This window comes from Panulirus ornatus, chromosome 37 (assembly GCF_036320965.1).
Source record: "Panulirus ornatus isolate Po-2019 chromosome 37, ASM3632096v1, whole genome shotgun sequence".
NCBI lineage: Eukaryota > Metazoa > Arthropoda > Malacostraca > Decapoda > Palinuridae > Panulirus > Panulirus ornatus.
This window is the reverse complement of record NC_092260.1, coordinates 17,387,065-17,517,198: the sequence shown is the minus strand read 5'-3', so window position 1 is coordinate 17,517,198 and position 130,134 is coordinate 17,387,065. Positions and strand designations below refer to the sequence as shown.

Here is a 130,134-nt window from a genome sequence, read left to right as displayed (position 1 = left end):
GAAGAAAGATCATGAGAGGCAAGTGTTTTGGGAGCAGTTGAGTGTGTTAACAGCTTTGATGCATGAGACCGGGTTACAGTGGTGGGTGATTTGAATGCAAAGTTGAGTAATGTGGCAGTTGAGGGTAAAATTGGTGTACATAGGGTGTTTAGTGTTGTGAACGGAAATGGTGAAGAGCTTGTGGATTTGTGTTCTGAGGGGGAACTGGTGATTTGGAATACATAGTTTAAAAAGAGATATACATAAGTATACGTATGTGAGTAGGAGAGATGGCCAGAGGGCATTATTGGATTATGTGTTAATTGATAGGTGTGTAAAAGAGAGACTTTTGGATGTTAATGTGGTAAGAGGGGCAGCTGGAGGGATATCGGATCACTTTCTTGTGGAGGCGAAGGTGAAGATTTGTAGAGTTTTTCAGAAAAGAAGAGAGAATGTTAGGGAGAGGAGAGTGTTGAGAGTAGGTGAGCTTGGAAAAGAGAGTTGTGTGAGGAAGTACTGGAGAGATTGAGTGCAGAATGGCAAAAGGTGAGAGCAAATGACGTAAGGGGAGTGGGGGAGGAATGGGATGTATTTAGGGAAGCAGTGGTGGCTTGTGCAAAGGGTGCATGTGGCATGAGAAAGGTAGAAGAAGGTGGGCAGATTAGAAAGGGTAGTGAATGGTGGGATGAAGAAGTAAGATTGTCAGCGAAAGTGAAGAGAGAGGTGTTTGGACAATTTTTGCAGGGAAGTAGTGCAAATGACTGGGAGATGTATAAAAGAAAGCAGCAGGAGGTCAAGAGAAAGGTGCAACAGGTGAAAAAGAGGGCAAATGAGAGTTGGGGTGAGAAGGTATCATCAGATTTTAGGGAGAATAAAGAGATGTTTTGGAAGGAGGTAAATAAAATGTGAAAGACAAGAGAACAAATGGGAACATTGGTGAAAGAGGCAACTGAAAAAGTAATAACAAGTAGTGATGAAGAGAGGAGATGGAGTGAATATTGTGAAGGTTCGTTGAATGTGTTTGATTAGGGTGGCAGATGTAGGGTGTTTTGGTCACAGTGGTGTGTGAAGTGAGAGGGTTAGGGAAAATGGTTTGGTGAACAGAGAAGAGGTAGTGAAAGCTTTGCGGAAGATGAAAGCTGGCAAGGCGGATGGTTTGGAGGGTATTGCAGTGGAATTTATGAAAAAAAGGGGTGACTGTGTTGTTGATTGGTTGGTAAGTATATTCATTGTGTGTTGTTAATTTGGTTGGTAAGTATATTCATTGTATGTATGGATCATGGTGAAGTGCCTGAGGATTGGCAGAATGCATCCATAGTGCCATTGTACAAAGGCAAAGGGGTTAAAGGAGAGTGTTCAAATTACAGAGGCATAAATTTGTTGAGTACTCTTGGGATTATATGGGAGGGTATTAAGAGGGTAGAGCATCAGACTGGGGAAAAGCAGTGTGGTTTCAGAAGTGGTAGAGGATGTGAGGATCAGGTGTTTGCTTTGAAGAATGTATCTGAGAAATACTTAGAAAAACAGATGGATCTGTCTGTAGCATTTATGGGTCTGGAGAAAGCATATGATAGGGTGGAGAGAGATGCTTTGTGGAAGGTTTTAAGAGTATATGGTGTGGTTTCAGAAGTGGTAGAGGATGTGTGGATCAGGTGTTTGCTTTGAAGAATGTATGTGAGAAATAGTAAAACAGATGGATCTGTATGTAGCATTTATGGATGTGGAGGAGGCATATGATAGGGTGGAGAGAGATGCTTTGTGGAATGTTTTAAGAGTATATGGGTGTGGGAGTTAAGTTGCAAGAAGCAGTGAAAAGTTTGTATCAAGGATGTAAGCCATGTGTATGAGTAGGAAGAGAGGAAAGTGATTGGTTCCAAGTGAATGTTGGCTTGTGACAGGGGTGCGTGATGTCTCCATGGTTGTTTAATTTGTATATGGATGGGGCGGTTAGGGAGGTGAATGCGAGAGTTTTGAAGAGAGGGGCAAGTGTGCAGTCTGTTTGGATGAGAGGGCTTGGGAAGTGAGTTGTTGTTTGCTGATGATACAGCACTGGTGGCTGATTTGGATGAGAAACTGCAGAAGCTGGTGACTGAGTTTGGTAAAGTGTGTGAAAGAAGAAAGTTGAGAGTAAATGTGAATTAGAGCAAGGTTATTAGGTTCAGTAGGGTTGAGGAACTAGTTAATTTGGGAGGTAAGTTTTAATGGAGAAAAACTGGATGAAGTGAAGTACTTTAGATATCTGGGAGTGGACTTAGCAGCGGATGGAATCATCGAAGCGGAAGTGAGTCATAAGTCATAGGGTGGGGAAGGAAGCGAAGATTCTGGGAGCGTTGAAGAATGTGTGGAAGGTGAGAATGTTATCTCGGAGAGCTAAAATGGGTATGTTTGAAGGAATAGTGGTTCCAAGAATGTTATATGGCTGCGAGGCATGGGCTGTAGATAGGGTTGTGTGGAGGGGGTGGATGTGTTGGAAATGAAATGTTTGAGGACAATATGTGGTGTGAGGTGGTTTGATCGAGTAAGTAATGAAAGGGTATGAGAGATGTGTGGTTATAAAAAGAGTATGGTTGAGAGAGTAGAAGAGGGTGTGTTGAAATGGTTTTGACACATGGAGAGAATGAGTGAGGAAAGATCGATAAAGAGGATATATGTGTCAGAGATGGAGGGAAGGAAAAGCAGGAGACCAAATTGGAGGTGGAAGGATGGAGTGAAAAAATATCGAGCGATCGGGGCCTGAACATACAGGAAGGTGAAAGGCATGCCAGGAATAGAGTGAATTGGAACAATGTGGTATACCGGGGTGGATGTGCTGTCAATGGATTGAACCAGTGCATGTGAAGTGTCTGAGGTAAACCATGGAATGTTTTGTGGGGCCTGGATGTGGGAGCTGTGGTTTTGGTGCATTATACATGACACCTAGAGACTGAGTGTGAATAAATGTGGCCTTTTTCATCTGTTCTTGGCGCTGCCTCGCTGGAGGGAGGGGGAATGCAATTTCATGTGTGGTGGGGTGGTGACAGGAATGGATGAAGGCAGCAAATATGGATATGTACACGTGTATGTATGTATATGTCTGTGTATGTATACGTTGAAATGTATATGTATATATTTGTGTGTGTGTGGGCATTTATGTATATATATGTGTATGTGGGTGGGTTGGACCATTCCTTTTCTGTTTCATTGTGCTACCTCGCTAACTTGGGAGATGGTGGTTAAGTATAATAAAAATATAAAATGAATACATATGTGTGTGTATGTGTATGTATGTATGTAACAGTTCCTCTTTTAAATATGTTCTGTTGAAATAATTAGACAACTTTGTTTTTTCATCAGTTTCTTAATTTTTCTAGTCTAATATCTCATTTTATGTGAATGTGCAGATTGTGTAAGATACCTTCAAGGATTGTTTACACATTTCAGTTTGAATTCATCAAATCACCTTCAGGAGTGTGTGGAGAGGTAAGTAGGGCAGCTGGGTATAATTGCATGTAGCTGAGAGAGCCTAGGTAATACCAGTAGGAGGATGTGCATGTAGTACTGTGCACTCAATGGTTGTAATATGATGCTAGGGAATGTTGCTGTAGTAGCCCATCTTGGCTCTTGTTCTGGTTGTTCCTTCTTGATCGCAGTGGCGATGTTTAGGCATAGTATCCTTATGGATTTAACTGTTGTCTCTTGTGTGAAGGTAGTGTTATGCTTCAAGGTGATGTATAGTTTGATGGGGCCATCTTGTAGGTGTAAGGAAAGTCTTCTGGATAGTGTACAGGTTGTGCTTCCCATGTAGGTCATGTTGGTAAGAAACTCACACTCTCCCTTTTAACATTTGAATTCATAAATTGTACTGGATTCCTGAAATATGCCTTTTTTTGAACAGCTGGTTGCTCATGATGAAGTTTCTTTTTTTTTGTTTCCTGTAGTAGATGACTAAATTGACGTTGTTGTCTTGTCTTGTGTGGTTGATGTTATTTTAGATGATGTCTCATAGTACATGTTCATCTGTCCTGTATGCTGTTGGCATATGGTTGCAGGAATACATCGTTATGTTCCTTGTAGCTTCTGCTGCTGTGAGCTTGTTTTATGTTATTTTAATTGTTAAAGATGGAATTCTTGTAGCTGTTGTTCATGAGGGATTGTTTAATATGATGTTTTTCTTTGTGGAAGATGTACCAGTTTGATGCTGTCTTTTATGCTCAGTGTAACAGTGTTAATGACAGTTTTGTGAAGTTGGGACATATACTAATTGCATCTTAAACATCAGACAAGGTCTGTGGGTTTATTCTATTTTGGCTGGAGATACATAGCTGTCAGTGTTGCCTTTCACTATGATATCTGAGAATGGCATCTTGTTGATGCTCAGTTCATAAGAGAATTTCAGAAATGACTTCTTCCATTTCTGTCTTAAGGTGGCTGAGGTGTGTTTCATATTTGACGATTAAGTAAATGTCATTGGTGCATATGCAGTATGTAGGTGGGCGTCGTGAGTCTTCCTGTAGGACATTGTTTTCAAGGTGCCTCATAAAGGTGCACCCAAGTGGCAAGCGCATAGCCATTCTTATCTGATGGTACAGGGTGCCATTTATGTGTCGGAATGGAGCCTGTGTAGTATAGGCTTTCAGAGCGGATGTCGGGTGGTGTGTGGAATGCTTGGCAGGTGTAGTTCTGGGTAGTTATATGTTTTCCCAGATCTCGATGTTAGTGTCTATAGAAATGTTAATGAATAGGCTTTCAATATCAAGTGATGCTAACAGCCCATCTGGAGTAGTGGAGCGGTGAATCTGGAGGAATTTATCTGTTGAGATGATTACATATTTTGCTGAAAGGTATTTCATGATGATAACTTCTTTGGCTATGTTGTATGCTGGAGTGTTGACTTGAGAAATGATGGGGCATACAAGTTTGTTTTATATGTCTTGAAGCTGTCATATATGTATCCAGATGTGTGTTCTATGATGGGTGAGAGCTGGTGTTCACTCTTGACTGCACTGGGAAGTGCTTATGAGTTTGTTCAGCTTGGTTATGAGTTTTTCAGTGGGGTCTCTTGTGAGGTCTAAGCTGACAGCTACATAATCTCCATCCACAAGAAACCCTCAGACCTGGGCCAGTATTTACATATGGTTAGTGAATGTCCCCAATTCTATAAACTGAAACTCATTAACACTGTTACACTGAGCTAGAAGACTGCATCACACTAGTATATCTTACATTAAAAAACATTGCATATTAAACAAACCCTCATCAACAACAACCCCAATAACTTCAACTTTGAGAAAAACTAAAATACTCCTTACAAAACAGGCTTACAGGGGCAGAAACTACAAGGAACAAAATAGTACACAAAATTTATTACTGCGACCAGACGTCAACAGCACACAAGACAGATGAATGTGTAATATGTGACATCATCTCCAGAAACATCACCTACAAAACAGAAGACAAAATTGTCTAGCTAGTCATCTATGGGGGTGGGTAGCAACCTCATTTTAAGCTATCAGCTGTACAAAAAGCAAGATTTATTATAAGAAACCAATATACTTTATGAATTCAAATGTCAACAAGGAGACTGTGAACTCCTTACTAACATGACTCATGTGGGAAGCACAACTTGTACACTATCCAGGAGACACCCCTCACCTGCAAGAAGACTTCATTAAACTACACGTTACCTAGAAGTATAACACTGCTCTCACACGAGAGACAATTGTTAAATCCTCAAGAATACTACACCATGAACAAGATGCCTACACACTGCCAAAGCACTAATTTAAAGAAATAACAACCAAGAAAGGCTATTACAGCTACATGCCCTAGCATCATGTTACAACCAATAAGCACAAAGCACTACATGCATATCTTCCTACTGGTATTAGCCAACCTCATCCTGCTACCCACACTCATTCCCAGCTGCTTTTACTGACCTCCCCATATGCTCCTGAAAATGATTTAATAGATTCAAATCGAAACATTGAGACAACCCTTGGAGGTATCTTACACAACCTTGCCACCCCATATGAATGGAGATATTAGGCAACTTGAAAAATTCAGAGAGAATCTGCTGCGAAATAGTTATCTGATCATTTTAATAGAATGTATAATGTGTCCCTGGGAATAGGGGAGAAAGAATACTTCCCACGCATTCCCCACATGTTGTAGAAGGCGAATAAAGTGGACAGGAGTGGGGTGCCAGAAACCCTCCCCTCCTTGTATTTTAACTTTCTAAAAGGGGAAACAAAAGAAGGAGTCACACAGGCAGTGCTCATCCTCCTTGAAGGCTCAGACTGGGGTGTCTAAATGTGTGTGGATGTCACCAGGATAAGAAAAATGGAGAGATAGGTAGTATGTTTGAGGAAAGGAACCTGAATGTTTTGGCTCTGAGTGAAACGAAGCTCAAGGGTAAAGGGGAAGAGTGGCTTGGGAATGTTTTGGGAGTAAAGTCAGGGGTTGGTGAGAGGACAAGAGCAAAGGAAGGAGTAGCACTACTCCTGAAACAGGAGTTGTGGGAGTATGTGATAGAGTGTTAGAAAGTAAACTCTAGATTGATATGGATAAAACTGAAAGTGGATGGAGAGAGATGGATGATTATTGGTGCCTCTGCACCTGAGCATGAGAAGAAAGATCATGAAAGGCAAGTGTTTTGGGAGCAGCCGAGTGAGTGTCTTAGCAATTTTGATGTATGAGACTGGGCTATAGTGATGGGTGATTTGAATGCAAAGGTGAGTAATGTGGCAGTTGAGGGAATAATTGGTGTACATGGGGTGTTCAGTGTTGTAAATGGAAATGGTGAAGAGCTTGTAGATATGTGTGCTGAAAAAGGACTGGTGATTGGGAATACCTGGTTTAAAAAGAGAGATGTACATAAGTATACGTATGTAGGTAAGAGAGATGGCCAGAGAGCGTTACTGGATAACGTGTTAATTGATAGGCACGTGAAAGAGAGACTTTTGGATGTTAATATGCTGAGAGGTGCAACTGGAGGGATATCTGATCATTATCTTGTAGAGGGGAAGATGAAGATTTGTAGAGGTTTTCAGAAAAGAAGAGAGAATGTTGGGGTGAAGAGAGTGGTGAGAGTAAGTGAGCTTGAGAAGGAGACTTGTGTGAGGAAGTACCACGAGAGACTAAGTGCAGATTGGAAAAAGGTTAGAGCAAAGGACATAAGGGAAGTGGGTTAGGAATGGGATGTATTTAGGGAAGCAGTGATGGCTTGTGCAAAAGATGCTTGTGGCATGAGAAGCATGGGAGGTGGGCAGATTAGAAAGGGTAGTGAGTGGTGGGATGAAAAAGTAAGATTATTAGTGAAAGAGAAGAGAGAGGCATTTGGAAAATTTTTGTAGGGATATAGTACAAATGATTAGATGTATAAAAGAAAGAGGAAGGAGGTCGAGAGAAAGGTGCAAGAGGTGAAAAAGAGGGCAAATGAGAATTGGGGTGAGAGAGTATCATTAAATTTTAGGGAGATTAAAAAGATGTTTTGGAAAGAAGTAAATAAAGTGCATATGCAAGAAAACAAATGGGAACATTGGGGAATGGGGCTAATGGGGAGGTAATAACAAGTAGTGGTGATGTGAGAGGGAGATGGAGTGAGTATTTTGAAGGTTTGTTGAATGTATTAGATGAAAGAGTGGCAGACATAGGGGTGTTTTGGTGGAGGTGGTGTTCGAAGTGAGAGGGGTCAGGGAGAATGGCTTGGTAAACAGAGAAGAGGTAGTGAAAGCTTTACGGAAGATGAAAGCTGGCAAGGCAGCGGGTTTGGATGGTATTGCCGTGGAATTTATTAAAAAAGGGGGGTGACTGTGTTGTTGACTGGTTGATGAGGATGTTCAGTGTATGTATGGCTCATGATGAAGTGCCTGAGGATTGGCGGAATGCATGCATAGTGCCATTGTACAAAGGCAAATGGGATAAAGGTGAGTGTTCAAATCACAGAGGTATAAATTTGTTGAGTATTCCTGGGAAATTATATGGGAGGGTATTGATTGAGAGGGTGAAGGCATGTACAGAGCATCAGCTTGGGGAAGAGCAGTGTGGTTTCAGGTGTGGTAGAGGATGTGTGGATCAGGTGTTTGCTTTGAAGAATGTATGTATGTGAGAAATACTTAGAAAAACAAATGAATTTGTATGTTGCATTTATTGATGTGGAGAAGGCATATGATAGAGTTGATAGAGATGCTCTGAGGAAGGTATTGAGAGTATATGGTGTGGGAGGCAAGTTGCTAGAAGCAGTGAATAGTTTTTATCGAAGATGTAAGGCATGTGTACGAGTAGGAAGAAAGGAAAGTGATTGGTTCCCAGTGAAAGTCAGTTTGTGGCAGGGGTGCATGATGTCTCCATGGTTGTTTAATTTGTTTATGGATGGGGTTGTTTGGGAGGTGAATGCAAGAGTTTTGGGGAGAGGGGCAAGTATGCAGTCTGTTGTGGATGAGAGGGCTTGGGAAGTGAGTCAGCACTGGTGGCTGATCTGGGTGAGAAACTGCAGAAGCTGGTGACTAAATTTGGTAAAGTGTGTGAAAGAAGAAAGCTGAGAGTAAATGTGAATAAGAGCAAGGTTATTAAGTACAGTGGGGTTGTGGGACAAGTCAATTAGGTGGGTTTGAATGGAGGGAAACTGGAGGAAGTGAAGTGTTTTAGATATTTGGGAGTGGATTTGGCAGCGGATGGAACCATGGAAGCCTATGTGGGTCACAGGGTGGGGGAGGGGGTGAAGGTTCTGGGAGCATTGAAGAATATGTGGAAGGCAAGAACATTATCATGGAAAGCAAAAGTGGGTATTTTTGAAGGAATAGTTTTATATTTTATGTGGTTGCAAGGCGTGGGCTATAGATAGGGTTGTGTGGAGGAGGGTAGATGTGTTGAAAATGAGATGTTTGAGGACAGTATATGGTGTGAGGTGGTTTGATCGTGTAAGTAATGAAAGAGTAAGAGAGATGTGTGGTAATAAAAAGAGTGTGGTTGAGAGAGCAGAAGAGGGTGTTTTGAAATGGTTTGGTCACATGGAGAGAATGAGTGAGGAAAGATTGACAAAGAGGATAAAGGGTATGTGTCAGAGGTGGAGGGAACGAGGAGAAGTGGGAGACCAAATTGGAGGTGGAAGGATGGAGTGAAAAAGACTTTGAGCGATTCGGGCCTGAACATGCAGGAGGGTGAAAGGTGTGCAAGGAATAGAGTGAATTGGAACGATGTGGTATACCGGGGACGAAGTGCTGTCAGTGGATTGAACCAGGGCATGTGAAGCATCTGGGGTAAACCATGGAAAGTTTTATGGGGCCTGGATGTGGAAAGGAAGCTGTGGTTTCAGTGCATTATACATAACAGCTAGAGACTGAGTGTGAACGAATGTGGCCTTTGCTGTCTTTTCCTAGCGCTACCTCGCACTCGTGTGGGGGGCGGGGGTGTCATTTCGTGTGTGGCGGGGTGGCAACGGGAATGAATAAAGGCAGCAAGTATGAATTATGTACATGTGTATATATGTATATGTATATATATATATATGTTGAAATATATAGTTATGTATATGTGCGTGTGTGGACGTGTATGTATATACATGTGTCTGTGGCTGGGTTGGGTCATTCTTTCGTCTGTTTCCTTGTGCTACCTCGCTAACGTGAGAGACAGTGACAAAGAATAATAAATAAAATACATAATGTGTCAGAGAAGTAGTGCCAAGAACAGATGCAAAATAAGCCTCACTTGTTTACATCCACTCTCTAAATGTCATATGTAATGCATTCAAACTTAAGACCTTTCCTTGGTTTTTCCTGCCCAATTCATTCACTCTGGTTCAGTTTTTATCTCTTCATAATAGTAGCTGTGAATAAACTGCAATTCTTTCATTAAGAAAAGTCTCTTGGTGTCTGAAAAAATTTATATTTTATGCTGTAAAATCATTCTTACACAAAAAAAGCCTCACTTACTTTAAGGTTATTATGGTACTTACAGTAAGGATTTCATCCAGTTGTATTCAAGAGAGTATAGCTAGTAATTATGCTACAATCGTAACATGCTCTGACCTTTTCTTCACCTGGTTTATAAGTAAATCAACAAACATTAATGAAGAATGTTTATTTACAGGAATGGAATAAGGGATACATATATATATATTAAAAGAAAATGGCAGTAAAAATCAAGTGAAACTGATATGAAGAACCCAGGGAAGGTATTCATATTTGAAAATGATGCATACTATAGTCTAACCTATTTACAATCCTAAAAGTTCACTGCTGAAAAGCTTGTGCATTCCATTAAGCTAATAATTCTTATAAAACTTTAGGTATCATCTAACTGCAATGATACTATGATGACTATCACAATAAATTATATCCTGGAATTAATACAGAGTCTTACCTTTGCCACAAACATTTATGTAGCTTACATACAAATAACCAAAAAACATTTATATCGATCTTGACAAAAGCACAGTGGAGTGAATTATTCCATTTTTTTTTTAATACTAGGCAATATTCTTAACAACTCATGAAAGCCATGATATGATGTGGGCCAGTTCAATGGGGCACAGAAGGTTCCTCCCTTGGTGTATTGCAGTATGATATATCAAGACAATGCTTAATAACCAGAACGTTTTGAACTCTACTAACATGAAAGGCATCAGCATGAAAAGTATGAAAAAGAGCATCTTTTTACACTGACAGGCTAAATCTTGCAACATTATACAGAAATACATTTCTCATTCTGATATACCTATATAAAGGTCAGCTCATTAGGAAGAGTTACAATGCAAAGCTAAACATTCTCAAAGTAAAGTGATTTGAAGAAAAACCTAGGCCAAATGTGTTAAAATACATGTTATATTTGAATTTCACATCCTTAACAATTATTGTGCTGTTTATAATAATTTTTGCATGTGATAAACAGCTTCAGAACTGTTATGTCAAAGAAACAAGATTTTTTTTGCAATATGACCCATTAAAACCTTATTGACTATAATTCATGATGGCACTATGTTACTGATCCTTTCTGCATTTGCCGAGGTTACTTTTAATTCATTTTTTGAGTATATGTTTCAGTGCTAATCTTAATAGGACCTTTTATAAAACTGGAAGAAGCAGGATAATCCACAAACTTGTTAGAGACCAATCATTTGAAACCACCATTTATGAAAAATATATTTTTTCTTATTTAGATAACATAAAAAAATCTGATGAGTGATTTCAGGAGGAAATGTTTACTAACAAGCAGCATTATGAATATAAAAGCAAGATAAATTTATGGTAGAAAGTTTCAAGTGCTCTATACTTAAACTTCAAGCCTTGGATGAAAAACATTGATAAACTTCATTCCTCACTTGAATAATATTTCTGTCATTTCAGATTCATCCCATCATTAGTTTCTGAATTCTTTCTGTAATTACTCTAAAAGAAATAGAAAAAAAAATTGCATGAGAAGCATATGAACTAGGGACATGAAACTTATTGTAGAACCCATTATTTGGAGTTAAACCTTCTACAAAAGAAAAACCTCCTGAACAACTGGTGAATGGGCCCTACACCAAAGACTATCTATGAAAGACAGGAAAGTGAAACTTAATGCACATGAGCACTGGTTGCTTTAATTTTGTATGGGGTAAAAAAATTGCACTAATTACCATCGCGCTTGTTGTCTGTTTGTTTACACAAACTTTACCACGAGATTTAAGAAACATCAAAGCGAGTTGAAGAGGACGCTGGTGTGCAAGCTCCTTTTACAATGTCTCTCACAGATATGATACAGTGCATGTATTGTTGTCAGTTCCAGGCTTCTGTTTTCCTGTCGTATATTAACTACTTACTCAACCTTGCTTGATCACGGATAAATAATTAATTTGAAATAGAATATTCAGTCTAAATCAAGAATATATGAAATTACAAATATAAGTGTATTAGAGCCATTTAAATCATACAAACACAAGAGCTAAAGAAGGAGTAGCAATACTCCTGAAGCAGGAGTTGTGGGAGCATGTGATAGAGTGTAAGAAAGTAAATTCTAGATTGATGTGGGTAAAACTTGAAGTGGATGGAGAGAGATGGGTGATTATTGGTGCCTATGCAGCTTGAGAGGCAAGTGTTTTGAGAGCAGCTGAGAGTGAGTGTGTTAGCAGCTTTAATGCGAGACCGATTTACAATGATGGGTGATTTAAATGCAAAGGTGAGCAATGTGGCAGTTGAAGATATAATTGGGCTGTAGGGGTGCGTGATGTCTCTCTGGTTGTTTAATTTGTTCATGGATGGGGTTGTTAGGGAGGTGAATGCAAGAGTTCTGGAGAGAGGGGCAAGTATCAGTCTGTTGTGGATGAGAGAGCTTGGGAAGTGAGTCAGTTGTTGTTCGCTGATGATACAGCGCTGGTGGCTGATTCAGGTGAGAAACTGCAGAAGCCGGTAACTGAGTTTGGTAAAGTGTGTGAAAGAAGAAAGCTGAGAGTAGATGTGAATAAGAGCAAGATTATTAGGTACAGTAGGGTTGAGGGACAAGTCAATTGGGAGGTAAGTTTGAATGGAGAAAAACTGGAGGAAGTGAAGTGTTTTAGATATTTGGCAGTGGATGGAACCATGGAAGCTTGAAATGAGTCATAGGTTGGGGGAGGGGGCGAAAGTTCTGGGAGCGTTGAAAAATGCGTGGAAGTCGAGAACATTATCTCGGAAAGCAAAAATGGGTATGTTTGAAGGAATGGTGGTTCCAACAATGTTATATGGTTATGAGGTGTGGGCTATAGATAGAGTTGTGTGGAGGAGAGTGGATGTGCTGGAAATGAGATGTTTGAGGACAATATGTGGTGTGAGGTGGTTTGACCGAGTAAGTAATGAAAGCATAAGAGATGTGTGGTAATAAAAAGAGTGTGGTTGAGAGAGCAGAAGAGGGTGTTTTGAAATGGTTTGGTCACATGGAGAGAATGAGTGAGGAAAGATTGACAAAAAGGATATATGTGTCAGAGGTGGAGGGAACGAGAAGTGGGAGACCATATTGGAGGTGGAAGGATGGAGTGAAAATGATTTTGAGTGATCGGGTCCTGAACATGCAGGAGGGTGAAAGGCATGCAAGGAATAGAGTGAATTGGAACGATGTGGTATACTGGGGCCAACGTGCTGTCAGTGGATTGAACCAGGGCACGTGAAGCATCTGGGGTAAACCATGGAAAGTTTTATGGGGCCTGGATGTGGAAAGGGAGCTGTGGTTTAGGTGCATTATGCATGACAGCTAGAGACTGAGTGTGAACGAATGTGGCCTTTGTTGTCTTCCTAGTGCTACTTCATGCACATGTGGGTGGGAGGGGGTTGTCATTTCATGTGTGGCAGGGTGGTGACGTGAATGAATAAGGGCAGACAGTATGAATTATGTACAAGTGTATATATGTATATATCTGTGTGTGTATATATATGTATACGTTGAGATGTATAGGTATGTATATGTGCGTGTGTGGACGTGTATGTATATACATGTGTATGTTGGTTGGTTGGGCCATTCTTTTGTGTTTCCTTGCGCTACCTCGCTAACGTGGGAGACAGCGTCAAAGTATAATAATAAAAAAATATATATTTATAAATAATTATGTTTTTTCATTATACTTAGTCGCTGTCTCCTGCATTATTAGCAAGGTAGCGCAAGGAAACTGATGAAAATAAGGCCCAACCCACACACATACACACATATATACATAAACACCCACACACGCACATATACATACCTATACATTTCAATGTATACATACAAATACATACACAGACATATACATATACACATGTGCATATTAATACTTGCTGCCTTCATCTATTCCTTTTGCCACCCCACCATGCATGAAACAGCTCCCCTCTACCCCCGCGCGCGTGCGAGGTAGCACTAGGGAAAGACGACAAAGGCCACATTTGTTCACACTCAGTCTCTAGATGTCAGTGAAATGCACGAAAACCACAGCTCTTTCCACGTCCAGGCCCCACAAAACTTTCCATGGTTTACCCCACACGCTTCACATGCCCTGTTTCAATCCACTGACAGCATGTTGACCCCAACATACCACGTCATTGCAATTCACTCTATTCCTTGCAAGCCTTTCACCGTCCTGTATGTTCAGGCCCCGATTACTCAAAATCTTTTTCACTCCATCCTTCCACCTCCAATTTGGTCTCCCACTTCTCCTCGTTCCCTCCACCTCTGACACATACCCTTTGTCCTCTTTGTCAATCTTTTCTCACTCATTCTCTTCCATGTGACCAAACCATTGCAATACACCCTCTTCTGCTCTCTCAACCACACATCTCTCTTACCCTTCCATTACTTACTTGATCAAACCACCTCACACCACATATTGTCCTCAAACATTTCATTTCCAGCACATCCACCCTCCTCCGCACAACCCTATCTATGGCCCATGCCTCGCAACCATATAACACTGTTGGAACCACTATTCGTTCAAACATACCCATTTTTGCTCTCCAAGATAACGCTCTCGTCTTCCACACATTCTTCAATGCTCCCAGAACCTTCACCCCCTCCCCCACCCTATGACTTGCTTTCAGTTCCATGGTTCCATATGCTGCTGAATCCACTCCCAGATATCTAAAACTCTTCACTTCCTCCAGTTTTTATCCATTCAAGCTTACCTCCCAATTAACTTGTCCCTCAACCCTACTGATCCTAATAAACTTGCTCTTATTCACATTTTCTCTCAGCTTTCTTTCATACACTTTACCAAACTCAGTCACCATATGTGTTTGTAAGTGTGTGTGTGTGTGTGTGTTTTATATATACCATTTCCTGCATTAGCAAGGTAGTGTCAAGAACGGAGGACTGAGCCTTAGAGGAAAAAATCTTCACTTAGCCCCCCTTTCAGTTCCTTCTTTTGGAAAAGCAAAAACTCGAGGGGAGGATTTCCAACTCCTACCTCTTTTAAAGGGAATATATGGGAAGTATTCTTTCTCCCCTATCCGAGGGATAGTATATTGTTTTAGATGCATATGAATGATATCCTTAAAATGAAAATGGTAGTTTTGCATGGAATCAACAGATTCCACTGTATGAGGTATTAGTGCTCACATTTTTTTTTATTGTTATGAGCAAGTCCTTTCCTGTCTTTCACAGATAATCTCTGCAGGTACAGAAGTATTTTACTAGTCAAATAATGATTATCAGGGGCAATTGCTACAGATGCTATGGTCCACCTACCCCCTGCATAAAGAAAGCTCATTTACTGAAATTTTGGTTGTGCAACACAAATTTGGAAACAACTTCATTTGAAAATGGGTTATTAACTCTTAGTTGGTGGGACTGGCTGCAGTGTCCATTTCTATGTGTGCAATATCAACAATATTTTATTTTTTTTATGAAGTGGCTGATTGACATGCAAGAATAAGACAAAATACCCAAAATGTGTCACACAAATACTTCTCTGTTAGCCTGTTCCAGTGCAGAGTAAGGGTTGAGGGGGTTGTGGTTTACACATTTGTAAGCTCTCAACGAGAGAGAAGGATGTGTAGGTGTTACTATTTTTTTCTCTTGAACTTGCTTTCACACACTTAATATCACATCATTGGTGGTGAATAACATGAATATATTTTTTAAAATTACACTAAGCACACTAAAAAAAAGTGTATGGTGAGTCTTGCACATGTGGGGAGGATACTGGCAGTTTTGTTTTCCCCACAAAAAATTGATTTCCTCTATACTCATATTTAATACAAAGGCACAACATTAGAGGCGAATAATATATTTTGAAAAATGATAGTACTGGTACAAAAAAATTAGTGTGAGAAGTAAATGTGGAGGCATAAGTGTGAGGATATTTGTGATTTTTCTTAGGAAATATTCTACCTCTTTACTCACCTCTTAACAAAATCCTATGTCACCCCAGGATTATATAGGGGAAAGTTAGGTGCAACTTCACCCATTTCACTTTATATGGGATCACTGTTTGTGATTATTCTGTGAGGAACTGACTTCTACCATGCCCTCTATTTATGTGGTCAAAATTTGCTACCATGCCGGTGTGTGCGGTACAAAGTGTGCCAAAACTTCATTTTTCTCTGTATGTTTAATGGTTTCCTATATGCCATTTCTCTTTATGCAAGGTTTTAACAGAACATAATATCCCCTGAATATAAGCAAGGGCTGGTATATTACATAGCTTCCACACAAACAAAGGCTAAGTGCAGAGGCATGGGGTTATGGGTGCTGGCCTTCCTCTTTGTGTAATCATGCTAAAATTATTAAGTGATTTGTTTCTTTACATTTCTCATGTCATTCTTTTTCACTTTCCTCACCAGCTGATACATTAACTATCCTCCTCATACATAAGGACCTATTTTCTTGGGGTTACCTATGTATGCATGACCTGGAGGTGATGCATGGTGCAGTAATGTAATGGTAAAATGATTGAAAAATCAAAAAAATCAAAATAAGAGTCACAAGAGAGGGTAGGAGAGGTGGTATGTGTGGCAGTAAGCTATGTGAGGAGGAAATGTGTGGGGGATTCATTTTCTGTTTTCTTTGTAGACTATAAGCCACTTTATAGCCTGGAGGTCTAAGCCCTATGTTAACCCTTCAGTATAATTGAATGACTGCTTTGCATTGTTTCTGTACTGTTTTGCCTACATAGTAGCTATAGCATGGTACTAATAAACAATGAAAAAGAAATTCATACCAAGTTGCATGAAAAGAAATGGCATGTAAGAGGGAAGGCTGGGTGTCTGTTCTTTTGTTTTACTGGTAAGCATATGATAGGGGTAAAAAATAAATTTCCGTCTCCTATGTTCCATCTGTCCATTACATTATCATCATTTTTACTTCAAGCACTGTTCAGTTTTACACTGTTATCTCATGTTCCCGCTGTGCATTACATTATCATCAATTTTACCTCAAGCACTGTTCAGTTTGATGCTATTCTCTTAACTGATCTTTTCTAGGGTTCCTCCCATCTTACGGCCATTACCCAGGTTTGTGTGATCATACACCAACTTAATTTAGTAGGATATGACATATATTTGGGTTAACATCATTCTGTTGTATTTTCTGGTTCATTTCAGCATTCTATCCCTTTATCTTCCTTTCACTGATCATTCTGTGATCTTTAGCAAGGTTAACAAGCTTTTCAACATTATAAGTACACTTATGGTGTCAAGAAAAGAGGATGTTCCATGCTAGTGACAGCAGACTTGCACAGAAAGGCTTATTATAAATCAGTTACTTTAGCTATATAACTAGGAATATTATGTTAATTTGAGGCAAGTAAAAAAGCCATTAAGAATGGCTTGACCAACAGTGGGAACAATATCTGATGTGAAAGAAAAAATAAAAGCCAGTGCTCGGTCTGCTGCTCCTTCAACTTCTTTGAAAATGAATTACCACTGAAATGATGTAATAGAAAACATGGAAAGGATGACATACAGTATAAGATGTCTATAGATAATATGACCACTCAAGTACGAGTTGAAAGTGCTGGTATTATTAATTTTAGGTATTAGTAGTGTTCTTATCCTAACATTTCTGAATTTATATATTTATTTGAAAAAACTTTTATATGTTCTTATATCAGTTTATTATATACTAGGGTCAAACTTCTTTCAGTGGGAATGCATCTCCAATTACATAATGGAAGTCTATGGGTAAACGGGTTTTCCTGTCAAAAGTCTGCTTAATGGATAACTTTTCAAGAATGCTTATTGGATAACTTTTCAAGAATGCATCTATTCTATTATGCAAGGATAAATGTACCTAATAATCAAGGCTGTTCACACAGCACATATACATCTCAAAATGTGAGCATATATACTATGTTTATATGAATGGCTATATGTATGTACAGTATTTACATGTACAGTAGTTAGATGTGAATGAGTATTTCCTTTTACATGGACACTTCAGCACATCAACACATAAAATATATACAATTATTTTCAAACATATAAGCCACTGTATGCATGCTGCAGACAAAAACATATGTACTCAGTACATACAAATAACAATATTCTATAAAAGTTTTATACAGAGCATCTTCTGAGTTCTCATCAGCTGCTAGATATCTGAGTATAGTTGCTAGGTTGGCAATTTTCCAGGAAAATTCTTAAAGCTAACATATTCCTGTTTGACAAACTATCCTAATGGGTTGTAACTTTTTCTTGAATTACTGTGTTTCCAAAACAAATTGCTACTGAATGGGGAATGCTAAAACTCATGAAATGGTTACCAGAGTAGTTTGTTGAATAGGTAAACAGGTCAAGGCTTTGTAGAGGCCATTTCTAATAATAAGGAAACCAGATTTGGTTACTGCTGAAATCAATGTACAGTAAACGCTTCTACTGCCCTCCCTTAAATGGCTGGCAAATTGCAGAAATTTCATTTTGAAAAACAAGAACATTTTATGAAGACTAATTAACAGTCAGAAACAACAACAACAACAAAAAAGAAAGTTATATTACCACCTTTATGTTGGCTTAGTCCACTGCTGAGTGAGAGGCAAAGGGGGTGTTGTTTAAACATATGACAGCTCCATATAAGAGATGTGAAAATATTTCTTTATAAAGCATATTTACATACTGTATTCTTATATCACATACAAACACAGCATTGGTGAATTTTAACAGTAGTACATTTGGAAATATTACAACTTTCATTTTAAAAATCAGTGTGAGGAAGATTAGCTGGCATGTGCAGGTAGGGAAGATATTAAAGGATTTGTTTCTGTATTTTGACTTGTTTCACATTCTGCTCTAATTTCATTCACTGACAGGGAACTGACAGTAAATAACATGAAAAATATATATAGAAATATAAAATTTCACACTACCAATAGGTGTCAGGATTGAGTGGCAGGTATGTATTGAAAGTGTATGGTGGTGTTTTTTCTTTGGAAAGTTTTAGCTCTTATCCTATCATTTGTTACAGTCCCCTGTTTGCACATAAAAAATTTAAGGTGCAGTTGTTATGTAATTTTCATCGCATGCGAGCTTTCTTCCCTCTTACCATATATATCCTGCTAAAATCGCAATGTTATCTAACAATCTACATATTTTCCACAGGGTCTTTGTGTATGCACAACCTCCGAACTGATGGCCATGCAGTGATAATAATGGTGGTTTTACGAGGAATGAGGTCAGAATGTTTTCCTGCGCCTCACTGGTGATGGAACAGACCTCTACAGCTGCTAATATGATAAATCAGTGGGATATTTAAGCAGGTGGGAAAAGGTAACATCTCAATTGCTGTGGGCCACCATGGTCCAAAAACTCACAAACTGATGTGGACAGACAGTCATTTAAGGGTTAATAGCCATGGAGTCATTTGTAATATCAACATTAGTTTTGGTCTTTATAAAATTAGTCATGGTGTCAATTGTAATCTTAACATTGGTTCTAGTCTATAAGTCCTTTCACTGATAGGAAGATTATTAGAAATGATGAGTTTGTAATGAGACATGTTCCTCATCTGAAAAATTGTGTTGATGGGCAGTAACATATCAGTATCTACGTTCAGAGATTTTCTGTTGTGGAAAACCAACATGTGTGTAATTTCTCTGGGTGCTGTGCACTACAATAACTGTATTTCATGGAAAGAAGTGTCACTAGAGAAATTTAAAAGCTTGGTAGAGCACGGCAAAGACTGAGGGGGGAGGGAAAGATGCTTACTGTGATTAGTTTAAAGGTGTTATGCTGTGACTGGCTGAGAGGCATTCAAACTTCAATACTGATTGGCTTAGGTACCTTTGCCTGCTCTTTATCAATTTTTGTCCTTAATTCTTACAGTGGCTTCCATCAGAAAACAATTGTACTATCATGGAATTTGTTAGTGTTTTTGTGCAGTTGAAGGAAAAATGTGATGCAAAAAATGAATTGGAGCAGGGTTGTTTGGTTCAGCAGGGTTGAGGGACAAGTTAATTGGGATGTAAGTTTGAATGGAGAAAAATTGGAGGAAGTGAAGTGTTTTAGATATCTGGGAGTGGACGTAGCAGCAAATGGAATCATGGAAGCAGAAGGGAGTCACAGGGTGGGAGAGGGGGCAAAGGTTCTGGGAGCGATAAAGAATGTATGGAAAGAGAGAAGGTTAGCTCTCCACTTTGGTCTCTCGTCTTTTTGTTCCCTCCAATTCTGACACATATATCCTCTTTGTCAACCTCTTCTCACTCATTCTCTCTGTATGTCCAAACCATTTCAGCACACCCTCATCGGCTCTTTCAACCACACTTACTTGATCAAACCACATACTGTCCTTAAACCCTTCTCTAAACATCCTCATTTAAAACATTTAAACATCCCATGCATCAAATCCATACAACACTGTTGGGATTACTACACCATCAAATGAACCTATTTTTGCCCTCCCACATAATGACATTTCTTTCTACATATTTTTCAATCTACTGGAACCTTCCCCTTCTCACCCACCATATTGATTTAATTCACTTTTGTTTCCATGGTTCATTTTGCTGCGATGTCTACTTCCTTGTATCTGAATTGTATTCATAACACCAAATACCCCATGCCCCCTATTCTCCATTGCCACATTACCTACTCTCGCATTCAAATCAAACATCACTAATACTTGATCTCCTGCATCAAAACTGCTGACATGCTAACCCAACTTCATCCAAAACATTCATCTCTCTTCCATAGTCCTCTTATTTCCAGGTGCATAAGCACTGATAATCAACCATCTCTCATAAACCTTTTTCACTTTTATCCTTACCATTCTGGGGCTTATTTCTTCACACAACTTCATTGGCAGTGCTACCCTTTCCTTAGCTCTTGCCCTCACACTAAACTCCTCTTTACACCATTGACATTCCCAAAGCATTCTTCACATTTCCCCTCCTACTTTCTCTTTTGTTTAGAGCCAGAACATACAATTTCCTCTCCTGACACATAGTACCTGTTTCTCCTTTCTTATGCTGGTTACACCCACACACATTGAGACATCCAGTCTAAGCCATTGAAGGTGGTGAGCACTCTTTGCTTAGCTCCTTCTTTTCAAACTATTAGAAATAAGAAATATAAAGGGAGGGTTTCAAGCCCCCTTTAGTCACCTTCTATGATGCACGAGGAGTTCACATAGACCAAGTCTAGCTTATGCCTTCCTGAAAAGGGATCCCTAGTCTTACATATAAATGATACCCGAGTTGTATTTATTTATTTTGCTTTGTTGCTGTCTCCCGCGTTGGCGCAAGGAAACAGACGAAAGAATGGCCCAACCCACCCACATACACATGTATATACATACACGTCCACACACGCAAATATACATACCTGTATACATCTCAACGTATACATGTATATACACACACAGACATATACATATATACACGTGTACATAATTCACACTGTCTGCCTTTATTCATTCCCATTGCCACCCCGCCACACATGTAATAACAACCCCCTCCCCCCTCATGTGTGCGAGGTAGCGCTTGGAAAAGACAACAAAGGCCCCATTCGTTCACACTCAGTCTCTAGCTGTCATGCAATAATGCGCCGAAACCACAGCTCCCTTTCCACATCCAGGCCCCACAGAACTTTCCATGGTTTACCCCAGATGCTTCACATGCCCTGGTTCAATCCATTGACAGCATGTCGGCCCCGGTATACCACATCGTTCCAATTCACTCTATTCCTTGCGCGCCTTTCACCCTCCTGCATGTTCAGGCCCTGATCACTCAAAATCTTTTTCACTCCATCTTTCCACCTCCAATTTGGTCTCCCACTTCTCCTCGTTCCCTCCACCTCTGACACATATATCCTCGTGGTCAGTCTTTCCTCACTCATTCTCTCCATGTGACCAAACCATTTCAAAACACTCTCTTCTGCTCTCTCAACCACACTCTTTTTATTTCCACTCATCTCTCTTACCCTTACATTACTTACTCGATCAAACCACCTCACACCGCATATTGTCTTCAAACATCTCATTTCCAACACATCCACCCTCCTACGCACAACTTTATCCATAGCCCACGCCTCGCAGCCATACAACATTGTTGGAACCACTATTCCTTCAGACATACCCATTTTTGCTTTCCGAGATAATGTTCTCGACTTCCAAACATTCTTCAAGGCTCCCAGAATTTTCACCCCCTCCTCCTCCCTATGATTCACTTCCGCTTCTATGGTTCCATCTGCTGCCAGATCCACTCCCAGATATCTAAAACACTTTACTTCCTCCATTCAAACTTACCTCCCAATTGACTTGACCCTCAACCCTAATGTACCTAGACCGAGTTGTGTCTTCAGAGTAAGGTCACATGTAATGCCAGTCACATCACTCATTTTGTGTGCCATTTGCTACAAAGGGCTGTATACCCTAAACCAAACTAGACAAAGCTGGAACTCCAGATGAGGAAGAAAGAGTTGTAGAACAAGATGAAGTATGTAAAGGCAACTTAGGTACATCATCAGATAATTTAAGTATTCAGTAAAGAGTGAAGTCATAATTATAGTTGCAAGAAGAATGGTTAATTTGCAACATATAGTTGAAAATAAAATATAGTGGATTCTGTGTAATTTTAAAATGATAGAAAAAAAAATAATTTCAGAATTTTATTCATTGTTGATTACTGTAAACATTGTGAACTTTTTACGACCAAGTGAAATGAATTCTTTAAAATCGGATTTTGAAAAGATCTGTGTATTCAGTTTTTCAGTTACATCAAAGACAAACTGTCTTAACCAACAAGAGGATGGCAGTAATACCAAGACAAAACAATTGAAGTTTCTGCATCATCAAATATGTACTTTGCTTAAAACTAACAGCATGTGGAAGGTAAAAAATAGTTTGACTATAAAGAATTTTGCTCAGTGTAAAATTCTAACAATATTTTAAAAAGAATTATAAAGAACAGTGAAAATTTACCTATAAAACAAGTTATCAATCTTACATAATGACAACATCATTAAGATATAACAATTACATGCCTTCTTCATACCAAAAGGCATATCTAAATACTCACATGTTGACTTTAGCATTTGATTCTTAAAAAACCTTAAAATCACATTTTCTTTAGGAGACAAGGAATGCAGTTTCCAAGTATTCACTTAACAATGAATTGGAAGCTTATGTAGGTGGTACTCAATGTAGTTTCAATAGCCTGCATTTATATCAAATGCACAAAATATGGAATGAGGCTCTCAATATTCAGTTCAAACTCCCTGAATCCCATTCTCGGGCTCAGAACACTAAAATACGCTTTTCCACAGGCTTGCGGCATATTGGACACTCGTGCATCCGGTCACCACACATCTGACAAGTTCCATGGCCACACAGGAAAATCATATTCTTCAGACGATCAAGACATACAGGACACATGGTCTGAAAAAGATAAAAATATTCTTACTGACAAATACATGGATGTATACTAATACCAAATTTTAATGCACAAGAGAAATTAAGTAAATATCACTTCAGACACTTGAAAAGCTTTTTCCTCTATTGCTACATCTCAGGTGATCTCTTAAATGCTCACTAAACCATTGCTGCCACTTACGAATAAAGTTGATAACCATGAGTGTGAATACACAACTGATCCACCAACTTTTTTATGATTATGCATACATTCTTCTCTGTATTTTCACCATTATTGATGGAAATTATTGGCAGGATAATGTAATGGTGTATAGTGCATTTACTATACAGTATACTTTATAATATATAGAAATTATGCTTTACAGTTGTCTTTTATGAGAAGTTGGTGCCTGTTCCTTGAAATATTTTGATTAATTTCTTTCATTCCCTTCCAGCTTTTCTTGCATAATGTATCAGAAAGAAGAAATTGTTGCAGCAGAGAAAACAGATGAGATGTTTCAAATATCAAGCTGAAAGATGCAGTAACTCTTAGAAGGCCATCGACCTCAAATGAATCACATGAAAAAAAGTATACTCAGAGCAGACAACCTTTTGAGAAAAAAAATTTTTGAATTTGCCTTCTCTGCCTTAAGGCAGAACACTTGGTACTTGATACTTGCAGTAGCTTCCCACACACTGATTTCAAGTAATAACACCTAAACTTTTTTTATTTACTTAGTCTTTTTCTGAGGTGTCAAGGAAACCTGTATGAGACCTGTACCCTCATATAATGCAACAATCTATGAAGCTGTATTGCTCTTGCAAGATAATATATATTCCTGATGAGACCCGCTAGTAGAGGTAAAATGTCCATAACTCCAAGATGTCCAAAATTTGTATTCAAAATAGCATTCATGTGTTTCTCACTTTTCTGGGTCAGCTTGGGTTGAATGCACCCCTTAAGTTCAAAACATCTGACATACAACTGATAAAATGGAACTGATGGCTGACTAGATCTAGAGCAAGGCTATTCAACTGGCAGCCCAAGGGCCAAATCCGTCCCTTAAGTGGTTTTTCATTGGCCCTTTGACAGACTCAAAAGAATTATAGTAAATTAATGAAACTCATTTTATTTAAGTACTTATGAAATTTTCCATAAATAGATTTTTATCGTGACTAGGTGTATTAATTAGCTGAATGAAACGTGATCAATTGTAATAATAAGTTGAATAAAATGTATTGTTCACTGCACCACTGTGCTCATAGCTTCTAAGGGCGTACACGTTCATGACTCATCACTTGGGTAGGGGCTGGGCAGGGCTTAGTCAGTGGAAGTGCTGAAAGTGTTGTGTTGAATTATTTTCATTAGCTACCAGTATATAATTCTTTTTTTCTTTCTATTTATGTGCTCAGTGGAAAATGTAAAAGCAAATAGAATATGATTTTTTCATTTCTTTCTATGTATAAGTGTTTGAGAAAAATAGAGGTAAAATATATGTATGGCCCTTCCATCAACCTGAGTTTCATAATGTGACCCTACTGCTAAAGTAATTGAATAGCCCTGTTCTAGAGAATTATGTCCAACTATGGGAGGCCAAGTGTGGCAGAAAAATGTTGAAACAATGTAAACAAAAGTGACATAATGAGGTGCAGTAGGTGTGAATTATGGGGAGAGAGTTTCATGCTGGTGTTGCCTCGTCTCTTAAACATATATTCATATATGGATGCTATTTTGAATATAAATTTTGAACATCTTGGAGTTATGGACATTTTACCTGTACTGGTGGGTCTCATCAGGAATATACATTATCTTGCAAGAGCAATACAGCTTCATAGATTGTTGCATTATATGAGGGCACAGGTCTCATACAGGTTTCCTTGACACCTCAGAAAAAGACTAAGTAAATGAAAAAAGTTTAGGTGTTATTACTTGAAATCAGTGTGTGGGAAGCTACTGCAAGTATCAAGTACCAAGTGTTCTGCCAGGAACATCAGGTCACATCCATTCTCTAGCTATCATGTTGTGTAATGCACCGAAACCACAGATCTTTCCATGGTTTACTCCGGATGCTTCATATGCCCTGGTTCAGTCCATTGACAGTACATCACATCATTCTAATTCACTCTATCCTCTGTATGCCTTTCACCCTCCTGCATGTTCAGACCCCAATTGCTCAAAATCTTTTTTCATTCCATCCTTCTGTCTCCCTGTTCTCCTTGTTACCCACACTTCCAACACACTTTTTTTTTTATGTTAGCTAAGATGGCACAGGCAGCTGGGACCCTAATCAAGGCCATCGTATTAATGCTATGTATATTTCATACATATTCGCCATTTTCTGCATTAGCGAGGTAGCGTTAAGAACAAAGGACTGACCCTTAGAGGGAATATCCTCAGTTGGCCCCCTTCTCTTTTCCCTCTTTTGGGAAATGAAAAAAAAGGGGGGGGGGGGGGTTCCAGCCCCTGCTTCCTCCCCTGTCCCCAGGGATAATGCTATATATATATATATATATATATATATATATATATATATATATATATATATATATTCTTTCTTTCATTCTATTCGCCATTTCCCGCGTTAGCAAGGTAGCGTTAAGAACAGAGGACTGGGCCTCTGAGGGAATATCCTCACCTGGCCTCGTTCTCTGTTCCTTCTTTTGGAAAATTAAAAAAAAACGAGAGGGGAGGATTTCCAGCCCCCCGCTCCCTCCCCTTTTAGTCACCTTCTACGACATGCAGGGAATACGTGGGAAGTATTCTTTCTCCCCTATCCCCAGGGATATATATATATTTTTTTTTTTTCTTCATACTATTCGCCATTTCCCGCATTAGCGAGGTAGCGTTGAGAACAGAGGACTGGGCCTTTGAAGGAATATCCTCACCTGGCCCCCTTCTCTGTTCCCTCTTTTGGAAAATTAAAAAAAAAGCGAGAGGGGAGGATTTCCAGCCACCCGCTCCCTCCCCTTTTAGTCGCCTTCTACGACACGCAGGGAATACGTGGGAAGTACTCTTTCTCCCCTATCCCCAGGGATAATATATATATATAGATATATATATATATATATATATTTATTTATTTATTATACTTTGTCGCTGTCTCCCACGTTTGCGAGGTAGCGCAAGGAAACAGACGAAAGAAATGGCCCAACCCCCCCCCATACACATGTATATACATACGTCCATACACGCAAATATACATACCTACACAGCTTTCCATGGTTTACCCCAGACGCTTCACATGCCTTGATTCAATCCACTGACAGCACGTCAACCCCGGTATACCACATCGCTCCAATTCACTCTATTCCTTGCCCTCCTTTCACCCTCCTGCATGTTCAGGCCCCGATCACACAAAATCCTTTTTCACTCCATCTTTCCACCTCCAATTTGGTCTCCCTCTTCTCCTCGTTCCCTCCACCTCCGACACATATATCCTCTTGGTCAATCTTTCCTCACTCATTCTCTCCATGTGCCCAAACCACTTCAAAACACCCTCTTCTGCTCTCTCAACCACGCTCTTTTTATTTCCACACATCTCTCTTACCCTTACGTTACTCACTCGATCAAACCACCTCACACCACACATTGTCCTCAAACATCTCATTTCCAGCACATCCATTCTCCTGCGCACAACTCTATCCATAGCCCACGCCTCGCAACCATACAACATTGTTGGAACCACTATTCCTTCAAACATAACCATTTTTGCTTTCCGAGATAATGTTCTCGACATCCACACATTCTTCAAGGCCCCCAGAATTTTCGCCCCCTCCCCCACCCTATGATCCACTTCCGCTTCCATGGTTCCATCCGCTGCCAGATCCACTCCCAGATATCTAAAACACTTCACTTCCTCCAGTTTTTCTCCATTCAAACTCACCTCCCAATTGACTTGACCCTCAACCCTACTGTACCTAATAACCTTGCTCTTATTCACATTTACTCTTAACTTTCTTCTTCCACACACTTTACCAAACTCAGTCACCAGCTTCTGCAGTTTCTCACATGAATCAGCCACCAGCGCTGTATCATCAGCGAACAACAACTGACTCACTTCCCAAGCTCTCTCATCCCCAACAGACTTCATACTTGCCCCTCTTTCCAAAACTCTTGCACTTACCTCCCTAACAACCCCATCCATAAACAAATTAAACAACCATGGAGACATCACACACCCCTGCCGCAAACCTACATTCACTGAGAACCAATCACTTTCCTCTCTTCCTACACGTACACATGCCTTACATCCTCGATATATATATATATATATATATATATATATATATATATATATATATATATATATATATATATATATTCTTTCTTTCATACTATTCGCCATTTCCCGCCTCAGCGAGGTAGCATTAAGAACAGAGGACTGGGCCTCTGAGGAAACATCCTCACCCGGCCCCCTTCTCTGTTCCTTCCTTTGGAAAATTAAAAAAAAAATGAGAGGGGAAGATTTCCAGCCCCCCGCTCCCTTCCCTTTTAGTCGCCTTCTACGACACGCAGGGAATACGTGGGAAGTACTCTTTCTCCCCTATCCCCAGGGATAAAATATATATATATATATATATATATGTATATATATATATATATATATATATATATATATATATATATATATATATATATATATATATATATATATAATATAATATAATGAAAGGGTAAGAGAGAAGTGTGGAAATAAAAAGAGTGTGGTTGTGAGAGCAAAGAGGGTGTGTGGAAATGGTCTGGACATATGGAGAGAATGGGTGATGAAAGACTGACAAAGAGGATATATGTGTCACAAGGGAAGGGAACAAGGAGAAGCAGGAGACCAAACTGGAGGTGGAAGGATGGAGTGAAAGAGATTTTGAGTGATTGGGGCCTAAACACACATAAGGGTGAGAAGTGTGCAAAAAATGATAGTGAATTGGAATGATGTGGTATACCGGGGTTGATGTGCTGTCAACGGACAGAACCAGGGCATGTGAAGTGTCTGGGGTAAACCATGGAAGGGTCTGTGGGGCCTGGATGTGAATGAATGTGGCCTTTTTGTCTGAATGAAGGCAAGCAAGCATGAATATGTACAAGTGTATATATGTTATTGTCTGTGTATGTATATGAGCATGTATGGGCATTCATATATATATATATATATATATATATATATATATATATTTTTTTTTTTTTTTTTTCATACTATTCGCCATTTCCCGCATTAGCGAGGTAGCGTTAAGAACAGAGGACTGGGCCTTTGAGAGAATATCCTCATATGGCCCCCTTCTCTGTTCCTTCTTTCTTTTCAACTATTTGCCATTTCCCGCATTAGCGAGGTAGCGTTAAGAACAGAGGACTGGGCCTTTTTTGGAATATCCTCACCTGGCCCCCTCTGTTCCTTCTTTTGGAAAATTAAAAAAAAAAAAAAAAAAAACGAGAGGGGAGGATTTCCAGCCCCCCGCTCCCTCCCCTTTCAGTCGCCTTCTACGACACGCAGGGAATACGTGGGAAGTATTCTTAATCCCCTATCCCCAGGGATAATATATATATATATATATATATATATATATATATATATATATATATATATATATATATATATATATATAGTAAGTAGTAAGTAACGTAAGGGTAAGAGAGATGTGTGGAAATAAAAAGAGCGTGGTTGAGAGAGCAGAAGAGGGTGTTTTGAAATGGTTTGGGCACATGGAGAGAATGAGTGAGGAAAGATTGACCAAGAGGATATATGTGTCGGAGGTGGAGGGAACGAGGAGAAGTGGGAGACCAAATTGGAGGTGGAAAGATGGAGTGAAAAAGATTTTGTGTGATCGGGGCCTGAACATGCAGGAGGGTGAAAGGAGGGCAAGGAATAGAGTGAATTGGATCGATGTGGTATACCGGGGTTGACGTGCTGTCAGTGGATTGAATCAGGGCATGTGAAGCGTCTGGGGTAAACCATGGAAAGCTGTGTAGGTATGTATATTTGCGTGTATGGACGTATGTATATACATGTGTATGGGGGTGGGTTGGGCCATTTCTTTCGTCTGTTTCCTTGCGCTACCTCGCAAACGCGGGAGACAGCGACAAAGCAAAAAAAAAAAAAATATATATATATATGGGTATATTAATGGATGGGCCATTCTTTGTCTGTTTCCTGGCACTACCTTGCTGATGCGGGAAACAGCGTTGAAGTATGATAAATATAAATATTATTAATATTAATTTCTTTCATACATATTCACCATTTTCTGCATTAGCAAGGTAGCGTTAAGAACAGAGGACTGAGCCTTAGAGGGAATATCCTGACTTGGCCCCATTCTCTGTTCCTTCTTTTGGAAAATTGAAAACTGGAGGGGAGGATTTCCAGCCCCCTGCTCCCTCCCCTTTTAGTCACCTTTTATGACACGCAGGGAATACGTGGGTGTCTTCTTTCTCCCCCATCCCCAGGGATAATTATAATCATTATTATTATCATCATTATTAATATTATCATTATCCCTGGGGTAGGGGAGAAATAATACTTCCCACGTATTCCCTGCGTGTCGTAGAAGGCTACTACAAGGGAAGGGAGCGAGGGGCTGCAAATCCTCCCCTCTCGTTATTTTTTTAATTTTCCAAAAGAAGGAACAGAGAAGGGGGCCAGGTGAGGATATTCCCTCAAAGGCCCAGTCCTCTGTTCTTGGTGCTATATATATGTATATATATATATATATATATATATATATATATATATATATATATATATATATATATATATATATCTCTTTTTCTTTCAAACTATTCGCCATTTCCCGCATTAGCGAGGTAGCGTTAAGAACAGAGGACTGGGGTATATATATATACACACACACACACATACATACACCCTAGCCTAAGCCAGGTACCCATTTTATTGACCAACCCCTAGGGGTGGATGAACAGCTGGGTTGACTGTGGACTGACTGCCTTAATGTGCCACAGAATAAATCAAGAATATCACTGGAGCTTGAAAATCATGGTTGAAGAGCCATAACTGACCTAGTAAATCACATTTTGTGTGGAAGATTAATAAATTCAAAATAACCTTGGCAGTACTGCCTCTCCCATCCCATCTAATGACTTCAATCCACAGGATTATCACCACAACTCTACCTAAGCTTGCTACATGCAGTAAGTGGTTACTAGTCTATAAACATTATGATAACCTTTTGAATGTCCAACCACATACATCAAGTGATGTACTACCCTTTATTTTATGGACAGGACTTTCCTTAATCTATCAAGTTTACACATATAATTGTAATATCTTATTTGCCATACATGCATTTATTAGGTCTTTAGATAAGATAAAAAAGAAATAATTTCTAACTTGGGTAAAAAAAACTGACACTTCTTAGAGCTAAAAATCAGCAAGGTATTCAAAACATAATTCAACAACATTTCATATCTTAATTGATCCTACCTGTTCCTTAATATCATGGAGTTGCTGCTGTAGCTTCTGCAGATCTGCAGAGGACATATCTCGTGAGCCATTATTCATCAGTGGTCCCGTTGGTCCAGGGACCACCACTCCTGCTGATGGTCCTGCTGCTGATGCCACATTGCCAGCATTGTTGCTACCACCACCACTACCGCCAACACTACTGCCTCCACTACTGTTGTTGGCACCACCAGGAAGAATGGATGCTGGTGCTGGAAGGTTATGATCCCAGTTAAGGTTATTTGCAATTGTATCCATCAAACTGCCACCACCACCACTGCCACCACCACCTTCACTGGCACTGTTGTTGGGGGCCACACCAGGACACGAGTTGGAGGCCACCACTGCAAGGTTACAATGCATCAGTTAATTACTTAAGATATTAAAACTGATAATCATGTTCCCAGTTTCAAATTAATGATCAACATGCAAAGTATCACAGATTATTAAATGAAGTGCATTTTGTTACAAAATGTTAAGAAAAGCTGAAAAAAAACAGACTGAACTTCTTAAACTTTATTATTATTTTAGGTAGAAACATCCTTGAACATTGCTCACCAAATAAGTAAAACCCAAAGTTAATTTTGTATCATAGCTATAAAACTGGATGTACAATATCAAGTCTTATTGAAATGTATCAGTAGCTTTTAAGAGAAAAACTTTCTTGTGCAAAGCTTATTTAGATTATCCAATTAAACAATGTCTGAATTACCCAATCGATAATAGTGTGCGGCTTCAATAAGTTGGTTATATTTTGATTTGTTGACTATGAATTAAAGGAATGTTAGTTGTACAGTTGCAAACTAGGTTAGAAGGCAATGGGGTAGCACAGCCAACATATTAACAGTATAACTGCAGGAGAAGAGATTTGGTCAAGTTTAAGTGGGATGGAATAGCAAGAAAATTATTGACTGAAAAAGAGAGATGTTTAAAAGTTGAAAAGGTTGAAAGTATCGACTAAAATAAATTTAGGATGGATCAACCAAGACAGTATGAGCTCATCAGACTACCACTACCTTGAGACCAACCCAAGAGTTGGGAATGATAGGCCCAGTAATCATGCAGTCATCAATCTTGAGAAGAAGAGAATGACAGAGCCAGTCAGATCTTGATTTTAATGATTAAAATCTAAACTTTACACACAAATATTCTGCAAACTCTCAAATATGAAAATAAATCAAAATGTATGAAAATCCACCATAAACAACAAGCCATTTTATTTGCTCTCGATTGTTTTATATGAAAATGGACATCTTTATGAACCCTCCCTAAGGCCAAACATGAACAAAGCTAATTGAAGGATAGGTAGGCTGTGTCAAATCATGAATACAGGAACAAACTGGATAACTGTGCAAGCAAGCCATTTAACTCAATCCTCTAAGGACCCGAAGCAGTGTCAAACCTCAAGTTAAGAATGTTTAACATATGTATACCTAACTTTTTATCAGAGGGGGAAGATAATCCTAATTAATGTTCAAGATACATTGGTGAGGGAGATATCAGTTTTTAAGTTTGACCTGCCTTGATAAAAGCCAGCATGTATTGCCATAAATGATAAACAAACAATTTCTCAGAGAGGTCAACTCCTTAATGACCAGCAACTGAGCACTTACCACTCATTAGCAAGTTGATGTGAATCTGCCAATTCTGTAACACACTGGCTGGGGTGACTTTTTAGTAAACCTCAGCCTAGGCTTTAGCATATCTAGCTGTTGGTAGCAAACTAATCTGGCTCTTCAGTTTTATGTCTATAAAAAATGTAGCAAAACCACAATGTGGGTGTTGATTGGCAATTATGTAAAGTCTATACAGTTTGTTGTTTGAGTACAGAATAATGTTTCATAATTCAAAACTTATTTTTTCTGTACTTACCATACAGCCTTGCAGTCAACAGCCTTTATATATATATATATATATATATATATATATATATATATATATATATATATATATATATATATATATATATCCCTGGGGATAGGGGCAAAAGAATACTTCCCACGCACTCCCAGCGTGTTGTGGAAGGCGACTGAAGGGGACAGGAGCGGGAGGCTAGAAACCCTCCCCTCCTTGTATTTTAAGTTTCTAAACGGGGAAACAGAAGAAGGAGTCATGTGGGGAGTGCTCATCCTCCTCGAAGGCTCAGATTGGGGTGTCTAAACATATGTGGATGTAACCAAGATGAGAAAAAAGGAGAGATAGGTAGCATGTTTGAGGAAAGGAACCTGGATGTTTTGGCTCTGAGTGAAACGAAGCTCAAGGGTAAAGGAGAAGAGTGGTTTGGGAATGTTTTGGGAGTAAAGTCAGGAGTTGGTGAGGGGACAAGAACAAAGGAAGGAGTAGCACTACTCCTGAAACTGTTGTGGGAGTATGTGATAGAGTGTAAGAAAGTAAAGTCTAGATTGATATGGGTAAAACTGAAAGTGGATGGAGAGAGGTGAGTGATTATTGGTGCCTATGCACCTGGGCATGAGAAGAAAGATCATGAGAGGCAAGTGTTTTGGGAGCAGCTGAGTGAGTGTGTTAGCAGTTTTGATGCACGAGACCGGGTTTTAGTGATGGGAGATTTGAATGCAAAGGTGAGTAATGCGGCAGTTGAGGGAATAATTGGTGTACATGGGGTGTTCAGTGTTGTAAATGGAAATGGTGAAGAGCTTGTAGATGTGTGTGCTGAAAAAGGACTGGTGATTAGAAATTCATGGTTTAAAAAGAGATATACGTAAGTATATGTATGTAAGTTGGAGAGATGGCCAGAGAGCGTTACTGGATTACGTGTTAATTGATAGGCGTGTGAAAGAGAGACTTTTGGAAGTTAATGTGCTGAGAGGTGCAAGTGGAGGGATGTCTGATCATTATCTTGTGGAGGTGAAGGTGAAGATTTGTAGAAGATGTCAGAAAAGAAGAATGTTGGGGTGAAGAGAGTGGTGAGAGTAACTGAGCTTGGGAAGGAGACCTGTGTGAGGAAGTACCAGGAGAGATTGAGAGCAGAATGGAAAAAGGTGAGAGAAAATGACGTAAGGAACGGGATGTATTTAGGGAAGCAGTGATGACTTGTGCAAAAGATGCTTGTGGCATGAGAAGTGTGGAAGGTGGGCAAATTAGAAAGGGTGGTGAGTGGTGGATGAAGAAGTAAGATTATTAGTGAAAGAGAAGAGAGAGGCATTTGGAGGATTTTTGCAGGGAAAGAGTGCAAATGACTGGGAGATGTATAAAAGAAAGAGGCAGGAGGTCAAGAGAAAGGTGCAAGAAGTGAAAAAGAGGGCAAATGAGAGTTGGGGAGAGAGTATCATTAAATTTTAGGGAGATTAAAAAGATGTTTTGGAAGGAGGTAAATAAAGTGCGTAAGACAAGAGAACAAATGGGAACATCAGTGAAGGGGGCTAATGGAGAGGTAATAACAAGTAGTGGTGATGTGAGAAGGAGATGGAGTGAATATTTTGGTTTGTTGAATGTGTAAGATGATAGAGTGGCAGATATAGGGTGTTTTGGTCGAGGTGGTGTGTGAAGTGAGAGGGTCAGGGAGAATGATTAGGTAAACAGAGAAGAGGTAGTGAAAGCTTTGCGGAAGATGAAGCCGGCAAGGTGGCGGGTTTGGATGGTATTCCAGTTGAATTTATTAAAAAAGGGGGTGACTGTGTTGTTGACTGGTTGGTGAGGATATTCAATGTATGTATGGCTCATGGTGAAGTGCCTGAGGATTGGCAGAATGCATGCATAGTGCCATTGTACAAAGGCATAGGGTATAAAGGTGAGAGTTCAAATTACAGAGGTATAAGTAAGTTGAGTATTCCTTGGAAATTATATGGGAGGGTATTGATTGAGAGGGTGAAGGCATGTACAGAGCATCAGATTGGGGAGGAGCAGTGTAGTTTCAGAAGTGGTAGAGGATGTGTGGATCAGGTGTTTGCTTTGAAGAATGTATGTGAGAAATACTTAGAAAAACAAATGAATTTGTATGTAGCACTTATGGATCTGGAGAAGGCATATGATAGAGTTGATAAAGATGCTCTGTAAAAAGCATTAAGAGTATATGGTGTGGGAGGCAAGTTGCTAGAAGCAGTGAAAAGTTTTTATCCAGGATGTAAGGCATGTGTACGAGTAGAAAGAGAGGAAAGTGATTGGTTCCCAGTGAATGTCGGTTAGCGGCAGGGGTGCATGATGTCTCCATGGTTGTTTAATTTGTTCATGGATGGGTTGTTAGGGAGGTGAATGCAAGAGTTTTGGAGAGAGGGGCAAATATGCAGTCTGTTGTGGATGAGAGGGCTTGGGAAGTGAGTCAGTTGTTGTTCGCTGGTGATACAGCACTGGTGGCTGATTCGGGTGAGAAACTGCAGAAGCTGGTGACTGTGTTTGGTAAAGTGTGTGAAAGAAGAAAGCTGAGAGTAAATGTGAATAAGAGCAAGGTTATTAGGTACAGTAGGGTTGAGGGACATGTCAATTGGGAGGTAAGCTTGAATGGAAAACTGGAGAAAGTGAAGTGTTTTAGTTATCTGGGAGTGGATTTGGCAGCAGATGGAACCACGGAAGCAGACGTGAGTCACAGGGTGGGGGAGGGGGCAAAAGTTCTGGGAGCGTTGAAAATGTGTGGAAGGCAAGAACATTATCTCGGGAAGCAAAATGGGTATTTCTGAAAAAATAATGGTTCCAACAATGTTATAAGGTTGCAAGGCATGGGCTATAGATAGGATTGTGCAGAGGAGGGTGGATGTGTTGGAAATGAGATGTTTGAGGACAATATGTGGTGTGCGGTGGTTTGATCAAGTAAGTAATGAAAGGGTAAGAGAGAGGTGTGGTAATAAAAAAGAGTGTGGTTGAGAGAGCAGAAGAGGGTGTATTGAAATGGTTTGGTCACATGGAGAGAATGAGTGAGGAAAGATTGACAAAGAGGATATATGTGTCAGAGGTGGAGGGAACGAGGAGAAGAGAGACTTCTGGATGTTAATGTGCTGAAAGGTGCAACTGGAGGGATGTCTGGTCATTATCTTGTGGAGGTGAAAGTGAAGATTTGTAGAGGTTTTCAGAAAACAAGAGAGAATGTGAGAATGGGGTGAGAAAGTATCATTAAATCTTAGGAAGAATAAAAAGATGTTTTGGAAGGAGGTAAATAAAGTGCGCAAGATAAGGGAACAAGTGGGAACATCAGTGAAGGGGGTTAATGGGGAGGTGATAACAAGTAGTGGTGATGTGAGAAGGAGATGAAGTGAGTATTTTGAAGGTTTGTTGAATGTGTTTGATGATAAGAGTGGCAGATATAGGGTGTTTTGGTCGAGGTGGTGTGCAAAGTGAGAGGGTTAGGGAGAATGATTTGGTAAACATAGAAGTGGTCGTAAAAGCTTTGCAGAAGATGAAAGCTGGCAAGGCAGCAGGTTTGGATGGTATTGCAGTGGACAAAGTATAATAAAATAAATAAAATATATATATATAAGCCAGTTTTCATGAGGGAGATGGTCACTTGTTTTTCCCCTTATTCATAAATTGAAGTCCTCAAAATTATGTAGGAGGCCAACTGATCATTTAGATCTTTGTCCAAATACATTTACAGATCAGATATTGTAATCAAAAGAAAATTATGAAAACTCTAGTGATATATACAAGATATATTTAACTGAGGAACAGAAAAAATCTGAATAGACTTAAAGACTTTAACCAGCTATACAGAATTATTAAGGTAATTCTGGACCTGTATTTGTGGAACACGATGGCCCACTTGGAAAACAAGTCAGAGTAACCTGCTTATGTTTTACAGTTGATCTCACAAGGTTACATGCTAGATGAACGGCACTCCTTATTATGAAGCCATTAGCTTAATAATCCATACTACTGATAAAATGAAAACTAATCAGGAGAAATTTATCTAATAATTCATCAACAGCATGCAAGCTTCTTACAAGATAAGGGTACTGACTGTATACTAGATGGTAAGAAACTGACTTAAAAATATCAAGATGGTGGTGCTTGGGAAATGAAAGTCAGATATGATTAAATGGAGAAAGGAAACTTTTTTTCCCTAAATGTGCTGGAATACCAGAAGTGCTAAGACACCTACTGAAAGGCTGGTAAGATGCAGGGACTCTGAGGAAGGTCATAAGGAAAGATATGAGAACACAGATGTGGCAGTTTGCTGGATGGCACAATTCAGCCAGTATAAGGTTTACTAATTTTTTGACAACCACATGATGATATTACATGGATTAAGATGTTCAGAGAATGGGGCAACCCCAATAAATGCAAAACAACTCTCTTCCTCTTCTACACAAATACACTGTTACAAATATCAGAAAATTAAAAAAATGTAACATCTTATTCTATTTCAGATGTGTCATTTAGTCAGCAACTCATATTCAAATACAGTAGCACTTTAATGCTCATGAAATATAATATGAGAAATGATAGGTTATGAAAGACTTAAGGTACATGAGGGCCATCAATTGTTTGATTGAACAACAGCTCACACAACAGAAATCCATGCCTTGAAGCAGAAAGTAAGTAAAATTCAGTGCTTCTGCTTTATTTTTATGGATTAATTGGAATCAGTTCATATCAGGATGAAATGGGGAGTATCTGTTGAAGCCAAAACTTTCAGCAACATTCTTTACCCATTAAAACTGTATGGGAAGAGTATCATTAAATTTTAGGGAGAATAAAAAGATGTTTTGGAAGAAGGTAAATAAAGTGTGTAAGACAAGAGAACAAATGGGGACATCAGTGAAGGGGGCTACTGGGGAGGTGATAACAACTGGTGGTGATGTGAGAAGGAGATGGAGTGAGTATTTTGAAGGTTTGTTGAATGTGTTAGATGATATAGGGCGTTTTGGTCGAGGTGGTGTGCGAAGTGAGAGGGTTAGGGAGAAGGATTTGGTAAAGAGAGAAGAGGTAGTAAAAGCTTTGAAGAGGATGAAAGCAGGGAAGACAGTGGGTTTGGATGGTATTGCAGTGGAATTTATTAAAAAGGGGGATGGACTGTGTTGTTAACTGGTGGTTAAGGATATTTAATGTATGTATGAATCATGGTGAGGTGCCTGAGGATTGACGGAATGCATGTATAGTGCAATTGTACAAAGGAAAAGGGGATAAAGGTGAGTGCTCAAATTACAGAAGTATAAGTCTGATGAGTATTCCTGGAAAATTATATGGGAGGGTATTGATTGAGAAGGTGAAGGCACGTACAGAGCATCAAAATGGGGAAGAGCAGTGTGGTTTCAGAAGTCGTAGATGATGTGTGGATCAGGTGTTTGCTTTGAAGAATGTATGTGAGAAATACTTAGAAAAACAAATAAATTTGTATGTAGCATTTATGGATCTGGAAAAGGCATATGATAAGAGTTGACAGAGATGCTCTGTGGAAGGTATTAAGAATATATGGTGTGGGAGGCAAGTTGTTAGAAGCAGTGGAAAGTTTTTATCGAGGATATAAGGCACGAGTAAGAGTAGGAAGGGAGGAAAGTGATTGGTTTGCAGTGAATGTCAGTTTGCGGCAGGGGTGCATGATGTCTCCTTGGTTGTTTATTTTGTTTATGGATGAGGTTATTAGGGAGGTGAATGCAAGAGTTTTGGAGAGAGGGGCAAGTATGCAGTCTGTTGTGGATGAGAGAGCTTGGGAAAAGAGTAAGTGTTGTTCGCTGATGATACAGCGCTGGTGGCTGATTTGGGTGAGAAACCGCAGAAGCTGATGACTGTTTGGTAAAGTGTGTGAAAGAAGAAAGCTGAGAGTAAATGTGAGTAAGAGCAAGGTTATTAGGTACAGTAGGGTTGAGGGACAGACCAATTGGAAGGTAAGTTTGAATGGAGAAAAACTGGAGGAAGTGAAGTGTTTTAGATATATGGGAGTGGATTTGGCAGCGGATGGAACCATGGAAGCGGAAGCAAGTCACAGGGTGGGGGAGGAGGCGAAAATTCTGGGAGCGTTGAAAAAGTTGTGGAAGGCGAGAACATTACCTTGGAAAGCAAAAATGGGTGTTTGAAGGAATAGTGATTCCAACAATGTTATATGGTTGCGAAGCGTGTTGTGCGTGTTGTGCGGAGGAGGGTGGATGTGTTGGAAATGAGATGTTTGAGGACAGTATGTGGTGTGAAGTGGTTTGATCGAGTAAGTAATGAAAGGGTAAGAGAGATGTGTGGTAATAAAAAGAGTGTGGTTTAGAGAGCAGAAGAGGGTGTATTGAAATGGTTTGGTCACATGGAGAGAATGAGTGAGGAAAGATTGACAAAGAGGGTATATGCGTCGGAGGTGGAGGGAACAAGGAGAAGTGGGAGACCAAATTGGAGGTGGAAAGATGGAGTGAAAAAGATTTTGAGCTATCAGGGCCTGAACATGCAGGAGGGTGAAAGGCATGCAAGGAATAGAGTGAATTGGAACGATGTGGTATACTGGGGTCAACCTGCTGTCAATGGATTGAACCAGAGCATGTGAAGCGTCTGGGGTAAACCATGGAAGTTTTGTGGGGCCTGGATGTGGAAAGGGAGCTGTGGTTTTGGTGCATTATACATGACAGCTAGAGACTGAGTGTGAACAAATGTGGCCTTTGTGGTCTTTTCCTAGCGCTACCTCACGCGCATGATGGGGGAAGGGGTTGTCATTTCATGTTTAGAGGGGTGGCATTGGGAATGAATAGAGGCAGCAAGTATGAATTATGTACATGTGTATATGTGTATATATCTGTGTATGTATATATATATATATGTATATGATGAAATGTATAGGTATGTATATGTGCGTGTGTGGATGTGCATGTATATACATGTGTATGTAGGAGGGTTGGGCCATTCTTTCGTCTGTTTCCTTACGCTACTTCGATAATGCGGGAGACAGCGACAAAGTATAATAAAATAAATATATAGTTTGTTGAGTATTCCTAGGAAATTATATGGGAGGGTATTGATTGCGAGGGTGAAGGCATGTACGGAGCATCAGATTGGGGAAGAGCAGTGTGGTTTCAGAAGTGATAGAGGATGTGTGGATCAGGTTTTTGCTTTGAAAAATGTATGTGAGAAATACTTAGAAAAGCAAATGGATTTGTATGTAGCAATTATGGATCTGGAGAAGGCATATGATAGAGTTGATAGAGATGCTCTGTGGAAGGTATTAAGAATATATGGTGTGGGAGGTAAACTGTGAAAAGTTTTTATCGAGGATGTAAGGCATGTGTACGTGTAGGAAGAGAGGAAAGTGACTGGTCCTCAGTGAATGTTGGTTTGCGGCAGGGATGCGTGATGTCTCCATGGTTGTTTAATATGTTTATGGATAGGGTGGTTAGGGAGGTGAATGCAAGAGTTTTGGAAAGAGGGGCAAGTATGCAGTCTGTTGTGGATGAGAGAGCTTGGGATGCGAGTCAGTTGCTGTTCGCTGATGATACAGCGCTGGTGGCTGATTCAGGTGAGAAACTGCAGAAGCTGGTGACTGAGTTTGGTGAAGTGTGTGAAAGAAGAAAGCTGAGGGTAAATGTGAATAAGAGCAAGGTTATTAGGTACAGTAGGGTTGAGGGACAAGTCAATTGGGAGGTAAGTTTGAATGGAGAAAAACTGGAGGAAGTGAAGTGTTTTAGATATCTGGGAGTGGATTTGGCAACGGATGGAACCATAGAAATGGAAGTGAATCATAGGGTGGGGGAGGGGGTGAAAGTTCTGGTAGCATTGAAGAATGTGTGGAAGTCGAGAACATTATCTTGGAAAGCAAAAATGGGTATGTTTGAAGGAATAGTGGTTCCAACAATGTTATATGGTTGTGAGGTATAGGCTATAGATAGAGTTGTGCAGAGGAGGGTGGATGTGCTGGAAATGAGATGTTTGAGGACAATATGTGGTGTGAGGTGGTTTGATCGAGTAAGTAATGAAAGGGTAAGAGAGATGTGTGGTAATAAAGAGTGTGGTTGAGAGAGCAGAAGAGAGTGTTTTGAAATGGTTTGGTCACATGGAGAGAATGAATGAGGAAAGATTGACAAAGAGGATATATGTGTCAAAGGTGGAGGGAACAAGAAGTGGGAGACCAAATTGGAGGTGGAAAGATGGAGTAAAAAAGATTTTGAGTGATCAGGGCCTGAACATGCAGAAGGTTGAAAGGCATGCAAGGAATAGAGTGAATTGGAATGATGTGGTATACTGGGGTGGACGTGCTGTCAATGGATTGAACCAGGGCATGTGAAGCATCTGGGGTAAACCATGGAAAGTTTCGTGGGGCCTGGATGTGGAAAGATATGGCCTTTGTTGTCTTCTCCAAGTGCTACCTCGCGCACATGCTGGGGGAGGGGGTTGTCATTTCATGTGTGGCGGGGTGGTGATGGGAATGAATAAGGGCAGACAGTATGAATTATGCACATGTGTATATATGTATAAGTCTGTGTGTGTATATATATGTATACGTTGAGATGTATAGGTATGTATATGTGCTGTGTGTGGACGTGTATAAATATCTACATGTATGGGGTGGGATGGGCCATTCTTTTGTCTGTTTCCTTGTGCCACCTTGCTAACGCGGGAGACAGCGACAAAGTATAATAAAATAATAAATAAAAATATACATAGAAAATAGGGATGACGTCAAGTGGTTCAACTTGATCTTCAAATTAAGAAAGTGTCAAATGAAAGAAACTGAAGTGAAAGTTACATACTGCAATGACCAAAGACTGAATATGACTAAAATCCAAAGTAAAAAGCAATAAAACTGGGAACTCCAGCAGTGGCTGACATTGCTTACATGGTGAAATCATCAATTTTCATATCAGCAAGAACCAAGGCAAACTGTCTGTTCAGAGGGAAATCCAAACATATACTTTATACCATATTCATCAATACATCTGAAGATGTCCCAGAAAAAAGAAAATCCTAATCCTCTGAAATGGATGTCAGTGGATAAGATTATTTTTTAATATAATATCCATTAAACTGTACATGAGTCAAAGACTGCATGTGTGCAAATGTGACCATTTTTTCGTCAGTCATAATGCTACTTCTTGAAGGTGAGAAAAGCAATTAAGTATAAAATGAAACATAATTGAACAGTATATATCTAAAAACATGCTCTGCCACACACAAATATTCACAGGTCCTCCGGACTTCAACCAACAGCCTACTTTCTTGATAAATATTTTGCAAAAAATTCAGCTAACAATACAGAACCAAGGTAAAATGATCAAGAACATTTACACCATTGGTAAAAATTCAATAATGAGAATCAAGTAACAAGAAAAATTAAAACTAGAGAATCCATGAGCTCTGGAACAAGTCATAACTGCCAATCACTCAACAGCAGCAGCACACAATAGAGGGTATCAACATCATTAGTCTACACCCAATAAAGAGTTAGTGCCATGGAGAATCAATTCCGAGTAATAATCAGTATGATTACATGATTCTGGAACATGGAGGAAACATCCCCGTAAAATCACTGTTTAAGATTATGCAGACATTTCCATGGTAGCTTGCTTGTGTAGTAATGCTCAGTGCCTATAGTAGCTAATGAACAACTATAAATTCCTCAGTAACACAAGGAAATTATTAGTATAGAAAATTAAATTCAACCACTCACTAACCAAGTGGCTGATTACAGTTAAACCATAGAAAATAATACATAGGAGACAAGTAGTAATTGAGGAAAGACTTAACTACTGTGGAATAAAATGACTATGTTGATCAAACCAACAGCTACTCACTCTCCCAAAATAATTCCCTTCTCATTACAAAGGGAAGTAAAAATCTTATGAACAGCTTATACTAATTATTAGTTTGAGGTAAGAAAGAGCATAAAATACAGCTTCTGAGGCTTAATCATGCAATACTATCTTACTTAGGTACAAGAAAATGGCTGATCAACTATGAAAGCTACAGACTGACTTAAAACACTGGACACATACTACTCACTAGTGTGCTCTAAAATTCATGATCAATTCTAAAGCCCAGGCAGGAGCATTTTCCTGTATAAGTCTTGCCCAAAAATTTATGCAAGTTTAATATAGACTGCACTCTTTACTGACAGATCTAAAACTTTCTGAAGTTAGTGATGCACAGATTCAAAAATCTCTGCATCTCTTACTAAGTGAAAATGGTGTTAAGACCTCATACCATCCAAAAAATTCTCCCATGCTAGCTGCAAACTCACTGCAGGAGAAAGCAATCTAACACCAGGATTAATGCCAATTTCTTTGAACATAATTTACTAGAATTGGACAGTGGTAATCAGTCACATAAATGATTTTCTTGTAAATATATTACATAACACTAATACATCCTGCTTTTAAGACCATGGTAGATGCTAATTAGTGAACCCTTATCATCTTGATAAAAGACAAAGGATGTATGATTATGACTGAAAAGATGTATATCTGTGCATGGTGGGAGTGGATGGCATAACTGTTGGCCCATCAGTGCTTAAAGCAGAGCAAGACAGCTTATATGGCATAACTGTAGGCCCAACTGTTAAATCCCATCAGTTATCATCTAGTCAAACCAATTTAGTTCCATATGAGATACTTCCAAAGGACTTGCTCTGGAAGAATCAGTTAAAATTTTCCCCATCTCTTTAATTCAATTTCCTAATGGTAACTCTCATACACCTAGATATAAATTCTTCAAAATACCTTTTTTCTTTTGAAATTAAATAGTTTACTAAGTAAAGAAGCAGCACATATGTAAAAAGAATTAAAAGGGAATAATTAAAGGGATTGAAAAGTGCATGGAAAAAATTGAAGCTAATAAAAGTTGAGACCATAGAGCCATTGAGTAATAACTGAATAATGGATAGGCAAAAGATACTCGGATAGGAAGAAATAAAAAAAGTGTTGCCTGGAAATCTTAGAAGAGGCATCTTGAAAACTGGAAACAGACACAGTAATCTACACCATTAATATTACTAACATATACAATCTAATAAGCAAAAATATTCTAAATAAATGCTTTTTGATATTACTTGTGTGAATGCAGTACATCCTTATAGGAAATGAAGAAAAACTGTAATGTGCAAGAAATTGAACCAACACTAACTTCCTTTAACTTTGCAAGCAACTAGCCTTTACCAATTTTTGTCCCTTTCAAAACTTATGAAGAATAAGATTCTTGGTCAGGTAGTAAATTGATCCAAACCACAATACTGAAATACAGCATTGTAATCTATAACCAAATGCACCACTCACTGGAAGATTTCCTGTTTCATACAAAACCTATTATGCTAACAGAGGATACATGAAAAAATATCTTGGAGATACTTTCTGTCATCTGGAAGAATATCCTTTATAATATCTGGAAAACTATCAAAAATATTAATATAGTAACATTCTTACAAAAAGTAAAACTTAATATACTAAGAAAAGGAACTCAGAGTAAAATACAAACTAAAACCAAAGATAACAACATAAAGGCAAAAACATAAACATGATTAGGGATCTGCTAGTGAAAACAAACACACTCAAAAAAAAAATTCTAGTAAAAAGATTTACATGTGTGCTTGAGCAACTCATGCATGAACTGTGGGACCTGTGCCTAAAGAACTGTTTGGAGTGTAGAACAGACCCCACTATATAGGAAATCATGTCATAAATGAGTGCATCCTCTTAAATTAATGATGATTGAGAGCTTACTATTAAATAAATAGGTTTGGTGCACCAATCACCTCACATATTCATTAAGCTAATTTTCACTTAACTTAGCTCCAAGAAAAGCAGCTCACCCAGCTGAAGGCCTAAATTCATCCAGATCCCATTTTAGGCAAGAGGCTCTTCTAGACACACTTCTTCCCAAGAATGAAACATATTTTCATGATGCTGAACATTATCAAATGTCCCTTACTGCCAATTTATCTTTACTCTCAATTTTGCTGATGAGTCGGGTAAAGGCCATTTTTCAGTAATAACCCTTACAAATGGCTATAGGTGCAAGAGGGGAAAAAGAGGGCTAATGAGAGTTGGGGTGAAAAAGTATCATTAAATTTTAAGGAGAATGAAAAGATGTTTTGGAAGGAGGTAAATAAAGTGCGTAAGACAAGAGAACAAATAGGAACATTAATGAAGGGGGATAATGGGGAGGTAACAAGTAGTGGTGATGTGAGAAGTAGATGGAGTAAATATTTTGAAGGTTTGTTGAATGTATTAGATGAAAGAGTGGCAGATATAGGGTGTTTTGGTTGAGGTGGTATTCGAAGTGAGAGGGTCAGGTAGAATGGTTTGGTAAACAGCAGAGAGGTAGTGAAAGCTTTATGGAAGATGAAAGCCGGCAAGGTGGCAGGTTTGAATGGTATTGCAGTGGAATTTATTAAAAAAGGGGGTGACTGTGTTATTGACAGGTGGGTGAGGATGTTTAGTGTATGTACGGCTCATGGTGAAGTGCGTGAGGATTGGCGGAATGCATGCAAAGGGGATAAAGGTGAGTGTCCAAATTACAGAGGTATAAGTTTCTTGAGTATTCCTGGGAAATTGTCTGGGAGGGTATTGATTGAGAGGGTGATGGCATGTATGGAGCATCAGATTGGGGAAGATCAGTGTGGTTTCAGAAATGGTAGAGGATGTGTGGATCAAGTGTTTGCTTTGAAGAATGTATGTGAGAAATACTTAGAAGAACAAATGGATTTGTATGTAACATTTATGGACCTGGAGAAGGCATATGATAGAGTTGATAGAAATGCTCTGTGGAAGGTATATGGAGTATATGGTGTGGGAGGCAAGTTGCAAGGAAGCAGTGAAAAGTTTTTATCAAGGATGTAAGGCATGTGTACGAGTAGGAAGCTGGTGACTGAGTTTAGTAAAGTGTGTGAAAGATGAGAGTAAATGTGAATAAGAGCAAGGTTATTAGGTACAATACAGTTGAGGGACAAGTCAACTGGGAGGTGGGTTTGAATGGAGAAAAACTGGAGGAAGTGAAGTGTTTTAGATATCTGGGAGTGGATTTGACAGCAGATGCAACCATGGAAGCGGAAGTGAGTCACAGGGTGGGGGAGGGGGCGAAGGTTCTGGGAGCGTTGAAAAATGTGTAGAAGGTGAGAAATTATCTCGGAAAGCAAAAATGGGCATGTTTGAAGGAATAGTGGTTCCAACAATGTTGCATGGTTGTGAGGCGTCAGCTATAGAGAGGGTTGTTCTGAGGAGGGAGGATGTGTTGGAAATGAGATGTCTGAGGACAATATGTGGTGTGAGGTGGTGTGATCGAGTAAGTATTGAAAGGGTAAGAGAGATGTGTGGTAATAAAAAGAGTGTGGTTGAGAGAGCAGAAGAAGGTGTATTGAAATGGTTTGGTCACATGGAGAGAATGAGAGAAGAAAGATTGACAAAGAGGATATATGTGTCAGAGGTGGAGAGAACAAGGAGAAGTGGGAGACCAAATTGGAGGTGGAAGGAAGGAGTGAAAAAGATTTTAAGTGATCAGGGCCTGAATATGCAGGAGGATGAAAGGCGTGCAAGGAATAGAGTGAACTGGAACGATGTGGTATACCGGGGTATAGTGTTATATATATATATATGTATGCTGTTTCCTGTGGAGCACAATAGCGCCAAGAATGTATGTACATTATCCCTGGGATTATGCTATTCCCAATTTAAGCCTTTCAGTGCACAAATGTTTTTTTCAGCCACACCCAAATTGTCCAAGAATTACCACATTTTTTTGAATGATGAAGAGGTGCACAGAAAATATATATAATTTTGTAAGAATTAAAACTTACCTGTTCTTAGTTTAGGAAGAACACATAATTTGCCAGACTGGCCAATCCTATGAAGACAAATTACTTCACCTTTTTTTTTCATCTATATGATTTGGTCAGAAAAACCACCAAAACTAGTGTGTTTTTCTTACAAATTAAAAGTTATGCATTTGTAGTTATGAAAGACATTATCTACTGAAGTGGTCAACACTATGTAAGGGTGACATGGGTGCAGTGGTGGATACCATGGTTGGCTATGGGTGCTAATTGTATGGGCTTAAAACTGCCTACTATGGTCACTATAAAGTTACTGAGGCCTTTAGTAGCTCTTGTGACTCATCTTTAGTTTGGACTGCCATCTATGGCCAGTCATCAGAGTTCACGTTGTTCAGCTTGTGTTTGGAAAGTAAAAACCTTGACTAAGGAGAGCAAAATGGAAAGGGTTAATCAGGTGCCTACAGTTCATCCCGTTTACTCCACTATTCAGGGCTCTTTACACACTTTACCCTTCATCAATGCTAGTTCTTAACTAAGAAAAGTGATGACTTACTAAGAGTAACTATATTCAAGTGGATCAGGTGCTCTGTTAACTGAATCATTTCTCTAACATCTCATTTACATTAAAACATGCAGGGACTAACCATATATGAATATAGTGTTTCCTAGTGTTAATAGAAAATATGGAAAATACCCTGAAGTTTAACATTTTCATTTCAATCTTCCACACTTAGAGCACGAAAAAGACAATGGCAGTGATCTGAGCTAAGTAAAGAAGTCCTTATTTCAATAGAAATGAGACTTAAATGTATGTATGCCCAACCTAATCTAATCAATGTGTGCCTCTCTGTGTCTGATGTGCTCTAGATGTCAGGATAGGTAAAACTGAGCAGTTACCTCCTGGAAGGATAAGCTTTACTGACAGTCAGCAAAGTCACTCTATGATGTGAATGGTGCATTTAAGTCAACTTAGTGTTTCATAACCAGTAACTTTTGAATGGGCAATCGCTCTAAATCTAAGGTAGTTGACTTTCCATTTAATGGAGTTTATATTTACTTCTACAGGATGGGTCTTAAAGTACAGGCCTCTCCAGTTCACAATCAAAAAGGAAAGGGCCTTAAAGTACAGGCCTCTAACAGCTCATAATCAATTGCAAAAAATTCTAAGGATACAACACATTTCCCTTTTACTTTTCACAAAATGTTATGGTACAAAATGAATAGCATAAGGTTGCCCATATTGGAGAACAAGATTATCAGCTACAAAAACAATATCATTAATGAAAAATGAAAAACAAGTAAGTATGACACCAGAAAAATTATTCATGTGAAAACAAATATGCTTTGATAACAAAAAAATGATTTATAAGAAAATGGTGAGATGCTTTATGAAAATAAAAAGCTTCATGACCATGAGCTTCATTTTTTCTCTCAACCATCACATGAGGAGATGAGGCAGAAATACCAAATATAAAAACTTTGTCATCCTCACCTTGTCCCCCACAGCAGACTATGAATGGGATATGCTTTTCAATTACTCCTCGGCATTGCACACACTTCTTCATCAGGGAAGCACAGTTATCACAGGCACACATATGTCCACAAGGTTGGAAGAGCACTGTAGCCTGCTTGTCTGAACACACCACACATTCTTCAATCTACAAATGCACAAGATTTAGAAATATTCTTAGTATAACCATATCAAACATACATCTTAAATATCAAATTGTGCAAGCTTTTTGGTAATGGCATGGATTGAATAAAGTGTTATCAATATGGGAAAGTGGGAGAGCTTGTGTAGTGTGTTCTTCATAGTCCTGGTGTGCAAAGGTAATGTCTTGTGAGGCTGACTGCTGGAAGTGGTCCTAGGATTCCAGATGGCTGGTTGTATATCTGACAATGTTGAAAGAATGCAGTTCAATTGTGAGTAATTCATCTTGGGGATCTTGGAGGTAAGTGGTAGGCCAAGCAGGAAACTGGGTGTTAAAATTTCTATAAAGATGGCTTTTCGGTGAGGTGGTCAAGTTCTGTAGCTGGGGAGTGTAACTGGAAAGGCTGCTGGTGAACAAAATATGCAAGTGTTGATTACAAAGTAGCAAGTGTTGTGCAGGTTTATGTCTATGGACAGTATTTGCAAAAGTACTGTCACTGTTAGGATTTGTCTTATGCAACGAGTTGTGAGTAGCCATTATGAGTCCTTGTCCCAGTCACCTGTCTTTATGATCATGTAGGGAGGGATGGTGGATCTGGGTGCAAGTCTAGTTCCTTGGATGATAGCTATGTGTATGCTGTGTTCTTGGAGTACATTAGGTATTTCTGCCTGTTTGTTTCTAAAATGCTACTGGTGTTAAGTTGTTAAACGTGGGAGAATAGCATCTTGTAGAGTAGTAGGGTTAGTCTGTGCAAAATGGGGTTGCGTTCTTTGTGCTGTTCCTTGTCAGGTGTTTCTGTGGGGAAGGGCTTTAGGAGGATGCTTTTGGGATGGGGAGAAAGCATGTATCTTTTCTGTGTCACAGAAGGCAACTAAGAGGGTGGGAGTGACAAGGAAGAATATTTTCCCCTCCTGTAATATCTACTCATTTAAAAGTTTTTCCTCAAAGGCTCAGTTCATGATTCCTACCTTGGTGAGATGGGAACTGTAAGCACTGATAAAAAGTACATATATTACAATTGCAGAAATGAATCATGGGCAGCTGAAGGCACTTTACCCACGTGAAAGTCTTCATATGTCCAAAGAAAGAATTTCTTTTTCATGCATGAGTCCCTTTTTCCAAGCTAACCCTCTCAGCTGCCTTTTACAATATTCTAGGATACAGAAGACATATTTGAAAGAGCTATCCCCAAAGTATGTATTTCTGTCACATAAAATGAACAGTATATACTGCATCAAAATACCTAACTTACCTTAGTTCTGGACTGGACAGGTTCCTTACACATGAGGCACTTTTTGACTCGTGGTGAACATATGGAGCAGGTAGCAATGTGGCCACAGGGACCAAATAGGGTGTCACGCTTTGTATCTGAGCACACCATACACTCCTCCAAACTCTCTTCTGGACAAACTTCTAAGGAACCCATATCTCCAGAACTGTAATTCATAATGTACCATTACTAAATACCTGTAAACATATAAACTCTAATAAGTAATGTGTACATAATATTCAAGAATCAAAAATGCATATATACCATGATACCATTACAAGATGTTCATAGAAAATACTCAACACATACTGAATTTCAGAGATAACTTCAAATAAAACATGTACACCTTCAGTACAATATACAGCAAGGTTCCAACTAAAAGTAGTAATGTCAATCCGGTATGGATCTATGAAAAAAAATCAATGACTATCATTATAATGGAACATGCATTGTACATCTCCATTACGTAAAAGTCAGCTAAGTCAAGTTTCTCTTCAGTGTAATGAAAAATCTTAGTTTAAGCTTATATTCATAATACACAGAAAAACAGATTTTGAAATATGATTCTCGGGAGAAATATCATCCATATCAGAATAACATATACACATCAACAAGGTCAACCAAAAGAAGTATCAGGATTTTATACATATATTTTTTGAGGTAAGTTTGAATGGAGAAAAACTGGAGGAAGTGAAGTGCTTTAGATATCTGGGAGTGGATTTGGCAGCGGATGGAACCATGGAAGCCTCCTCCCCTTACCCTGTGAGTCACAGGGTAAGGGGAGGAGGCAAAAGTTCAGGGAGCATTGAAAAATGTGTGGAGGGCGAGAATATTATCTTGGAAAGCAAAAATGGGTATGTTTGAAGAAACAGCAGCTCCAACAATGTTATATGGTTGCGAGGCGTGGGTTATAGAGTTGTGCGGAGGAGGGTGGATGTGTTGGAAATGAGATGTTTGAAGACAATATGTGGTGTGAGGTGGTTTGATCGAGTAAGTAATGAAAGGGTAAGAGAGATGTAAGGTAATAAAAAGTGTGGTTGGGAGAGCAGAAGAGGGTGTTTTGAAATAGTTTGGTAATATGGAGAGAATGAGTGAGGAAAGACTGACAAAGAGGATATATGTGTCAGAGGTGGAGGAAATGAGGAGAAGTAGGAAACCAAATTGGAGGTGGAAAGATGGGGTGAAAAAGATTTTGAGCGATCGGGGCCTGAATATGCAGGAAGGTGAAAGGCGTGCACGGAATAGAATGAAGTGGAACAATGTGGTATACCAGGGTTGACGTGCTGTCAATGGACTGAACCAGGGCATGTGAAGCGTCTGGGGTAAACCATGGAAAGTTTTGTGGGGCCTGGATGTGGAAAAGGAGCTGTGGTTTCGGTGCATTATACAAGACAGCTAGAGACTGAGTGTGAACGAATGTGGTCTTTGATGTCTTTTCCTGGCACTACCTCACGCGCATGCGGGGGGAGGGGAGTTGTCATTTCATGTGTTGTGGGATGGTGACGGGAATGAATAGAGGCAGCAAGTATGAATTATGTACATGTGTATATATGTGTATGTCTGTGTATGTATATACATGTATATGTTGAAATGTACAGGTATGTATATGTGCGTGTGTGGATGTGTATGTATATACATGTGTATGTGGGTGGGTTGGGCTATTCTTTCGTGTGTTTCCTTGCGCTACCTCGCTAATGCAGGAGACAGCGACAAAGAAAAAAAAAAAATTTTTTTCATGTTGAAGGCTCCAGTCATGGACAAAAGTCTAAGGCCAAGTCTTAATTGAAATACAGAAAGAATTATGAAATGGAAAAAGAAAAGACAAGGGAAGTATTTCTGAAATTTTGAGAAAGTGAAAAATCTGTCTTTTGAAATGTGCCAGGTCATAGTTATTGGGGAAGACATGAGAAGGTCCTTGATTAACACTAGAATGTCTCCCTGGGAAAGAAGACTCATTAAACTGGGTTTTCTCATGGCTGCAATGTTATAAATCAGTATAAAGGTAGAGTGAGAGAGGGATTAGTCACAGTCGTGCAAGGAGGTTTATACTCTAGCATGGGCAGAAAGCAAGACCATGTGGTTTCCTATGTTAACTTACTACACAGGATGTTCAGTTTTCCTTTTTTTATGTCCTGCTGACATTCACTGCATTTTCTGTGGTGAACTACAAAGATATATTTCTTTATGTGAGTCAAGCAACAAGGCCAAAGGATCATGTTGCATTTTATGAAATAATTTACAGTGCTCTCTACTGAGTATGCCTCATGCAAGAAATCCCTCATGCTGATTGTGATTTTCACATGCTATTCTGAGTATGATAGGTGGAGTTTGTTACTGAAGATATAAGTGACAAAGCTCAATCACATTTGAGTGGTTTCATAAATATACACAACTGTTAGGTGTGGGCTTCAGAAAATCCAAGAAATATGCACCAGCATGCCCTGCACCTACAACATGTTATTACATGTTGTGGAAAAAGATTCCACAACATAATCAAAAACCTTATCAGACCATAACTGTAGGAAATAAATCAATGGAAATTTAGGTTTCAATTAGAGGTAGCAGGAGCAACAACAGCAGTATTGCTTGAACTTTTCCTAAATAGGTAATTTCTCTTCACAAATACATGAACTGGCCATCAGCAATACTGTCCTTGTCAACAGTTAACTTCTTCCAAAGATATCATTTAAGAAAGAGTGTTTATTAACATCCCACATACATGAAAGGATTTCAAAGTTAACATAAGGACAGAAATTAATGACATTATCCATGAAACTTTTGTCTCTGTAATAGAAAGCGTCATCCTTATAGGGGACCCTTATGTACCAGTTCATGCTGGACTCCAACAAAACGTTGTTCTCCAATGTTAATGGTTGCAAGAAAACTTGCTGTTTACCAATGAAATTTTTAAATCCCTAAACTTCTTTTGGTGGACCATACACTATTCATGCAAAGAACATAAAATGTTTTAGAGAAATGCACTAATGTTAGAATTCATTATAAAACATGGGCCCTACTGGCTAATACTATAAATCAATGAATAAATATCAAGAAAATCTATGTAACTCATTCCTCACAGTTAGAACAGCACATGGAAATTTCTATTAAACACACATGAACAATATGAAGTTTCAGAACAATGTACTAAAATGTAAGGGACTACACAACTATGAAATATGAACAGTTTAAGTTGGAAACACGACGAAGATTAAAAAATGAAGTATTGTACAACATTCATTCATTGTCAAAATAACACACGCACATCTCTATCATTCATGAAAAATTACATCAGGTTTCAAAACAAATCACAAACAAGTGCAAGATGGGCTAATATAAGGGCCCACTTTGTCTGGACAGATGGGTGGACAAAGTAAATTTGTATGGTCTTGCAAAGCTACACAGTGGGTATGATTAGCAAATACAATTTAGTGGAAAGTGCAAAATGTCATAGGTATATTCCAAAATGCAAATCAATATAAAAAGATTCCTACTAAATGATATTCATATTTACACAGACTTGTCCTTGTAACACTTGGTAAGGGCTTTGCACAGGTTGGGATCTGGGCAGAGATCTAGTGGGGTTTGTCCCTTCTTGTTCTTGATGTTGAGGTCAGCCCCATGAGCAGCAAGGAGACAGGCAATAGAAGCTGGGCTCTTCTTATCCACACCTTGAGTCCCCAAACCCATCAGCAACTGGGGTGACTTAGAGAGTATAAGTTAAAGGGATTTGCATTGAAAAGTATGCTTAGGAGATTATTTCAACCTCTACTTATATATATCAGTATTGAAGTTGACTCATCTGAGAGATATAAAAGAACTTCGTTAAAAGTTTACAAGAACTTAACTGATGCATATAAGAGTATAAGTTGTCATATATTGTTAACCAAATGCACATACTTCTCTGAACTTAAGTTTCATTAAAAGTTTAGAAGAATAAAATTGGTGTTCATGAAAGTACTGGGTGTCATACAATGCTCATTGACAGTACATGTTTCTCAGTCAATTTCTGGTTAAAGTCTACATGAACATGCTTGAAGTATGTGAAAGTATAATGTGTCATACAATTCTTATTACTTGAACAGATTTTTCCAAGTTTAAAGTGAAAGTGGTAAACATTCTTGTGTGTATGTAGGATGATACTAATGTCATCTTATGCACTGTACATTTTACACTGCTAAAAATACATCATAGCAGCCTTCACCAACACTAACAACCACACAGAGGCAGTTCGCTTTCATTATTATGCAATGTAAACAAAAATGCATCATATATACGATGACTATCAACTGATATTGCCAGGTAACTATTTGCATCTATTCCCAACAGAAATTTGAAAGCCTTCATGCAAGTCCAGTTGGAACAATAATACTAAATGTGGGAAGCTAATGTACTTAAAATCACTTCAGAGGGACTTGGTCTACTGATAAGATTTTGGAAAACTTGGAGTGTGTTACTAAAAAAAATCATCGTGAGATTCAAAGGGCTGAGTGATATCTCGCTATAAATAATCCATCCCCTAACAGGTTATAAAAGGGTGTGTATGTGATATGAAATTGCTTTCTTTGTCAGTGATCAGTTTAACCATGTTTCTCCTCTCACTACTCACCTTTCCAACATCCTGCATGTCCTGCAGTTGCCTGAGTTGGGACAGAGTGTGGTGACGTAATGCTTCGTGGAGAGGAGTATCTCCATCTTTGTCTGCTAAATTCAAGTTTGCCCCCTCTCGAACTAATAACTGAAAACCATAAAGTTTTAATACATGTTCATGATCTTTCTGTAAAACACCATCTAATTAAAAAAATTCTAATTCATTACTCTTTACAGTTTTAATCAATGTCATTTCATATTAACTCAACTTGAAAGGCAAAGTCTTTAGAGAACATTAAACACAAATGACCTTTCTCTTTGTGACCAAGGGCTGAGATAGGTACATATGAAAATATATCAGTCTGTACAGTGATACATGGAAAGAAAAGGGTGAACATCCTACAAGTGAAATGTTTGTGGATGATATGTAGCCTGAGAAAGGTCATGTGGGACACGACAGTCAGAGATGGGTGTGGTTGGAGTGCAGTCTAACTTAGACAGGCCATTAGCTTGTGCTGAATTTTTTTTAGATATTGAGAAGATAAGAGAAGAAGGGCTGGCAAAGGGGATCTGTGTTAGAAGTGGAAGAAACAAGGGAGGGAGAGACCAAGGAAAAGATGGAAGGATGGAGTAAATAAGGCAATGGGATACTCGAGCCTGATCATTTAAAAAGGCGAGGGGTATGGTTGAATAAATATAATTCAAGCATGTTTTACATACGAGATCTCAAGCTATCAATGGGGTGAACTAAGGCATATAAAGCATTTGAGGTGAACCACAGAGTAGAATTTAGTTTTTGTACAATATACATGACACCTAGCGACTGGAAGTGTGCTATTCAAGTTTTTGTTTGACTGTTCCCGATATCATCCTACTCTGTAAAGGTGGGAAGGGCAATTGGTTATAAAATGAAAAAAAATCCTGCAGGTGTTGTATGTATTCTATAACCAGCAATTCATCATTCCATATGATATTTATAGGACACAGTATTTCTTGAATTATTCATATTTATCATACTTTGTCGCTGTCTCCTGCATTAGTGAGGTAGCGCTAGGAAACAGACGAAAGAATGGCCCAACCTGCCCACATACACACGTATATACATGCATGTCCACACACGTACATATACATACCTATACATTTCAACATATACATATATATATATATACATACACAGACATATACAAATATACACATGTACCTAATTCATACTTGCTGCCTTTATTCATTCCCGTCGCCATCCCACCACACATGAAATGACAACCCCCTTCCCCAACACATGTGCGAGGTAGCACTAGGAAAAGACAACAAAGGCCACATTCGTTCACACTCAGCCTCTAGCTGTCATGTATAATGCACCGAAACCACAGCTCCCTTTCCACATCCAGACCCCATAAAACTTTCCATGGTTTACCCCAGATGCTTCACATGCCCTGGTTCAATCCATTGACAGCACGTCGACCCCGGTATACCACATCGTTCCAATTCACTCTGTTCCTTGCAGGCCTTTCACCCTCCTGCATTTTCAGGCCCCGAATGCTCAAAATCTTTTTCACTCCATCCTTCCACCTCCAGTTTGATCTCCCACTTCTCCTTGTTCCCTCCACCTGACACATATATCCTCTTTGTCAATCTTTCCTCACTCATTCTCTCCATGTGACCAAACCATTTCAATGCACCATCTTCTGCTCTCTAAACCACGCTCTTTTTATTACTAAAAATCTCTCTTACCCTTTCATTACTTAATCGATCAAACCACCTCACACCACATATTGTCCTCAAACATCTCATTTCCAACACATCCACCCTCCTCCACACAACCCTATCTATACTCCACGCATCGCAACCATATAACATTGTTGGAACCACTATTCCCTCAAACATACCCATTTTGGCTTTCCGAGATAATGTTCTCACCTTCCACACATTTTTCAACGCTCCCAGAACTTTCGCCCCTCCCCCACCCTGTGACTCACACCCGGTTCCATGATTCCATCCACTGCCAAATCCACTCCCAGATATATAAAACACTTTACTTCCTCCAGTTTTTCTCCATTCAAACTTACCTCCCAAATGACTTGTCCCTCAACCCTACTGTACCTAACAACCTTGCTCTTACTCACATTTACTTTCAGCTTTCTTCTTTCACTCACTTTACCAAACTCAGTCACCAGCTCCTGCAGTTTCTCACCCGAATCAGCCATCAGCGCTGTATCATCAGCGAACAACTGACTCACTTCCCAAGCCATCTCATCCACAACAGACTGCATACTTGCCCCTCTCTCCAAAACTCTTGCATTTACCTCTCTAACAACCCCATCCACAAACAAATTAAACAACCATGGAGACATCAAGCACCCCAGCCGCAAACCGAGATTCACTGACAACCAATCACTTTCCTCTCTTCTTGACACCTAAGTAAAAAATATAGTAATCCATAATTCTGCAATATCAACAGTTTATTACTAGAGTAAAGCATATCATAAAATACCTGACATAAAATGTTCACTAAAAATCTGTAACTACTCTGTATGTAACCTGTTTACACTGTTAACTGCTGCAGTCCACTTACCACTCCTATTTCTTTGAAAGGAATATATAAAATAATATCCCATATGGCATTTATCTATAAATACAGTCGGAAGCAAATGACTTTGGCATTTTCACAAAAAAGGAGGAAAGAACTAGCTCCGATAAGAATACTAAGCACAACTTATTTTGCTCTAGATCCATAGTGTAAATAAAGGACACATAAGGCACATTTATAGGAGCAAATATACCTCAAGGTAATTCACTAACTGTCTTCACGTTAACTGCCCAATGTAAATAATAGTGTGTGAAACTTAAGTCTTAACTCTAAATATAAAGAAAAGATGGTTTAAAATTGCTGACTATTTACAAAGGCAATGTACAACTTTAGCATGTGTTCTCTCTAATGAAAACAGTTTCAATCCCAAAGAACTAAGTGAAAGACATCTCATTTCAAATTTTCAGCCACTTTTTTCAATGTCTCTACAGCATTTTAATGATTACAAAGAGTAACTATCATGAGGAAAAAAAAGAGATAAGGGCAATGAAATACACCACACTTCACGAAGTAAAGCTTAGCAGCGCAGGGTGTCATGAAAACACAAAAATAAGAAAAATTCCAAAATGTTTACAGAATAAAAGACATGCTGTAGTGGATTTACTGAAAATACCTACTCTAACAATCTGGGTGTGGTGCCTCTCAACAGCCAAGTGGAGTGGGGTCTGTAGGTTGACATTTTGTAGGTCCATATTTGCACGACCTTGATGTACCAGAAGCTCAGCAACCTGAATTGAAGAAGCACAAAAATTCATAGAATATGCCAAATGCATATATGTTATACTTTGTAATTCCACTTCCTTGATACCACTTCTCAAAAAAAGTGAAAGGAAATGCACTTTGAACTATCCTACTATGAGCTTTACTGTGTTCCTTTGAAAACTGTAAAAACAATAAGCAAAATTGCTGAATCTTTAGATAAAAAACTGATAACTGATTATCAATGTTTCAAAATAAAACATCATGTTTATCCCTAACACTGTAATTCAAGAGAAATTAAGCCCACCACATAAAACTAGAGTATATTTCGGACACTCAAAAACGTTTTCTCTTCGAGGCCGTGTCCTATATGAATGACATACATTCCCTAGGGGTGTATGGGTCATAACCTTCCAACCTTCATGATTTCTGAGGAGCAGGCACCAACCTTCACTCACCCTCTGCAAATCATCCAAATCTGATGGCAGCCACTCACTCATTCCAAGCCAGGCCTCAGCCAATTATCAAACACCATCAAGCTGATGTCATCGACCTACTTTCTTCCAGCCTTCCAGCTCTGTTGATAAAGTCTTCTAAGACTGGATGACAACAGGGTTATTTCTAAATTTACTAGTTGCTTTCTTTGCAAAAAATCTGGGTTTTGGTTTCATCTTAACCCTTAAGTGACTTTCATAAAAAATATGATTCTTGTTTCTGGAAATGGCAAGCAGTTACTTACTCTTTTTCTAGGTTTCATTGGATGATGTAGAGGAGCTAAACTGCTAAAGAAACTGTAAAAGGTCTAAGACTTTTGAAAGTTCCTTCTTGGGGTGTGGTGGAGAAAGAAAGTGTAGAGAAGTTTATCCCAAATATGGGCTGTCAGATTAAAGCCAAAACCAAGATATGAGGGCCCATGAGGTACACTCTTACAAGAGGCAATAATGTTACAAGCTTTGAAATTGTTGGGATAAAGGCAAGAGAAGAACTCTACACATAAGCCTTCAGTCATGTCTGAGACATCAGGTTCTTCAATGAAAGACTGGAAGGTATTCTGAACCGACTGGTACAGTCTTTGAGTAAAAGGAGGAATATCAGATAATAAGGCATTTGTAAGGCATTCTCTAAACCTCTGTCTGCAGCCACGTTTGAGATAATCTTTTGTGTAAATTCAGGTGTATGGCATAGCTGAAGGAGTCTGGCACTATGGCTGTTTGTCCTATTTTAAGGCTACCAGTGTTATGAAACCCCAAAAGATGAACAAGTTTCAACGATTTCAATTCATGGATAGAACATCTGCTGTAACAGCCCGTATATCTCAAACTGTAGAAACTTCGGTTAGAAGCAACAGATGACTCTGAAAAACAGAAGCACCATCTTTGACTCAGGGCATTAAGATAAAAACACTTAATGGAGAGGGGAAAATACAGTAAATAGATGACGTGAAAGTGAGGAATATGAAGGAAATGAAGGGAGTAATGAAAAGAGGAAAGGTAGGGAGGGAGAAACAAAAGGGAAGAAGCAAAAAGGGTCTACATGGAGTAAGAATAACAGATAGCTAAGGATGAGCAGACTGAGAACCTGGGAAATGCAACAAGTAAGGAAGGATGGAGAATTAGCTGGGAGATCAATATGGGATCCAGCAAAACCAGGAAGAAGAGGAAGAAAAGTAGTCACAAAAGAAGAAGGGAAAAAAGCAAAAAGGGAAACTTAAAAGGAAAAATGATGGGGAAGGATAAAGAAGAGAGGGGGTTACCTCGACGTGGTTATTAAGGGCTGCCAAGTGCAGCGCCGTGTAGCCATCATCTTTCTTCTCGTCGACCATCCAAGAGCGGGGTACCTTGCTCAGTAGGATCCGCATCGCACTGCAACCAGAGACATGAGATCAACATACTTTACACATGAACATCACATCTACTTAAAGAAAACATCAGCCACTGAGTCATCATCCTCATTTGTCAAATATATGTAAAGTTAATACGAAAACTGGATGAACATCAACATATACAGCCAGTGTACAGTTTACATTACTTGGCTAAGTATACACTTAAAAAGTTTGTGACAAAGTGGGTAGAGATCATATAGAAGGGTATAGGCAGAGATAAACATTTAGGAGGAATATCACATGGAACCTATCTCACATACATATGGAACTTCCTGAATAAGAAAGCAGTAATTATCAAGGTCATCTTACTGGAAGAGAATGTATGCTAAAACAATTAATGAATTCGTGTAACTTTTACATGAATTACAAATTATTCCAAAACCTATCAGAATACCACTGAGGATACTTTCTGTTTTCAAAACATGAATCCACACATTACTTCCGATACTGCAAAAAATAGTTCGCATTAATCATAAAATAATCCGAAAATTCCTGTGAACTGAAGATGTTGCTGACAGTCATGTGTACAAGTCATATGTACAGTCTCCTTAATAGACATAATCAGTCCAGAGCTGAAATATGTACCCAAAGAATTGTATAACAATACATTATTACCATGTTCATTTAAATTCATGGTTTTAAAATCAAATGAAGAGACAGAAAAAGTCTCTGGATATCTAAGTGATCTAAATACAACTACCTCCAACGTAATGAACACCCCACAGGAGGTATTCATAAATTCAAAGTTACGAATTAAGTGAAAAGGCTCAAAACAAGTGCGCGTTCAAACATAACACATCTCTTGAATCTTCTTATAACAGCACTCATCGTTTCTTAACCAGTTGTTCCATCGTTTCATCAATCTTGTTACTTGTAAAAAAAAAAAAATCATTTGTTTCTAGTTTTATTTCTTATTTCTTTCAAATTGGCTCGGACTTTCAAGCTGCTACCTTCTCCCCTCTATATACGTCACGTAGCCCTGTGACTTCCCCTTAAAGTCATTTACGTTACCTTTGGTAACAACTGCAGATCGCCGATGGGGCTTCTCAACGTGATTTACGTGCCAAAGTGCACCGTGACTAAACTGATGATGCACTCTAATCTGTTCTGTATGCTGTGAATACTTTTCTGGGCATCTTATACGTTATGTGTTTGAAGACAATTCTGATACTAATGTATACATACTTCATTCCTGAGCGAGAGGCTGGCCCTAACACAAAAGTCGTCACAGGTTGTTCACACGATGGCAAATGCTATCTCATCAGCAATATGGTATCATCATGACCGACTGGGCTTAATCATAAATTCACTTTTACGGATGAGTCACATCAAAATCAGAATATTGAAATCCAGTTACTCAAACGTATTTCTTGGTCTAGGACAAGTTATTAAATCGTCTTTTCTCTCCAGCCCTCCTTTCCTTAGCCCCTAACCATAAAATTTACCATAAACATCCACTCCAACCTCTCCTCAACCCCTTACCATCTCCCCTAAACCATGTGTGTCCTTCCTAACTCTCTCTCTCTCTCTCTCTCTCTCTCTCTCTCTCTCTCTCTCTCTCTCTCTCTCTCTCTCTCTCTCTCTCTCTCTCTCTCTCTCTCTCTCTCATTCTTATCTTAGAGTCCCTACATGTGAGTGTATGAGTTGTGCGGGCTTCCTTGAACTAAGACGAGTCACTTGGTGTCTGCTCTTCAGAGCGATACAGTTCACACGTCTCGAGGTCGGCAAGTCAAGGCGTGCATAACTCAGCCACAACACATGTGACCTTCACTCACTGATACACCAGATGACGCACTCAGCGTCATCTTCCATTTCTACTGCCTTAAGAAATTACGGGAAATATGACTGCATAACAAAGTTGCATAAGAAAACTTGTGGGATATCTAACGAAAAGGTATGCAACAACCTCTACTTACGTTATAAAACACAGTTTGTGTAAACACATTTGTAACTAAATCCCTTGTTGAGGAACGAAAAAAAAAAAAATCCAATTTCTTAAGTAAAAGATGGGTGTGTGGTGTTAGCAGAGCCCTGGTGGGATGGTAATAAATCCTAAGTCCGACTCTACACGTGAACCAACCTTCACCAACAAAAGCTCAAATAGTTTACAATACTAGGAAATGGTTGAGATCATCAGTGGCTCTCCCGCGGTCGAATGCTGTGTCTCACCCAAGTAGGTGTGATGTTACACTTCTGACGAGTCTCCTGATTTGAGTCCAACAAACTGTGAAGCTTGTGATGTGATATCTGATACAGTCCTAACAGGGATGTAACCTACGAGCTCGTCCGGGTTTCCCACAAGCAGTATGGAGTGTGTTCCTCCAGCAACGAGACCCAGTCACGGCCTACTCCATCAACATCCTTAAACGCAATCTAAAGAGTGAAGAGCTCCACAAGGTGCGCGCTGTGCCGCCCACAGTAGCAGCATCTCCCACCACTGGATAGTCCCCAGCCTATCTAAACTCCATCTTCCTCAGTGTTGGCTCACTCACAATAAAACTCGCTCTCGAAACCACGATCCGTTCCCACAGGCAACTCACTTTTCATCCCAGTGATTTCATGACAAGATCGCCTGCGTCAGAACCAAATATTTATCCACTATACAATGAAAATAAGTTTGATGAAAGAACATAGATGAATGACGAAGCCTCCGCCGCCTGGCAGAGGTTGAGGCATTTCCTCGCCTGACAACACCACCAGCAGGATCGTGTCATATAATACCAAAAGATGAGGTGATCCAACTCATTCAGGTCAAGATTCTCTAAATGCTCTTCATGAATAATAATCTCTGATGTAATGATACACGTGTAGGTACATTTTCCTTTCCAGGGTCTCCTCTCCTTTCAGATCAGCGTTCTCATTCATTGGTGGAGGAAACACTCCGCAGCATCAAGCTCCATTCATTAAGTCTGCTACAGTTAAAGGAATCATGACGGTACAGCCAAACAGCTGCCCACTTGCCTCCTCCACCAGCTGTTTCGCGGCTCACCGCCCACACGCATACACTGACATGTAACTTGTAATGTAACTCAATCACTGAGCCTCAGTCCCTGGATCCTTTGTGCACCCTATATCATCTTTTGTGCCACCACCCTACAGCATGGGTCGGAGTGTATACTTCTATGCTCTACGCACCTACTCACGACTTTACCCATACTCTCATCCTTCTATAAGCCGTCCACACACCTCTCTACAAATCTGCCAACATTTCCTCCTAAAACCATCACCCATACGTCACTCCACCCACACACCTTATGACTGTTTAATCCATAATTCTCCCCGCATAAACTATACTAAACACCTCCTCACAACCATTCCCCCCCATCCCCCACATTCCTTAACAGCACCTCCCACACACGTATCATTATCCACACTTTCAACAACTTTATAAACATCCTTTCACAGGTCTCCCTCTCTCTGCTCTACATCTAACTTACTTAAACACCTACAGTACTGCTCAAACGCCTACAATCCTTACAACCATGCTCACATCCCTGACATTTTCTTCAAACCTACAACCTTACCCGCACCCTTACAACCTTATCCACACCCCTACAAATCTTCTCACGCCCCTACAACCCTGCATACACCCCCTAAGACTCTGCTCACACCCGTACAACCCTGCCCATATCCCTACCCTGAAGTATGGCTGGCACGTGAGTCTGGTGGATCACGTTAACCAACACCAGACGGTGATGGCCGTCACCAGGTGCCCTAACTTCCCTTCCCTTATTACAGCCAAGAAACGTTTTCACAATCATATACTATGCACATTGCTACCCTTGTGGCAGCAGCCTACATGTGTACACACACGGATGACTCGTGTGACAGAATTATTCTCAAGATTCCGCTGTTAAAACTAACCTAAGCGACATATAGACAAATGGAGACCTTTAACAGCAACAACAAGATTTTCGGAGGAATTTAGAATAACGTCTGCGGGCATAATTCACTATTTCCTGTATTTTCCATGATTCATGAATTCTTGCATATCTTCTCGTCTGCAAACCGTGCTACTGCTACACCTTCCTCAAATATTTCGGTGCACTTTTTTTTTTGAGAGGCTTGGCGCTGTGTCCGTTCATCCTAAAGTCTGAACAAGTTTTAAAGCTGCTCCAAAAACTATTTGAAAGAAGCGTCAAGTGACAAAACTGACCTGCAAGTCTTCCTTAATAAACGGACATCCACGGTAAATCCATGGCCATAACGTCTATTATAGAGAGATGAACATTTCATACAGGTTTGTTCGACAGGTCTTCGTGCTAATCTGAACATTTGCTTAATGGGCAAGTAAAACATTTGTTATAAACATACGTTTATTCCCTAGGTGGTAACTGATTTATATCTATCAATCGACTCCCCCAAACATCATCTCTTTTACCCACTAAACATGGTGTTTAAGTGTGACAGTAATTATAGTCTGAGTATATCAGAAAATGAGATGACACTTCATGCAGTGGGTATCGTTTTCTTTACTGCTGTACAGTCTGTTCCTCCAATCTGCTGTTGACTAACTTTCCCCTGCTCTATGTCAGCTCCCTAAGAAATCCCAAGATCCCCTTGAAAAGATTTAGAGCAAGGTCATGAGATTTATCCTGAGCTGTCCCACCTCTATCAGGATAGTTAACATGCAAACTATACTCAATCTTCCTCCCCTTGTTGAGAGAATATACGTTAATTCTCCTACGTCAGTGTCAAATGTCTTCATTCTCCCCACCTTGCTTCCCATTATTCTCATGTCATTAGATCCTCCCTTAACCCAATTGCACCTCGGCCTCTACTTTGCCTGGGCAGTCTCACCCTCATTAAAAATAATCTGTTCAGTACTTCAGAATCCTGATACTGATGCGCCTGCAGCAGATGATCACGGTCCTCGACCTTGAGAGAGTCCCAGTCCAGCAGTCTCCTTTACTCACACCTCAAAGGCGGCAGGACCCACCTCTCCTTCAGAAACAGTTACCCCTGGAGCTCACAGACAGAATATCTCCATCAATCCAAGCCGTACGCCATCTACACACTGACAGTTCCCTGCAGGCAGACGGGAGCGCGGGATGAGCTCTCTTCTCACTGGACGTGGACTCGCCAGCAGGACAACGGTTGGGTTGGCCGTAGACTTCCCCACTGGTCAAGCTCTGCCTACAGTGAATTGCATGGACACTTTGATGTTGTTGATCTCCTCCTTCAGAGGAATGGAAACGGTGAGATCATTTGTGATTTTCAATCTGCCCTTCAGGCCCTCTTCTCACCTATGCCTAGATGCCTCCCTTTAATTCAACATTTTCATGCTATACATTTCTTGTGGTTTTCATTTCATGTCGGAATAATAAACTGTGACACTGTTGAACTACTGGCTATGAATGCCTATGGATTGGCCCATCCTGACGCTGGAGCTACACCTTCCCTCCTTTGTTACCGGAAGAGGTTACGTTCAGCAGCTATTTCTCCCTATAACCCATCGCTGGGATAAAGAACGGGCCAAGAACATATCCATCCAACACCATTAGGTTAGGATACAGACCTATCTGGCAAGTCTCTCTGAGGTGAGGGACGCCCCGCATTCTTCCTGCAAATTCCGTCCCAACACTAACACCCTTCACCACTAATAGCCTCGAGTGTCCCACTGCCAGACACCTCTTACCACAGCAGGAATCACTAATTACCATATGTCGTCACCTACTTGTTACGCTTTGTAGAGTGTTAAGTCCCACTGTCCTCAACCTAACTTAAATATTTATCTCCGTATCACGAGGCATAGCATAGCGTTTTGCCGAATGGTCTTGTTTGTGACTAGGCTTGTCGCCCAGTCTAGGATGTAAGAGGAGAAAAAAGTCTGACCCCAGGGGAAGACTGGGGGTGTGTCATCTCACCCTAACCCTCTTAAGCACGACGGTAAAACGACGTATGGGTATGATTACGTGATCTTTAATCGGATCCTTCAGGGTCAGGTCAAAGTTCCTCCAATCACATCGAAGGTCGATGGTCCTATCGTCGATTTCAACGAGTTGAATCTCTACTTATTCAGCGCTTGTGTCACTCCATTGTCATGTTTCATATTTTCTCCTCCTTCATCAGATTACCATACAATAAATGTATGGACTTCATAGTCCCACGAGGAATGAAACAACAACAATACGGTCATGCAAGGTGTTGTGTTCTTCACTTGAATGCCGAAAATACACCAGCGAACATCAGGGGAACTCCAGTGTAGCGCCGATAAACAGACGAATTGAGTCAATTATCAGTGTAACAAATGGTGTAAAAAAAAAAAAAAGAAGTGCATAAGGATGTTGGAAGAGTGCAGGTGAAGACTGCATACATTTGCAACTCTTATTATGTAATTAATGTCGATTTTTTTTCTAAATTATACTTTTCTCTCATCCTCCACCTAGTTAATGTATCTAACGGTCAATCCATATTAGTAGCTTAATATCTACAGTAAGAGAGCACTATCAATATACCCAGAGACTGGGTTAATTCACAGCTGTCCACTGTTAAAACGTCTTATCCTCCATATACGCCATGCCCAGCCTAGCTCACTTCCACGTATACCAGCGTTCCCTACCCCAGCTAACCCTCGCAGCTCCCCTACCCACTTGAGGATGGAGTCAAGGACCAGCCAGCCTAACGACGTGATAAGTATAACCATCATGACTGCCAGCGTCACCCCCAAGCCTGTCCAACAGTTGACACCAATACCTCTCACATCTTCAGCAAGACGTTTGCATTATATCAATGTACTAATAGCACGATTGTGGCAACGGTTGATGCGTAAGGTAAGTATTCAAGGTTTACATAAGGGTACGGTCTGGTGTTAGAACAGGAAAACGCTACCGATCGACCCTTTCTTTAAGCACGAAGGGACGACCCTTTGAAAACACACACACACACACACACACACACACACACACACATATATATATATATATATATATATATATATATATATATATATATATATATATATATATCCAGGCCCCACAGACCTTTCCGCGGTTTACCCTAGACGCTTCACATGCCCAGGTTCAATCCACTGAAAGCACGCCCACCCCGGTATACCACATCGTTCCAATTCACTCTATTCGTTGCACGCCTTTCAACCTCCTATATGTTCGGGCCCCGATCGCTCAAAATCTTTTTCACTCCATCCTTCCACCTCCAGTTTGGTCTCCCGCATCTCGTTCCCTCTACCTCTGACACATATATCCTTTGTCAATCTTTCCTCACTCATTCTCTCCATGTGACCAAACCACTTAAACACACACACACATATATTATATATATATATATATATATATTCAGGAGCTACATATTTTTTTGTCATTTATTTTCTTTGGACAAAAACTAGCTTGCAGTTTTATAAACGGATGACAGAAACGTTTCAAACACTAAGATGGTTTTATGCTTCTTTATCTCCCTTTGTCATTTCAACACCTGACTGACGAGCAGGGAAAGGTATATTAATCGAGGTATACAGGTCTGGCTGGAGTGCAACAAATGGCCGATATTAACGAAGGCAATTTTTCTCTCACTTTCTAAAACTTGTTTTTATTTTCTTTTTTCCCCCGGGGTCTAAATCTATGACTTTCGAGGCCGGAGGCGCCCGTCTACTCTACGGCGTACTGTCAAAGCTACGGACGACCACTGGGGTTTGACAGTTTTGTCAATGCATGATCCTGACGCATGGGGTTAAGGCCAGACCTTCACGGGAAACGGTCATACAGTCGTTTATCAACGTCCTAACGAGAACACATGGAACGAGCAACATCACAAGGCTGACACCAGAAATCGGCCCCTCCCTTTGGAAAAGGTCCACTTACCCCCTCCTCCAACACCCCTCCACAAGTACCACCACAAAATCTAACACCAACTAAAAATACAAGACCCAGCCGCCTCCACCCAACCCCCCCGGCGCCGCCTCTCAAGACAGTATCAGCTGTTTCCCTTTGCCACGCGCGCGTCAAGTCCTCCTCCATCCCAGACTCACGGTCTCGCCCCACCGCCTCCCCCACCCACCGCCAGCTGCCGCCACCATGACGTCACTTCCTCTTGAGGTTGCCTTCGCCCGTCTTCCATCCTCATATACATTCAAAACAGCACTCAAATCTTCCCAGGTCCTCGTCTTACCGTTGGCTTCTTGGCTACGACGATTTTACCGTTCCTTCTGCTCTTCGATGCTAGGTGTTCGGGTATCAACCATCCCTTCCGAGGGAAGCTACTCTCACAGCGATCTAACGCCAGCATAACTATTTCACAACCGTAGGCGACCTGACCATGGCACAGTGACACCTCTCGAGTGGTGTAACTGATAAAAATAAAGACGGACATAAATCATTATGCCATTCAACAGTGAACCAACCGACTCACGGCTGGGGATCGGCCGTGTCTGGCTCGCATGGGTGTAACGTGAACATACTTTCAAACATACGGACGACAACGGTAATAACAGCACAATCTTGCTGGCTGCTCTTCATTTTGCCAAAGCCATCTCAGACCAAGATAAGCCCAAGCCATCTTACATCGACACAAGCCCCAGACCTCACAAACCCAACAATACCCAGATTATCACAAGCCTAAAACCATCCTAGTTCGCTGTGCTTACGTCACTAGATACCACTGCACCCCAGTCACGACTGCACACTAAGATCTTCAGCTGATCAAAACAGTCTGCTTTTTACCACAAGCTCTGCTATACGAGTCATACACCAATACAGCAGTTGAAAGAAACACATTGTAATAAACATGAATTAATGACATCACTGATTACTATTAATCATACCGATGCAGCAGACAAATTAATTAATTTAATACAGCATGAATAACGGTGATGTACTTTTATTTACCCTGTAATTATTAGTCTTTTTGCATTTCACACACATTTATAATCATCATCATCACTTCCATGTACATCATTATGCGATCCCATTTCCTTGGTATCATGTTTATATTTTCTGTATACTGGAAAAAAAACTCAGTGACTGTGTGTTCGTACGTAGTTCTCAGTACATAATTAGCTTTCTACGAAGCAGGAAAGTTCCTAATTACCTCCATTGCAAATCTTCATTTAATGGATTTGTCCTCTCTTCCTCCGACACTTCTGTGTTAATATATTGTGTACATAAACGAGTCGTCATATACGTCTAAACACGCATTATCTATGCAATGAATTTATCCACAGTATGTATATACATACGTATTCAATGAGCATACACACACCTGAACTCTGAGTATCTATACACGAACTTCTACATCTAACCCACTGTATTGCAGCCAAAAGACAACCCTACATACTAGGAATCAGCGGAAACCACTGAGACGCCCTACGCAGTTCAACGAGGACCAATGAGACGCCCATCACAGACCAACAGAGACCACTGAGACGCCCACCACAGACCAATGAGCCGTTTACCACAGAACAACACCGACATACTAAGACGACCACCAAACACTAACACAAATGAAACGTTCACAATAGACCAACACAGACCATTCAGACGCCTACCACAGACCGGCACAGACCACTGTGGCGGCCACGTTACATCCTGAAAAGCCATTAAGCCTTAAGCCACCCCCTGCCCTAAGGAGGACAGTTAAGTCCTCAACATTTAAGACACCACTACGCCAAGATGTACGGGCCGCCACGCCAGGCAACAACCCCCTATGGTCCTACAGGGCCTGCGCGCGCACATGGGCACGCACGCACGTGCATACACGAACTCACAAATGCGCACACACTGTGCGTCAAGCTGCGCCACATTTTCCTTCACCCCTGAGCGTTTATGTCAAGATAATTCACTCCACTTTTTTTTTTCTTATCTAATACCACCCCGGCTTATTGTTTGCCAGCGTACAATTTCTCCTGCATTCTTTTCAGACATGTTTACACACACACACACACACACACACACACATTAAAGGAAACAAGGTAACGGTTCATGATAGACACCCCCTCGCTCGCTTGATCAAGGATCCACAGCCAGGACAGGACTGTGCGAGCGCCGGATACTCCTCACTGCCTGGTTGCCTCACGGTTGCATCATCGTCCTCAAGGCGTTACATTTATCTGATTTAACGCGAGTTAGGTTCTAAGAATTCTTTTTTTTTCCCCCTTAGTGCCTGATTGCCCCTGAGGCCATACCATGAGCTAAGGCATTTGTACTATTAGGTGGTTTGCATGGGGAAAAAAAAGGGGGGGGGGGAAAGATTGGGCTGAGGAAGGAATGGCTGGTGTTGGCTTCATATTGTATAGATGTATGGTTGATGTAGGCTTTGCTGACGAGTGTGGGTGAGTTTGCTGAATACGGATCAACATACCCCTAGCACAGAGAGAGAGAGAGAGAGAGAGAGAGAGAGAGAGAGAGAGAGAGAGAGAGAGAGAGAGAGAGAGAGAGAGAGCGTGTGTGTGTGTGTAGTGATGTTATTTCTTGGTTTACTAAGGACAATGTCTACGCTAATCCTATAATTCTTAACTGGGTATGTCGATGGATGACTGGAAACCCCCCTCTCACGAGCTCTTGAGACGTCGTGGGAACCAAATGTGTTCCATATTTGTCCTGCTGTCGGGGTCCTGGGTATGCGTCTACAGCCCACCCACTCCCTCTGTATCCCCTCCCGGCCTTCACCCACCCCACCTCGACTCCTTACCCTCCGCCACCCAGCATCATTACCCTCCCTCCCTCCCTCCCTCCCCGGGTTACCCCTACCAGCGGCACCACGTGGTCAGGTACACCACTCACACCACCAACCACAGTAGGAAGGAGGGGAAGGGGGATTGGCATGTTTAGATATGTTTTGGCTCCAAACAGTTGCATCATACTGAGCCGGCCCGGCTGCTTGCCGTCTAGGCTGGAGGTGTTTCAGATGTTTGGATCATTATATCTAAAAAACCCTTCCCGAACATCTACCTTCTAATAATAATAATAATAATAATAATAATAATAATAATAATAATAACAACAACAACAATAATAATATGATAATCAATATCATTCAGAAATTAATGGTGATACACGTATGTCTTTCAAAGACTTCCAGCCTGTGGCCTATACAAGGCTTCTGGATTACCGTAGGCTTAAGGACAAGACAAGACAATGAGTAAAAGGGGAGCAGAACGTCTCGAGACAAGGGCCTGAGCCGGGCTAGGGGTCTGGCGAATCTTCGACAACATAAGTCAGAACATTATGAACCTGACTGTTGTAAACTCAATGAAGTTATTTGGGATACTTCCCACCGATTATTTCGATACATGTGGGTGTAATTCATTCATAATTTTCCACCTACGAGTGCAAAACCCTCCCCGTACAGTGGAAACACGATTTACACACACAGCTCTTCATGATCACAGGTAGGTCTAGCTCCGTTCCTCCTCCCTATTTCCATCCACACAGATGCTGGTCGACGGCCTGTCTTGGCTGGCGATGATGGAGTTAATTCCTTGTTTTAGGGCATCACTTGTGGATCAAACCTCTTCTGGCGTTTGAAAAGATACAAAACAAAGCGCAAGAGCTCAAGTACACTAAGTTGCCCATAGTCTCCTGCGAACTGGTCACGGAAGACAAATAGAAATGAGGTAAATCGTTGACAGGGAGGGTCTGTCTCGCCTCCATTAATATGCAGACCCTCCTTCCTCCCCTCTCTCTTGAACAGCATATGTGCACGACGGGTGTATTGTATACTGTACCAGGAGCTACAACTCTACGTAATACTCCGCTGCATGACCATCCTCACCGGTGTCGTGTTTGGTTCCCTACTGGTGCTGGAGGAGACGGGTGCTGAGTACAGACAAGGCCAGAGCCTGGTGAGGAGGTTGTTGGGCTACCTGTCAATGGCATCAGCCGGGTCCTGGTGCCTGGAGGACGGCACTATATGCTGGCAACGTCTACACTTGGTTTCAGGCTGGGTTCAGCGCCATCTGTCATCGCGAAGCCCAACATTCCACCAGTCACGACGGAAACCACCAGCTGCTGATACAGTTGGCGCCAGCTGAGAAAAGGAGGCAGAGGAACCTCCCCAGTAATACCTGCTGAGCCCACAGACCGAACATGGTCGACGAGGATCAGCAAAATGACATTCCCAACAAGACGGCAGGGCACTGTAAACACCCGTAGCTCTGTTGTCCAGCTCATCTTCGTCGGGCGAGTCTTGCGGTGTTTTATTCTACCCTTGGGCGATGATGCTACGGGTTCCCGTCCTAAGATTACCAGTGGAATTCCTCAATACACTTGGATTACTGGCACAGGCTCCCCGACACCCCGCAGCAGTAGCCTCCCCATCATCACCCGACGCCAGTCGTTCACTTTCGGAGGTCAAGACAACTCCATGATCCACCAGACAACACCACCAAACCTTCCGTGCTTCTCACCTAGCGTTTCCTAGTGCCATTCCTGCTGGCTGGCACAGAAGAGGGAGCCATAATGCTCGCGTCGGTTTACACAGCCAGTACTGACTGGAACCTATTGGACAACAGTGCTTGTCCCCAAGGGCATCATAATGACCACTAAGAGCCGCGTAAACCACACGAACATCTTGAAGATTCTAATGACGTTAAGTACCACCAATTATACCTCCACACACACACACACACACACACACACACACACACACACACACACACGCAACATGATGGGGAAGTTCCGCTTCCTCATCCCTGACGGGAGGACCTGCTCGCTGAAAATACGTCAATGACTCAACATTAACATCAACGCTGGAAACAGCTCTCCAGACCACCACGCCCTCTACAACACCTTCAACAGCCGTCGCAACTTTTCCCTGGAGGCTCAGTCGTCTGTTTCTGACGCTACCTCGCTATGGCAGAGAACGGTGAAAAAGATGACACACACACACACACACAATATATATATATATATATATATATATATATATATATATATATATATATATATATATATACACATACGTATATCACATCATCAGCACTATCATCATCGTTAATATCACCAGGTTCACACACATATCTCTCCTTCTCTATCGTGATTTTTGCCTCTAATAAATGATCTTCCTTCTGCCTGCAACGCTATTCACTCCGGCAGACGACTCACTTGACGTACTTTCTACTTACATTCCCCCTCCTCCTCACTCTGTTTCTTCTCCTCTCACAGTAAACGTATCTTTTATTCCGTACCTGCGTCACATCGTAGAATGGAGCAGCAGGATTCTGGTTAAATTCAGCAGCGCAAAAAAAAAAAAAAGACTTACCTTCGTCGTTTTCTAAACATATCTACTTCCCTACTATTGGATTTCAAAACACCGCAATTCGACCCTGCGATGATAAGGCATATGTTAACCACAACCATATACCTCCACTCTGTCTCGAAATCTCTACATTAAGAACACCGCAGAATTTCTCTCTCAGTATCTACGGATGTGGTATAGGTACCGTTAATAAATTCTTTCTTGCGAACAACTAATATCTACAGAAGCCTCGATCGCCCCCTGTGCTCCTCGAATACCTAGGGAAGCTGTTCTTCCCTCCCTCTTATGGAATCAAACTCTCTCGCTGTCAGTGTATTCAACCAGCTCTTTTTTTTTTTTTTTTTTTTTGCAACCGCTGTGACGTTGCTTCCCTCTCTCTGTTCTACAGGTATCATCTCGACCACTGCTCTCGAGAGCTGTTTCCGTGTGTCCTAAATTCTTACAGGCCTGGACCCACAGCTCGCGTCTGGCTGCTGCATCCCACACGAGGGTTGTCACTTGTCATACCTCCCTCCTTTCCCTTTTCCAGGAAATAACAGAGTTATTTTCCGTATTTTGTCTTTGTCTTATAACCTTTCCACCTTTAAGAGTTGGGTCTACACGCACCTGGGGAGCCGATATCTATTCTTCTTCATACTGGGACATCCCCTTCCCCGAGCCACGTCGGTAACTAAGCTGGCAGGAACAAAAAGCACGGAGGGAGGACCTGGTAAGGAGCAACACTAACCCCCATTAGAGAAGGAGACAGACAAAGGGGAAGGACGAGAGAGGGAGAGAGAGAGAGAGAGAGAGAGAGAGAGAGAGAGAGAGAGAGAGAGAGAGAGAGAGAGAGAGAGAGAGAGAGAGATGTGCTGACGACGGGACGTGAGGCATGAAAGAGCCGGGGAGAGGAAGAACATGTGGTGGTACCGCAAATAGCAGCCATCAGGCCTTCCAGCAGCCCGGCTGAGGGGAGGACACGGCTGGCAGAAGCTGGGATGACGTAGACGCTGGGGTGAGATCATGGGAGGGAGGGAAGGGGGAGCTACGGGAGGTGGAGGCTGGGGTGACAGTACGGTTACGGGGAAATAAAGGCTGGAGTGAGGTGAAGCGGAGGCTGGGGTGACGATAAGCGGAGGCTGGGGTGACGATAAAGTTGGAGTACAGGTGGCGGCTGGGGCAATGGGAAAGTTTGAGACATGGGAATGATGCGGAGTGAAGGCAGGCATGGGACGGATGGCCTGGGTAGAGGAGCAGGCGAGTGACGGAAAGCCTGAGAGACTGATGGGGTAAGGGTGAAGAGGAAGGATGCGGGAGGAGAATGGCTGGATGAATGTGAGACTGGAATACTGGCAACGCTGGGGTGTAGGGTGCTCAGTTTTTGTGTGTGGGGGGGGGAGAGGCTGGTGTGGGGGAGGTTAGGGTACGAGGGAGGATGGGGTGTGAGATAGACCGGGTTGAGGAAAGGCTGAGGTGTGGAGAAAGACAGGAAGAGGGAAAGACTGGCGTATGTGACGATACAGGGTGATGGGCAGCCTATGATGATGAAGAGACAGGGTTGTGGAGGAGGGAGGAAAGGTGAGGTGGGGAGTAAATGGAGAGGATAGACACCGAGAGACCTAAAGGTCCATAACGGGATTAGGTGCTGAAAGACAGCAGTAATGTCCTGGGGTAATTATCTTCCCTGCGGAAGGCAGGATAATAAAGCAAAGGAGGAGGCTACGCGGAGGTGTGGAGCCTGAGTGAGGTGCAAGGCTGGGTTGAGGGAGGAGGTTCGTGGTAAGTGAGGAGGGAGGGTGTACTGGTCACGGGGCAAGAAGGTAGCGGCCACAAGAGACCCCAGTCAGCCAGGGGAAGCTGGCAGGTAAGGCGTCTATGTTTGCCTGTATTAGACCCGTGATGATGCTTTTCCTGGGGGTTTTCAAAGCGCCTCCTGAAACCACATGAATCACACTATTCCTCGCAGTCCTAGATTCAAGCAGAATCGACAATAAACAGCGAACACAACGTACTCGACAGCAATAACTGCAACATCGACAGTGAGTCAGAGATGACACTATGTACAAGGCTTCACACGGTCAGTCTGTCTGGCTGTCCAACCCAGATAAAACCACCCCAGTTATTCTCAGTGTCAAGTATGACTGTACCCAGTAAAAGCGTTCTCATACCTCCAATGTAAATAGCATACACGCAATATCTGCATATAAAAAAAAAAGGGTATAATAAGTGCTCATAACTGAACAGATTTCTCGAAAAAATTGGAGTAAAAAAGAGAGCGGGGGGAAAAAATATATCGTTAATGGTGGACCACATTTCCACGCAGCATGTTTGGTCTGCTGCAGAGCAGCTTCCACAGTCACAGATGATGTAGCGAGAGCAGCTGTGAGCCAGTAAGGCAATACCATCATGTTTAACTGGCGCATAAACCACGATGAGTCAGTCATATGGACCTATTTATTTCACTCTTAAATATAATCCGCGACAGGTTTAGGACTTCTGCCACATTAAGCAAGGCAGATCACAAGCCAATAGCTCGTCCTTCGTGAAGTACGAGGCGGGGACGAAGCCTCACCCACAAGCCTCAGGGAAAGTTACTGACATAAGTTGAAAATAATTGGTTGCAAGGCCTTACGGATGGATGAATACATGTATAACATATCTATCAATGGAAAAAAAAGAGAATATTGCGTCACTGTTCCAATTATCTTAACTCACTGTTAAACCCTGGGTGTACAGCCTTTCAGCTCGTGTCCTGTGGCTGTCTGGTATATTGCAATATGTTGTTATACAGGGAGTTCATACGGAGCCTATACTTTACGATCTCATTATTAAAGTCTGATCTACCTGAAAACTATTAAGCTTTATCATTTCATTAATATATATATATATATATATATATATATATATATATATATATATATATATATATATATATATATATATATATATATATATATGCGTGCACTGTAATTCATCAAGTTGATTAAATTAATGGAGGACTGTCAATTAGTTGTAAAATATGTTATTTCAACTTACAGAGTACTATAGTTACATACTGATCTGGTGCATGTTTAACTCTGCAAACACAAATCAATTGAAATTTCAACCTTTCGAGTACGAAGGCACGGCGGTACGATTTTGAAGTACGACGGCACGCCCCTTAAACACAACGGTACGATGACTGAGCACTACGGCCACTGTACCCAAGCGTCGTAACGTCGTGCTTAAAGGGCTGTGCAGGGACCAGGTCGGGCTCGTCTTCCCTATTTCTAAATCACTGTTCAATATGACATCATATCTAAATTCTGAGCACAAAGACAGAGTACTCGAACATTTACCATCCACAAATTACTTATATCATCACTAACGTAAGGCTCACTGTAACAACAGTCAAGATTAAAAGTAAAAATTCAGCTTTTCAGGAAAAATTCCAATTATCTGTCATCAAAATCAACCAAGAGTTGAAGAACTGCTTCTTCCTCCGTCTTAGAGAACACAATAAAATAATATCCATATTTACCTTAAAAAAACGTTTTCTTTTCTAAAAAAAAAAAATACAGGCAAAGAAAACGAAGGTGCATGGCAGCCTATGTCATACAAAACCATTCGTTCATCAATGACTCAGTACAGAATGAGACAGACATAATTCAAACAGAGTGAGACAAAATAGAGACAGGGTAGAATACTATCGAAAGCAGGACTGCATACCAGTGAGCTGCTTCTCTAACTGTATAGCTCACAGACGTGATCAACCTGTGTCCAATCTACATTTGGATTACATCAACCTTTGTGTCCTGTGTTTGGAGGATGAGTTTCCCTTATGATTCCGTTAAGCGTGGGTGGTTATCTATTCTGGCCCTCTGGCGTACAACAATACGAACCATATGCACGACAATCAGACCCTTGGGTACGACGGCATGGCCAATGACTTGACTTTTAAGGGTCAGGTCAAAAGGTCGCACCGTTGTGCACTTGGGGTTACGGTTCGAAATTTCCAAATTAATGTGGATTAGTAAAACTATTGTAATAAACACGGGAGATGATGAATATGAAAGAATTCATACACACATACACACACACACACACATATATATATATGTGTGTGTGTGTGTGTGTGTGTGTGTGTCATCAAAGTATACGTAGTATAACATCAGCAACCTCTGATGGTATTACCAGATTCATAGACTATTACAGAAGGTGGGTGTAGGTGTAGTGTGAGTGTACGCGAGTGAAGTTTTTCCACCTATGAGGAACTGACACTCGACGTGCTTTTCGAGATATCCACAAAAACCAGTACTTGATTTCTAACAGTGACACTTCGGTATTCCTCTGTTGATATGCGAGGATGAAGGCAGCAGCGTGACACTGCCTTGACACCTACGTATCCACTGATCACCAACACTTACCCTGGGCACCCTTACACGTTCTCCCTCCCTATGTAATGGAACGCTGCTTCCCCCCTCAGTTATGCAGGCCATCTTCCTCACCCCCCACTCCCAACCTTACAAGATTCAGCAATCAGTTTTCTTGAACTCGAGCTCGCCATGCCCAGACAACCTCCATGTATTTCAAATATTTGTGCTTAAGCTTGGGGTCCCCTGCGGCACGGGCCCAGGGTTCGACACCTTGTGCACCCTTTCCTCCTGGTTCCTGCCCATCCCTCCCCCAACCCCAGTCATCGTCATCACCATCGGCGCCCAGCATCACTGTCATGAACGAGGGTTAGAGGAGATGGCTCCAGCGTCATTCGTACCGGTGATTTCCCTCACCACGCTGCAGCTCAACCAAGTAGACGCTTAGAAATGTTGGAGATTTACGAGTCTCACTTCGTCAACGTATCTGTAGCATCTGAATCATCATTCGGACTGAGAATTACGTTCTTTTTTTTCTGCACTGATCATAAGAATTAGTGTCCACGGGACACATGCAACAACACACTCCAACATGCAGATAAGATGTCACTCGTACTTCAGGTAAAGACAGACCAACGATGCTATATAGTTGTCATGTATTTGCATAAGACCAGTTAGGGTGAGCCATGCTGACAGGTAGTGCCCTGGCCTATACCCCCCCCCCCCCGGCGGCCGTGTGTAGGGTAACCATACCCGCTGGCTGGGGGGTGGGAACCTGGGGAAGGCAGGGAGGAGGGAGCACTCTTCCCCCGACGGCCAAATTTGCCCATACACGGCACTGCTGGCGCTAGGCCAGGCCCCGTGCCAGCCCGAGCCAGTAGCAGGTCGCCGGGCATGTCGTGCCACGGAGGTGAGGTTCTTATGTTAGGGGTGGGGTTGGGGGGGGGGGCATATATGTTAGGGGGAGGGGACACCAATGTTAGGGAAGGGGGAGAGAGAGAGAGAGAGGGGGGGGTGGTAGGGGGGATTTCGTTAGACGGAGGGGGAAGGAAGCTCTATATGAGACAAAAGGTTTCTTATCTCCGTAGAATGGGGTACATATGTTTGTGGAGGGAGTATCTATGTCTGGGGAAGAAGTGCTTATGTGTGTACAAGGGGGTACTTATGTTAAGGGGTGGGATATGATCCTGGTCGGGTGGCAGTAGCAGCATTATCTCTCCAGGCAAAAAACGCCAAGACAAGGAAGACCTTGAAGAGGTGCTGGAGGTGGAGCTGACGGCAGTCCTCTTAGTACCACCAGCCCGGAGGGCCGCCACCCTGCCTACTACCTACCTCCCTATCCCCTACATCCTACCTACTCTTTCTCTCCCCGTCCCCTTCACCCTGCCTGTTCTCTCCCCGTCCCCTACACCCTACTTACTCTCTCTTCCCGTCCCCTACACCCTACTTACTCTCTCTTCCCGTCCCCTACATCCTACCTGCTACCTCCCTCTTTGTCATCTACACCTTGCCTGCTTTCTCCCCGTCTCCTAAATCGCACCTGCTCTCTCTCCGTTCCCTAAACCTTGACTGCTCTCTACCCATCCCATACACCTTGCATGTTCTCTCCCCGTCCCCTACACCTTGCATGTTCTCTTCCCATCTACTCCCTCTAATCTCTTCCCGTCTCCTACAACCTACCTCCTCTCTCTCCCCGTTGTTCTCTTCACGCCTCATATAACCTACTTACTCTTTCTCCACCTCCTACATCCTGCTTGCTCTCTCCCTACCTCCTACATCCTGCCACCTCTCTCCCCGCCTTGTTAACAAGCAGAACTCTTCCCCCTTAGATTCTCTCTGTTCTCTTCCCGTCCCCTACACCGTGCCAGTTTTCTTTCCGTCCCCTTCATCCCGTCTGTTCTCTTTCCGTCCCTTTCACTCTGCTTGTTCTCTCCCTGTCCCCCCGTATTCCGCCTACTCTCCCCCTGTCTCTTACACCCCGTGTGCTCTCTCCCGGCTCCAAGACCATGAGTACTCTTTTCCATGTTCTCTAAACCCTGCCTGTTCTCTTTCCGTCCACATACACCTTACTTGTCCTCTTCCTGTCCCCTAGCCACTGCCTATTCTCTCCCCTTTATGTGCACGTTGCTTACTCTCCACATTCCAACATGCAGCTTCCCTCCCTCAGCCCCACACTCTGCTTGCTCTACTTCCACCTCCCTCCCGTGCTCACTCTCCCCCTACCCCACTGAACCATGGTGGCCTTTCTTACCCGCCTCCCTGACTAAAGCTTCACCTGATGTCCCAACCTGCTCGCACTCTGCTTTCTCCCCACCTCCCATAACCTACTTGCTTAGTCCCCATCATCAACATCCTGCTTGGTTTCTCAGACGTCCCCAACCCCTATCATCGCCCTTGTTCTCTCTCTCTCTCTCTCTCTCTCTCTCTCTCTCTCTCTCTCTCTCTCTCTCTCTCTCTCTCTCTCTCTCTCCAGTAGCAACGCCCTGCTTGTTCTCGACGGGTCTCCCATACACCCTGGCTTCACTCCCCTGACCTGTTAATTATCTTCCTTCCTGGTACTATCAACCTAACAATCCAGCTCAATATTCTCGATGGAACAGCATCCTGGCAGGCTTCCTGTGACTCTGTGTCCTACGTCTGAGGCGTTGCTGAAGCTCGAGACTGTGTGTGTGTGTGTGTGTGTGTGTGTGTGTGTGTGTGTGTGTTCCTTGGGGATGCAGGACAGCTGGTGCGCCCTGGCGGACCATCGACCTGTACGTATGGGTGTTGGTCTGTCTCCACCACTTTCGCCAGCCTCCAATAATAGCTCGGTGCAGCTGGGCTGCCACCACCACGGTGTCCTTCCGCACCTCCCCACCAGGCTTGCCACCTGACTCCCCCCAGCCTCTGGTGCCATATCCACACCTGCTCGCGGTGTTCTGTTGGCAGTCCTACTGGGATGTTTGTTGACGTCTTGATCAAGACCTTGAGAAGTCCCCCTCCATCACCGAACACGAGGCCTTAAAGACTCGATGCCCTCGACCCGAAACCTAGTAACCTCGACGAGAGACTTGAAGCCCTCGATATGAGACCTAATACCCTCCACTTGAGACCCGGAATTCTCGATTCGAGACCCCTGAAAGCCACAACCCTTGAGACCCACAAAATTCTGAGAACCTTAAAGGCTACAAATGTGCAAGCCCACTGGACAGTCCGAAGAAACTGGTCGTCTATGGTCAGTTCAGAGGCCACTGTGCAAACGAAGGATTATCCGGTGGTAATGTGCTACAACAGCTGTCATTCCCACCCATTTTTGTACCAAGAATCACCGGTGAGAGGACCCTTGGCACCTGCAGGTGCGGCCTTGGGTGACTCCCACACAGCTGGGTGCTGACTACCCACACCAAACAGGGGCAGCAGCTACTTTACGTGGATTCACGTGACTGGCGGACTTTTCGTATTCCCCTAGATTATAGGACCCAGATATATGACCGTGGGAACAACACAGAACTTGACCATTCCTATGGTGACGTAAACTGTAAACCACAGGCAGAGAGAGAGAGAGAGAGAGAGAGAGAGAGAGAGAGAGAGAGAGAGAGAGAGAGAGAGAGAGAGAGAGAGAGAGAGAGCCTCTGGCGGTCGAATATCATGATATTACCGTGGGTGTCCACGGAAGGTGGCATCAACACCTTCAGTATGAGACAGCGACCCCTTGAGCACCATGCTACGATCCTTGGCATTGACGTCAAGATCTATATATAAAATAATATAATCTATAAGAGAAGAGTAACCCTATCCATAATACGGTGAAGTGCCAGCATGACATATGTTGGCCTTTGACCCTTGAGTAACACAGGTCGACAGGCCAGGCCATCATGTCGATCACACCATGGTGTTCGAAAATGCTTTGACGACGAGCACACACATATGGTAATCTCCACTCCTGGGAGCTGTTTAACCAGGGAGCTTTATACTTCTACTTCTGCATGGTACAGCCTTACGTGGGAATGTGTGTGATCGAAGATAATGTCACAGTCTTTCAATAACTCAAAACGTGTAGTAAAAATACAATAATATTTCAGAGAGGTCACTAATGCCTTTACGTCACACGCCCACCACCCTGCTCCCCCCCAACCCCTCCCCCTTTTCTCCTGCATCCCAAGATAGCGAGGCAGCCGTCATCCAATCAGCAAAATGCGACATTTACCAATCAGCAACGCGCTCTTTCGAGTCTTGCTCGACGCCGAAGTTGACCAATCAACGTTGCGTTTGCTCCACGTTATGTTCATTCGTGACATTCGCAGAAATTCAGAAGGAGTTACATAAACTTACTCCAAAATAATGATGAAACTATGAGTATTATACAATGAAATAGAAATACTGAATCAGTTATGTTGACAATTAAGAGAAGTGTCTACCAAATGAAAGACTACGTAATCAATGTATGTAATGAAGCTTACGTAATGGACCAATTTTGTGATAACCAAAGTCATCATTACCCCACTGAGGATCTGGCAAAGACCCTTTATGACCTCTAATCTTTTTGGCGCTACCGCTCACAAGGATGAGCCTGGGGTGCACAATAAACTTGCTTGAGGATACCTGCTGTGCAAATCAAATCAAGAGGCGAGGAAGACTCAGGCCCCAGGCGAAGGGTACGTAGCAGTACGCTGAGGAGGAGGAGGAGGAGGAGGAGGACGAGGAGGAGGAGGAGGAGGTTCAGGTTCGTGTAGAGCTGCAGCACCGTCACTAGCCAAGTGCTTCTGACCTGGGACGCTGCACATGGACTTTTAGATATCATTCTGGCCATTAGCTAATCCCACGAGCAACGACGGTACGACCTTCAAGGGTCGTGTCAAAGGTCATGCCATCATAACCAAGGGGTGGGGGGGGGGGGGGGGGGGGACGCAACATTGGACGCTCTTGCTCGCGGGGTTAATCTGCGCAGATTACTGTTGTAAGCCAAACGCTGGACGCAGACGAGGAGGACCTTCCCCGACTCGACGAGACCTTGGTATTGCTATCCTCAGTCCTGGCTGCACTCCACCCACAGTCCTAGGACGCTCCCTACACACGCGGGAAATGCACAGTGTACTGAAAAATAAGCGATTTATTAATCCCTGTTTTTCAGAAGTACCATACGAAACTGCCATCAAAACATAAACGAAAACATTACGAAATAAGAAATTTCAAATAATAATGTATTTGTGCCGAGAAGAAAAAGAAAAAAGAGCTCGATTCATCTCACAAGCGAAAAACAATGAGCATGGAGAGAAGAGCTTGTCAAGCCATCCATGAAAAACCAAATATGCAGAAATAATTCCTACAACTGGCACAACAAGGAACCATTCCTCGAAATCATCACAAGAGAGAAAATAAAAGTGATGGAAAGGATACTGTACGTTTGAGACAACTCAACGAGAAATACGTCTTTTAAACAATTCGTTAAGTTCTTGTCTAGATTAGGTGGATGAAGAAGAGTGCCAACCCGGGATGACGCACCACTTGACTCCTACAGGGAGGCACACCCTGCACCAATCAGCTGGCACGGGTCCTCAGAGGTCTGTACGTCTGGCAACGCGGTGGGACAGCTAGCGGGCAACAACGCCCGTGGCCGTCCCATTCAAACGCCAACAACCACAACCGATTTCAAACAATAACAACAACATACACTTCTATCCTACACCTACCATACTCAGGAACTTTACAGTCAAGGTAGAACCAGAACACAAGATCCTAGAAATACCAAAATGCATAAAATTACGGGAAAGTCCTTCGTTTTAAGGCTAGCTTCGCCATGATGCTGTTGGCGATGTGTGAGGGAGACGCGGGTCCTTCCCCCGTCTCGTGAGAGCAGTGCGCGGCTTCCTCAGACATGAGTCCTACATTATCCCGCAGGATCTCCCGGCATAACCACTCTACAATCCCTCATCTTACGGGATTACACCACACCAGAGAGACAAGCGTTGTGTGGCATGGGCGACAGGGAGTTCTCTGAATACGAGGGGCTTCGCGATCACAATACACTTCCCAGACCTTTTGAGTGATGAGTAAGTTACTTGAAAAAGACGAAGAAAAAACAACACAGTAATACTCGAACACACTCCCCACACTCTGACACGACACCTCCAACACCCAGTGTCTTAAGGAGTACAGTAACACTTTGCAAAAAAACCCCAGAAAAGTACCATATCCTCTCCGTCCCTACCCTCTTGTGTGGTGGAAATTACATGACATTCTCCGAAAAAAAAATCCTCAAGTGGTGAGGGAGTAACACAGAGCTTACCAAGTCCCCCCTGGTATCATACAGCTACAAAAACTACCAGACCTAAACCCCTGGTGGTGTAGGATTACAAACCTATGGGATTACATCTTTTTTTTTTTGTACTTACAATCTACGTCTGTGGGATTTACAGGAATTCCTCTCTGAACCTACGGTGATGAAGGATTACCACACTCTCCAAACCCCAGCAGCAGTGGAGCTAGAACATTCTTTATGGCCCTCCTGTTGAGGGATTACATAAGACTCCCCAAATCCCATATGGTGGCATTACATCCATCAAGCCCGTACTTATAGGATTATAGCAGTTCCTAAATAGGATTAAAACTCTTCAAAACCCTACTGTCATGGGATTCCATCTTCCTTCACACACTCCTAGTGTTTTGGCCAACCCTTCTATACTTTGCCAAGGTTATCAAATTATCTCCACACTCGTCAAGGTATGGGATTCAAACAGGGGCTCTTAATCGCTGCTTCAGTGGGATTACAACCTGTCCTGGGATCACAATATACACTCCAAATCCCATGCATCCATTACGTCTCTCTCCCATATCACGCGGTAGTTTACATGGTCCTGTGGATTTAAGACACCGCCTACACTCCTCATGGCGTTGGCATGTACGGCAGAGCTATCGAAACCTCTTAAACTATGTGTCTATAATACCTTTAAATTTCTCAGGCTTTTAATCAATATGTCCACATCTATGATGCTGAGGGCTTGCAAAACTTTAATGTCGTGGGATAACAAACCTCATAGGTGTGTGGGCCCTACAACATGGCCAAATGTAGTCCCTTTACAACACACAACGTCTGGTGTTTCCAGGCTGCTTCACTGTGGTCACCCGCGCCAGGAATATTTCCACAGATCACATCTTGAAAGACTTAGAATATGAAGGCCGCTCCTTCCACACCCGCCGCCTACGATTATATTCAGACGTTCTCTCGTGTTTCATTTCATAAAACAAATTCAAACCAAAGCCGAGGCAGTTGTTTAAATGAAACTAGAAACTAAAACAGGACCACCACAAATGTGGCTTAAACAACGTTGGGCATTGGTCATTTGTATTGCCCGAACAAGGTAGAGAGGCACATATATAACCCTGACCTTAGAGTCCACGGTCACATTGACCTAATGAAAATTTGCAAAACTCTCACTTTTTATGATGTATCTTTCGAGTGTCGTAAAACTATCTTCACAATTAACGAAGTAATGGGACAGACAATGTTTTTTTATTATATTTTGACCTTAATCTTGCACTCTAACGTCACAGTGACCTAATCATCGAACGCGACACTTCGTCATTACATGGTACTTACGTATGCCGGGATTCATACGGATATATTAACAAATAATAGAGTTATGTCTCGGACAAGAAGGTGGTAAGACGGACACATATTTGACCTTGATCCTGAAGGTGACGGCGCCCTTCTCCCCGGTGTGAGATATGTCTTTGGACGGTTCTTTTAGATTTCAATTCCTCCTAAAATGAGGAATTTAAAGTTCCAGGTAAGGAATGATTGCAAGAAGAATAAGGAAACTAGCGAAGACGAAAAAATCCAACACAAAAACATTTCTTTTTTCATACAAACATTATTTCTACTTCGCTTAAGGTGAGACTTGATAATCCAAACATATGCCTTGGGCCACGACTGTCATCTCTTTATCAGGCCAGATAATGTTTCACTACAATCCTCAGGTGAAGTCAATACAGTGTCCAGCAACGACAGAAATGTCAAGAGCTCAATACGACCATTTATAACACGGCTGTCAAACAGATTTACATCCGCAGAGGAACTTGGAAAAACAGCACGTGAAACTCGTCGGGGGTCGTGATAGCCGCTGCCCATGATGGGGGTACCAAAGGGCTGCTGCCCTTGATGGCGTTCCAGAGGGCCGCTGCCCTGGTCGGGGGTCGTGAAGGGCTGCCTTGGTCGGGAGTCGTGAGGGCTGCCCTGGTCGGGAGTCGTGAGGGCTGCCTTGGTCGGGAGTCGTGAGGCCTGCCTTGGTCGGGAGTCGTGAGGGCTGCCCTGGTCGGGAGTCGTGAGGGCTGCCCTGGTCGGGGATCGTGAGGGCTGCCCTGGTCGGGGGTCGTGAGGGCTGCCCTGGTTGGGGGTCGTGAGGGCTGCCCTGGTCGGGAGTCGTGGGGGCTGCCCTGGTCGGGGGTCGTGAGGGCTGCCCTGGTCGGGGGTCGTGAGGGCTGCCCTGGTTGGGGGTCGTGAGGGCTGCCCTGGTCGGGGATCGTGAGGGCTGCCCTGGTCGGGGGTCGTGAGGGCTGCCCTGGTTGGGGGTCGTGAGGGCTGCCCTGGTCGGGAGTCGTGAGGGCTGCCCTGGTCGGGAGTCGTGAGGGCTGCCCTGGTCGGGAGTCGTGAGGGCTGCCCTGGTCGGGGGTCGTGAGGGCTGCCCTGGTCGGGAGTCGTGAGGGCTGCCCTAGTCGGGAGTCGAGAGGCTTACAATGGTCGTGGATTTGAGAGGTCAGGTGCCCTTCTGATCGGGGACCCAGGAGAGGCGCTGACCTAGTCTCGTACGAGTCCTGGAGGTCGATGCCACTGGTCTGGGGTCCAGGGGGTTGGTGCTGTTCTCGGGTGGGGTGGAGGTGAGGGTGAGGGGGAAATCTCCCTTGTCTGGGGACTAGGGCAGGGGGGTTGGAAGTCCCAGAGAGTCTGTAGTTTGCAAGGAACAAAAGACACTTTTTCCGATGTTCTTAAATTCTTTCCCCTTCCCCAAACAAATGATCAACAAAGAACCTTCACAGATATTCTTTTTCCCCCCAACAGAATACTGGTTGATAATGACAGCGCTTCCTCTGGCACAACTTCCATCAGGCTATACACAACATGATGTTGTGTGCCGCCATCTATCTCACGTTCCAAGTCCCATGCGAGGGATCCTGCAACAGCAACAACATGAACTACGACTTAACGTGCAAACACACATACGAGGATCATCATACTGAGCCTTGACCCGCTTCTGCTGGTAAAACGATACAACCTGGTTACCAGGTTATTAACCCGGTGTGTTGAGGAGGAGTAACTGTAATGAATACAGAGGCAGACTGAATAATAAAGTCATTTTCGTAACCATTACACAATATGATTTCTTGTTCTATGTAATCTTAGTGATATGGCTGTACAGGGACGGCAAAATGTTTGAAAACGAAAAAAGAAAAATTAAGAATTGAAAACAGACCTGTGTGATTTCTGATCGTTTTCATCAGTTTCTGGTTTTTAGAACACAAAGCGTGATTTTTGACCAGATCAGTAATGTCAATACGGAAGTTTAGAAAAAAATAACAATAGCTTCTGTAGTTTTCCCAAGACCGAATGAACAGAGAACGGATCACCTTCCACCGCAGGTATATACTGGGATCGCCAGTGAATCGTATTCAAGCTACTGAAAAAGACAGTATGACCTTACGGGTCTGGCTTAGAACCTCAATCAAAGGCCAGGCCACCTTGCCTTAGGGTCGTACTGATGTGCTCAAGGATCGCTCCGTTGTAGCTGAAAGGTCGTACCGTTGTGGCTTAAGGGTCGTAACGTTGTGTTCCAGGGTCGTACCGTTGTGCTCAAGGATCGTACCGTTGTAGCTGAAGGGTTGTACCGTCGTGCTCAAGGGTCGCACCGTTGTAGCTGAAGGGTCGTACTGTTGTGCTCAAGGGTTGTACCGTTGTCCTCAAGGGTCGTACCGTTGTAGCTGACGGGTCGTACCGTTGTGGCTCAAGGGTTGCACCGTTGTGGCTCAAGGGTTGTACCGTTGTGCTCCTATCATAACGGCGTGGCTTAAGGATCGCACCATAGTGGCCAATAGGGTTAATATTAGAACGTATTCATAGCACGATACAGCTACCAGGTATATTTGTCTACTGTACTACTGTACAATCACTGTCAGAACACGGACCCCAAAGTCACATCAAACATCTAGTGCCTCATACACCCGGGTTTCCAACTACAGAACTACAGTCATCACATATCACCAACGGAAAACGAAACGTCAACTACATATTTCTAGTCCGGAATATTTTCTCCGTCACGAGAAAATTGACCCAAAGGTCGCGCGACGAAACGATCACACGGGTACGACCCTTGCACATGAGGGCCTGGAATCTGACTTGACCCTCATAGGGGTCACGTTCAACGTCAAGCCTTTATAGCCAACGACAATTTACCATGGTCGTGACTAGGTGTACCTCCGCTCTCAAGGGCTTATGGCGAACGAAATTCAAACACATCTGCACTGTAGGATTACGGAAAGCATTATAGTCTGTGTTGTAATTAGTATCTGTCTCTCATCAGGCGATATGCTGTAATACGTACCTTTCTCTCATTAGGCGATATGTTGTAATACGTATCTTTCTCTCATCAGGCGATATGCTGTAATACGTATCTTTCTCTCATCAGGCGATATGTTGTAATACGTATCTTTCATCAGGTGGTATGTTGTAATATGTATCTCTCATCAGGCGATATGTTGTAATACGTATCTTTCTCTCATCAGGCGATATGTTGTAATACGTATCTTTCTCTCATCAGGCGATATGTTGTAATATGTATCTCTCATCAGGCGATATGTTGTAATAGGTATCTTTCTCTCATCAGGCGATATGTTGTAATACGTATCTTTCTCTCATCAGGCGATATGTTGTAATACGTATCTTTCATCAGGTGGTATGTTGTAATATGTATCTCTCATCAGGCGATATGTTGTAATACGTATCTTTCTCTCATCAGGCGATATGTTGTAATACGTATCTTTCTCTCATCAGGCGATATGTTGTCATACGTATCTTTCTCTCATCAGGCGATATGTTGTAATAGGTGTCTTTCTCTCATTAGGCGATATGTTGTAATACGTATCTTTCATCAGGTGGTATGTTGTCATACGTATCTTTCTCTCATCAGGCGATATGTTGTAATACGTATCTTTCTCTCATCAGGCGATATGTTGTAATACGTATCTTTCTCTCATCAGGCGATATGTTGTAATAGGTATCTTTCATCAGGTGGTATGTTGTAATATGTATCTTTCTCTCATCAGGCGGTATGTTGCAATACGTATCTTTCTCTCATCAGGCGATATGTTGTAATACGTATCTTTCTCTCATCAGGCGATATGTTGTCATTGGTATCTTTCTCTCATCAGGCGATATGTTGTAATACGTATCTTTCATCAGGTGGTATGTTGTAATACGTATCTTTCTCTCATCAGGCGGTATGTTGCAATACGTATCTTTCTCTCATCAGGCGGTATGTTGCAATACGTATCTTTCTCTCATCAGGCGATATGTTGTAATACGTATCTTTCTCTCATCAGGCAATATGTTGTAATACGTATCTTTCTCTCATCAGGCGATATGTTGTAATACGTATCTTTCATCAGGTGGTATGTTGTAATATGTATCTTTCTCTCATCAGGCGATATGTTGTTATACGTATCTTTCATCAGGCGATATGTTGTAATAGGTATCTTTCTCTCATCAGGCAATATGTTGTCATACGTATCTTTCATCAGGTGGTATGTTGTAATAGGTATCTTTCTCTCATCAGGCGATATGTTGTAATAGGTATCTTTCTCTCATCAGGCGATATGTTGTAATAGGTATCTTTCTCTCATCAGGTGATATGTTGTAATAGGTATCTTTCTCTCATCAGGCGGTATGTTGTAATAGGTATCTTTCTCTCATCAGGCGGTATGTTGTAATAGGTATCTTCCTCTCATCAGGCGGTATGTTGTAATAGGTATCTTTCTCTCATCAGGCAATATGTTGTCATACGTATCTTTCTCTCATCAGGCGATATGTTGTCATTGGTATCTTTCTCTCATCAGGCGATATGTTGTAATACGTAACTTTCTCTCATCAGGCGATATGTTGTCATACGTAACTTTCTCTCATCAGGCGATATAAAATATAAACGAAATCATACATAAGAGATCAAGCAAATCTCATATTTCCCGCGCTTCCGGAAACATGCGAGACATTTCTCAGGGAATCCTCGCTCGCAAGGCTCATAAACTGGGAGGGGTCCACACACTGTGCAGCAAGGCAGACGGCGCGCTCACCACACGTGCATTACAGCGCTAGTTAGCTAGCGTGTCGTTACCTCGCACCACACGAGAGAGAGAGAGAGAGAGAGAGAGAGAGAGAGAGAGAGAGAGAGAGAGAGAGAGAGAGAGAGAGAGAGAGGCCAGAACGAAAAAAATGTTGGTCCCCGCCAGCGGCCGCAATGTTCAATATTTCACACGTGACCTTTGACTGGCTCCAAGTCGAGCATCTGACAAAATTCCACCTGTGATCCCCTGAACACAGCGGAACGACCCTTCAGCGTGACGCTGCGACCCCTCAAACGCGATGGCACGAGCCTCGAGCATGACGGTACGAAAACTTCAACACAACGGAAGGGTCCACGAGCATGGCGGTATGACCCTCGAATACGACGATGATACGACCTTGAAACACAATGGAACGACCCTGGAGCCCTCTCGCGGTTCTGCGGGCGTTCTTTCTTTCGGTCATGGCCTCTCGTGAGCGGTCTGACACCCGCGGCTTCTGAGAGCCTGCTCCTTCCTCAGATTTTGGTTGGCAGACCAGTCACACGAGGAGTGGCCGTTATGATGCCTCTTTCCCCTCATACCAGCAAAGCTCTGGAATACTCTTCCTTTCTACGTCCTCCTCTCCTCCCTATAACCTCTCCACCTTTAAATGTCGGGTCTGCAAACACCTGAGAAGTCCAAATCAATTTTTCTTTATTTTATCTATTATGATAGTCACTTTCGCTCTCATCCTAAATAGCTACGGCTTGGGCTATGTCCACACACACACACACACACACACACACACACACACACACACACACATATATATATATATATATATATATATATATATATATATATATATATATATATATATATATATATATATATATGTAAGGTCAGAACCCAGCCTCAAATGACGGAGGTATGAGTGTATGTCAATGCCTTGCCTCACCTAACGGTGAAGGATGGTGTATGTATGTATGTATGTCAGTGCCTCGCCTTACCTGACAGGGGGCTGTGTGTATGTCAGCGTCCTGCCTCACTCGACGAAGGCAGAGGGGAGGGTGTGGGTCTGCGTAGATCAGTGCCTTGCTTCGCCTGGCGGGAGGAGAGGGTCGGTGTGTGCCAATGTCTTGTCTCACCTGACGTAATGGGTGAGGGAGGGTCTGTGTGTATGGCAGTGCCCTGCCTCACCTGAAGGTTTTTTTTTTTTGTGTGTATATCTAGAGCTCTGCCTCAGTTGACTTGGGGTCTGTGTGTATATGAGCCCTGCTTCTGTGGAGGAAGGTGTGTGTGTGTGTGTGTGTGTGTGTGTGTGTGTGTGTGTGTGTGTGTGTGTGTGTGTGTGTGTGTGTGTGAGCCCTACCTTACCTGACGGCGGCGTGTGTCTGGGGCAAGGACTCGCTCCTTACCCCTGGTTCACGTCCTCGACGTCTGTGGGTGGGTTGGTGGAGGATTAGGGGTGGTCATCCTACCACTCTCTCGCTACGGCGCCAACAGGAGGGGGAAGGGGGAGGTACTTACTGCTGCTAAATTTACCCCAAGCCTGTGAGTCAGCCTAGTTTTGCAAATTAAACCACAGCGAGGAACAGCGTACACTCACGGCTACCACCCTCCCTGCTGCGTGTGTGTGTGTGTGTGTGGTGGAGGGGTATAAACACCATCTCCCGTATCCTCTCTTTAGTTTCCCCTACAACTTCCCTAACCTCCCGTACCCATCACAGCCTCTCCCCCATCCTTCTGTATCCACCAGAACCTCTCCCCCTTCCTCCTGTGGTAAGAGAGGGGGAAGGGGTTGGGGACGGTAAGTTTTCACATGGGAGAGGGAGTTAAACAGTATCCAGCACAGTCTGTCTCCCATCCTTTTGTACCCACCACAGCCTCGCCCTCACCTTCCCTTCACCCCGTCCCTCCCCTCCTGCAGCAAGCCATAACGCCTGAAGCACCCCAATTTAGCTATTTTGGGGTCTGCTTCTTCCCCCTGGCCGGAGCCCCCTACCCCCAGGCAGCAGGAGACGGCAGGAGAGCGACTCCTCGGTCACCCTCGCCAGACACAACAGTGCAGGCAGGATACACGCAGCCCTAACGTCTCCATCAGTAACATGGAATATAATGTGGAAGAGCGAGAGCAGTAGGTCATGAACCGCGCGGCGCCATGCGCTTCTCCCTGCTAACCTTCGCGACGCTCCAGTCCTCCGCCTCCTCAACCTTGGGTTGCGGAAGGAAGAGCATGAGGGAGTGGCGCGACTTACGAAGGAAGCAGGAGGAAGAGAGGAACAAGAAGTATTGGGGATGAAGGATCAAGGGGAAGGAAGGAGTAGGAGGATGAGGAGCAGGAGGAGATAAAGGAAAGGAGAGCCAGAGATATGCTGGCATTATGTCTCTGACGAACCATATCTACAATTTAATACCTACTTTCCACCGTAATTTATTTACACATTTTACATTACTTTTACGTTTCCACGTTTTCGTGTGGAGACTTGGACCTGGGCCTCGTTATGCTCCCCAGACGGGAGTACCACTCGCGGGCAACAGAGCCACTGACCAACACTTCAGGTATCTGCAACTATGGCACCCCTGCCCGTGTACACACACAGTCAACATACGGTACATAGTAATAAGTATCGTTCCGCTCCCGAACAGTCACAAGTTCCTATTGGTGTTTGTCCTTCACAACACGACGGGACGATCCATCTGAGCAAGTTGGTGCGACCCCTGGGCTACTTGCACTCCAGTACTGATCCCGGTGCCAGCTGGGGTACCTGCACTCCGGTACCGATCCCGGTGCCCTAGCTGTAGAGACATTCCCTAAAGTGACGGTACTGGGAGGGATATCTGAGCAGCATGTGAACGATAAACACTAACATCCGGCAGGTCGGAGGTGGCTCGGGTGACCACTCACGCCCGCGGTCATCCCTCGCCATCATCCAGAAGTAAACAAAGCAACACGCGAGGAGTCTGTGTAAGTCGCAAGTTTAACATAAAGAAAAAAAATTTCTGTGGTCTCGTACTTACTGCGTCGCAGGTCACCACCTCTTCCCATTCTTTACCTGGAAAGACAGGAAAATGAAGTTAGCAGATGTTTTACACGATGAGAAGTTACACAAATGATAGCATTATGAAATTATGTTATAAAATCACAGATAATGATATCAGTGCGTGTGTTGACGCCTCGGTGAACAGTGTGTCCAGAAGAAATCAAATTATACTGAGAGGTAGAGACAGCGGGAGAGAGAGAGAGAGAGAGAGAGAGAGAGAGAGAGAGAGAGAGAGAGAGAGAGAGAGAGAGAGAGAGAGGAAGGGTGATAAACAGTGTCCCTTGTCACCGAGTCACGCGTGGCCCACACCATCACCACCACTACTAAACCAACACCACATCACCACCATCCACGTACATGCGGCATATGTTTCTGCATCAGCACTTCCGCCATCGCATCTTACGAGAACCCGAAGGAACGCCACACCGCGATGCTGCAGGGAAGACATTACAGAGTAGCAAACTGGAGAAAGAAAATGGCTCATATGATCACTGGAGAGCAGTCACAAACACGGAGTCGAAAAAAGGCCGACTGCTTTAGAGAGGACGAGTTTCTCCTTTGCGAGGTGAGGGCAGATGGCCACATCAGGTGTGGCCATCTGCCTTGCAGCAAAATCCCAGTCACTTCGATGATTTACCCCAAGGACGTATCCTACACACATCCTCTACTCAGAGCAGGATGTATCCTATATACATCCCCAACTCGGAGATGTGCTGGTTGGCATCCCTGCTAATGTGGCCCTCAAGGTCCACATCCAGAGAGGTCATGTCTTACACAGGTCTGCGCCTGTGATCAGACCTGGCAGCGATCACAGTCTCGCACCACCATATCAACCTCGAACAACATCCGAAACTAAAAATAAATCCAGTTATCTAAGCCAACGTCAAGCCCTTCATTACCTCATAACCAAGCAACGTGTCCGCCTCGACACACCTCCGCGCTAACGTTACCTCGGCCGGCCATGATGCATACCCGCCAGGCAGGGTTTACTGCTGGGGTGGCAATTCAGTTCCCCTTCCCTCAGGAGTACCCTAAGTCTTCCTCGGCTGTTAAACACCAGCAACCCGTCAGCACACCCGGACGCATCGGCCCATATGAGCTACACCATCTGAACAAGACCGTAGTCTGTTTGTGAAGAGAAATATACAGAAAACTGGCCAGCAGTCAGAGCCATTCTTTAAAAAAAAAGAAAAGAAAAAAAAAAGGGGCTCACTGGAGACATTACTACAATAAATCTGTTTTAGTGAACCCTTTACCCGGAACACTATAATGCATTGGAGAGTTAACGTGAGTGAGGCGGGCGATCAGGGAAATGCTCAATACTGACGCCCCGCTGTTCATGATGCCGCTACAAAGAATTCCACTCTGGGGTAAAAAATGGCAGATCACTGTGGGAGAGTTTTCTTTGTAACATACATAGACAAAGAAGCGATCAAGGAGGGAAAGAAATATATAAAAAAACAACAAAACATAAACTTGTAGCTCATATGTCTGAGAATTAAAAAGCAAATTAATTAATTTTTCTGTGTTCTTGTGATGTGTTCTTTACACACACACACACACACACACACACACACACACACACACACACACACACATACACAAAAGAGACTAAATTATATCCTCAAGTATATGTATATTTACGGACAAAGATTCATTTGTTTTTTCCCCTTAAGTGTCAGTTTTAACTGTCTTGTGGCTCTGTAACAAGCCTAACCGTTACGTGTGCATCGCTGTAGAGACTTTTTAAGAATCTGTTTGGAAACCATCAAAACATCTTTTACGAGATCGTCGCTGTTATACCCCGAGCTGAGTATATCTGGCCTGTCACAAGTATATCCCGCACTGTGTATATCCTGACCCCTGTCACCAGTATATCCCGAGCTCTGTATATCCTGACCCTGTCACCAGTATATCCCGAGCTCTGTATATCCTGACCCTATCACCAGTATATCCCGAGCTCTGTATATCCTGACCCCTGTCACCAGTATATCCCGAGCTCTGTATATCCTGACCCTGTCACCAATATATCCCGCGCTGTGTGTATATCTAAGAACCAAGACCGAGGCACGAGGACACGCGTAAGCAAAAGACGTGTGGGTGTAGGCCAGGCCAGGCAGTAGGGCCCTCGGCCTAACCGCCCATATCCATGGTCCAAATATCCTCACGTTGTGAACAAGGCCCCTGAGGTAGTGTATTCCCTTCCCCGAGGGCCACCAGCATATACGATGCTGATATTAATAAACACTTGGCAGGCCCGTGGCTCCGCTCGCTGCCAACACCATTACTGTTGTTCTCTCTCTCTCTCTCTCTCTCTCTCTCTCTCTCTCTCGTTGGCCTGACACTCGTCCACCCGGCCCATCTAAACAGAGTGACTCCCAGGGCCTGCCTTGTTCGCCCTCAATTTATTCCACGTTCTAACGAGACAAAAATAATGAACAAAAAGTGACTTTTAAAACACGTGTCCTATCTATTGTTTGTGTTCCCTGGGGGGGGGGGGGGGGAGGTTACTTTACTGCGATGTCTTAAGTTCGCCCCCTCGTACCACGGAGCTGTGCCACGGTGCCAGCAGCTGTGATGGCCTCGTTGCAACCTCCCCCACCCCTCCACGCTGCAACACACCCCTCACCCACCTCGTACTCTTCCCTCCCTGAAAAATCGCCCCCTCGCCCCCGAGTCTCCATAGTTTTCTGTTGACTCCACTCTCCGCTAAACCTTTCCATCTGCCTTTATCCACACTATCATGGGAACGTTTTCTCTACGTGTAATTAGACAAGTAAAACCTTCTTGTGTAAAAGAAAAAAACAAAAAAAAAGCTGTCTACCTTTTCAGCTCCAGCCCCCGCAGCCCACACACCATGCTCCAACTCCTCACTAACTCGCGCGTGTCGTCTCCTCCTCGCTCGTGCACTCCCCTCCCTCCCTATCTGCCCCTGCCAGACAGCTGGCGTACCCTGGCCACCTCCCGTGGATGGCGTGCCCCTTGCCCCCCACCTGCCCCTGCCAGACAGCTGGCGTACCGAGGCCACCCTCCCGTGAATGGCGTGCCCCCTGCCCCCCACCTGCCCCTGCCAGACAGCTGGCGTACCCTGGCCACCTCCCTTGGATGGCGTGCCCCTTGCCCTCCACCTGCCCCTGCCAGACAGCTGGCGTACGGAGGCCACCCTCCCGCGGATGGCGTGCCCCCTCCACCTGCCCCTGCCAGACAGCTGGCGTACCCTGGCCACCTCCCAGGCGTCTTTAACGACCGACCGTTTACTATGACTTCCCTTTCCTGTCCCTGTCCCAGAACATCAACTTCCCCTACGACCACTGTTTACCACTCTCCCTCCCCACTCCACGTTCCTGCACGTGTCCCTCGCCTCACCCACCTTTCCCATCCCCTGCCTACCGCCCCTCACGCCAGTGGCCCTCCACCGGCGTCTTTTCCTGGCGGTGTCAAATGAATGAGGCGACGGGGCATCCTCCTTCCTCTCCTCCTCCCTACATCATCCATTCCTCTCCTCCACCCTATCCTATCCTTCTACTTCCCTCTTTTTCAACCTACTTCATCCATCTCCTCCCTCATCTTCATCTTAATCCATCCTTCTACTCTCCCCTTATCTTCATCCCACCCCCTTCCTTCTCCCCAACTTCACCCAACCCCATCCTTCTCCTCCCCTCATCATTCACCTTACCCTGTGCTCCGTCACCTGAGGTGCCTTACGACAGAGAGAGTACCGTAGTTACAGCCTTATCAGCGAGCGGGGAGCACTGTAGTCAGCCCGGGTAATGGTGGCAGCCTGGGCAGTGCCAACACCACCACGCACATCAGCCTGGCGTGGCACCATGCCCGTGACGACCACTGGTGTCTCCTGCCCGTCAGCACTCGCACTCGTCGCTCACGTGCGGACGACCCCTTTAGAACGTCGGTGCGTCCTTTGAGCATGACGCTGCAACCTTTAAAGAGTATGACAGCCTAACCTTTGACCTGACCCGACCGTCAAGCTCCAAGGGGTTAGAGCACCTCGAGATAAAAGGCGAAACACCCACCAACGGTGTACTGAAAACGAGGATGGAAAAAGACAAGTAAAACAAAGAGGCCATCGAGACTGGTGGCAAAGATGATGGGATGGTTGAGGAGCGGGGCGATGGTCGGGGTCGAGGTGGTGATGGAAATAATGGCTTGCGTCGCCGCCACCCGCCCAACCAGCTCCTAAGACCCATATGATTCTGGCTTTGTGGAACCTAGAGCCTGGTAAACTGTGATCGAGACGCAGGATGACGACACCCGTGGACCTTCACACACACACACACACACACACACACACACAGTAAGGAAACTATGAGCGGTGAGAGTGTACAAAAAATTTGCGCCTGATATTGTTGGAATTGTGTAGACAAAACTTACCGAAGACATAAGACCCCATCTGTTCTGGTAGCCAGGAAGGAATGAGAAGACAAAGGAGGAAGAGGATTGGCCCTCTTCATAAAAGACAGCCTTACGTTCCAGGAAATAGTGGAAGACATATGAACGATCTATAATGGGAACTGCATTTAAGTAGGATATATCAAGTAAGCTGTTCACACCCTACATTTAACCTGGATCACACTCGGGAACTAATGAAGAAGGTCCAGAGGAGAGCTACAAAGATGGCACCGGAATTAGAACAGGCGAGTTACGGGGAAAGGTTAGAGACTTTAAATTTGTCCTCTTTGGAAGAGAGAAGAGTTATGGGGTGCTTAGATCAAAACCTTTACGGTTCTAAGCCAGTTTGATGACGCATATACATTGAACACCTCTTCGAAAGGCGCAAATAAGCAAGAAACTTGCTAGAAAAGACGGACAGAAGTACTTTTATAGCTTACGACGGGTGCACGAATGAAATAAACCGAACGATGAAGCTGCCAGTGTAAACAGCATACACATGTTTAATAATTCTTATGATAGCAGAACAAATTCAAGAAATGGGGCTCCACGCATGTAAAACTCCCTCCCCATACAGAATAAATAATTACACGCACACACACACACACACACACACACACACACACACACATACACCACGCTCTCGCGATCAAACGTTCAGTTCAATCATTCATTCTTTTCTCTTTGAACTATATACCAAACGTCCAGTTTAATCTCTCTCTCTCTCTCTCTCTCTCTCTCTCTCTCTCTCTCTCTCTCTCTCTCTCTCTCTCTCTCTCTCTCTCATCCCTTGTGAACTAGTCTTAACCCTTTCACTATGACGGCAAAGTGATTTAACCATCTGAGTATGGAGAGTTAAGGCCTTCGATACGAGCACCTTTAACTCTTCCAATACGAAGACTTAACCCCTTGAGCAGAATGATGAACCCTGAGTACAATGACTCTTCCGTTGCAAGTAAACAGGGAATGTCAGAGTGCTGAAGGGGGGGTCACCACGGCTGAGTGACACTGGCCAGCCATTCCATGTGACCCTGTGATGCGAGGACGGTACAGTCTACTCTTACGTAATACCCATCATCTTCATCGGTCGTGAGAACCTCCCACAGGTCGGGCGAGGTGTTCCCAACCGGATGACAGACAGGAGAAAGAAATTCGCATCTGCTGAACAGTCTTTTCATGAATATTCTAATCATATGCATTCATGTACCTTCCCCGAGTTACTGGTTGACACACTCATCGCCCTGAGGCGAGGTGGGGGGCCTTGGTTGCCACCTGCCGCTTGTTACGACCGGCAGCACCTTCAACGGGGCAACTCCTCCTGCCTCCTCTTAACCCCACCATGAGCACGACGGAGGCCGCACGATCCTTTAAAGTCCTTGATGACAAGACCCTTAGGGGGTATGATTTCACCCTCAGCGAATGGTCATACCATCGTCCTCAACGCAATAAAGGTACTCCAAGTCTGAACACATCATGGGGCTATGTATAATGCTCGCCCGACCTTCCCTCCCTCTCCCTGGTTGCTCAAATCTTCTTCTTCTTCTTCTTCTTCTTCTTCTTCCTCCTAATCAAATAATTAGTTGGATACATCAGCCACGACAGCCTAATTTAGTGTGCATATGTATTTTTTAAGCCACGTAATAGAAACATTCTAAATATTTCCATTAACAAATGAGCTACATGTTTCTAGTCTTCTTGAGTATTTGCATATAATAAGGCATATTTCCCACGGGTAAAATCTGTTCTTTCTGATGTTTAGCGTGAAGCCTCTCCCCCCCCCTCCCACACACACGCACACACACACACATACACACACACACACACTCCCGACCGACTGAGCACTTAGGGCCAACTTGATCATGTCGATATGACAATTGAGATGTACTTTTAAGCACGACGGTGCGAGTCGGGACATAGCGGCACAATCTTTCACCAAGACGGTACGACTCTTGAACATAACGGTACAACCCTGGAGCAGGACAGTACAACCGCGTAGCACGACGGTACAACCCTTGAGCACGACGGTACAACCCTTGAGCACGACGGTGCAACCCTGAAACACTAAGGTACAACCAATGTATACACGAGGATACGGCCCCTTGATCTAACAGTAAGACTCAGGGTAGAAGTGAGGCCATCATACTCAAGGGTCGTACCGTCGTGCTCCGGAGATGAGCAAAAATATATGAGTCGACGGGAGCCAGGCAACGTCAGTCCCTCCCACCGTCCTCAACCAACCCAAGTCCTCTTGTCCTCTGGTCTACACTCAGGAATTTCTCCACAGATTTGCCCTCGGAGAGTTCTTCCTCTCTTCACTCTAGCCTTTGGTTACGGCAGTCTCTCTCTCTCTCTCTCTCTCTCTCTCTCTCTCTCTCTCTCTCTCTCTCTCTCTCTCTCTCTCTCCGCAAGTAAGGCTTGCGGACCAAAAGTTATCCCTCCTCCCGTTCTGAACAAGTATGCCTTTGAACTTGCGCCTGTGCTTGCTCGTCTGCCCCGCCTCTACTGAACTTGCGCCTGTGCTTGCTCGTCTGCCCCGCCTCTACTGAACTTGCGCCTGTGCTTGCTCGTCTGCCCCGCCTCTACTGAACTTGCGCCTGTGCTTGCTCGTCTGCCCCGCCTCTACTGAACTAAAACTTTCCATTCTTGAGAGAATGCGATGACTCAGCCACTCTCTTAAAAAAAAAAAAAAGGGAGACCGTTCTAACCCTTAAAACTACCGTCCTGATGGTCGGATGTTTAAGGTGTTTACAAGACTCTGACCATCAGATGACAGTCCACATGGGGTTAGAAGACAAAGACTACCAGATGACAGACCCTCTGGGCTCAAACACACACACACACACACACACACACACACACACACACACACACACACACACACACACACACAAAACACTTTCAGACGTAAAGCTGGCCGTTCTTCTTTCGCCTTGCTACAAACAACATAACCACACTTGCTCACTGACACTATTCCAACCCCCACGTGCTAAGATAAAAGGCTGTGTGTGTGTGTGTGTGTGGAGCGAGGGAGGAACCACAGTCAGAAAGAGGAGCCAGCGCTATCAAGGAGAAGAGCCACCATCTGGGAGAGCAGCCAATCACGGCAAAAAAAAAAAAAAAAAAAACCCACCGCTTTGGGAAACAAACCACCATCAGGAGGAAGAGCCAGCGAAAGAGAGAAAGAAACTACTATCAGGGAGACGAGTCACCATCAGGGGGAAGAGCCACCACCAGGGAGAGCTGCCACCGTCAGGGGAAGATGTAACCATCAGGAATAGGAATTCCTGCGAGAGACACAAACCGCCGTTACAGTGAAGAGGAGAAGTACTCCCCCATCAGGGAGAGTTGCCGCCAGGGAGAGGAGCCTCCCTCAAGGAGAGTAGCTACCGCGAGGGCGAGAAACACCCGTTAGGGAGAAGGAATAACTCGTGTCACTGCAGTGGTGTGTCTCCCTGCCTCCCCCCCCTGCGCTGCCAGGCGGACCTCACCCCCACGTGGTATGGCATTACCACGTGCCCGCCAGAGCCCCCCAACCTACCCACAAGAACTACCACCCCACGTGTTTTCCTCTGCCCTCCTCTGGGGCCACGTGCCACATCCCTCCCACTGCAATCTCCCTCCCTCAGCTCCCACCACCCCACCATCACCACCACCGCCGCCTCAACCGCCCACGCGCTGGCTGCAGCATCAACGATAAAGGTTCAGCCCAGAGCTCCTCCTTCCCCAGTAACACAACATAAACACCCACAGTAATTGGGTGTCAGCAGAGCCCCGCCGAACGCCATCTCCCGCCTCACCCGAGCGTTAAAACCCATCACCGCGCTCACCTGACAGCATCCACTTCTGCATCTATTCTCAGGCGATCAACGCCGTTAGTTCTACCTTCTTTCACATACCTCTGGCCAGACAACAATGTACCATTACGCACGATAAACCATTAAGGACGAGGGGTCGAAGTGCACCACACCGCGCCACACAGGACTGACCTCGGGTAATCCATCTCCAGCCCCATACTCCATCCTCCCACACCTCCTCCTAACGTCTGGCCTGTACAATGAGCAAAAAATTGTGCACTGTGACCAATCCTCATATCCCCGCCATCGCCTCATGTGACTAAGCCCTGTAAAATTCGCCTTCAGGAAGATATACATCGCTATGTCCATTACCCACCGCACCGCGATTTGTAACTCAGTAAGAATGTAAGCGATATCCATCCCAGAATACTTCGTCGAAACGCGAGAGAAAAATAATGAATGCGCGTTTGTACGAGTTTGAACTAATCATCTCTCTCTTCCACTCTCCGTGCATATATACACTTGTGTATGTTATCCATCTATCCATCTATATACATACATACATATAAATATATATATATATATATATATATATATATATATATATATATATATATATATATATATATATATATATATATATCTTTTTCTTTTAAACTATTTGCCATTTCCCGCGTTAGCGAGGTAGCGTTAAGAACAGAGGACTGGGCCTTTTTTGGAATATCCTCACCTGGCCCCCTCTGTTCCTTCTTTTGGAAAATTAAAAAAAAAAAATGAGAGGGGAGGATTTCCAGCCCCCCGCTCCCTCCCCTTTTAGTCGCCTTCTACGACACGCAGGGAATACGTGGGAAGTATTCTTAATCCCCTATCCCCAGGGACAATATATATATATATATATATATATATATATATATATATATATATATATATATATATATATATATATATATATATTCTTTTTTCGTACATACTCGCCTTATCCCGCGTTAGCGAGGTAGCGTTGAGAACTGAGGAGTGAGCCTCAGAGGGTACATCCTCACTTGGCCCACCTCTCTGTTCCTTCTTTTATAAAATTTTTAACGGGAGGGGAGGATTTCCAGCCCCCCGATCCCTTAGATATATATATATATATATATATATATATATATATATATATATATATATATATATATATATATATATATATATATATAACAGTATGGGGAGGGATTTCTTTGCTCGTTTACCACAGTTATCTCTCGACAAAGCTTTGCCATCATGCTTATCATTAAATTTCAATATCGTCTGCAGATAATGGCAGACACTTCGTTCGCTGTTGTCCGTCCGTCCGTCTGTTGTTGGGAGTCACACTTGCAGTGACAAAACTCAAGAGACATATCTTAATACTGGCCTAATGCAGGATGTAAACAGATTGCCAAATATGTCTTAATCCATGACTTGAACACAATAGTCAGAGATATCTGCGAGCAAACAAGTTTGTTTCTTTCGCTATTCTCCTTTGGTGGAACTATGGGGACAGGTTTGGGACGATGTCGACTCCCAAGTCTCATTCACACACATATTCCTAAAGCTTATTTCCTGTAAGATAATATTCATAACAAGGCCTTCTTTCGCTGTGTCCCGTCCTCAATAATTTACATTTACTTGGGTTGATTTTCATCAGCCATGTGTGTAACCACACGAGCTTGGGAGTAAGTCTGTTGCATTTCTCCTGAGATCATACTTCTCTCATGACCTTGATATCATCCGCAAGCATATTCTTGGAGGAGTCTAGCCCTTCTGGCATGTGTATCACAAAGATTAGAAAGAGCAATGGTCCCAGAACAGAACCCTGCGGCACGCCACATCTGACGAGAACCAATTTCAAGAAGGCTCCACTGCCACGACTCTACTGTTCCCTTCCACAAGGATAATCTACCCATCAACGAAGCCTCCTCCTTATTCCTGCCTGCCTGAGGAAAGTAAACACTCTCCTTACCCACTGTGAACCAAGCAACAAGAGTAACATTCCAATCCTATTTAGCCCTGACTCAAAGGAACTAGAGCAAAGTCTCCCAACATACCAGGCCCCACATGTAACACCACCAACCCACCTAATGTAACCCGGGGTATCATCCCTCAGTGATACTACCCACCCACCTATTGTCACCCCGAGGTACAACACTAGCAATCCAGCCTCTTACCTGAGTACATCTAGAGATACCATGACTAACTGAACCTCCTACGCTACCATGTTCCGAGGTACCACTCCCACCATGCTGCTCGTCCTTGCGTCAACACCTTCCTCTCCCCCTGCCAGCGAAACCCAAGCAACATCTGCCAGGCCCGCCCGGGAATCTGGGTAAAGCCAAGGGATTTCAGACAATTCTTTTCCGGCTTGTGAAGCAGTAGTTATGTGAGGTTCCCTCCCCTGTGCTCCCCGCCCATCTGCCAATCATGGCCACGCGCGCGCACTCACCGCCGCCAACGCTTTGAGCACGCGCCAGCAAGGGTGCGTACCTTAACACAGCTAATAAAACCAAAAAAAAAAAAAAACAAACCCTGCTATACGTACTTTTAGCGAAATACAAATAAGCAAACGTAAGTTTCTTATGACATACACCAGAGAAAAATCATCATAATAGATGAAGAATAAGATTGGTACTCAAACAGGTGGAAATAAATATTGTGGTGAGGTGCGTGTACGGCTAAGGAACATTAATATAACCACATTCACCCGCTGGATTTAAGCAGACAGTAACATGCAAAGACAGACACAGGCAGACATAAACATCCATGAAGACCATATACAACCACAGACTAAACACAAAACACATGAAGTTATAAACACAAAGTGATACACAAACACACAACCCCAAACAAGTCATGACATAAACTAACATGGACAAATATACGTATACGCAAGCTCCCTCAGGAAAAACAAACAAACAATGAAAGCATCGCAAGTATAAAGCAAAAAAACACAAAGGCATGTAAGTGACTGCTCCTGTTGTGGTAGACGGCCTGGCCTACACCGTTGAATGGAGTCTTCAGCCTTATAACACGGGGATAACCCAAGGAAGAGGAGATATACAGGCAAAGTGTTAGGAGATTCGGGCCTGTTATTGGTGCTCTCTCCCTCGGAAAGCTATCACACCATCCCTCATCACCACCACCACCACCACCACCTCCTCCCATCCTGGCCATCATTCTCCCCTTCCGCTCTCCCTCCTTGCTACCACACCCTCATCACCATCACTCTCTCCCTACCTGGCCACCACATCCAGAACGGTGGATGGCACTGTTCAGTGTTATAACCACTACACTACCTACGTATAATTCCTCTCTGTACCTCCTATATTTCCGGTACAGCCTTCCCGCTGAACAATGAAATATTTTTTCTGAAAAAAATTAATCCCACGACCAAGCAATTTCTATCCTACCAAGGAAATGGAATAATCAACAGCAACTGCTTATGGGGGTTAGGCATCGAGCGTTTGGAAACTTCCTCGCCATGTCTATACACCAGGGAACAGAGGGACAGACAGGAGCACCTTTTTATAGTATAGAAAAGATTCAATAGCTGAATAGATGCTAAGTGGCTTACAGAATGAGGCACAATCTATATGAGACGACAATGTATTACAGAACACACAAAGAGAACAATACACTACACAGAGCTGGAATATCAAAGCGTCCAAAAAGCGACAAACAAATGAGGGAGGCATGACGAATGTGCGATGGAGGGAAGAACAAGAAGAGCTGGTCGGGCACTGCAGTGTGCACCGGAGTAATCACTCACCCCGTGATAACCTCCGAGGCCTTCACTACACCAGCCTCACATAAATGATCCATCGTTCCTCCCATACCAACCTATTTCTTGCACACACACACACACACACACACACACACACACACACACACACACACACACAAACACGAGAGAAATAGAAAAACACGTAAAAAAAAAACATTGAGTAATTACACAAGATTAATTGGGGAGGAGCTGAAGCAGAAACGATAATGTTAGATGCAAATTAGGCATGAATAAACAGTTCACTGGCAGCAGGATGTGGTGCAAGGGAGGCTGGGACAGGGGTGGAAATACGGGGCAGCCAAGAAAAAATAAGCAAAGAAAACGTGCTTACGGGTTTCCGGGGGTGGAGGAGGAGGAGGAGGAGGAGGAGGAGGAGGAAGGCGGGGAGCAGTTGCAAACGATCATCTGCAAAGTCAACGTAAAAAAAACGCTGGAAATTCTGTCCACGTAAGAAAAAAAAAAAAAATGGAGGTAATTCAAAATCAGATAACTAAGAAAAACGAAAAAAAAACGAACAAGGAAGATAATAAAATAATAAAAAAAAAATAAAGCTGTGATAACAGGAAGATGTAGAAGATAATAAGAAACTGGAAGATGACAGCACACTTAGTACTGGGCCAGATGAGTGAGAAGACTGCGGTCGGGTAGAGACCGAGGAACCGAGGTCTGAGCGGATCATCCACGAGTTACACTTGTAGCAGGATGGATAAAAGTGTGAATGAAGAGTTACACTTGTGGCAGGATGGATAAAACTGTGAATGAAGAGTTACTCTTGTAGCAGGATGGATAAAACTGCAAATGAAGAGTTACACTTGTGGCAGGATGGATAAAACTGTAAATGAAGAGTTACACTTGTGGCAGGATGGATAAAACTGTAAATGAAGAGTTACACTTGTGGCAGGATGGATAAAACTGTAAATGAAGAGTTACACTTGTGGCAGGATGGATAAAACTGTAAATGAACTGAAGGAGGAGGGTATCAGAGGGGTTGGTTGAAGATAACGGTAGCAAGATACGCGAGCGCAGGGCACTGGCAGCGACTGTGTACGACAGAGAAGCAGCAGCGATCAAGTAGGACCAGAAATGCCAACGTGGGTGAGAGTAAGAGTCAGCAAGAGCCTTGGGTACGCCTTTACATTATGGAAAGAGCAATACGACTGATAGAATGAAAGAGATCAGTGATAATGCTTGAGCCTGAAGAGGACCAAGTATTATCTTAGGGAGAAGAAGAAAATTAAGGGAGGAAATGGTATGAAGGAATCACACGAGGCAATTGCCTGAGGAATATACGTACAGCCTCTGAGACTGTGGGTCGTTGTGCTAACCGGATATGGACAAGAATAACAATATATACAACAACAAGGAAGACCTATAATGATAACTTTAAGAGCTGACTGTAACCGCCTGGTGGTTCTGGGACTTGCAAAACAACTGAGCTTGCACGCAATGAAAATGCAAGGATAAAGAAGAGAGCTACGACCTCGGTGGATCGCGAGAGGTCACCGAGGAAATAATTGCGTCAGACGTACCTTTTATGAAATTCGGTAACCAGAGGTGTTCCGCAGTCTTTTTCCTGGTGCCGCTACAGTTCTTGACCTATATAAATACCTTTCCAGAAGGAGTCTAACATGAATACGTTTGTGGATTAGGTTAAATTTCAGAGCTACTTAAGTCTTCAACCTCTAAAGAGATCCAGGAAATCTTCAACATTAATCAAATTAAAATCGTCCGAGCAATATGTAAAATAATTAAGACTGAGTTGGCCATACTAAATCTGTCAACTTGCAGGAAGCAAATTATTGAAATCTGATTTTGGGAGAGGGACTTGGGAGTTAACACAGGGCCCAGTTCATCACCAAAATCGTTTTTGCGAGAGCTGTAAAGCATGCAGAATATATCCATCCTCGTCCCACTCAAATGAATTTAAGTCCATGCACGAGATGTTACAAAACGCTTAAAGATCAAACCAGGAATATGGTTCATCAGCTGCGTCACCTTACCACGAAAAAAAAAAGAAAAGAAATGTAGCTTTCCTAAAATAGTGGGCAACAATAACGAAAAAAATATATACTTGAGGTACGTAAGACAAGCAGAACGCAAACTTGTCCACTTTATAAAAGAAAAGGGCAAGGGAGGAGGACACGTTTAAACCAACGTTCCACAATGAATCTAATGATACCCATTATATGATCAGGGATCAGTTCCTTGAAATAAAGGGGGAACCCATCAACCAGAGGGCACAAGAGGAAAGTAAACAAATTCTGGAAAACATGAAAAAAAAAAAATACAGTAATACAGTAATGGACTAATGGAACAAGCCGAATGAAAAATAATAAAATCAGAGAGCACCAAAACCATGTATGACAGAAAATGGGAGCACCAAAGCCATGTATGACAGAAAATGGGAACTGGGATTGGACTCCACGCGAGTAAACAACTTCCTCCCCGTATGTGACACCATACATACATGCACACTGTGATATGTGAGATGAAACAGGGACATCCGGGAGGACTAGAAATCCTGCCGTGGTGTGGGGGCAGCAGCAAAACACTCGCCTTGGGAGCGGCTTCATTCACTAATGCGTCATGTGTCCCTATTGGAAGATGACCTTCTTAAATTTTTTTAAATCAAACTAAATAAATCCAAATTTCCAGTGAAATTTCCTCGGAGAATTTTACAGCAAATGTCAGGATGATAAATCGAAGGTTAGGAGGCTAAAGAGTGAAGGAGGGAAATAACTGCAGACACAAGGTTTAAACGTTGACATCCACCACAGCGAGTTCACACAAACGCTGTATCAATAAAAGAACAGACAATGACAGGCGGTGACGGAAGGCAAGGTGACGGCAATGAAGGCTGGTAGCTGGGGGTCGCACTGACCTCGAAGAGGGAAGAGGTAGGCAGGTAAGTTGGCAGGAACACTGTACAGGAAAATGACAATAATGAGAGAACCCGTCGAAATAGAGGAGAGGAGGAGCTAAAGGAGCTGGGTAAACAAAGAAGAGACATAGGCATTAAATGTCGGGGCAGCCTGGTACTAGCGGGGATGAAGGAGGTGACTGAAGGGAGACGAGAGGAAGGTGCCTGGAGGGACCAGAAGGAACCAGAGGAATTTAAGGAGGAACCTTTGAGAGGTCAAGATGGAAACATCAAGCACAGACCTGGAGTGAAGTAGGAGGAGGGAGCCTGGGAAGGAAGAATGATGGCATTGGCAAGGAACGAAGGGAGATTCTAGGGAGGATAAATGGCGTTAGAGTACCGAGAGGAATCTTACGGTAACTTGGATTACAAGGGAGGATAAAAAAAAGGTTATTCCGACATGTGGTGGGTAACAAAACAAGGAGAGGAAATTCCGTGCTGGAGCACATGGTGGTAATGTGGCGAGGCGGTCGGTAGCCACGGGAGGAGGGGCAGGAGGTGGTTACCGCAGTGAGGGAGGAGGCGACACACGCACACACACACACACACACACACACACACACACACACACACACACACACGGCCAGGGAGATGAGAGATATGAGGGAGAGACTGGCATGAGCCAAGAGACAAGGATTACCACGTGTCGCCACCAAACCGGCCCGCCATACACTAGCACCGAACAAATGTTGACACAGCAGTACTGTGGGGCAGGAGAGCGTGCGGTGACTGGCAGTTGTCGTCGGCCCTCAGGGAGGGCACACGACACTCGGGCAAACTACCTAACCCCCGCTGGCTATCACGCCCTGTTATCACGCGGGGCCCCGTCACACAGCTACACCGCTGACGACACACAATGATGTAGATGAACGACATATGAAAAAAAAATGGTAATGTAAAAATATTGCCCGGCTCACCGGCGATGCCACTGCGGAGGGTCGACCCCACCGGTAGTGACAGCCGCCCGAAATACCCGTCCGTGAGGGAGAGAGTACGCTGGGGTCTTGTGTCTCCCCCAGACCCCCTCCTCCTTCATCCCCTGTGGGGACCACCTCACTCCTCTACAGCATCCTGCTTACTTGCGGCAGAGGGGACGCCAGGACCACACGATCAGCGACAGGGGTCTTCCACATCATCCAACATAGCTGTACCAGTATGCTTGCAACGACCACAACTCCACCGGTATATTACTGCACGAGAGCGAAAGCACGCGACTGACCCGTAATTGCCTGCAGACGTTCGACGCCCGTCAAGCATAATTAGCCGTGTCTTGCGAGAGTAATGAGGTCGGCCAACGCTCACAAACACTGCCTCGCCAGCAACACCCCGCCAAACAAGGCCTCCTCAGGAAAAATCCACACAACCATAACTCACTGTCGTTCGGCATCTTTCCCGACTTCCATCCTGGAGACTTCTCACATCTCCCTCCCAACTCACATGAACCCTGTTCCTTTGTCCCTTCCTTCAACCTATCTATCTCGTCCATTCCTCCCTACCCGTCCCATCCATCCCATCCCTACACTTCCACTCTCCATCCTTTACCTTAGAGTGAAAGTGTGCAAAAAAAAAATGCCACTGTTAATTTGCTTCTGACGCTATCTCGTTGAGGCACGGAAAGCAGTTCATATCAATAGCAATAACAATTGATCATCGTCATCATCATTATCATTTCTATTCTCATTATCATTATGACTACTATCAAAGCCATCCCGTACTTCCTCCCTAGAGGCATCAAGGAGGAACTTGATACACAAACAAATCAACACAAACCAGACTGGTCGAGTTTATCACCGACGGTGGTCAAGGTCGTCCACCAGTTAACCACCTCACTGGTCGTCTTGTGTAGTGGTAGGCTATATTCCCAAAACTAAACTAGTCTGCTCCCGCTCAGGTTATTCATCTACTTAGCTACAGTCTATGTTACAGCTAGATATAGCTATACTCCTTCTATCTATGATAATTATCATTCCGTACTTTAAAGAGAACCGTCTAGTAGGCGTGAAACGGTACAGGACCTCCCTTTCTGTAACCCTTATGTTATCACTGTAGTACCACCATGTGGTACTGTAACCATTATGTTATCACTGTAGTGCTTCCATGTGGTATTGTAACTTTTATGTTATCACTATAGTGCTTCCATGTGGTACTGTAACCCTTATGTTATCACTGTAGTGCTTCCATGTGGTACTGTAACTCTTATGTTATCACTATAGTGCTTCCATGTGGTACTGTAACCCTTATGTTATCACTGTAGTGCTTCCATGTGGTACTGTAACTCTTATGTTATCACTATAGTGCTTCCATGTGGTACTGTAACCCTTATGTTATCACTATAGAGCCACCATGTGCTACTGTAACCCTTATGTTATCACTGTAGTGCTTCCATGTGGTACTGTAACCGTTATGTTATCACTGTAGTAATACCATGTGGTACTGTAACCGTTATGTTATCACTGTAGTAATACCATGTGGTACTGTAACCCTTATGTTATCACTGTCGTGCTTCTATGAGGTACTGTAACCCTTCTGTTATCACTGTAGTACCACCATGTGGTACTGTAACAGTTTATGTTATCACAGAAACACCACTTTTGCATCACCCAGTAGTAATCTAGTCACTACGCTATATCTTCGTCACCTCCCTGGGGGCATTACACCTTCAGTTAAAAGGGAAAGCAAATGAGCGTGGTACGTTATTAGGCCAAGCAGGGGTCACACCCCAGGGACAACAAACTACATTAGGTGGGGTGGAAACCTTGCAATCACCATCACCCACCGACCAGGAGCCTAGCTGACTGTACCACACGCAACCACAAGATTGTGGCTAACCTCCCACCAACAGTATCCCCAACACAGCGAAAAAGTAATGTTGAACCAACTCCATCATAGCCGCTACCACCACGACTAAACAATCAGTAATATATATCTGAACGCTCTACAGACCATGCTACCGTGGTGGGGGCATATATATATATATATATACTACAGGTAAGTAATATACCCATCCAAAACCACTTAGCCATCACTAAGTCATCGACTGAGGCTGCCATCACCACCACTCTCGCCAAGGAGCATCACCACAACCACACCATCCTCGCCAACCAAAACCACCATCACGACCCCCACTACCACCACTACCACCACCACAACCACTACCACCATCACCACTGGCAGAACCAACACAATATTACGACACAGACCATATTCCACCACCCATCGACATTAGATCACCAGTTAATCAAGTCATTCTATGATGAATGAACGTTTCCTAAGATACTACAGCTCAGAGGGGTAAGGCTTCACACCAGTGCACAGTAATCTTAAAAAAAAAACCAGGCTAATTAAACATGTGGATATTCTGCCTCATCCAAGAAGAGGCCACAGTAAGCTGCCATAAGCGAGACACAAATGAAAATGAAAAAGTAAATTCCTCTTGCTTTACCATCCCGTCTCTACTGACACAGATTAAGAACTTAAGACACTATTACGACTCTATTTGCTACTGATACAGCTGGTGACAGACTCGAGTAAGAAACTGCAAAAAATTGGTGCCTAAGTCTAGGAGAGTGTGTAATAGGAAAGTGTCGATGGTAAATGTGAAAAAAGTAAGGGTTATTAAGTTTAGCAGCGAGGAAAGATTTTTCTTTGGGGGTGTGAGTTTGAATAGGGAAAGCCCGGAGGAAGTGGAGTGTTTCAAATACCTTGGAGTAGATGTGGTATCGAGTGGAGCCACAGCGTAGTGGAAATGAGCCACATGGGGGTAGCTGAGGGACCAGTGATCCTCGGAGCACTGGGGAATGTGAGGAAAGAAAACGGTCACTGTCTATAAGGGCAAAGATGGGTATGTGTAGTGGTGCAGTGGTCCCGTCAGTGGTGCATGTATGCGAGGCGTGGGTCTTAGATGATGTCAAAAATAGCTTGGATGTTTTGAAAGTGAAACGTCTGTGGAGTGTGTGTAGGTGGTGTGAGGAGGGTTGATCGAATAAGAAATGACAGGGTACAAGTGAGGAGTGGTAGTAAGAGAGAGCTGAAGAGGGTGTGTTGAGATGGTCTGGACATATAGGGAAAATGAACGGAGAAAGGATGGGGGTCTTGGGAGTGTATAAAATATAATTCCTGGCGCTACCTCGCTACTGCGGGAAACAACAAACAAGATATATATATATATATACTGCAGAGCTTGTCCTCGAAATATGATTGAGGACCATGGCTGCCGGGCCGGACACCTGTCGTCAACAAGGCCGACTCATATTATGGATGACAGGTTCTGGTGATATACTGACCTACTTACTACTGGCCTTCCCTTTAATCACATCATCTGATCAAGATTATAAACATCACTGGGAAGTGGCAGTGTCTGAGGCGTCTCTGCCAGCCCCACTGGGTGGCTATATAGGTTACGTCAAAGGAAACCTGCTCATTTTTGAGTCTCGCTCCATATCTCTGATGGGACGTCAACCAGGACGTTAAGTGAGTGAGGAGATACCTCGGCAGGGTACAGGTAACCTCATTACATGCAGGAAAACACGTCGCAGCTATAATGGTAATGAGTCCGCGTGTGTTGGCACACACACACACACACACACACACACACACACAACCAATGAATGGAGCAGAGTCGTCGCAGTCTCCAAAGCCGTCGAGACCACTGGGGAAATGTGACGGGTTGTGTTGGAACCAGATTTCAGAGCAGGTGGATCCCAGCACCGTGCACGGGGGACACGGGTGCTCCTCTCTTATGATGTACTCATAAACCAGACTCTCTATCCTCTCACCTTGTTTCTTTTTACGATTCATCAAAGGCCTGGCCACGGTACGGCCTTTGTTAGGTGAATGAAGCCTTCGGCATGAGCGGCTAGTTTACTAAGCACTTCTATACCCATCCTCTGGATAGTGGCGCTAAAGAGGATACAAAGTGCATAAAAAGGCCAATGACAGACTGGATTACGTAAAAACGTGAACTATTCACAAGAGGCAAAGTTAGGATAATTTTTCAAGTGTTCAAGTTAGTGTATTGTTCTGGATGAAATGCTTAAACATACCTTGTAATATTCTGTAAGGATCAGCTCTGAGCTCACTAATTTTACATCACCAACAACAACAACAACAAAAACAACAATAACTGTTGCATCTGTCTCTGAACATTTGAACAAGAGCTGTACGATCTCGGATCACGCCCACACGACCCTAAATCCTGAAGGTGTGATCAGCGTCACGCTATAATGTGAAAGGGTCGTCCCGTCGCCCTCGAGGGTAAGAAATGTAGAGTGAGCGACTCACCCCCCAAAGAGCACAGCCACCTGGTATACTGAGGCGATAACACTTATACCACTGGTGAGCGAGGCCTCAGTGTAGGGTAGGCAACACTGAGGATGACGTACCCCCCACCTGCACTATACTGATGACATCATAAATACCCTCCAACCAAAACTTGATTATCAAACCAAAATACACAAAGCACGACATCCCCATTCCAGACGCATAACCTGAAACGCCAGGAAGATATGAATTAGCTTCAGAAGATACATCAAACTGCACCTTTTGTGCCCACTTCCTGACGCGGGGACGCGTGGAACGAACCGCACAGAGGGGGGGAATAATGAGGTACGGACGGACCGTCTGAAGACAAAGGTCTGTGTGTCTGACTGAGGTCTGGATGACCTCTAACTAAAAAATGTAATAAGAAAGTCGGACGAGGACATTTATATTTCTCCTGACTCAAAACTGTGAGTGGATTCTATCTCATAAGAGTAGACTCTTATGAGATAGAATCCACTCACAGTCATAAGGTAACTCGTAACTTTATCATTCTCTGTCATCATCAACTCCCTTCCCAATTTTCATGAGGTGGACAAGGCACATACAACCTTTGTGGAACCACTTAAATCCTCCTCACTGGCTCCCACACACGTCTTGCACGGGGATTACATTCCTCCCTGGCTCTCGCTACCTCCACCTGCATCTTGGTCGGCTGTAGCTCCCTTCCGTGAGTGAGGAAGACAGAAATGGAAATTCGTTCAATCACAATCTTATTTTCAAGTGCCAGGCTGATGAATGGATAGCCTCTTTCTAAAGTCTGAAACGGAGACATCAAAAAAGAAGGAAATTCATAAGGGCGAAGACTATTTCGGTACAGATGTTTCGAGGTTCCAGATGAAGCAAAACTAAAGTTCAAGAACAACAACTAAATGAATCAAGAACATCGGAGTGAATCAGTAATACAGGAATGAATCTACAAAAAAACTGATCGATCTACAAGACTTAAATGAATCAGCAACACCTACATAAATCGGCAAAAACCTTTGTGAATATCTGGAAATACGAGCCATAAAATTTAAGTGAATCAACATCTTAACGAGACAACGACACCCGAGTGAATTTTGAGAGTACCGGAACAGCTCATCACAACGAGACGCACGGCAGCTTCACGTAGCACAGGAACCGTTGCATGTGAGGCTACACTAGCACCAGGAAGGTATGGCACCAGGCAAGTATAGCACCATGAAGGTACAAGCACAGGAAAAAGCAGGGTGTACCAGGGTTCTCCGTGTAGCTCACCAGACACACGCTAGGCCTGGTGGGCGGGTGGAGAGGATGGTAGGAGGGTGGACGGGTGGGTGGGAGGGAAGAGTGTGAGAGGAAGTCGGGTCTCCAGTTTCTGAGTGGGTCGCGCGCATCACCTCCTGGGAATGTTCTTCCGGCATAGCGTCGCAACCTACGCGCCCCGCCGGCCACATACATCCATCTTCCAGTGTACTTGCTACACCATCATGAACCCCACTCCTCGTAGCTTAAAAGGTGACAGTATCTCAAAACAGAAGAGAAAAACCTGATAGGTACATTTGCAAGTCTCAAATACACTGTAAAGTTCATCATATCAGTGTGTCTACCTGAGGGCAACCTCGGCGCAGCTTCACTCAAGACAAGAGCCGTGGGGACGCCACACAACACCACTAAAGCTTGAGCGGTGGTAACATCACAAGAGAACCACTCGAGCCATGGCAGTGGCAACATCACAGGAACCATTAGAGGCAGAGCTGTGGTAACGCCGCACCACGTGTGCCCGTCCTATCTTAGTCCTGACGATGAGCGAGTCACTGGCGGGCCTGCGCGTGTCAAGAGGGCAAACCCCCACCCCACAGCCCACCCTACCCGTCCCCCCCTAACACCCTCGCCCCTCCTCCAGGCTTCCTATCATCCCCTCACCTCCTACGCCTCTCCCTCCAGCCCTGGCACCAGCGACAGTGCCCTCCACCCCCACCTCAATGCTGATACAAACCGGCGCCAGTACGTAGGCCTGCCGGTGATGGAGCTTCCAGTTTTTTTTGTACATGAACGTCACTGACCAAAGCTACTGGAGGCTGTTGACATACTGCGTTACGACCGAGTATTGAGGCCTTCTAAGGCTGGTGGCTGTATCAACGATTGCTGCACAGGCCCTCAATATTACGTTAAAATTTAACCTTCCACATCCAACCTAGACTGATCGAGGTTTGATTTAGTTGCCTGACATATGTCAAGGTGTATTTGAAACTTTTTTCTCTATAAACTCGACAAAGTTACGCAATGGCGACTAAATTTAATCTTCTGTAGTCTAGGATAAGCTGTTCAAGTATGGTTGCAATAAGGTAAGGTGGTTTACCATTTTCAGGGAGTCTTAAAATCCCTCCAACGCCAGCTGGTGGTGGCCATCATCGCATGTTTACGTCATCGCCCGGTAGCCTAGCTACGTCGGTGCTTCTCATCTTGACACGTACCCTGCCCAACCCCCTCTGGAATCTGAACCCCGGGTTGGACCTCCCGTTTCCTGAGCCACCTACCCACGCTCGTGCCCCTCCTGTTCTGCCTCATTCCAGTCTCCTCTCGCTGAAGGACTGGTGGCTAGTCTGTGAGGGGTCAGGACACCCGTGGGTGTGGGATGAATCACCATGTGACAGCCATATATCCTCCCTTACCACCTCATGTTCTCCTGCCACATTCCATCACTAGCAAGTTATGCGTTAGTGAGTCAGGGATAGTTAGGTAGGTGGGTGTTAAAGGTGGTCGACCCTTTGGTTCATAAAGAGTAAGTGGGTGATGTGTACTGCGTACGTGGATGTGGCGCGGTACAAAAATAATAAAAGACGATGTGGATTAGTTATCCACAGTGGGTGGGTAGTGAATGGGATGTAAGTGGGTGATGAGAGGGCGTGGAGGTGGGTGCCATGCATACAGTGGTAGGTCGTTGGTGCAGTGGGGGAAGGTGTTGGTTCTGTTCTTTACGGGCTCATATTCCACCAGATTTTCAAGGTATCATGAACATATATCTATAGGGTCACATATTTAAAGGTACAAAACGATACATTGATTTTTCCAAAAGTCTTACATTAAGACTACGGGTCCTTAGTTTACAAAAATAATTCTACGACCCGGCTGGCATGGCAACTAACTGGTTCAGTGGTACATGTTTCCCGACATATCATTAACTTCTAACAAAATAGAACACAAAAAAGAAATCAGTGAAAGTGTAAAGTGTGCTTTCTACAGCAATGTTTTTGTGTTTTCCTGTCAATCCAACACGGTATCTGAGTCTAAGGTTCCTTTTTCCGGCCAGTGACGTGAAACACAGGGTTGCACTGAGCTTCAACTTCTCCTCCGCTAGCTTAGATCCACTGGAAGAGACCCAGTGGTCTGCTGCTGTTTACTTTCCTTTGCATTTCCCTGACTGAGAACCATGCGGGGTTGAGTGTTACACAGAGGTGCGACCTGTGCCAATGCGTCTGAGTATACTGATGATCTGTTACTGTTGGCACCTAACACAGCTGCCGTGAGGAATATGTTAAATATATATGATAATAATTGGCTTGTGTGCGGCCTAGCTCTTAACCCCAACATATGCGCACTGCTTGGCTTTTCATCACGCAACAAGAGTGACGGTATCAGCAAAATATACCAATCAAACGTCCTGAGAAACACTGCTATTGTAAACACCAAAGTGATGTCCCTTTGCCACTCTTCCATTGCAGCCGCGTGTAAGAGGGAGACGGGAGTCGTAAGCAACGTCATCATGACAAGGTGTTATTAACTGGACACCAGGTACCTCTTGAGCACCCCGGTATGACCCGCAACCACGACGTGACGACCTTTGGGTACAATGGCGTGACTTTTTTCTACCTTTCCCTGAAAGATCGGGTCAAAGGATCGTAGCGACTAGCTCAAGGGACCAACACCAGTGTCTAGGGCTTCCTGCATGTAAATTACGAAGGGTAAGTAGTGAGTATCCTATGACACTACGATGCGAGTGGATGTAGTGGGCGAGATATATATTTTAAGACTGGACACTCGCTCTCAAAACACATTCCCATCCGGTTATATGTTCATATCTACATTCAAAAGTGGAGACAAACGTAGTATGACCAGTTTTTGTGGTAAACGTGTCATTCATGGTTAACTGGTTGTCTGGGCTTTAGGTCATCCATTGCTAGGGTCATGAAGGCCGCCAACGTTAAAACTACGTCCACCATCCGGGAAATCTTGAAGACAACTTCATCATGTGTCATGGATTAATTGTAAGACTGCATACACCCTCACTGTGTTTATGGCCCACGTCACTCACCCAGTACCGAGCATTTCCTTTATTCAGACTTAAGTTAGGCAACTCCTCCCCTCCCCAATCTCTCCAGTAACGTCAGTGCCACACGTGAATCACTTCGATGCTGCTGACGGCCTCTCTCTCCACATGAGTCCCCCGGTGAGGTTGAATAACAGAGAGTCCTCCACACACAACGAGAACCTCCCAACACGGGGCGAGTGTGACTTGGAAGACGTCAACTAATTAAAGAGCTAACAAATCCGGCTGGCGAACAGCTGGTGTCAGGCTAAATTCTGATGCTACTACTGTGCATGTATGTATGTATGTTCTCTTTCTGTGTATGTACTGGATGTTGTAGCTTGTTGAATTCATTAACTGTTTCAGGTTTCATTCTCAAGGTTCCCAGTTCACAGTCTACTTGTAAATGAACGGTACGCATTCATACATTTGTTGTTGATATTGTGCAGCACGAATCATTCTGCCGTTAATTCATTCATATAGTTGGCGTTATGAGTGAATATAAATATGAATCCACCCGCCACTATACACTCACACATCTGCTGCAGTGAATGAACCATATGAGAATCCCTCTGCCGTCGCATAGCCATAAATAACTCTGCTGTTTTATACAAATGTATGAATGCCTCTGCCGTCATATAGCCATAACTCTGCTGTTTTATAAAATATGCATGAATACTTCTGCCGTTGAATACCCATAACTCTACTGTTTTATACAAATGTATGAACGCTTCTGCCGAAAGTCATCCATACATCTGATAATATAATTTTAATCCCTTGCTGCTGTCGAGTACTCATATTTCTGATGTTATCAAAGAACAACATAAACCGCTCCACAGTTTAATGATCGTAAATCAGCTGTTTCTGGTCTCCTCACATGCTGCTGGACTGTGGACGTGACTGTTGCTACGCATAATTTGTCACAACTGTGTTCTGTTTACAATCAATGTATCCTTGTTCTAAGCACGGCAAGACACTGCACCTCCTTATAAGACGGTGAAAGCAGCTCTTCACAGGACCTGCCGTGGAGCAGGTGAGTGATAAATGACGGACAGGCGGGTGTAGGTGGGTGGTGCTCACAGTGCAGAAGCGATTTCCTCAGTGTGTAGGTGGGTGGCAACTAGCGTTTAGGCTGGTGGTGCCTCTTATGTAGGTGGGTGATGCCCAGGAGGCAGATGCGTGGTTCCTACAGTGTAGGTGGGAGGTAGTCCATGATGGCTATGCTTTACAATCGACTCGACGAGTGCGGTGTTTACCTCCACAACTTGGTCTTCACTGCCAGGTGTTTGGCCAGGCTACTGGCACAGGCGGCCCGCATGTTCCTGGAACTGTTACAGAGCGCTTGTGCGGGGACACTTCAAAACGAACTTCTCGAGTTCATTTATCAGATTTCTCATGGAGGCTCGTCGTCGTCGTCGTCCTCCTCCTCCTCCTGTTTCCTCTACTTCCTGGTGGTGACAACGAGAAAGTTTCGGAACGAGATGTTTACTCTGTTTTCTCTGCACAACTCTGTGTGTGTGTCTCTCTCTCGCTCAAGTAGAGAATCCTTCCCAAAGAAGATTACTGACTGGGTCTCCCAGTTGCATCTGCGTTTCGAGTGGATAATCCGAGGGATACACTCAGTCTTCAGCAGTACCTCAAATATTTCACGGGCTCAAGATCAGCTGTAAACGTTCTTTTGTAGGTTCTCTCTCTCTCTCTCTCGAACACCTGACCAGTCTCGGTGCTCGAGTCAGCCACACACCATTACCGACCTCGAACGGGATCGATTCCCCCAGAAAAGTCCTCACTGGCGTTATGTCCCTTGTGATGACCGTTCTCTGAATCTAATCCTCCTCCTCCTCCTCCTCCTCTTCCTCCTCCTGGTAAAGCTGATGGTTGCTGTGTTGTCATTACCATCAGTGAGGCCACCTGCCACAATCGCCCAGGTGCCTTCCATGTTTCTGTGGTGGTAGGAGATCTCGCTGTGGTGGTAGGAGGTCTCGCTGTGGTGGTAATAGGTCTCGTTGTGGCTTATGTAAAATTTTTAAAAGGGTGACTGAGTGACGCACAGCGTGTGGCTGACAGGTGTACAGCGTGAGGGGATGCTGTGTAGTGTGTAGTAGGTGGATGGGTGGTGTGTAGCTGTCTACACACACTGGTGCGTGTAGACAGTGGTATGAAAAGTGCAGATGGGTAGTGGATTGTGCGCTGTGAGTGTGAGGGCACTGCACAGTGTCTGAGCGAGTTGTGTGTAGCGAGTGGGTGGCGCATGGTGTGTGGGCGAGTGATGCGATTTACGGTATGTAAAGTACACTTTGGTATGCAGGTGTGTGGCGTTAAATGGTAAGAGCAGCATGTCGGTAGGCACCGAGCAGTTGGTGGGAGGCGTGCAGTGTATTGGTAGGTGGTCTGTAATGCGACAGGTGGTTGGTGTGGAAAGTGCCAGGGGATGGTGCACTCAGAGCTCGCTGAAGGGTGTAAAGTGTGCAGCTGGGAGGTACATGTACGTGGGTATGTAGCACAGAGCGGGTAAGTAGGTAGTATGCCATTGGAAAACATATAACGCAGAGTTATTAGGCAGAATACGGAGGTCAGGTGGGTGGTGCCTTGTAAGGAAGGGAGGAGGAGGAGAGGAACACGGTGAACGGGATGCGGAGTAGGTGATGGGTTATGTGTAGTGGTGGTGGATTATGCAGTGGCATAATAGCACAGAGCGGGTAAGTAGGTAGTATGCCATTGGAAAACATATAACGCAGAGTTATTAGGCAGAATACGGAGGTCAGGTGGGTGGTGCCTTGTAAGGAAGGGAGGAGGAGGAGAGGAACACGGTGAACGGGATGCGGAGTAGGTGATGGGTTATGTGTAGTGGTGGTGGATTATGCAGTGGGTGTTGGGTCGTGTGCAGTGGTTGGTGTGTTGTGTATAGTGGATGACGGGTTGTGAGGAGCGGGTAATGGGATACTGTAGGGGGAGATGGGCAGTGTATAGTGGGTGGGAGGTTGCGTAGTGGGTGCTGGGTTGAGTATAGTTGGTGGTGGATGGTAGTTTAAGGGCTGTGAGGAAGAAGTCAGCTCCCCTGATCCCTATCAAATTCCCTTCTCGTCAAACGTACAACCGTGGGGCCTTCAGTCTCCCCCTCACAGCCACAACTTCACTATAAATGAGATTCAGGATCATAAACAACACATGCTGTTTCCCACTTCTGTCATTTGAACTGTCAACAGTGAAACCAGCAGACGCCTGAACCTCTTCATATGGCCATAATCAGGACACCATACATAAGGCTCAGGCTGGTGATCTTGTAGAGATTATGCAGGACGACTATGTAAACATATTCGAAGGAGACTGGGAACCAATCCACAGGTAAAAATGACACTCCAAGTGCATTAATTGAAAGGCTTCCAAATATTTTAACCTCCTCACTAGGATTACGAATTTTCATCTGGTAAATATCTTTAAATCTAAATTCCCTGATCTTTTCCTGCAGGAACTTTATTTTTTTCTTTTTCATTTCCCCCTGTTCTTCCAGTCGTGTGGGAGCCTTGATGAGCAGCGAGAGCGAGGGAGGCGAGTGTAAGGTTGCAATCTTGGTAAATACGTCATGAATCACTGGAATGAGATGCTGAGTTAAAATGAAGAGAGAGAGAGAGAGAGAGAGAGAGAGAGAGAGAGAGAGAGAGAGAGAGAGAGAGAGAGAGAGAGATAGTGTGTGTGTGTGTGTGTGTGTGTGTGTGTGTGTGTGTGTGTGTGTGTGTGTGTGTGTGTGAGGGCATCTACCTGCTGGTCTAACACAACACGTCGGATAGAGATACGGTCACACTGAATGTCTTAAAATGGATTAGCACGGAGGGCCCAGCCTGAGAGATGAGGGAGAGTGGGTCACGGGTCAGCCGTGGGTCATCCTCCTCCCGCCGTGGGAACTGACACGCTACCAACCTCTCGCAACCTAACCCCAGCATGCACACCTGGACGATCGATAAACCAAAGCTTCTTCATTATGTAAAATATTAGTTAAAATACGACTGCGCCAAAGTTCTTTCTTTAATCCACCGGTGTAATGAATTTAGAAAAACATCTAAAAGATCTACTACAATACCACCTGGACATATTTTCGTCCCTGTGTAAACTACGATTTGAAATGTAAAGAAAATAATCACTCGAAGTTTCGAAGGGAGATACAGAAACACACGTCGTTATACATTCTCATGTTGGAAATAATGACGGAGTGAGTAAAGGTGGGGAAACTATTATTCCTCTTTGGCGTCTATGTTTAAATTGAATGCTCCAAGGTATCCAACCTCCTGTTACGTCTCCTCCAATCATGTGTGTGTGTGTGTGTGTGTGTGTGTGTGTGTGTGGCGCCCTTCTGAACCCACCCTTGGGTCATATATAAGTAAGCTTACAAAACCAGGTATACCGTCCTATGATAATCGGAAATGAAACTAAACACAAATTATCATTCTGTAAAAAACTTCCTAAGCACCACACATGTGTGTAAACAAGTCACGATAATAAAGAATTCATCTCAGAAACAAAAGAAGTTCTGAAGCAATATATGCCGTGCGCATGTCCTTCCATGGCAGGAGATAACTCGAGGCGTGAGAGGAGGAGGGTCCTTTTTCTTCAGAATGTCGTGACTTCATTTGAGATCCGACGCCCAGTAGCCGTCGCAGTGAGCGGTGACTAGCTCGACTCAGTGTCACTTACAGTGCAAAGGACATCGTCATCATACCTCCTACGGAAGATGCCGAGGGACAATCATGTATTGGCGTCATCCCGTCATACTAGAATGATACACAGGTCTTCACCTCCAACCGACGTACTCCACGTCCCTTCGCAAGAGGTCGAGCATCGCAACAACAGAATATAATAAAAGACGCAGCACCTGTTCGAACGCGTCCTGATCCTTGTGTTTCGAAAGCTCTTGAACAGCTTCAGGCTGGCATGCGCCGGGACCTCGGTATGCGAGGCAGGCCACGGACCTTTCATCTACTCCTCGAGATCATCTAACATTTTCGTTATTTTTCTCGTTATTTTTCTTCATTGTACACAAAAAGTGACTTCTCTGAAAAAGAAAAAAAAAATCTTTTCATGGTGGCTTTAGTGGATAAGAAATGAAATAACCGTGTATGCCGCAATCATGAGATGCTCTGCAAAACAATTTGAAGTATAATCCACACACACACACACACACACACACACACACACACACACACACACACACACACACACACACACACAGTGAAGAACGGGTGGAGAGGTTTGGCGAAATACGGAGGGAGAACAACCGCAGTCTGGTGTTAGATATGACAGGGAGAAAAAGGATGGACGGGGCAGGGAGTATAAGCATGGAGGACAAAGGACTGAAGTGATGAAGGGAGACTAAGAGAACGAGGAGAGAACAGAGGTAGATGATATACGCGGCTAACGAAGCGCAGAATGTGCCAAGGGGCGCAAAGCTCTTACACTGTTTATTCTCTTCTCTCTCTACATCTCTATCTTTTTAGTCTCTCTTTTTTTTTTTTTTATATCCTTTCCTTTACAGGCCTGACCCCGAGAAGGACTTCTGTCCGACGTATATCGAAAAAGCAGCTCAGGAGAGCCCACTCGTCCGTCAGCCAAGCTAGACAGTGAATACAGCGTCTGTCAATCCGTCTGCCAGTCTCTCCTATAACGTCAATGACGATGGGATTCAGTCTAAAGTTAGTACTTTGACACACACTCAAGTCGTGCTACGTCTCTCGGATGGAAAGGCCAGGGGTCACCTAATTAGGTCTGGGTGTGGGTGACTTGCCAACATTCTCCCCGCCCCTTTTCCACCCTCCACTAACATACCAGCAAATGTACATACGTTCCTGTTTACCTCACCTGCTATGGTCTAAATACGTCTCTCAATTATGGTGCAACTTAATGAGAAAAGTGGCCAAAAATATATATATGAACTTTAATAAGTGTGGAAGTCCATGTTTCACTCTGACACACTGGGAGAAGTGTGATGAGGGTACGCGTGCGTCATTTCAGAAATTGTACGTGTATATACATCACTCCCAACCATGGAATTCTGAATGGAATAAATGATGATGAGTACTTACAAATAATTTTCCGGCTTATCCGACTCACCGGCATAATCAGAATATCTGCAGACGATAATGACCCCTGATGATGGCTAATGCACCGTGACCTGACCTGACCTGACCTAGCACTTCTGAGGGACAGTGGATCGCGTACTACAGCAACTGGCCAATAAAAGTTTACTTTTTTCTTTTTTTACATTTCTTTCATCAATTCTAATTCTTGTGAAGAAAACTATATTTTTTCACAAACGCAGAAAGTAAAACAAACACAACTCAGTATTTTCATTCTTTGTATTTCTCCTTAATTTGCATACCAGTGAGGTTAAAAACTCTTTTTCTATTCACTATACCAACATGCGAAGTCTCTCTTCTGTTGAACACCATATGTCTGGTGCCTCTCCTAATATCTCACTTATCTCTGAGAACCAACTGTCTAATGATGTTCTCGCTATCTCTTCTTTCGTATCGAACTACAATCTCCACTCACGCACGATTCCGGTTCAAAGGTGGTGTCTGCACTTATTCCAATATCAACACACCTGTTGCACGCCTGTAGGACCTTGAGTCCCCAAACTTTGATGTTATCTGGCTCAAGATCTGTCTCCCAACTACCACGCTTTTCCTTTGTTTCGCCAACTGTTCTCTTAATTCTATAGAGCTTATTTCTTTCTTTGACGATCTAAATATCTGCCATGAGACCGTGACATCCTCTCACCTACAAGCAGAGATCCTTTGCCAAGTGATTTCAACGTTCACCATAGGGAATGGTCGAATTCCTCCCATACGGATGGTGAAGGGGATTGAAGTCCTCAAGTTCTCCATTCTTAATGATCTAGAGCAAAAATACTTGGCATTACTGTAACAGCCATTCTACCTTCGAAATTCCATATTACGGATCCAGCTAAGTCTGCCTCTAAGAAACTGAGAGTCCTGTATAGATGCCGAAATGTCTTCGCTTCCGAAAAGTTGCTCCGTTTATACAAAAGATTGACCATTCCTTGTATGGAGTACTGTTCTCACATCTGGGGTGGTTCTAGCTCTGCATCCTTACCAGACACAGTTGAGTCGAAAGAGGTCCATCTCATCAGCTTTTCTGAGCTAACATCAAAACGTGACCCACTTTCACTCTTCTATAGATATTACTTTGGTTTTTTCTTCTGACAGTTGGCTGCTTGTGTGCCTCAACCACTAGCAAGACCAAGCAATACTCGGCAAGCTGCTGCGTCACATGATTACCGTGTGGCAGTTGGCAACTCAAGGGTGGGCCGTTTTGATAACTGTTTCTCCACCTCGCAGCTTTGGAACTCTCCACTCTTTTATGTCTTTCCTAATAACTATCCCCTGGCACTTTAAAAAGAAAATCGCAAATACTTTCCTTTGACTCTTCCCTTTCCCTTTCACTCTCATCTATATTTCAATTAAGGTCCGGCCTTGATGTGGACTTTTGTTGTCCGTAACTGAAGCCTCCAACGTGACTATAAGCAAGTTATGCTTGATCTTCCCTCCTCCCCCTTGCCACCGCGGCCAGCTTACTGTCGGGCTGGTGGGGCTCTGGTCACCCTACACACATACCGACATAAGACACACTCCTGTCCTATCTCACTTTTTGATCCCATTATACAAACATTACAGCGTGGGGCCAACGGCCGGCGGGGGGTGGGTAACTCCAGTTCAACTCCTTGAGGACGCCGTTGTGAGACCTTGGGGATGATGGTCTACCCTTGGTCCTGGTCAGGTCAGAGGCTAGGTGATCCTACTCAAGGGTCGTTATATCGTGCTCAGGAGGATTAGCCATTCTTACAGTGCGCTGACGTAAGTGGAATGTTAACAAGCCCTGTCATACAGGCTGTCATACTCTGTTACATGGTTTCTCCAGCATGTCATACTGTCATGAGGGACGACACTAGAAAGTCACACCACCATCACGACGACCCTTGACGCCCCATTAAGCTGTAAGACTGGAGAAACACGAGCCGGGGGGACTGGCAATCACAGCAGTACAGAATGCAGAGGAAATCCGTGGAGCAAATAGTCCTGCTTCGTTCTTGGCACGTGGCACCCGCCTCTCCAGCCTCAACTTGGCACCAGAGGCAACACTAGCGTCAACTGCAGCATCAGCAGCAGCGGCACGATATGAACAGCACAGGCGACAACAACAAAAGCAGCAGCAACAGCAGCTGCAGAAGCGACGGCAGCAACCCTCCCTCGCCAGCAGACGTCGGTCCTGTACACAATCTTCATCATGACGACAAAATGTCTTCAAAATGTAACCACATTTTCCTCAACAATTCCCTGCCTACGATAAAAGAATTTCAGAGTAAAAACCTTGTACCTTCTCTCTTGGGAGACTCGTCTCTTGACCTGAAGACATGAGCCAGAGTGACCAAGAGGCACGGGAGAATGAGACAGGTACAGGCCAGTGACCAAGTGCCGACCCGGCCCTCTTCCTCCGACTCCTGGCACCCACACGACCCTGGGGTCGTACCACCTACGGGGCCTTCTCCTGGCACCCACATGACCCAGGAGTCGTACCACCTGCGGGACCTTCTCCTGGCACCCACACGACCCAGGAGTCGTAAGCTGTGGGACCTTCTCCTTCTAAGACTGCCAACAATGAAGTCTTGGAAATGATCCTTTAATGCAGCCTTGTATAATATGCGACGGGATGATGCACTGACGCATTATACAATACCTTGTATAATATGCGATGGGATGATGCACTGACGCATTATACAATACCTTGTATAATGAGAGGAAAAAAAAACTACCATGTACTGAGGAGGGGGAGCTATGCAACAAGCCATGCCGCGAGGAGGTTATGCAATAAAATTCCTATGCAGTGAAAGAGCTATAACTGGGCTCTGCATCCAGTCATGCAACGAGGAAGTTATGCCCATTAAAGAACATAAAAACTGCGTGGCATTATAACTATGCAGTGAATGAGGTATGCAACGAAGAATTTATTAAAAAAAAAATTGCAGTGACGAAGCATGGCAGTGAAGAAGCTATGCATCGGATCATCCAACGAGGAAGTTTCATGAAGTATGCATTAAGTTATGCACTGAAATATACAGTTTTGCAGTGAGAGAGAGAGATATGTAATAAGGAAAAAATGCCTTTACAGAGTTATGGATTGAGAATATTATACAATGAAAGACTTTACTGAAAGATCTAAAAAGTGGGCAAGATATACAGAGAGACAAATGAACCAGTGGTAAAGTTATGTTAAGTGGTAGGTAACGATGTGTGTAGAGTGGAAATGAAGGAGTGATGGAGTTTGCTCTGAGCTGTGCAACTAGGGATTAGTCTTCGTGGCGGTGAAACACTGGCAGTGCCAGTAAGCACTGGCCCTCAGGTGAGCATAGTCAGGCTTATCAACAAGCATGCCAGCATATATCATTAACCTAATAACTGCTGTCGTGCCAGATACTTATCTTGCTTTACTCTTATCATGTTTATCGTAATACTCATCGTATTTATCGCATTCTTATGTTAATCCTTAGAGGAGGACGGAACGACCCTTGGGAGAGATGGCCAGGCCTTTGACCCGCCGCATACGTATTAGGCCACTGGTCAAGCGATCGTGTCCATGGGTCGTACCGTCGTGCTTACGGGGTTAATCACTCTAATTTAATCCTTGGAACAAACAAGGTCAGCAACCATACCGCCCTTACGACGATAAAGGTTAGTTATCCTAAAGGGTTTGTGTCGTCGCAAGTTGCACGAGGGAAGGATGAGGCTTCGTGAGGAACCTGGGCAGTGAGGCCGGCATGAGGCCTCCAGTGAGTGATGGGCGTCAGGACAATGAGTGGACCGTATGAGTGAGGAATCTTTATGAAGTCAGTGACTGCTTCCTCCTCTTAACCTTTAGTTCAGCCCACGCGTCACCAACACTGAGCAGCGGTAGTGTGTAATTACCTATCTGTCATGTACAGGGAGGGAGTTTTACACTCGTGGGGCTACTCTATCTCTTGAACACCCTACTATCGTACAACTTAAACTTCTGTATGCTATCTGCATTTACCGTGTCTTCATTCGTGTTATTCATCCACCACTTTTATACTATAAAAGTACTTCTTCACATTTTTCTGAAGTTTCTTGCTTGAATTCATGCTAAGTTCACGGGTTGTTTTATCACTACATCTCTCAAAGAACTCTTCCCTATCTGTGTCATCTGTTTGTCAAAACTATATTAAGATTTTGAAGTACCTCCAAAGAGAGCAATTTTGACGCCATTAACCTTTCTCTGTAACTCAGCTCTCTTAATTCTGGTACGATCTTTATTGCTCTTCTTCGGACCTTCTCTGTTAGCTCTTTGAGCTTCTTTAGGTGAGGTGACCAAACTCAAGAGGCATATTCTGGTTTTGGCTCAATGTATGATATGTGAAAAGCTTGCTTAATATTTCCTTATCCACGAACTTAAATTCTAAAACTTGTTTCCAGACATATGGTTTCCAAAGATGCGAGTCACATACAGATTCCTGCAACATATTTCCTGCGAGATAATAATAATAACAATATCCCTGGGGATAGGGGAGAAAGAATACTTCCCACGTATTCCCTGCGTGTAGTAGAAGGCGACTAAAAGGGAAGGGAGCGGGGGGCTGGAAATCCTCCCCTCTCGTTTTTTTTTTTTTTTTTATTTTCCAAAGGAAGGAACAGAGAAGGGGGCCGGGTGAGGATGTTTCCTCGGAGGCCCAGTCCTCTGTTCTTGATGCTACCTCGCTGACGCGGAGAATGGCGAATAGTTTAAAAGAAAGAAAATAACATGGAGGCCTTCTCTTGCTGTGACCCATCCCTATTACTTTACATTAACTCGAACTGAACTTCATCAGCCAAGTAACATAAAATATGGAGACTGATAAAGTTCCCTTGTAAGTTGATGCAATACTCTTTGCTTTTAATTTCCCGCATGACTTTTGCACCATCTGCGAACATATTCAGCCAGAAGGAGTCCATTATTGCTGGCAAGTCATTCACACAGATCAAGAAGAGTAGCGGTCCCAGAAGAGAACCTTGCGGCACTCCACTGGCGACCTGCATCCACTTCGAGAAGGCTCCTCTGACGGGCGTCCTTTGATCATTTCCTCCTTACTTCTTGCTTGGTAGACTAACTTCTTTACTAGTCTCCCATGTGGTACAGCGTCAAATGCTTTCCGGCATTTCAGATACAATAAAAATCCATCCAGCCTTCTCTTTTATTTCAGACAGAGCTTACTCTCTCGTAGAAATCTAAGTGGTGTGTTATACAAAAACTCATTTCCTAAAACTGATGCATTTATGGAAAGGTTTTGGATTTTCTCCTGACTTGTTCACAATATTCCTTTCAAAGTTCCTTTGTTCCTCTTTTCTTTCCCCTGCTATACACGTTCCTCACTCTCTGTACCTTGCAAATGCTCGTTGGCTTGAGTGCCGCCTACGTTTACGTCACTGCTCATCTTGAAGGCCCTTTGCTTCATCACATCTTTTATCAAACCGTTCTTCCCTCTTTCTTAACCTTTCCTCTCTTTATCTGAGGCTTGAGGCACCTAAATTCCTCTTCCTTCATTGTACATTTCACAGAACCTCTCACCGCAATGCCCTGGTTCCTAAAGTCAGTTTCTCTACTTCTATAATCACAGAGACTGATAAGCTTTGCGTAATTTCAACGATTATACTTCCTATTTAGGTCGTCTCGTGTCTCGTCTTAACATTCCCATTTATCATAAATTCAAACTTAATTATAACTTGATCACTTTTTTCATTTGGTGTATCATATACATTACTCTCAACATCTATGCTAGTGTGTGTGTGTGTGTGTGTGTGTGTGTGTGAGATGAACAGCTGGGTTGACTGTGGACCGACTACTGCCGCAACCAGGATTCGAACCTATACGCTCGACCCTGGGCGGCCCATGAATGCGTCACGGTCAGAAACGCTCTCCGTTACACCAAGGAGGCTGACCATTAAGTAATGGAAAGTCACAAGTTGATAGAATCGACGCATTGTATTTAATGGTGTACGTTAAGTGAGGAATAGTTACACATTAGTTGAGTTACAATGATATAGTAATTGATGTACGCATGACTATGGGAAAACTAAGCTATTTGCTTGCATAGCTGTGTACACGCTCATGAAATATCTATGACCCTCACGATGGCAGGCATAGGCCTATTCTTGTAACTGTCTGGACGAGCACTGGTTTGGATACGGGGACTGTGGTAACGGACGTTGTTCATTGGGGGTTGGGGCGTGAGGAGGTCTCGGTGACATGGTGAGGACCGTGCTGGTGCTGGTATACATCAATGTCATGGTATCTACATTGGGCGATCGCATCTCTGCTCACTAGTCCTCTACCTGAGATTTTCACCTAGTCGCTAGTTAACCGCTTCACAGTTTCATAACTCGGTTCATTCCACTCTTTACAACTCATCTAACATGTTTACTGCTTAATTTCATGATATGGCGTCTGGTTGTTCTATCGTTGCGTCATCCCGAGAACTGTTCACTGTTCTAATCATCAAACTGATTTAGAAAATCCAATGTTGTGCTCAGGTCACCACTTACTCTTCTCTCTTCTAAGGTTGGCAAATTCTAGGCCTCTAGCCTTTACCAATAATTTAATATCTCTTAATTGAGGAACGAACTTACTTCCTTGCCCCCTTCTGGACATTATTAGCTCTTTGTGGTCCTTTATATACAATGACCAAACTTGAAAAGCATATAGTTTTAACCTATGCGGGGTGTGAAGAGCTAGCTGAATATTTCCCTATCCATATAATCATGTGCTCTTCTAATATTCGTCAGCAGACAATTTATTTCCCTTCTTATTCTCCTTAAGTGTGACTCTGGTAAAAGGTTGAGGACAATGTCTACTTCAAGGTCTTTCTTACAGATTCCAACTGTTGGAACTTGTTGGGAACAGAATCACAAGCAGCAACAGCAGCTGCAGCCGGAAGCTGCTACAAGGAACAGAATCACAAGCAACAGCAGCAGAGAGTGAGGGACGGAACCACAAACAGCAAAGAACAGCAGCAGGAGCAGCAGGGGGGTGTGCTAGGAACAGCACCACATGCTGCAGTAGCAGATCGCGTGAGGAGCGGCAGCAACATCAACAGCAGGGGGGAAGGAAAGAAGTACTGGTGAGACGCCCCACGAGGCACCAACCCCACTCTCCTCACTAACACATGTAACGGACATTTAAACCGGCAGTTTAATCCTTATCTGGTCGTTATCCCTCCACAACAACGGGTAAACGCAAAAGACGTCTTCCTGAGCAGCAGTTATACACAACGGACGTTTGAGCATGTAACGCGCTTGTGAAGGGTGCATTGGCAAAGTTTCAGCGTACTTAGAAATCTGCAAGGCATAGTTTTTGTGGAGAGGCGTGTGGCTGGTGGCTGGGCCGGAGGCAGTGGTGGGGGCGTCGGTTATTTTGGTGTAGGGGACGGCACTACTGGGGCCAAGACGACCCACCTCGCGGCGCCCCCCGGGCTCCTGCCGCCCGTGCCGCCCCCCTCCGGGGTAGTCGGGCACACAGACCAGGGGCATCATGTTCAATCCATGTTTCATACGTTCTCCATCACAGACTTTTCTCAACGAGCGGCAGTGCTGGTGGCATTCCTTCCTCCTGTGAATTCTTAGTTGCCATCATCGTCTCAATTCCCTCCGGTCCACAAGTTTATCATCGGCCGTCGACTGTGTCCGCGACTCCAGCTGTGCTCCACGACACGTGCGGTCCACCTCCAAGGCAAGTGATGATCCCACGT

The 130,134-nt window shown here is 43.3% G+C and overlaps 1 protein-coding gene across 4 annotated transcripts; it reads right to left on the bottom strand.

Moving 5' to 3' along the window:
- Positions 1 to 10,019: 10,019 nt before the first annotated feature.
- On the bottom strand, positions 10,020 to 94,685 carry LOC139760545 (E3 ubiquitin-protein ligase MIB1-like). Of its 4 annotated transcripts, none has more exons than XM_071683872.1 (9): positions 94,649 to 94,685; positions 58,827 to 58,935; positions 56,992 to 57,102; positions 53,807 to 53,935; positions 52,712 to 52,902; positions 49,183 to 49,366; positions 47,771 to 47,936; positions 30,648 to 30,877; positions 10,020 to 23,244 (listed from the first exon to the last, which is right to left on the bottom strand). In XM_071683872.1, the coding sequence occupies exons 1-9, from the start codon at positions 94,681 to 94,683 to the stop codon at positions 23,104 to 23,106; spliced, it is 1,296 nt and encodes a 431-aa protein (XP_071539973.1). In that variant the 5' UTR covers positions 94,684 to 94,685; the 3' UTR covers positions 10,020 to 23,103. The 4 variants fall into 4 exon arrangements, with proteins under 4 accessions (XP_071539973.1, XP_071539970.1, XP_071539971.1 ...); XM_071683869.1 differs by having other exon boundaries at positions 22,462 to 23,244; positions 30,648 to 31,009; XM_071683870.1 differs by having other exon boundaries at positions 22,462 to 23,244; positions 30,648 to 31,009; positions 52,712 to 52,893.
- Positions 94,686 to 130,134: the final 35,449 nt, after the last annotated feature.

Coding starts and splice junctions, on each gene's coding strand:
- LOC139760545 (XM_071683869.1), bottom strand. CDS start 94,683: ATGGTGTGTGGGCTGCGGGGGCTGGAGCTGAAAAG. Junction 49,367..52,711: donor TGTTACAAGGACAAGTCTGT/GTAAATATGAAT, acceptor TATGAATTACAG/TTCTGGAGATATGGGTTCCT. Junction 47,937..49,182: donor CTGTCCAGTCCAGAACTAAG/GTAAGTTAGGTA, acceptor GTGCATTTGTAG/ATTGAAGAATGTGTGGTGTG.